This window comes from Molothrus ater, chromosome 19 (genome assembly GCF_012460135.2).
Source record: "Molothrus ater isolate BHLD 08-10-18 breed brown headed cowbird chromosome 19, BPBGC_Mater_1.1, whole genome shotgun sequence".
NCBI lineage: Eukaryota > Metazoa > Chordata > Aves > Passeriformes > Icteridae > Molothrus > Molothrus ater.
The window spans coordinates 4,154,815-4,272,864 of record NC_050496.2 but is presented as its reverse complement, the minus strand read 5'-3'; the positions used below and the strand labels follow the sequence as shown (position 1 = coordinate 4,272,864).

The following is a 118,050-nucleotide window of genomic DNA, read 5'->3' as shown; positions in this document are numbered from 1 at the left end:
CCAGCCCCCAGAGTCAGCTGCAAAGCAGCTCAGAGCCAGGAGAGGTGGAACACGGAGCAGCCTGAGCATGGGCAGGAATGTCAGGCTCAGAAATCTCGGTGGAGATGTCCCTGTTGCTCTGACAGGGGTGCCCCTCACCTGCCAGCTCGGGGTGGGCTCCACAGCTCTGCACACCTGGGGCTCGGTGTCTTGGATGGGACCATCCCCGTGATGTTCCCCAGGGTGTCCTGTGTTGGTGAAGGTGAAACAGGAAAGCCTTACAAATATGATTGTCTGGCAAAAGATTTTGAGAATATAGAAACTAAATAGGCAAGATTGAAAATAGATATATAGAAATCAATAGGCAAGATTGAAATGAAAGCAAGCTTTGAGATCCCTCAGTTACTGAACAACTGGAAAACAATGGTGTGGCCAGCTGAAGGTGATCCCCTTTTGATGGAACAACACCCTCTGCTTGCAGACAGCTCCAAGGGTCAGAGCAGACCCTGCTGGCTTGGCAGAAGGGGTCCAAAGAGGAGTTTTTAGGGTTTAAAATGTAACACAGTATGGTAACGTAATGATTCTTATAGACTGTATGTAAATGCTGTAGGATTTGTATCTTGTACTAGATTGGTTAGTGAGAATTAGAATATTCACCACAGAAGAAGATTTATGGTATTGTAAGGAGAACCTCACTCTCTTACCCTTTTACTCTCTCACCCTCTCATCCTCTCTGCCCCTCTCTCCTCTCAGTCCTGCTCTGAGCTGTGCCTGGCAGCTCCCAGCAGGGCCCTGCACCCAGGCCCTTTGCAATGAACCCCAAATTCCAGTCCTGGCTGCAGAGATCTCTCAGCTCCATCCCGACCGTCCCACCCCCAGTGCTCCTACAGTCCTGGAACAAGGATCCCTTCCCCTGCCCAGGGAGCCTCCAAATCTGCCCTCAGGTGGGGCAAAGGCAGGCAGCCAACCTGATCTCCTCCTTGACACAAATTCCAGCCTCCTTGGAGCAGTGCTGAGCTTCCTCTGTGAGCCCATGCTCACAAACACTTCCTTGGAGGCTGCTGCCTTTTCCAAGCTTTCCTGGCTGGAAAATGCTGCTGTGGGTTTGCTGCTGCCTCCATCCCTCCCTCCCTGCTGGCAGCAGTGCTGAGCAGCCCCTGCAGAACATCCTCCCCGAGGCATCACCTCCTCCACACACCCAGCTGCCCTTTGGCTCGTGGGACCTGCTGGGAGACACAAAGAGGGAAATATTTGCCAGGGAGCCCCGGGCAGCCTTGGGCTTTAAAATGCCATTTTTCCTCATCCCCTGGTATCCCCCTGCTCAGAACAAACCCTTCTGCTGCTGAGCAGCAATCCCACACAAATCCTTGGTCTAAAGCTGCTTCCCAGAGGGGGTTTAACAAACCCTGGTGATGCTGCTCTCACCCCCAGCACATCCCAGCACCAGGAACTCTGTGTTTAACAAACCCTGGTGATGCTGCTCTCACTCCCAGCACATCCCAGCACCAGGAACTCTGTGTTTAACAAACCCTGGTGATGCTGCTCTCACTCCCAGCACATCCCAGCACCAGGAACTCTGTGTTTGCACCTGCCCTGGGGGAGCAGCTCTGGCAGGGGTGAGCAGAGCTCACCACTTCAGCTCAGTGCTCCCTGCCAGGCTGGCAAAGGGGCTCTTGCTCCCAGTTTAACCTCCTCCTCCTTCTTGCAAGGGAGTAAACAGAGAAACTCCTTCCCCTTCACCTCCAGCCCTGCCCCCTGAGCTCTGGCTGCCAGATGGAGCGAGCTGAGGCTTTTCTGCCCCTCTCTGCTGCCAGTGTCACGGCTGTGCTGCTGCCAGGGGAGGGGGAGCCTCTCCCAAGCCTCTCTCCAGTGCTTTGCACCATCTGCACACGAGCCCAGGGGCTGGGCCAGTTGCTCAAGGCTCTGCCTGAATAAGCAGCATCTCTGCTGAGTGTAAAATTGGAAGCAAAGGGGAGCTGGAGCAGAGGCAGAGGGGCTGTGTGAATGTGCTGCCTCCCCTGCACACAGCCAGGGCTCATCTCCAGAGGACTGACTCTCCTCTCCATCTCCTTTGGCTTTTTCCAGTGGCTTTTGATGGGTGTTAAAAGCAGCCTGGCCTCAGAAGATGCTGTACACAGATTTATGGGTGCTGTAAGTTACCTGCTGCAGGAGCCCTAGCAGGGATGTTTGCTGCCTGCAAAAGCTGTTTTGCTCATTTTCTTGGAGGCTGTTGCAGCTTCACAGGGTTTTGATGGACCAGGGAAAGCTCAGCCTGGGCAGGATTGACCAGGGGAAGTTCAGCAGCTGTGAATCCTTGTGGGATGGCTGCTGGTCCCAGCATCACTGAAGGAAGGGACACAGGGGGGTCCTGCCCATCACCTTCCCCTTGGGGCTGAGCCCCTGGCCATGGCCAGCTGTGGGGATGTTCCTGTGTGCTGTCACCCTGAGCCACATGAGGACATCAGAGAGGTCAGGACCACCCAGAGTGCAGCCCCCCTTGGTTTATTTCCAGAAGGAAATAATCCAATTTGCCCCACTTGTTAAGATTTTGTTCACTTTTGAAGAGCTTTGTTCAAACTGGAGGAGGGGGTGCTCAGGAAATGCTCTGTGCAATGTGGTGAGAGCTGAGAGTGCCTTCCCTGGAGCTCAGCTCTGTGAGCAGCAGAGGGACCAGCCCCTGTGCTGCAGAGAGGATGGGGAGCCCTTCCTCCCCTGCTGTTTTCCCAGTTTTAAATGAAAGCTGGGATGCTGCAGGAGACAGTGATGGTGCACATGGCCCTGTGCATAGTTCTGCTTTGGCAGCTCCCACAGGATCCTCAGCTTGAGGGCTGGGACCCATCACAGGAGGAAAAACAAAATCGTGTCTGTGTCAAAAGCAAGAACTGAATCTGCTCTGCTGATTTCCCAGGTGAGGTCTCTGCCAGTGTTTAAAAAGGATAAATGAGACGACCTGGATAATTACAGGGCTGTCAGCTCCACTTCGATTCCGGGCAAACTGATGGAGTGGCTGATGTGGGAATTGATTAATAAAGAATTAAAAGAGAATAACAGCAGTAAATGAAAGGAAAAGGCCTCAGTGTCTATCAACAGGTTGAAGGCAGTGGGATTTGCAGAAGCAGCTTTTTGGGGCAGAGCTGCCTGCTTTGGAGGGAGTGGGTTTGTGTGAGGTGTTTCACTTGGAGCTCAGAGTGGACATCAGAGTGACCAGCCCAGCTGGACACCACCATGGGCTCCCAGCTCCCTGTGCCTGTACCTCCATCCCAGCTCAGCCTGTGTCCCTCGGGACAATCTGAGCTCCTTCCAGCACTGCCACATCCTCCTGGCCAGGTGTGGACATGGCAGAGCTGCTACGAGGTGAGCAGAGCACAGAAAACACCAGGAAAACACCAGGAAAACACAGGAAAACACAGGAAAACACAGGAAAACACAGGAAAACACAGGAAAACACAGGAAAACACCAGGAAAACACAGGAAAACACAGGAAAACACAGGAAAACACAGGAAAACACAGGAAAACACGTTCCTGCCCTGCTGGCTGCAGCACTGTGCATCCCCCCGTGCTGTCCTGGTCTCCTGGCAGGCAGGAAGGGATGGCAGCATCCAGGCAGGATCCATCCCTGTGCTGGCTGCAGTGCTTGCCTCCTTTTCCAGTTGCCATAGGAACAGACGAAGGCCTTTAAAGCATCGCAGTGGGGAGCGTGTCTGGGTCATGCTGTGGAGCAGGCAACCATTTTATAGTGATAATAAATCCAGGGAATTGGGAATTTGGCCGAAGTAGCACGTAAGGAAAGGACTTGAAAAGGCAGAATGGAGATAAATGAATGAAAATCATTTTGTGACGAATGGCCACGCATTGTGCTGGACCTGACTGAAAACCTTCTCTGGAGTTCAGCAGAGAGGAGCTGGGAACACAGATTGTGAGGAATTATTTGTCCCTGAAGCCTGAAGATAGAAAGGCAAAGGCAGCACCTGAAAGTGTTTAGGGACTATTGGATTTCAAACCCTTTGGTTATTGTCAGTCCCTGCTCTGTCTGGCTGTGAGTTACTGCTGGCCAAAGATTTAACATCCCTCCGTTTGCATGACAGCAACCAGAGAGGCTCCAAATCATCAGGGATGAGAGCTGGCCAAGCAGAGACAGCCCTGTGAAGGTCACCAAGAATCTGCTGGAAGGGTCTGCACAGGGGAATGGGGGCCTGGGTGAGCTCTGCAGGTCCCTGAAGGTCTCCCCAAGCACTGCAGGGCTGGGGGGTCTGGGATGTCCTCTGGGGTCCTGGGGAGCTGCTGGGGCAGCTGATGTTGGGAGCAGGTTGGATTCTGGATGTTCTCCTGCACTGTGGCGTGGAGCTGCTCCAGCCTGGGACCCTGTGTGGGTGCTTCCCTCCATCCTGGCAAATTCCCTCCCTTTCATGCCAGATCCATGGGCTGTGCAGCTTCTTCCTGGCTTTGCTTCCCCTGCCTGGTGAGACAGAAGCAAAGACTCTGTTCCAAAATGTTCCTTGCTGACAGAGCCCAACCTGTCTGTGTTATCAGCAGCTTTATCACACCCAGCTCCCACTGCAGAGTGTGGCAGCAGCAGAACAGTGGGCAGTGGGTGAGGGAGGGGGTGGCAGGTCACTGACACATGGCAGCAGTGTCCTCACACGCCCTAAGGAGCTGGGGAGCTGAAAATGGGTGGAATCAGACAAATCAGGCAATCTCTGTGTTCTCCCAGCCCTCGGAGCTGTGGGTAAATGCAGATCCCCTGTTTGCCCCAGCCTGGCACTGCTGGCAGGGCACAGTGAGCTCTGGGAGGCCCATGCAGATGTCCCCCTCCCCAAAACCATCTGCATCCTCCCCCTAATTGAGCTGAGATTTGAAACTCCTTTTATGTCACCGTGTCCTGTTGGCTCAGAGCAGCAGAATTTCTCACTGGTTTAATCACCTTGTTATGTCAAACAAGTTTGGGTTATTTTGGGATGGCTGGAGGGTGCCAATTTGTACCTCCTGGCAGCACAAGGCTCATGCTTTGCCTTAGCACTTGTTCTTGGCAAGACAAAGAAAGCCTTGAGTGCCTCATACAGCAAACAAGGCTCCTGTGGGACCTGGGACAGCTGGTGCTGGTGCTGCTGCCTTCAGCTGAAGCCCAGTTTGGTTTAACAAGGCCATGGGAAGAGCTTGGAAGTGGCTGAGCTGGGCTTGGCCAGAGCCCAAGTCAGGCAGGCACCAGAAGCTGCAGCAGCTCCGTGAGCAGAGACCAGGCTGGGGACCTGCAGAGGGGCCTCTGACCCCTCCCAGACACCAAATCTCTGCTTGGGAGCTCCAGCAGAGGGAATTAGACTCTCCTCACACTTCCATTATCCCATCCACAGCCCTGGCTGGTGAGCACTTTTCCCTGTGCTGGATGGAGGCATCTCCTCACTTTCCTGGGGGCAGGAGGATGATGAGGAGAAGGGATGAAGCTCAGGTCTCCTTTTGGAGCCATGGCAGGGGACAGATGGAGGGGACAGGGCAGGCACAGCTCTGTGTGGTCCCACTGCAGGCACCAGGCTTCAAATGGGGGCTGGAGCCTGGCCCTGCCTGCCCTGGGGGGCCTGGGGGTCAGCACAGAGCTGGGGGCACACGGGCACTGCTGTGGGTGGGGGTGGCCCTGTCCCTGGGCTGGCCCAAAGCAGGGAGGGTCTGGAGCAGCCCTGGGCCAGCCATGGAATCATTAAGGTTGGAAGAGACCTCCAGGCCCTTGTGTTGATGCCTCAGGGTTTAGCTTTTGTATTTTCCAGATTCTATTCTGCTTTAGTGTGTGGGTCTGAGCTTCACATCAGGGGATGCTGAGCTCTGTGCACAGAGCAGGGAGACAAAACAATTCCTGCTCCAGCTGGGCACCAAGGACAAATGATCCAAATCTCAGCCCAGGAGCACAAACAACATGGGCTGGAGAGAGAAAAACAAGGATGGGACTGCAGGGGCTAAAGCTGGATGGGACAATGAACTGCAAGATGCAAATGGAGCAGAACTGATCAAAGTGAGAGACCCCGTGCCCGCTCGTGCATTTTGGGACCATTTTGGTTCATCTTGGGTGCAGCCCTGGCTGGGCTTTTGTGCTGCCCAAGGTGGATCCATGGAGGAGATCCTTTGAATAAATCCCTGCTTTATTCTGTAACTCTGCCAGCCTCTGCTCTAGGCCAGCCTGCACAGGGCATCAGTGTCCCAAAGTTAACCCAGCAGATGCTCAGCTCCTGGAGCCAGCCTGGCTGCTGGAATGTGGGTGTCTCACCCAGAGGAGATGGCTGTGATTTTGTGATTTTAGGATTTCTCTCTCTGGCCTCTCTTGCTCAGAGATTGCCTCTCCCCCACACCCAGCATCTGCCCATGGCCTGTTGGGATGCAGCAATGGATGCCAAGCCAGGAGGCTGTGCCACATGTGGGTGGGTGTGGCACTCATATTTTCTGGAAAAATCCCTTTGCCCAGGATTCTTCTCCTGGGAAGCTGAGGAGCCTCAGAGAAAAAGGAAAACAATATTATCTCATTTGCTTCTCCTGTGTTTTGCTGCTTTGGAATGTGTTTGGAGATTGTTTATCCACAGGTGATTGTTTCATTGGTTTCATGTGAGTTGTTTTGACTCTTTGGCCAATCAGGGCCAAGCTGTGTCAGGACTCTGGAAAGAGTCACAAGTTTTCATTATTGTCTTTTTAGCATTCAGTAAGTATCCTTTCTGTATTCTTTAGTATAGTTTAGTATAGCATTCTTTAATATAATATAGTAACATAAAATAATAAATTAGATTTCTAAGAACATGGAGGCAGATTCATCATTCCTCCCTTCATCTGGGAACCCCACTAATACAACAGTGGGGGAGCTGCAGTGTCCCCCCTTCCCAGCAGCTGTGACCAGGGAGGCCCTGGGCTCTCTGAGCTGCCCCTTGAATCCTCTGTCTCTTCCCAGCAGCTGCTGGGAGCTATTCCCAAACAAACAAAACCAGAGGGCACCTCACAGTGCTCTCACCCGAGCCCTTTCCTTGGAACAGGAATAGGCAAGAGGAATGTTTGCTTTATTTTGGGATTTCTGTGCTTCTCCAACTGCACAGAGTGGCTGCAGCTATTTTGAGGTCCCCTTCCTTCCCTGCCATCCCCAGAGGCTCCTCGCTGAGCAGTGGAATAGAAAACAACACATTACTGCTACATTTTGCTGAGCTTCTCTGTTTCATATGAAAGGAAGATGCTCTGGAAGCCAGTCCAAGCCAGAGATGCCAGGAAGGAATTGGATTTTTTCCTGAGTGTCTTCGCCAGGATGCTGCCACAGCCAGTGGGGAGGTGCCCCACCCTGACCCTGCATGGCCTCTGGGCTGCCTCAGGTCCTGCTAAAATCCAAAATTCTCTCTTCAGAATTCTCTCCATCCACTCCAAAGGGACTCCTCTTCCTCAAGAGCATGGGAGCCTGGCATGGAGGGATGTGAAGCCTCCATTGCTTCATTCTGGGAAACACCCAGGTGGTGGCAAACTGAGGTGCCAGGGGGTCTTGGCATTCTGTGGGACTTTGGGATCCTGCATCCCTGGGCTCCCCACAGGTGGATCCAGCTCCCATCCAGGAGGGATGGATTTCCAGCAGGGACACAACTGCTGCCCCTTCTCACCTCATCCTGCTGGTGGGATGCCTCCATGGGAGGATCCCTATGAACATTTTCCTACAAAACTTGCATATCCTGCCCATGAAAAAACTCAGGAAGGGGTGGATTCAGGGGGCCAGGATCCCATCTCCCCACCCCAGGGCTCTGGGCCACCCATCAGTGCCTGAACTTCAGGGGATGTGCAGCAAAATGGAGCATCAACCATGAGTCTGCTGTGTTTCTGGGCCCCTGGCTCGCCCCAAATCCCACCTTTCTCTCCCTGACCCTGGGATTCAGGAACAGCTGTGGGACAAGTGTCTTCCCAAGCATGTGGTGTTGGATGGAACAGGGACTGGGGAGGATTGAGTGATCTGGGCAGCTTTGGGCTCTTATCATTTGGATTTTTTAATCCATTCTAGGCACTTGTAATTTAGGATTTTTAATCTATGAGAGTTCAGCGCTGTCTTAGGTTGGAAATGCAAGATATGCTGGGTGTGTGTGTTCTGTCCCATCTGTCAGAGCTGGGGCAGTTCTCTGCTGTTCATGGGGCAGTTTTTTCTTTATCTCTCCCACAGCCAACCCTCCCTGCAGGAGATCTCTGCTGTCCATGGCCACTGAGTGTCCCTGCAGGGCTGATCCAATCCAGCATCCCATGGGGAGATGCTGCGCCCAGGGGAGGAGCCAAGCATTCCTACCTGGATCCAATCTGAGGTGCTGGCACAGCACAGCAGCCTTTGCCCAGTGCATTGCCAGAGGAGCAGCTTCTGCTGCCCTGCATGGCCAGAGGGAGCCCAGGCCCATCTCCAGCAGCCCTGGAGCTGCAGAGGAAAACTCCCCCCTTGTGCAGGATCCCTGCTCCAGCAGAGCCACAGCTGGCACTGCAGGAGGGCTGAGCCCCCATGGGATGGGGCTGTGCCACCCCCTGACACACAGGGGGCAGGGACTGCTCTGACTCTGGCAGGGGTTTGGTTTCTTTTCTGTACTATTGCCTTTGTATTTTTAATTTTGCTAGTACAGAACTATTATTCCTATTCCCATATCTTTGCCTGAGAGCCCCTTAATTTCAAAGTTATAATAATTCAGAGGGAGGGGGTTTGCATTTTCCATTTCAGGGGTGGCTCCTGCCTCCTTAGCAGACACCTGGCTGTTCAAACCATGACAAGCCCCACACTGAAGTCCCCCTGCCACTCTCCCACCATTTCCAGCTGCATCCCTCAGCCTGCCAGGGCTGCTTCTCATCCTTCCCAAGCTTTCCCTGGCAGGGAAGGAGTTGAAAGCTGAAAATTCCAGAGATGATTTATTTCAGCCACCTCTTTTAATGATGATTTGAATGAGCAAAGCAGAAAGCTTGGTTTAAATTGCCAGCTTTTAATCTTGTTTCTCATTTGCGTGTTTTATTTATTCCCATAATTTGATTCTTTATTGGTAACCACCAACCTGCAGCTTTGATTCTTCTAAAACTCCTCTGTTTTGCTAAACAGAAGAAAACACTTTGTATGTGGGAGGTTACTTAAGCAATTATGTAGCCTAATGTACATTTACAGCAATTCTTTGTGCTTGGGTTTTATTATGTTATAATATAGGGAATGATGCATTTCTTCTTTATGAGATGATTATTAAGTTTGGACTCACACCGTGTGCCATGGTCTATTTGGATGGAAATTGGTTTTCAATTTAAGATGCCCAAAAACCAGTATCAAAATTGGGTTTTATTCGTTAAATAAAACAATTTAAAATGTGCTAGCCACAGATGAAAAAATTAGCTTATCTGAGCATTCATTTAAAGCTGATTTCCTAAACAAGATAAGCACTATCCATCAGGAGGGAGCTGAGTGCTTTGTTCCCACTTTTCATATTCTTTATGGGTTTAAAATTAATATAATACTTAGGATTTATTCACAGGCAAGAAAAGGCAAAGGAGCTTTGCCACTTTTCCTCATCCCAAATTCCTGGGGCTTGCAATGACTAAATTACTGGGGAAAGTTAATGTAGAAGGAATTTATTTTGCCTGCATTTTGGAGGGTAGAGATGCTGGGAGGTGCTGGATCCACCTCCCCAGCCTCTAAAACTTCCATGGTTTTAGAGCTTCTTTATAGAGCTGACAGCACCCACGTGCTGCCTGATGTTTTTATGCAAGATACTAAAATTACAGGGGGGTACGTCTGAACAACAAACTCAATTTTTAATTAAAAGGAGAAAAAAAAAAAGTATATTTCAGGTAAAGAGAAACCACTCTGAAACTGGAAACGCTCCAAAAATAAAGGTGGAGAGCTGTGGCAGAGCAGGCAGGGAGCACTTTCCAGACAGGGAATTATTATTATTTGCCTTGCCACAGCACAGAGTCCAGTCCATAACTTCTCGTTCTCCTTCCTGGGAAGGGGAATTTTTTCCCATTTGCAGGTCAGAGCCGACAGTAATTGCCCACTACTGCCTGCTCGGGGCTCTCACTGTAGCAATCCCACACAGAATAAATGGCTGTGTGCTATTATCAGCAGTTTTCTGCCCAGCAGATCCGGGGGGTTTTGTTATCTCAAGGAAAAGAATTCCACGGATTGCGCATAAACAGGGACGGGGCCGTCCTAATAAAGATAACGGATTATGTGCATCGTGCCAATAAAAACGCCCCCAGGGTGGGTGAGATCTCCTTTTTGGAGAGGCTGGAGCTGTTTCAGGGCACATCCTGAGGTGGCTGATGCTGGAACGGCCTCTGGGCGAGGGGGAATTATTTGGCATTTCCAGGGATGCAATTGCGGCGAGCTCAGGGATGCCAGAGGAGCAGCCCCGGTCCCCACCGCATCCTGGGGATGTTTTGGGAGCTCCTCTGGGTCTGGCACCATCTGCCTCCATCCCCGGGCATCGCTCCCGCTGCAAAAATTTAATAATGAGAAAAGGCAAAAGAAGGAAAACAGGAAAACAAGGCGCTTCTGTGCTTCCAGCTCTCCAGCGACTGGCAGCAGTTTCATGTGGATCTATCACTAATGCTGCTTCGTGGGCTCCAGTCCTACTGGCATCATTTTTTTAAATAACCCTTTTCCAGAGTAATTGCTGTTTGTTTTGTCATTTCTCAGTGGACAATTACAGTTCAAAAACAAGAGTGCCTTTGAAGATTGCGAGCGGGTGGAGGCTTCATTAACGCACTATTAATGCTCCATCGAAACTCACTTGAACTCCACCTGCCTGGGGCCTGGGACACAAAAATCTGGCTTTGCAAAGCGAGGATTATTTGATCTATTTAAAATACTCACAGTATGGTCTCCTGGATACATTTCAACGTCAGCAGTTTGGGAGGCTGAAATATCTCCTGTAGGTTTGTGCTGTTACTTATCATTCAAAAAAATATTCATTGCAAAGAATAATCCTCTCTTTTATGTTTTTTTTTCCTGAAGAAAGGAAACAGAGAGACAAAGCTGAACCTGGTTTGTCTCAGGAGGGGTTCTTTACCTGGGATTAAAGTATTAAGAAGAACAGAACGATTTTGATTCAAACAAGCAGCTCCCCAGGCTGGGGTCACCCCACCAAGGCTGTCAGAGACTCGATCCTTTTGGGAGTGCATTGGGATAGTTTCCAAGGCCTGATGGTGCAGTGATGTCAGGAGTGAGAAGAGCTGTTAAAAATAAAAAAGAGAGAAAATCAGGAAGTTTCCCGCTTAGCATTTTTATAATTTTTACTGAAAGGGAAGCTCTGGTAAATCAGGGGTTTGTGGCGCTCACCACCCATCCCTCCATTCATCCATCTGAGGTTACTCTGGTGTTTCATTGCTCATTAGGAATGTTTTCCTTAATTAATATTATCCATCATCCATGAATGAGGCTGTTTGCTGGGAGCTGGGCCCTGCTCCTGACTCTGCTCCCAGCAGGGTTTGGGAAGGTTCCACACCCCAGAGCTCTCAGGCTCAATAATCACTTCTATGAAAGATGCTAACGTGGCTCTGGGGTCACGTCCCAGGGCACAGAGATTTTCCTAAAGGGAAGGAAGGGTTTTCTTTCTGCTGGGCTGATGCCTGAGGATTTAGCTTTTATATTTTTCAGATCCTGTACTGCATTAGTGCTTAACTCTAAACTCCTTATGAAACGTTGGTGAACTGTCTTCACATTTTGGTCAGACAAAACAATCCCTCTAGACCTGAGGTCCAAGGCCACCCTACAGCCTCAGGCCCAGAAAAGTATAAACAAAAGTGAATTGGGGAGAAGCAAATGGGGGGAATGTGACTTCATTACCTGAAGCTGTAATTGGAGGATTAACCTCTGGTATGTAAATGGACCAAACTTAAAATTGTTTGAAAAACTCGTGGCCATCGTCCATCTTGGGTGTGGACTCTGGGAGGCTTTTGAGTGCCCAGGGTGTATCTATTTAAGGCCTTTAATAAATACCCATTTTATTCTCTTAATCTTGTCCAGCCTCTGCTCTGGGCAGCCCCTCCAAGGCATGATGCAAACAGGAAGGTGGCCCTGGGCGGGGAGGTGCTTGCCCAAGGCGTTGGACCCAGCGCTGGTGGGAGCAGGGCAGTGAAGGGACACAAACATCCCTGGAGATGCTGGGCTGGGATGTTTGTGTCCCTCCAGGGGAGCTTGGGAACAATGGGCCAGCAGCACCAGGGTTTAATTTGTGTGTAGGCACCAGATTTTGGCCATTTTCCTGTGATTTCCAACCCACTCCTATTAGAAAGTGCAACCATGGAGCCCACTGAGCATTGCTGGGCAGGGGATGGAAAAGGAGAAGGGAAAAGGGAGCTGCTGGGAACAGCTGCCATTAATCCATTTTTTAAACCTGGAGAAGCTTCCTCCAGTCCATCTGAGGAAGATGAGAGACTCTGTGCAGCAGGGAGGAGAGCAGCCCTGGAATTACGCCCTGGAATTACAGCACAGTAATTGCTTGGTACTTACAGTCCAGGTCTAGAAGATCTCCAAGCCATTACTCATTGGAAAGATATTGAGCTCTCATCACAAAGAGGAAATATGGTCTCTAAACAGGCAGCTAATGGTGTGCAATTTATCTGATGGCAAATCACCCACGTTCATTACTCTGCAGGACAGCCAGAAAGAGAAATATAAAATTAGCTGAAGGAAAGAGGGAAGGAGGGAAGGACATATTTGCTTCCAGTGTTCCTTCAAGGTGGCTTTTGGAATCAGGGTGGCAGCTCTTTGTACCCAGCACAACCCAGCCAGGAAAACCCCCTTTATATGCATCTTCCTCCCTGGAGACAACAAAAATGCTTTCTGTTATTATTTTCACACTATTCAGAGTTCTTACTGAGGAAAGCCTTCACATTCATCCAGGAAAACCTTAGACTGGTGGAATTTTTATTGTTCTCGCTCACCTTTGCCAGTGCTGTGGCTCCAGGGGTGAACAAAGGCCTTTGATACTCTTTTATGCCTTTCCAGCTCCTGAGTGTCCCCATGCTGGGGGTGGGAATGCCTTCCAGCTTCCTCTGCTTTTCAGCTTCCTTCCTCTCCACTTCTTTTACCCTCTTCCAGGTATTTCTGGTGGAGGAAATGGTTTGCTGACTGCACCAGGCTTTTCCTGAGGGGTGGGTGATGTTTTCCAAGCTTTGGTGAGGGGACTGCTGTGCAGGAGATGCTGGCTGAGGAACAGCCCAACTGGGCACCCCCAGAAAACAGCCACAGCCTCTCCATCCATCAGCCTTGTTTAGAAACATCAGTCTAACTCACCCCTGTGTGTCTTGGGAGCTGTGGTTTCCCTTTGCAGTCCCGAGTGGAGGTGCCTGAAGCAGATGGGGAGGAGGGGAATGTGCAGGCGTTTTCAAAGCTGTCAGAGGTGCAGGACTGACAGACCATGGACACTTCTCCTTCCTTCTGCCTCGGGGTGGAATCAATTCCTTCTGCCTCTTCTTAGGGTGGAATCACAGAGTTATTAAGGTTGGAGAAGGTCTCTAAACCCATGGAGCCCAGCCTTTAACCCAGCAGTGCCAGCTCTCACTAACCCATGTCCCTCAGCATCACAGCTGCACAATTGTTGAGCTCTCACAGGGATGGTGATTCCACCACAGCCCTGGGCAGCCTGGGATGGTGATTCCACCACAGCCCTGGGCAGCCTGGGATGGTGATTCCACCACAGCCCTGGGCAGCCTGGGATGGTGATTCCACCACAGCCCTGGGCAGCCTGGGATGGTGATTCCACCACAGCCCTGGGCAGCCTGTTCCAATGCCTGACCTTTCCACCAAGAAATTGTCCCTAGTAGTGAAATAAACCTTCCCTGGTGCAACTTGGAGCCTTTTCCTTTGGTCCCCAGTTCCTGCCACATGGGAGAAGAGACTGACCCCACTTGTCCACCAGCTCCTTTCAGGGAGTTGGAGAGCACTTGGGGATGAAATGTAGCAAAACTCACTGGCTGATCCTGAAAAATCCTGCTTTGTTCCACGAGCTGCAGTGGAAAGGCCTGAAGGACTGACCCCTGCCCCACACCTGCCCAGGATCCATCCCCCAGCAGCAGCCCTTGGGATTGCTGAGAATTTGTGGGTTGCACACACTGAAAGGAAAAAAAAAGCTAATTTTAGTTTGCAGAGCAAGTGCCTTCATCAATTAATTATCCTTCATTGTGGAGTTATGGAGGAAGGTTGGGAAAAAAGCTGTAGCACTTCTTAACTCTTAATTTCCCTTCCTTAACTCTAATTTGCCTTTATTAACTCTTAATTTGCCTTTTCTAGATAATCAGAGGGACACGGTGGCTTGGGGGATGTTGGATTGAGGTTGCTGTGGATTTTGCCTCCTGTTTTTTGATGGCCAACAGGAAGTTATAAACCCCTGAAATAACCTTGATTTCTTGGGAGGGGACGCTTTGCCTCAAAGAATTCCTTCCATTTCCTCCCAGGGTGACTATGAGTATGATCTAGAAACAATGTAAAATCTAATTTTCTGTTAGTCATACACAAAGCACATCCAAGTCATCACTTCATGCTTGGAAATTTGTCATTTTAATGTGACTGGAGATCCTGTTGCAGTCCTGAGCTGTCACCTGCTGGTGCCAGGGCCAAATCCTTGCTGGGACTTTTGCTGCAGTGGCTCAGCCTTGAGCCCCTCTGTAACTCTGGAATTCATCTGATCCTGTGCCAGGAAAAGAAACCAACAGCTCAAGGCATGCAAGGGAGGCACCTTTTCCTTCCTTTGCTTGGCCACCATCTGCTCTGCAAGGTGCTCTGCTCCTCTCCAGAGAGGTGGCTGCTGTTTGCTGCTTTGCATCCCCTCTCCTCAGATTCCCAAACAATTCCCACCACCTTCCCCTGGGACAGGTGCATTTCCGATGGACAGATGTCCTTGGAGTCCAGAGATGGGAATTAATTTAAGATATATTTTAGAGATGGACACACTCAGAGTCCAGAGCCGGGATTTAATAAATGAAATTAAATCTGGGGGCAATTCTAACAGAGGTTTTTGGATATTTTCCTGGCAGGGCTGGCTGCTGGCAGGAATCCTGCCTGACTCCACCAGCCAAGCTGCCCCAGAGGCTTCCCCACCCCACAGCAAAGACCTTCAGATTCCATCCCCATCTCAAAAATTCCTGCAGAACCTTTAATCCCCCAGGTCTGGGGTTTAAGAGGCATCAGCCAGGGGTGGGGAGCAGGGGGACAGCCCAGGCCCTGGGCACTGCTGGGGAAGGCACAGGGATGCTGGCACCTCTGGTGGCTGCGTCCCCTCATCCCAGGAGAGCTGCAGTGGATTCACAATGGGAGCAATGATTTGCAGTTCCAAGCCAGGAACATTAAGAATAAATCACTCATAACTGGGAAGATGATAATAACAGAAGCCTCTGGGGAAATCTGTACTGCTGAGCAGCAGCTTTTATTATTTTTTTTCACTTGAAGTCACTTAATGAACCCTCATGTTGAAATCTTCAGAAAGACTCACCTTAGGGGGTATTGGGAAATATTGATAAATAGTGTTTGGCACTCCTGGGGCTCTCAGTGAGTGGCACCAATATCATCACAGCAGATGGACTGAATGCCTCCAGTTTTTGTTTTCCCACCCTCTGTGGCTCTTCCTACCTGCAAGGGGCAGGCAAGGTCCAGCAAGAGGTCAGCAAGCCCCATCCCAGCACTCTCACTGTCTAATTCCCAGGGAAAGGGGCTGTTAGCTCAGCAGGAAGATCCATTTAATCCCAAACTTTGCCAAGAAACAATATATTAGCTGTAAAACAGCTTCCACACTGTATTTGAAGGTAATTTACAGCCCACACTGTGAGACAGAGCAATATTTGCAAGCAATTAAAGAGAGGATGACTCAACAACAGCCACCTCGGGTCAGATTTTCAAGTGTTCATCGTTCATAATTAAGGGATTTGGGAAGCAGAGGCTGTCCCAGGAGCTCCCTGTCCCAGGCCTTGGGGGCTCTGGGCAGATTTGCCACGGGAGGAAAAGGAAAAGATGTCAGGGATGGTCCCAGGGAGCCGTGGGCAGGGATAATCAGCACAAGGGCAAGTTTGGGATGGGGTCTGGGGTGGTGCAAGCCAAGCCTTGCCAGGGCAGAGGGGGGGAGGTGAAGGGGCTGGGCTGGCTCTGGCATGAGCAGGATGAACACAGGGTGTCACAGCACATGTCACAGCTGACATGGCCACGAAGCACAGAGCGTCACCATACAACTTCAGAAGGCTTCAACCCAAACAGAGCAACACCTGACCACATCAGAAGGCTTCAAGCATCTGCCCATGCAGGGTAACATCAGGCCACTTCAGAAGGCTGCAAGCATCTGCCCTTCTTGTTCTTTACCAACCTTTTACACCCCTGATGTTCCTGCACTGCCCCTGTGTGCCCTCTGCTCCCTTGGGTGGCTGCTCAGCACACCTGGGCACTCCATGGCTCATTGCTGTCAGTGCTGCTCACCTGCTGCTCACAGCTGCACCCACTGGGGATGAGGCTGGGCCACAGCACCACTGCCAATGACCCCAAACTGTGCCACACACAGCCCAGTGACCCCAAACTGTGCCACACACAGCCCCAATGACCCCAAACTGTGCCACACACACAGGCAATGACCCCAAACTGTGCCACACACACAGGCAATGACCCCAAACTGTGCCACGCACAGCCCCAATGACCCCAAACTGTGCCACACACACAGGCAATGACCCCAAACTGTGCCACACACAGCCCCAATGACCCCAAACTGTGCCACACACAGCCCCACTGCCAATGACCCCAAACTGTGCCACACACAGCCCCAGTGACCCCAAACTGTGCCACACACAGCCCCATCCCAATGACCCCAAACTGTGTCCCACAGACAGTCCCATCCCAATGACCCCAAAATGTGCACCTACAGCAGGGGGAATTCACATGAAATCCTCGGGGCAGCTGCCCTCTCTCCTCCAGCAGCCTGGCTCCTTTGACCACCCCTGTGGGCAGGGATGCCAGGGGGGATTGCTGGGGGTGGCAGAGCAGTGAGCACAGCCCCGGGGCTGTCCCTGTCCCAGCCTGGCCTGGGGACACTGCGAGTCTCTGCCTGGAGCTGCTCTGCCCTGCCCCAGCTGGGCCTCTGCTGCCCAGATCATCACTGTCTGCTCTCCCCTGGAGACACAGACAGAAAGCGTTTGACTCAGATTTACATCCCTGAGCAGAGATTCTCGCTGTACTTTGGACGTGTGGATTTGGATTTTAGATGTGTGAGAAGTCACCACTGAGGCTGTGACAGTGCAGAGCAGCCATGGGGGCCGAGCTGGGAAACTGAGGCACGACTCTGAAGTGGCACCTTGGCATGACCCAGCAAAGCCAGTGGTGTGCCAGCAGCACCCCTGGGTGTCACCAGGGCCAGTCCAAGCTTTGGACACAGGGCAGTTTGGCTGCTGGGTGGCATCCTGCTCCTCTTGCACCCAAGGGACGTTGTTCCTTCCCTCCCTGCCCCTCTGCTTAGGCTGGGGGTGTGTGTTCTGTCCCCATCTGTCAGAGCTGGGGCAGTTCTCTGCTGTCCATGGGGCAGTTCCCTTTATCTCTCCCCCAGCCAACCCTCCCTGCAGGAGATCTCTGCTGTCCATGGCCACTGAGTGTCCCTGCAGGGCTGATCCAATTCCATCATCCCATGGGGAGATGCTGCGCCCAGGGGAGGAGCCAAGCATTCCTACCTGGATCCAATCTGAGGTGCTGGGACAGCACAGCAGCCTTTGCCCAGTGCATTGCCAGAGGAGCAGCTTCTGCTGCCCTGCATGGCCAGAGGGAGCCCAGGCCCATCTCCAGCAGCCCTGGAGCTGCAGAGGAAAACTCCCCCCTTGTGCAGGATCCCCGCTCCAGCAGAGCCACAGCTGGCACTGCAGGAGGGCTGAGCCCCCATGGGATGGGGCTGTGCCACCCCCTGACACACAGGGGGCAGGGCCTGCTCTGACTCTGGCAGGGGTTTGGTTTCTTTTCTGTACTATTGCATTTGTATTTTTAATTTTCCTAGTACAGAACTGTTATTCCCATTCCCATATCTTTGCCTGAGAGCCCCTTAATTTCGAAATTATAATAATTCAGAGGGAGGGGGTTTGCATTTTCCATTTGAAGGGAGGCTCCTGCTTTCCTTAGCAGACACCTGGCTGTTCAAACCAAGACAAGCCCCACACTGAAGTCCCCCTGCCTCTGTCCCAGCACTTCCAGCTGCATCCCTCAGCTGCTCCTCACCTGAGCCACCATGGAATGGGGCTGTGCCACCACCCTGACCCACAGGGGATCAGGGTCAGACTCTGTCCATGGTTTGGGTTTTTTTGGTTGTACTATTACATTTGTATTTGTAATTTTCCTGTAGGAGTTATTCCTACTTCCATATCTTTGCCTGAGAGCCCCTTAATTTCAAAATTACAATAATTTGGAGGGAGGGAGTTTAAATTTTCCATTTCAGGGATGGCTCCTGCCTCCCTTAGAAGACATCTGTCTGCTCAAACCAAGACACCACCACATCTCCCACAGCTTCTCAGTCCTTTAAGCAGCTCTGTTTGCTCCTCTGATGCTCACTGCTAACCTTGCTCCAGAAAATTGCTCTATTTACCACCAGCTGTTCCTCAGCACTGCCTGCAGCAGCCAAACAACACCCTGGGAAGTGATGGGGGGGCTGGAAAGGGAAGAAGTGGGGTGGGACCCACATGGAAACACCAGCGGGGGAGGCAACTGCACACCAAGGGGAGGGTGTCTGGGTGGGGAAGGGGTAATGGCCCCTCCCTGTCTCGGAGAGCTGTAAAAGGGAGGGAAATGGGGTTTGTAGCTCCTTTCTGTTCTGGGGGAGAGAGCAGTGCAGGGTTAGGGTTCTGCCATGGTTTTCTCCCCCCTGCCCAGGGCTTTCCCAGCCCCACGTTCCTGAGGAGTTTTGGTGCTGCTGGGGGCATCCTGGTGCCTTCAGCTGGAGCCACTGGCACACATCTGCCCTGGCAATGTGGAAACCTGTCTCTGGAAAGATGGAGACAGCCCAGGGTCACTCTGATGGCTCAGGCACAGGGAGAAAGCAAGCACACACACAGGGAACCTGCCTTGCTCTGCCTGGCAGCCCCTTCTGTAAACAAGCAGCTTTTCACAGCCAGGGATAAATGCTGGCTTCAATCACAGCAGCCAGCAGAGCAGGCACAGCTCCCTGGCCACTGCAGGTGGCAGGGACATCATCCCTGTCAGGGCTCAGCCCAGTTGTCCCCCCTTGAGGGGGCTTTGTGCCATTCTCCTGGGACCCCCTGCTTCCCAGCCAGCTGGTCCATGGCACCTTGCCTGGCAACTTCCAGAGATTACAGGAAATCCCAGAGCTGGTCCAAACAAGAGCTGCTGATTTAACAGTTTTGCCATAAACCATTCTTCATTATCTGGGCTTTCACCACATGACCCTGGCCCTGTTGAGGAAGTGCTCTTTCTTCTGCAGTCAGCTCTATTTTAATAACTTCTATTGTGGGTAAAACACCCCCAGAGAAAATCCATGCATTGTTCCATTCATCAGCCACAGCAAGTTCAGGATAAAAATATTCTAGGGTGAGGTAATGTACTGTGACACTGTGTGAGTTAATTTATAAGATAATTAACTGTGTTTAGAGAGAGAGGATGAAACTTTCTCCAGTCAGCCAGGGTTGGGAAACGTACTGATAGAAAAAAACAGTTCTTCCTTAAAAGATGGGCTGGTTTGAGCATGTTTTTTGTTTTTTTTTTTTATAAAATTCAGATGCTAAAAGTGGAAGTGGAGTGGAAGTGCAGCTCCCTGAGCTGATCCAGCCAGGGAACTTCTGCTGCTTTGCTGATTCCCATCAGCTGGGAAATGGGGGAAATGGCCCTGGGCAGGTTTTGCCTTTGGTCTCAGCACCAGCAGTGATGGGGGATTATCACCATCATATTTTCTGAAAAATCCCTTTGCCCAGGATTTTCTCCTGGAAAGCTGAGGAGCCTCAGAGAAAAACGAAAACAATATTATCTCATTTTCTTCTCCTGTGTTTTGCTGCTTTGAAATGTGTTTAGACATTGTTTACCAACAGGTGAATTGTTTCATTGGTTTCAGGTGAGTTTTTTTGACTTCATGACCAATCAGGGCCAAGCTGTGTTGGGCTCTGGAGAGAGTCACAAGTTTTCATTATTATCTTTGTAGCCTTCTGTCTGTATCTTTTCTGTCTTCCTTAGTATAGTATTCTTTTATATAATATAGTAGAATAAAATAATGAATTAGCCTTCCAGGAACATAAAGTGAGATTCATCATTCCTCCCTGCCATGGGGCACCTCAAAAATTCAACAGGGCATGAGGGGAGCTGGGGACACTGCTGCCCTGCCTGGTCCCCTCCTGGCTGTCCATTAAGTGATGCTGAGGAGAGCTCTGGGATGGGTGAAGCTGCCAAAGCCTTTCCTGGGCTGTGCCATCCCCTGGAGCTGCCCTGGGATGCTCAGGAGCAGCCCCAGGGGCAGGAGGGCTCAAATGCACCAGGAGCTCTTGGGCTTCGGGCTTCTCCCAGCCAAAGTTCACAGGAATTTGGCCACCAGGAGCATCCCACTGGCTTTGGGGTCCCCAGGCAAGGAGGGGACACGAGCACTGCTGTGTGTCCTGTGTGGGCAAGGGAGCTGCAGGCTGTAAGAGGCCTGGCATGCCATTATCCCAGGAGATTCCCATGCTGCTTTTTGCAGCTGCACCTCCCTGGGTGCCTTTGGGACATGGGATCTCTGCTGTGAAAGTCCTGGCACCTCCTTGGGCTCCTGTCCCCTCCCCATGTGTCACTATAGGACACGAAACAACACGACACACACACATTGCTGTTCTCAAGGGAAAGGGAAGTTTATTTTCTGACTCCAACATTTATAGATTTCCAAAAGTGACAGTGGATTGGAGGGTGAAAGTGCCACCTCTCCAATGACACTGGACAAACCAACACTCCATCAAATTTCTCCTCCTCCATAAAAGAATGCAAAACAATAAGTTATTTACAGAAAGTGTGCGAGAAAGTTGGTTACAAGAATGTCAACATCAGAAGGCTTAGAAAAGTCTGTCTTGGTCTGGAAAGACAGGAGTCTGCTAAGGAAGGCAGGAGCCTCCCCTGAAATGGAGAATGTAAACCCTCCCCACCCCTCCCAATTGCTATAAATTTTAAATTAAGGGGCTCTCTGGAAAAGAATATGGGAGCAGGAAATAACAGTTCTTTAATAGGGAAGAAAAAATAGAAAGATAAAATAATCAATGCAGTGAACCAAAACAACAGTGCCAGAGTCAGAACCCAGCCTGACACCCTGTGGGTCAGGGTGCTGGCAGCAGAACCATTGGAATTGTGGCTCAGCCCTCCTGCAGTGCCAGGGGTGGCTCTGCTGGAGCAGGGATCCTGGAGAAAGGTGCAGTCTCTTCCTCTGCAGATCCAGGGGAAGGAGAGGCAGCTGCTGCTCCTCTGGGGAATCCAGTGCAGAAGCTGTGCTGGTGTTCCAGAATCTCAGATTATATCCAGGTAGGAATGCTTGGCTCCTCCCTCTGGGCTCACATCTCCCAATGGGATGCTGTAGTTCTTATCAGCCATGCAGGGACATTCCATAGCTGTTATCAGCAGGTGTCCCCTCCTGAGGGAGGAGTGGGTGTGGTCACTCAGAGAGAGAGATAAGGCAAACTGCCCACCTGACAAAAGATAATCTGCCCTGCAGATGGTAATGGAATACATCTTGCATTGCCATCTGGAACAAAATCTTTAAAAATCAGGGTGACACCCATCAGATCCTGCAGGCAGACATAGGGACACATCCCAAGGTGACACCTGGCTGGGGACACACATCACACCTTGCTGGGGATGATCCCCACGGCCTTTGTGTCTGGCTGCAGGGATTCCCTGGTCCTGCACACCTGATCTCCCACCAAGGATGAAGCCAGGAGGACCCTCCAGGCCTTTTATTCCAATGACTGTTTGCAAATTCTTCCCCCTTATCTGGCAGTTTTCACCTCAGCTTTGCAGAAGCAGCAAGGAGTCTCCATTCTGTAGCTATTTTTTCACCATAATGATTTATAATAGATGACAAAAATGAAAGTGCTGGAGGACGAGAGGCCCAGCCTGGGCACTCGGATGGCCCTAATGAAGTCCCATCCAAGTTCCCATTTGTTGTCAGCTATTAATTCTCTCCCCAATTCAGCCCCCAAATTACTTTCCTGAGAACTGAGTCTAAATATGAAAATCAATTAAGAAGGGAACGAGTAGCTACATCTGGGAGAGGAGGCAAATATAATGACAAATCACCTGGTTCCTTTCGAGCATGCAAATTAACATTTAGAGTGTATTTTGAGGAAGGGGAGCTTGGAAATGCTGCTTCACAGAAACTGCTAGATCAATTTTCCAAGCCTGAGTGCTGGAGATTCTTCAAAGTTACTGAGGGCTCTGTCTTGGGATAAAAATATAAAAAAGGCAAGAAATCAATGCTGATAATTAATTTAGCAGAATCTATTCGTTCTTTCTCCTTCCAGTCAATGCAAAGAAAAAAATCATGCAGGAGCTGAATTTTACATTTCCACAGAGATTGTGCTGGGACAAAATGAATAAACGCTCATAAATTTGTTCAAAAGCTCTGCTATGTTGCTGAAGTGGGGCTTTTAATTAACTGGAGGAATTTGTCATCACTTTCCCCCCTGCCCTTGTGAGTGCCATCCAAAGTGCCTGGGCAGCCCAGCCCTCTGGAGATCCAGCAGCTCCACACCTGAATGTGGAAGAGTTTTAAGCAGTTTTTTTGTTTTAGGTCTGGTTTCTTCTGGTGCTCAGTTTGATGTGCACAGAAAAGCCCAGAATCCAAATCTCAGCCAGGATCCTGCTTGTGTCCTGCAAACAGGAGCTGGCTGGGAGTTTGTGGGATTCAGACTTTTTAGTAGAGCTTGTGATGGGACAGGAAAGATGTTTTTAAACTAAAACAGGGTTGATTCAGACTAGGTATAAGAAAGAAACTAATTTATGGTGAGGGTGGTGAAACACTGGCACATTTTGTGTTTCTGTAATTAGTTTGGGGTTTTGTAGGGTTCCTAAATAGTTTAGAGGAGCCTCAGTAAATATTTAAGGAGGTTGTAGCGTTGGTAAATAGTTTAGAAGGGTTGCAGGGTTCCCTGAGGGGCTGGGATCCTGGAGCAGGGGCAGAGCAGCAGCACATCCTGTGCTCTGTCCAGCAGCAGGCAGAGAGGAGCCACCTTTTAATTATTCAAAACTCATCTTCCCTCCCATTAGCAACAAATGGGAAGTGGATGGATTTGGGTAATGAATCCCCAGGAGGGTACTTGAGTTTAAAGCACAACCTGTCCACTTAAATCCATCCTGTGGAAATTGATTTAAATGCTCTGATCCTCCAAATTTTGGTTCTGTGGAAGCACCTTGCCAGGGGAGAGGGCTGGGCAAAAAAATGAAATTGGAAAATAAGAGGGGGAAACGGTCCTGGGCAGGTTTTACCTTTGGTGTCAGTGATGGGGGATGAGGAGAGCTGGGGACAGGGGGCTGCAGCATCTGCATGGATTCACCTGTGCCCTGGGAAAGGGCAAGGTCTGGTTTGGTGTCTCAGACCTGCCCAGTGACCCCTGTGCTGGGGCTGGAGGAGGGATGGGACCCTGCAGAGCCAGCCCAGGGTGCTGTGGAACAGGGGATGTGTGAAAATCCAGGGCTGGTGAGAGGAGTTTGCTGTGGCTGTTGTGGGTGTTTGGCCCTTGCTCCATCTGCAAATGGTTGATGAGCTGATTCATTCCCATGGAAATATCCTGTTTATCTTGATTAATGCATGGCAGACTCAGGGGTTTGCTGTCTGGGGGGTTTGTGGCCCATCCCAGGAGCCCCAAGCGTGACATTCCTGGGGTGCTGGCCCACACCTCCAGCAAATCCAGGTTTTGCCCAATGCTCAGGGACTGAAAAATCAGATTCTGGCCATATACACAAACAAAACTTGTGGTTTTCACTTGGCTTGTGTAAGAACACAGGGATTTCCCCCCTGCAGCCCAGGGGTGTGGGATGTGCTCCTGGATCCCAGCTCACTGTTATCACTTTGATAACATCCAGGAAGAATTAATACACAATATCAAAACCTAAATCCCTCAAAACAGTTTATTTTCAGCCTGGATATCCCAGTGAGGAGTGACAGCTGCTCACAGATTTCCACCCTTTATGAGGATCTGGTCCCTGAGATCAGATTCAGATGCTTTTCTCCAAGCTGGGAAAAAATCCTGCTGTGCCAGGCAGATGCTGGAAAGAGAAAAAATTCAGTGGTGCTTTAGAGCAAGAGATGGTTTCTGGAACAGGAAGGACAGCTGAGGAAAGGTTCATTTATTATCCTTGTCATGGATTTTATTAGCAAAGCTCTATTGTAGGCATTTTTCTCTTTCTGCTTGCTCTTTGTTTTTCCTTAGCAGTGGCTGAGCTGCTCCCCCCTGATCAGGTAATGAGGTGCAGGGAGCAAACCCCATTAATCAGAGAATGGGAACAGGGACATTGCCCATTCATTCAGCCTCTTTTAAACCCTCAGATGGTTTGTTTGCTAGAACAAACCACCACCCCCAGTCTAGCAGGAGCCTCCCAGGACAGTCCCAGTGCCCTCAGGTCCCAGTTCACTCTCACAAACCCCCACGAGCTCCAGGCCATGCCTGGCAGCAGAACTGAGCTGGTATTTTCCCTCCCTCAGTAACAAATAAATCTCTTGGTGGATGATGTTTCTGTGATGGGTGTTGGCCATGATCCCAGTAGGGCAGGCAATCATGGGCAATTATTTAATTAGCAGGATGAGGCTCACCCTGGTGACTCCATGCACCAGCTCCAGGCTGGGGCAGCATCCTGGTGCTCCAGAGGGGTTGGATGCTGTTTGCTGCAGGTTTTCCAGCCCTGCCCACCCTCCCCAGGGCTTCTGAGCTGCCTCTGCCTCACCACTGGCCTGGACCACACAGCAGCTGCTTGAAATGAAGGAATTTCTGTTTCTGTTGGGAAGGATGAAAGTTTGACAAGAAAGTCTCACAGATATGGATGCTGAGCAGAAAGATTTTTAAATGTAGAATCTGAAGAAGGAATAGAGATGGAAACAAGTTTTGATATAGAAGAAAAGAATTGCTGAGCCAGTCTGACTGGATAACCAAGGAGGCAAAGGTTGATTGGAAGGGGTTTTTATGGCTTAGAGCAAAGGATAAACCCACCCCAAACAAGAAGATGTTTTTACCAAGCAGAAAGAGAGCACAGGCAAACAAGGCAGTAAATGTTGCAAATAGAAAAAAGGTCTCAGAATTTTCCACTGCAAGAAAACTGAAAAACAACTTCTAGCTTCAATTGTAATGTACAAACTTTTAGTGATTGGAGAATAGTAACATGAATATGGTAATTATAGCAGTTATGATGGGCTATAGATAATAGTTAAGGTATAGATTGGTTCTACTGTATTGAAATGGTCAGCAAAGAAAAGTCTATAATGCACTGTAACCAAACCCAAAGGGTGTCCAGGCCTGCCTGCAGCTGGAGCTGACAGCTGTGGGCACAGCTCTGTCACCCACCACCCTGGACTGCTGTGACACCTTGGATATAATCAACTGCATTTTGGAGAGCAGCCTGGAGCCCCACATCTCTCATTCAGGCTCTTACATGTCTTGGAAAAACATAAATGTTCTCTCTGAAGAGAGGATGATCAAGGGTTAAGTTTTATTGGAAAGCTCAGTTGCTGTGTCTGTGTTTGGAGCTTCCCTGAGTTCTGCCCCCAGTTTGATTATCATCAAACCCCAGCACATTTGTCATGGGGAAGGAGAATATCAAGTGACATTTTTAGGCCAGGGCCAAATTCATCACCTGCCAGGCAGCTCTGCAGCAGTGCCTGTGCATCTGGGGACATGGAGGGGATGCTCCCAGCCCAGGCAGGCTCCTGTGGGGAACAAGCTGATCCCACACTGCCTGATGTGTTCCCTGTCCCTTTGTCCAGTTTGTGTCCCAGCACATCTTGTCCAGAGCCAGAGCCTGTGGGAGCTGTCTCAGAAGTTCCTGACCTGGGTTTCTCCAGCCTGGGAGGGATCCTGTCCATGCTCTGGGCTCTGCAGGGACAAGGCTCATTCCCAGAGAGCTCTGCATGCTCTCCATGGCCCAGTAGCAATGGAAATGTGTGTCTGAAGGTGGGGCCAGCTGTGCTTTGCTGTCCCTGCACACACAGCCAAGGCAAAGACAGAACCCACGCAGGGGGTGTCACCAGGGCTGGTGAACCCACAGGGGCAGGACCACCCCCAGATGTGTTTTATTCTTTTTTTTCCCCTGCACCACCCATCCCAGAGGGCTCAAACAAAGCAGATTTGGTCTCTTGGCACCCTCAAAGAAACCCAGTGAGCCCCCATGAGGGCCCTGCTGCTCCCACCCTGACACTGACTGGCTGGAGTGCCACTTTCACATTTTCTGAAAAATCTCTTTGCCCAGGATTTCTCTCCTGGGAAGCTGAGAAGCCTGAGAGAAAAAGGAAAACAATATTATCTCATTTGCTTCTCCTGTGTTTTGCTGCTTTGGAATGTGGTTGGAGGTTGTTTATCCAACAGGTGAATTGTTTTTAATTAATGACCAATCACAGTCAGGCTGTGTCAGGACTCTGGAAGGAGTCATAAGTTTTCATTAGTATCCTTTAGCCTTCTGTCTGTATCCTTGCTCTATTCTTTAGTATAATGTTCCAGATTGCAAGATGTATTCTGTAATCTGCATGGCAGATCACCTTTGTCAGGTGGGCAGTTTGCCTTATCTCTCTCTCTGAGTGACCACACCCACTCCTCCCTCAGGAGGGGACACCTGCTGATAACAGCTATGGAATGTCCCTGCATGGCTGATAAGAACTACAGCATCCCATTGGGAGATGTGAGCCCAGAGGGAGGAGCCAAGCATTCCTACCTGGATATAATCTGGAGATTCTGGAACACCAGCACAGCTTCTGCACTGGATTCCCCAGAGGAACAGCAGCTGCCTCTTGCCCTGGATCTTCAGAGGCAGAGACTGCACCTTTCTCCAGGATCCCTGCTCCAGCAGAGCCACCCCTGACACTGCAGGAGGGCTGAGCCACAATTCCAATGGTTCTGCTGCCAGCACCCTGACCCACAGGGTGTCAGGCTGGGTTCTGACTCTGGCACTGTTGGTTTGGTTCACTGCATTGATTATTTTATCTTTTTATTTTTTCTTCCCTATTAAAGAACTGTTATTTCCTGCTCCCATATTTTTTTCTAGAGAGCCCCTTAATTTAAAGTTTATAGCAATTGGGAGGGGTGGGGAGGGTTTACATTCTCCATTTCAGAGGAGGCTCCTGCCTTCCTTAGCAGACTCCTGTCTTTCCACCCAAGACATAGAGTTTAGTATAGTCTTCTTTAATTCAATATAGATCATAAAATAATAAATTAGCCTTCTGAGAACATGGAGTCAGTTTCATTCATTCCTCCCTTCCATGGGGGTCTCAGAAAATACCACACCGGAGCATCTACATGGGGAAGGAACTCACCTCAACTCTGCCCTGAGGTGAGCAGCAGGAGAGGAAAACAGGGATGAGCATCCTCTTAACAGCCTAAGTTTCACATGCCAGACAGCACAGGGCTGGGAAGGCAGAGGATTTATTGGAAGAGACATTGTCAAGCTGAATAGCATCAGAGGGGGAGGCACTGGGGTTTGGCATCTTGGCAGAACAGCAGCAATGTCTGGCTTTGAAGGAGCTGCTGCTCCCACACTCACATATTAGCAGGGTAGCCCCACTGATTTTGGGGGGGGTTGGATGGGTGTTTTATGCTGGATCAGCTCCTTCTTGGGCTGCAGAGAGTGGCAGCCCTGGGATTTGTCCCCAGGTGTGTGACACCTCCTCCCTCTGGGGTAGCCATGGAGGGGGTGGGTGTTGTTTACACCCAAGAAAGCAGAAGTTTGGGAAATAAGAGATGTGTGAAGACTTGGTAAGAGATCAGCACTGGGTGAATGCTCTTCTCCCTGGAGGGAATCCTGCTGTCAAAGCCCTGGGGTGATGCTCCTGCAGCAGCCGGTCAGTCCCTGCCCTGATCTAGGCTGATGCCAGCCCCAGGCTGCCAGTGGGGAAATTTGTAACCCCATTTTAACACTTTCCTGAGTGTTATTCACTGCAAGCACAGCACTTTTTGGTGCAGCAGAGATGTTCCAAGTGGAATCTGTCTGTCCCCTTTGCTCTGACACCCTCACCCCTCCCAGCCTCCTCCCTGGGCACACTGGGGCTGAAATTCCTGATCCCCCTCCTCATCTCCAGCTCTGCAAGAGGAAAATGGTTTGATAGCTCAGCCCTCAGCTCAAGCAGCTCAGTGCTAACTGCAAATAGTTTTGGGACAGTGGTTAAGGTTGATCAGGAGGAGTTCTTTCATGGAAAAGGTGCCCAAGCCTTGGAATGGGCTGCCCAGGGAGGTGATGGATTCACCACCCCTGGAGGAGTTTAAAAACCAGCTGGGCATGGCCCGTGGTGCTCTGGTCTGGTCAGCAGCCTGCAGATCAGGCAAAGCTTGACCTCAGTGATCCTGGAGGGCTCTTGAAGCCCAAACAATTCTGTTAAATGATTCCAGGGCCCAGGAACAGGGCTGGGAGTGCTGACCCGAACCCATCCTTATCTGTGCCTCACTGTGCCAAGTGTGGGACCTTTCTGGAGAGAAAATCTCAGCATCTTCCTCCTATCCTGCTCCATCTGAGCACTGCCCTTGACTCTCCCACTGCACAGTGTCCCCTCACAGGCAGGAAAACCTTCCCCTGCCAGCTCTGAGGTGCTGTGGGGCAGCCAGGCAGTGCCAGAGTCCAGGCCAGGCTGTGCCTCGGGGTTTTACCTGTCACATGAACCTTTTCTAGCATTTTCTCTCTGGTCCATCCAGCTCTCAGCCCATTGTCCATCTCTTTGAGGCACAAGGGCTCTCAGGAGGGAGAGGGAGTGGGGTCATAGAGAAGGGCAGAGAGAAGAGCAGTTTTACCTGCCATATGAACCTCTTCTAGAATTTTCTCTCTGGTCCATCCAGCTCTCAGCCCACTGTCTGTCATGGTGTTCACAGGGGTCCCAGGACCAGGGAAGAGATGAGAATGTTGACTCCATGTTTCAGAAGGCTGATTAATTATTTTATGATATATATTATATTAAAAGTAAATTATATATTAAAACTATACTAAAAGAATAGAAAAAAGGATTTCATCAGAAGGAGGAAAGGAAAGGAGAAAGGGAAGATAAGGAAAAAGGGAAGGAAAGGAAATCTTGTGACTGACCAGAGAGTCTGAGCCAGCTGACTGTGATTGGCCATTAATTAGAAACACCCACATGAGACCAATCCCAGATGCACCTGTTGCATTCCACAGCAGCAGATAACCATTGGTTACATTTTGTTCCTGAGGCCTCTCAGCTTCTCAGGAGAAAAAATCCTAAGGCAAGGATTTTTCAGAAAATGTGTCTGTGACACACTGTCCGTCTCTTTGGGGCACAAAGGGCTCTCAGGAGGGAGAGGGGGCAGAGAGAAGAGCAGGAGGGTGCCTGAGAGCACAGGCAGAGCCTGCACTGGGTGATGCACCCAGAGAAAATGCTCAGGGCTGGAAATGTTTCCCTGAGCCTTTGAAATGTGTTTGCTCCAGCTGCCTTTGGACCTCTCCTTTGGGCTGGTGCTTGGGCAAACAGGGACATCAGCAGGGAGCAGGAATGGAAGAGGAAGAAGCTGGAATTCTTTGGGAAGGGCTTGGAGGATTTGGGATGCTGGGGGCAGCAGGGTGCAGCCTGTCAGGGCCATGGGAATCCTTCACTCCTTGGGCTCCTGCTGCAGCAAGGTCCCCACCGGCCTGGCAGCACCCAGAGCAGCTGGGTGAGGAGGAGAAACCTCCCAGCTGCTGAGCCTGCCCTGAAAGAGCTCTGCAAACAGCAGAAGAGGAGGTTTACCCAATTAATAGCTGCTGTGGGGATGGCGTTTGCTCAGCTGTGCCCCTGCTTCTGGCTGCCTCAGAGGCAGGGAGAGTGTCTTGGTTTGGAGAGACAGGAGTCTGCTAAGGAAGGCAGGAGCCTCCCCTGAAATGGAAAATGTAAACCCTCCCCACCCCTCCCAATTGCTATAAATTTTAAATTAAGGGGCTCTCTGGAAAAGAATATGGGAGCAGGAATAACAGTTCTTTAATAGGGAAGAAAAATAAAAGGATAAAATAATCAATGCAGTGAACCAAACCAACAGTGCCAGAGTCAGAACCCAGCCTGACACCCTGTGGGTCAGGGTGCTGGCAGCAGAACCATTGGAATTGTGGCTCAGCCCTCCTGCAGTGTCAGGGGTGGCTCTGCTGGAGCAGGGATCCTGGAGAAAGGTGCAGTCTCTGCCTCTGAAGATCCAGGGCAAGGAGAGGCAGCTGCTGTTCCTCTGGGAAATGCAGTGGAGAAGCTGTGCTGGTGTTCCAGAATCTCCAGATTATATCCAGGTAGGAATGCTTGGCTCCTCCCTCTGGGCTCACATCTCCCAATGGGATGCTGTAGTTCTTATCAGCCATGCAGTGACATTCCATAGCTGTTATCAGCAGGTGTCCCCTTCCCAAGGGAGGAGTGATTGTGATCACCCAGAGAGAGATAAGGCAAACTGCCCACTTGACAAAGATAATCTGCCTTGCAGATGGTAACAGAAAACATCTTGCCTTGCAATTTGGAGCATCGGGTCTGAGCTGTGTGGGCTCCTCGTGTGTCACACCAGGGGTGGAACCCTACAAACCCCATTTTAACCCTATTTTGGGGGCTGGCACTCTCTGGTGAGCTCCCTCTGCTCTGGAATAGCAGCCAGGGCTGTCCCTGAGACCACCAAGAGCCCAGCCTGGCCCCCATGCCTGATAAAAGGGATAAAAGCCCACCCTCGTATGGGTACTGGGAGCTCCCTGAGCTCTCTGTCCACCCTGGGGAAGGAAGATCTGTCCTGCAGGGGATGAGGTTCCAGGGCATTGCTCAGCCAGGATCTCAGGCATGCTGACATTTCCCTGTCCCAAGAACCCTCTTCTTCACCCCAATGTCATGGTTTAGGGTAATTTTGGGAGAAAAACATCTAAAGGGGTTTCCTCCAGAAAAGCAAATTCCAGTGGATCCTCCCCCAGCTGGTTTGGGAAAATGATTTCCTTGGAGAAAAGTGGAAAAACCTGTTCATTTAATAGGTAAACATTTATTAGCAGAAATAAATTAATGATATTAAACAATAAAACCTCTTGTTGATTCAAAAGAGATGATGAACTCAGAATAGTCCCCTTTGTTTGCTGTAGCTTGGTTTATTCAGTCTCTTTTCAGTCTCTGTTGGTGGAAACGCCATGGCCCAGGCCAGGCCTGGTGGGATCTAGGTCTGAGTTATTGGTGTTCTTCTGGGGGTCTTCTGGACCCTTAGTCAGGCCCCAGACTCCCCCCCTCTTGGGTTTTCTGTGCTTGAAATGGCTCCCAAGGTGTTAAAAAGTCCCATTTTTTCAGCCCCATGACCAAAGAAGAAGTTGAGATTTGTCAGTTCTGCTTTTCAAGGTTGTTTGTTTTCTCTTATCTGTTCCATTCTTTCTCTGACCTGCTGAGGTCTGTCCAGCAGCTCAGGTTGTGGCACAGTCCCTGCCCTTGGGGTGGTGTTGGCTTTTTATACCACGAACTACCTGTACTTCATTTACAATAATTTTCCAATACCTATCACCCATGTTAGACAGTCTGTCTCTACTCTAAGCCAATCCAGAAGTGTCACCATCACAGCAGAAGATGGAGGAGAAGAAGAAGGAGAAGAAGGACAGGACACGCCCAGATTCCTCCATCTTGCCTCTTGAACCCCCATTCTAAATCCCCAAAATTCTACATTTTCACCCTGTGATAAATTCACTGTCATTCTACTCAAACCCTTGTGGCTTGTAACTCTTCACACAAAGTTGGGAATTGTTTCCATGGGTTACAATCAAAGGCACAGGTGGTTTTGACCCCGTGCCAAGGTCTCTGAGCCCCCTGTCAGGGTCTGGAGCCCACCAGGGCAGCCAGAGCAATGTCCTGGGTTCTGACATCCCCAGCAGCAGGGAGGGTCAGCAGGGCTGTTCTGGGGGTGGGTTTGGCTCCCTGGTGAGGCTGGCAGGGGATGGGAGGAGGATAAACCTGATCAGCACCACGGGCTTTACCTGTGCTGCTGGGCTTCGAAGCTCTGCTCAAAACCCTCTCAGGGAAACTGTGGCATTCACATTCTCTGGAAAAATCCCTTCTCCCAGGATTCTTCTCCTGGGAAGCTGAGAAGCCTCAGAGAAAAATGAGAACAATTCTTATCTCATTTGCTTCTCCTGTGTTGTGCTCATGTGTGGAATGTGTTTGGAGATTGTTTACCCACAGGTGATTGTTCCATTGGATTCTGCTGGGAGTTGTTTTCACTCTTTGGCCAATCAGGGCCAAGCTGTGTCAGGGCTCTGGAGAGAGTCACGAGTTTTCATTATTATCTTTTTAGCCTTCTGTCTGTATCCTTTCTGTATTCTTTAGTATAGTTTAGTATAGTATTCTTTAATATAATATAGTATCATAAAATAATGAATTAGCCTTCTGAGAACATGGAGTCAGATTCATCATTCCTCCCTGCCACAGGGGTCCCTGCAAATACAATAGGAAACCACAAAAACCCAGCTTAAGTGGGCCCAGCTGGTGCCCTGCATGTGGAGAGAGCCCAAATGAAGCAGCCAGTCCAGGTGGAATGATGGAAAACCCTGGGGCTCACAGGATCCCACTGGATCCAGCACCCATTGCAGCCTCAATCCACTCTCCTGGCTGTTTGTCCTGCCTCCTGCTTGGCTCAACTCAGCAAATGCAGCTCCAGGCTGCAATGCTGTGACCCCTTCTGAGTGTGTCTGTCCTCCATCATAGCCAGAAATTCACATTTTCCCCACTATAAATAGCATTAATGTGTGTGTGTGTGTGTGCATTTTTAGATACACAGACAGCTTTGCAAGCTGATACCAATCCTGCAGTGCTGGGTTAGCAGTTGGACTCCATGATCTTTAAGGTCCTTCCCTACCATAACTTTTCTGTTCTTCCATAATTATATACATTTCTATATAAATCAAATACATTTGCAAGCTGATATCCAATCCTGCAGTGCTGGGTTAACAGTTGCACTCAATGATCTTAAAGGTCCTTCCCAACCTAAATGATTCTCTGCTTCCATGATTAAATCTATATCTATATCTATATCTATCTATATCTATATGTCTATATATATCTATCTATATCTAATCTATTTATAGCTATATATCTATCTATCTATCTATATCTCTCTAAATATCTGTATTTATATAAATAAGCAGAGTTTCAAGTTTATATCCAGTCATGCAGTGCTGGGTTAATGGTTATACTTGATTTTAAAGGTTACACTTGATTTTAAAGGTTACACTTGATTTTAAAGGTCTTTCCCAACCTAAATGATTCTCTGCTTCCATGATTAAATCTATATCTTTATATCTATCTATATCTAGATCATCTATATCTATACCTGTATCTCTATCTCTCTCTCTCTCTCTCTCTCTCTCTCTATGTATCTGTATTTATATAAATAAACATAGTTACACGTTGATGTCCAGTCATGCAGTGCTGGATTAAGGGTTACACTTGATTTTAAAGGTTACACTTGATTTTAAAGGTCTTTCCCAATCTAAATGATTCTCTGCTTCCATGATTAAATCTATATCTTTATATCTATATCATCTCTATCTATATCATCTATCTATATCTCTCTATATATCTGTATTTATATAAATTAGCACAGTTGCAAGCTGATATCCAGTTATGCAGTGCTGGGTTAATGGTTGCACCTGATTTTAAAGGTTACACTTGATTTTAAAGGTCTTTTCCAACCTCTGCTTCCATGATTAAATCTATATCTATATATCTATATCTTATCTATATCTCTATATGTTTATATCTATTTATATAAATGAGCAGAGTTACAAGTTGATATCCAGTTATGCAGTATTGGGTTAATGGTTACACTTGATTTTAAAGATTACACTTGATTTTAAAGTTCTTTTCCAGCCTAAATGATTCTGTGCATCCATGATTATATCTATATATCTATATCCCTCTATATATATCTGTATTTATATAAATAAGTACAGTTACAAGTTGATATCCAGTCCTGCAGTGCTGGGTTAAAGGTTACACTTGATTTTAAAGGTTACACTTGATTTTAAAGGTCTTTTCCAGCCTGAATGATTCTGTGCATCCATGATTATGTCTATATATCTATATCTATATATCTATATACCTATATCTATATCTCTCTAAATATCTGTATTTATATAAATAAGCACAGTTACAAGTTGATATCCAGTCCTGCAGTGCTGGATTAATGGTTACACTTGATTTTAAAGGTTACACTTGATTTTAAAGGTCTTTTCCAGCCTAAATGATTCTGTGCACCCATGCACTGGAGGAATCAGCAGTGGGATTTTGCAGCAGGGGAAACTGAGGCCCAAGCTGGCTGTCATGTACCTGAAGAAATGAATGTTCCTCACATTAATTCAGTATTTCAGGGAAGGGATGGATCACCCTGACTGCCTTTGTGCCAGCCCTGCTCTGGATTTCAGAGCAAACTGCTCATTTATTTCCCAAGTATTCTCCAACACATGAAAAATGAGATTGGCATTGGGCTCTTGTGGGGGTGAAAGGCATCAGTGTGAATTGGGATTAAGGTTTTGGGGTGGTTGGTTTTGCTTCTTCCTTTATTTCCATGAGGGATGACAGCAGCAGCACCGTGGCTGCAAAGGCTGAGCTTGCTTGGAGAAAATCCAGCCTGCTTTGACACTCTGTTGCCCTGAATGACAAGAATGAAATTAAAAAGAGAGGAGAAAAAAAAAAATAAAAAGGAGGGAAAAAATGGAAAGAAAAAAATTCCAGCAGCCACTGCTCCTGCTCTGGCATTGCTAATCCAACAGCTGAAGGTTTATTTGTACTGACTAAGCTGAAGCAAGCCACTTAATTCCATTTTAATTCCCTTCGGAAGGCTTCAAAAAGCCTAATAGCTGTTTTCCTGCTTGCTGGGAGCTCTGAGGCAGCCCCCAGCCTGCCCAGGCTCTGTGGATCCTGGGATGGAGGCTGGATTTGGATCAGCCCTTCCCAGGAAAGGCTGGGATTGGAGCCTGGAGCTGCTGGGATGGAGCTCTCACTCCTGGGGTTTATGAATTATTCAGGCAGCCTGGGCAGGGCTGCTCTGTGGCTCTGCCAGGGGGCTCAGGGGTGGCCTCGCTCTGTCCCCCTCCCACCCTGGAATGTGGCAGCCAAAATGCCTCTTAAAGCCTCCCCCAGCTCCTGTGGCTCCAAAAGCATCTTTGGGGTGGTTTAATAAAGTGCAAATCCAAATCAGGGTTTGCAGCATCCCTGGGAGCACCTCCAGGCCTGGGTGTGGATGGGGCAGAGCTGCTCAGGGCTGGTTTTGCCCTGGCAGAGCTGCTCAGGGCTGGTTTTGCCCTGGAAAAGATTCTCAGAGCTGGTTTTACCATGGCAGAGCTGCTCAGGGCTGGTTTTACCCTTAAAGAGCTGCTCAGGGCTGGTTTTACCCTGCAGAGCTCTCAGGGCTGGTTTTACCCCGGAAAAGATTCTCAGGGCTGATTTTACCCTGGCAGAGCTGCTCAGGGCTGGTTTTGCCCTGAAAAATCTGCTCAGGGCTGGTTTTACTCTTGAAGAGCTGCTCAAGGCTGGTTTCATCCTTGAAGAGCTGCTCAGGGCTGGTTTTTTCCTAAAGAGCTGCTCCAGGATGGTCTTTCCCTGGCAGCCCAGAGCTCAGAGTCACCAAAACCCCCATCCATGCACATCCTGCCTAAAATCCCAGGAAATTCAGCAGAACACCCCCCTGACTCTGCCCTCAGTTGGGAACAGGTGATTCCAGCCCAGCAAACCTCTCTCCATCCATCCACCATGGGTGCAAGGCAAACTTTATCTGTAAGAACCTCTTCAGCCAATAAACCATGAAAAAAATGGTTTATTTATTAAAAAAAAAATCAAACTGAACCAAAATTTTAAAAATGAGCTCAAAGAAAGTGAAATGTTTTCATCAGTGTGGGCTTTCAGGAGGATTTTGGGGTGTGGGCCCTGCTGCTCTTTTGTAGCCCTCTGAGTCTTGGAACATATTTGGAAGGAGAGAAATGGAATTGGAAATGGAATTTTTTGTATTTGAGGGATGGATGCCAGGTCTGGAAACAGGGAAGACAAAGGGAGCTCCAGACTGGCAAGATAATGGGAGTTTTACCCTCCTGTGCCATTTAATATCTGTGAACCTTCAGCTACAACAGGAAATAGTTGAGAATTTGATGCAAAGCACTTATTTTTTTTACTAGAAAAGGAAATTGCAGGGTATATTTGCTGGGAAAAAGGCGATCTTGAAGTGTTTTGCTGGGGAATTACTTCAAACTCTGTCTAAATAGTCATCCAGTGGTGATGTGAAACTGCATCTCATTGGGAGGTTGCCACTGATGTGTCATAATTCAGTGAGCACAAAATCAAATCTCTCTGCTTGGTAACATCCCCACACCTCATTTTCCACAAAAACAAGGCATTTGGTATTTATTTGTTATGTGTCAATGCTGGGAGCGAGCCCAGCCTGCTGGAGGGGGTCCCAGGTGGACGTGGCAGTGAGGGGCAGCAGAAATGCTCCTGGTGCAGACCTGGGGAGAGGGAGGAGGAAGAGGAGGGTTGGGATGGGGCTGCCCTCTGCCCTGGAGCAGCCCAGCCTGGCTGGTGCTGTGATGTGCTTCATCCTGTGGGAAAAACCAAAATAATCCCTCACCTGTGGGGCAAAGCCTGTTGGAAAGGGAAGCAAAGGATCTGCAGGCTCAGAGGATTTTAGGGTCTTAAACAGGGGTGGGTGATTTTAGGGGATGTTATTACACAGTCGGTGTGGGAAGGGTTGGTGTGGGAAGGGGTGGCTTGTGGGTGATTTTAGGGGATGTTACACAGGTGGTGTGGGAAGGGCTGGGTGATTTTAGGGGATGTTAAATGGCCAGTGCATTCCTGCAGCTGACAGGATTTTGGGGACAGTGCAGAGCTCGGGCTGGAGGCAGAGCTGACCCCACAGCTCACTCCATAGCTCACTCCATGCCACAGGGTGCTCCCCTTGCACACCAACGAGGAAAGTGTAGCACACCCTTCAAAGAAAGGCCCTGATTTCTTTCCCCTGCTGTTTCCACACCCCATTTATTGCCTCACCAGGAGCAGCTGGCTGCTCAGAGGAGGGAAGCTCCCTGCTCAGTGCCAGGGATGCGGAGTTGGAACTTCTGAACCTTCTCTGGACATGTGGGGGAGAGCTCCAAACCAATGCCTGGGGGTAGCAGGTGACACAAGGTGTCCCCAGGCACTGCAGGAAGGGACACAGAGGGATGTCCATGTGCAAGGATCCTTCCTTCCTTCCTTCCTTCCTTCCTTCCTTCCTTCCTTCCTTCCTTCCTTCCTTCCTTCCTTCCTTCCTTCCTTCCTTCCTTCCTTCCTTCCTTCCTTCCTTCCTTCCTTCCTTCCTTCCTTCCTTCCTTCCTTCCTTCCTTCCTTCCTTCCTTCCTTCCTTCCTTCCTTCCGACACTTCCTTCCTTCCGACACTTCCTTCCTTCCGACACTTCCTTCCTTCCTTCCGACACTTCCTTCCTTCCTTCCGACACTTCCTTCCGACACTTCCTTCCGACACTTCCTTCCTTCCTTCCTTCCTTCCTTCCTTCCTTCCTTCCTTCCTTCCTTCCTTCCTTCCTTCCGACACTTCCTTTCCTTTCCTTTCCTTTCCTTTCCTTTCCTTTCCTTTCCTTTCCTTTCCTTTCCTTTCCTTTCCTTTCCTTTCCTTTCCTTTCCTTTCCTTTCCTTTCCTTTCCTTTCCTTTCCTTTCCTTTCCTTTCCTTTCCTTTCCTTTTCCTTTTCCTTTCCTTTTCCTTTTTTCCTTTTCCTTTTTTCCTTCCCCATCCCCAGTCTCCACTGACACCTAGTGGCCCTGGGGTTGCTCAGAGCTGAAGCTGCCAGGAGGGCTCAGCCTTTCTCGGCTCTGGAGATGGGGACATGGAACAGGGAGGGGTGCATGGCTTTGAGCCCTGTACCTGCCTGATTCTGTCCCCTTCTCATAAGATTTGGGGGAAATGATGGCAGGAGAAGCCTCAAAATGATGGGAGGAAAATCCTCAAACTCCCTCTGTTTGCTAATCTGAGGCACTCAGCAGGAGGCTTAAATATTCCAGGGTGAAAAGGCTTTTCAAATTTGTGGTTCAGGATGAAAATGCTTGGTCCAGAGCTTTTTAAATACCACAGCAAGCCCTTGCTGGCTGCAGTTCTCCTGTGATGGATGAGTAATGGGATGGTTGACTCTCACAATTAAAAGGCAAATATCATGTGTTAGGAGAAGTTTTATAGATTTATAGTTGTGTTTTACCCCCCCCTTGTGTTGTTATCATGGGGTGGCCTGGGTTTGGGACATTTGGGAGGGTCAGCTTGTCACTATGGCAGCACCTGACCTCCAAAAAAGATTTAAGGAAGTAAAACTCCACCACTGGACAGTGAAGAAGGAGTTGATGGACAGAACTTTGGGAGGGGCAAAAAGGTTAAAAGGCAAAACCTCCATTGTGTGGATGAGCACATGATGGGGAAAATCATCTGCTCCCGTAATATTTTCTCTATTCAGTCTTCTGTTGTATTTTTGATAAGGTTTTAATAAACCATTTACATTTTTGGAAGTGAGCAGCATCTCTCCCATGCCCTTTCCCAGCTTCTCAGCAGTGTGAGCACTGAGGCAGGGACTGAAATGTGCTGCTGGAGGCACCACTCATGAGGGTGTCTCACATCCTTCCCATCTAAAGGAAAGAAAGTTTTGGCAGGATTGGTCAGCTGTGATCAGCTGGAATCGAGATAAAAGCTGTAAAATGGGAGGGGGGGTAAAAAAAAAGTAAAGAAGAGGTAGCAGGAGAGGGACCTGTGAGGAGTTGGGGATGTTGAGGGCAGAGGGGCTCCACAGAGGTGGTTTCTCTCCATGGAGGTGGGTGACACATCCCCTGGTCTTGTCACCCCCCCAAGGACAGACATCCTGTTTTCAGTCCCTGCAAACCCGGTTTGTCAAACCTGAGCTGGTGCAGCCCCCAGTGCCACCCACCCTCAGCACCCACACGGGTGGAGGGGCTGGAGCTGGCCCTTGCTGCCTCATTTTACCACCTCCTCCTCCAAAACAAAAATATACAGCTCGATTAACTCTGTTGCAACAGTGCGAACAGAATTTTATGCTTTGTGCAATCTCCACCGTCCTGAATTTCCCTCCCAGAGTGCCGGGGAGCCCAGCCCAGCCTCCCCACTGTGAGAATCACACAGGAGCACATTATTTGATAGAGATCTCCCTGTTTTTTTTCTTCTCACCGAGCATCCTTATCTCTGCCCCGGTGTTGTGAAGCGTTTCCTTCCCATTCATCTGCTGGAGGCTGGGTGATTCGCTGCCCTTGGACCATCAGAGCACAATGGGCCAGCCATCCCTTTTCTGCAGAGCCAGGAGAGGAATTTGCAGCTCAAGAGTTCCATTCCCAGCTCCACAGCTGTAGGACAATACCCTTTTCCTGACCCAGAGATGGGGTAACTGAGAGGTGTTTTAAAAACTTTTATTCCATTTTCAGTCTCGTTTGAAGGGTGAGACAATAAAAATGTTATCATTCACACCATCACAATCAGAAGCAAACTATTTCCTAATTACACTTCACTCTAAGTGTTTCTTAGCCACACCATGCTGGTTTTGCCACATCATGCTTCAAAAACATTCAGGTTTTGCCACACCATGCTGTAAATGCCTTAAAGTAAATAATCTAAAATTATTCTTTGTGGGCCCTACTACAGTGCACCTTTCATAGCTCTAATTTCTCCAAAATATCTAGTGTTTTTTGGCAAGGCCATCCTTTGAAACTTGTTTCTAGCTCCATTTCTCTCCCAGCAATGTCTGTCCTATTCCATGGCATTTCTAAGTCAGCATTTCTTATCTCCAAGTTTGCATACAGATGAATACTATGTGGGCCTTCTGTCAGGCCCTGAGAACTCTCTACAAATCCATTTCCAGCCATGCAGAACCAGCAGAGGAATTTGCAGCTCAAGAGCTCCAGGCAGGATGGGCAGAGCAAGGGGAGCCCGACAGGATTATTAATAAAGGAAAGGTGGAACTCTTGGAGAGCTGGATCCCATCCCTGCTCAGGACTCCTGATCTACAGAAGTACCTAACCGAATTTATTGGTTTTCCAAGTAAATTAACTCCTGGGCAGGTCTGTAGTCGAGTGGCTCTGTTAAATAATTCCTGCCCCAGGAGGAAATGGTTTGCCAAGAGGCAGGAGCAGCTGGCAGGCACCAATCCCCCTCCTCTCCACAGCCAGAGCTCCTGGTGTGCAAAGCTCAAAGCTAAATGCTTTTTTAATGGGATAACATAGCTGTGGTATTTATTTGAGGATCATGCTTTGCATGCAGGATGGGCTTTTTTCCTGTTTACTGCTTTTTTTTTTTTTTCTCTTGCCACTGGAAAGAAGGAAATAAAAGCCGGTAATCTCCAGCCAGCAGACACCAAGCAGATAAACTTCAGGTGCCTCCCAAGGCTCCTGGAGGAGTTTTGTGCTCCCTCCTTATCTGCAGCTCCAAGTGGCATCATCCCAGGGATTAGCACAGTTCCTGGGGGAGCAGAGAGGCTGCTGTCCCATCCCTGCTCTGGGCAGGGCTCCCAGAGTGGGCTTGTGAGGAATGGTGGATTTGTCTTTACAAACCAGCTGTGGGTCTGCTGGTAGATAAAACCAACACTGAGAGGTAAAAGAGACAATGGGAAGGATTCCACTGATTGATGAATGGAAAAAGACATTTGCTTTTACAAATAAACTTTAGGTTTGCTGATAAATGAAATTAAACATTGAAAAATGAAAGAAACAATGGGGAAGAAAACCCCTAAATTCTGTAATAATTAAAAATTAAAAGGGACGGTTATACATTAGAGGGGTATCTCTGGTATCAGGTGTTTTGGGAAGTCTGAACCTCTCAAGTACCTCAGCCAAGGGGGAAAGAGAGAAGGGAAATGTGGCCGGAAAATTGGGATAAAAAGGAGGCTGCGTCCTCCAAAAATTCAAGAGATCCCAGGGGAATGCCCCATGGCCTCTCCCTTTATTCAAATAAAGCCAAAAAGGACTCCTCTGTCTCTTTTTTGGACATAAAGCTCAGGTGTTTCTGGGTTAACTTTCCTGGCAGCTGCAATCCCAAACCAGGAGGCAGCAGTGTTTCTCCTGATGAGAACCCTTGTCCCAGCCCAGCCACCATGTGCAGACACTGCCAGGGACAACACAGAGCCTGGCCCTAAACCCATCCTGGCAGGAGCATCCCTGGAAGGGCTTGATGAGCATGAAGAAACCAATTTTCCCCATCTCCTCAGGTATTGTAGCTTTCAGTGCTAATTACTGTCTGGTTTAATTCATCCATAACTGTTGTGGTCTTCAAAGCTTAAATGTCTTGCTCTAATGTTTCCAGTTTTTTATTCCTTTTTTTCCCTTGGAACTCCTGCAAGGGAGCCTCTGGGACTCCACAGCTCTTGCTTTTTGTTTGCTTTTAATCAACTTGCTTTTCTTCCCAAAAACAAAGACAAATAACTCTGCCATGGTTTCTCCTTGGAAATTTCTCTACATTGAGGAGAAGAGAGAGGAAAAGTGTGACTTGTTACAGGCTGAGTTTCCTGATGTCTTTCCATGTTCTTATCTGGTTGGCTGCAAGAAAAACAACTCTCTTAATTTAGCTGAGAAATTGAAGGGCACATGTATAATTTGGGAGCAATCCAGCCTGTGAGACCGTGGTGAGCAAGTGTGCTTGTTTTGGTTTGAACAGCCAGGTGTCTGCTAGGGAAGGCAGGAGCCTCCTTTAAAATGGAAAATGCAAACCCCCTCCCTCTGAATTATTATAATTTTGAAATTAAGGGGCTCTCAGGCAAAGATATGGGAATAGGAATAACAGCTCTGTACTAGGAAAATTTAAAAATACAAATGCAATAGTACAGAAAAGAAACCAAACCCCTGCCAGAGTGAGAGCAGGCCCTGCCCCCTGTGTGTCAGGGGGTGGCACAGCCCCATCCCATGGGGGCTCAGCCCTCCTGCAGTGCCAGCTGTGGCTCTGCTGGAGCAGGGATCCTGCACAAGGGGGGAGTTTTCCTCTGCAGCTCCAGGGCTGCTGGAGATGGGCCTGGGCTCCCTCTGGCCATGCAGGGCAGCAGAAGCTGCTCCTCTGGCAATGCACTGGGCAAAGGCTGCTGTGCTGTGCCAGCACCTCAGATTGGATCCAGGTAGGAATGCTTGGCTTCTCCCCTGGGCGCAGCATCTCCCCATGGGATGATGGAATTGGATCAGCCCTGCAGGGACACTCAGTGGCCATGGACAGCAGAGATCTCCTGGAGGGAGGGTTGGCTGGGGGAGAGATAAAGAAAAAACTGCCCCATGGACAGCAGAGAACTGCCCCAGCTCTGACAGATGGGAACAGAACACACACACCCAGCTCCAGCTTTCAGCCTGAGACAGGGTGGGAAGAGGGATCAGCAGGCCAGGGAGCCTGGTCCTTGTGGCAAGAGTGGCACTGTCCTGGTGTGAGGAACTCTGGTCCCTGGTGCAGGGAAACCCCTCTGGAGGTGCTGGGAGGTTGGGTTGTGCTGCTCTGTTGGGCTGAGGTGGTGCTTGGAGAAAGCACCCATGGGTGCTGCTCCTCCTGGCAGCATCTCAGGTAGAGCTGAGTGTCCTGGGATTATTCCAGAGGATGGATTTGTTGGCCAACAGCACAAACCCTGTGCCAGGCCTGAGGCAGTGTTGTGGCCATGCCTCCTCTCCAGGGAGGAATAAGGAATAAGGAATAATGAATAGGGAATAAGGAATAAGGAATAAGGAATAAAGAATAAGGAATAAGGAATAAGGAATAAGGAATAAAGAATAAGGAATAAGGAATAAAGAATAATGAATAAGGAATAAAGAATAAGGAATAAGGAGTGGCTGCTGAGTGCACCTCTGACACCCCCTGATGGCTCCTGGGGTGCAGCCCCTGGCCCCTCCACTGCTCTGGGGGACAAAACCTCCTCATCCTGCAGCCCAGGTGGGCTCCAAGAGGACAAGGTCCTCATGTGGGCATGGACAAAAGGTGATGGAAGGAGATGCTGGAGGTCCAGGCAGGTTTAGAAACCACGGCACAGCCCACACACCCCACACCAGGGGGGCATTTGCAGGGCCCCTTCTCTCTCCTCCTTCCAAACTGTCCAAGTAGAACATTTTGGGTCTTTTATTCTGCTTTTCTCATCTTCGCTCCCTGCTGGAGCTGATTTATCCCTCAGGCTTGCAGAGCTCCATCCAAGAGGGACATGTTTTGCCTTTGTAGTACATGAGATTGCTATAAATTATTGGCTGCTTTGTGTCAGCCAGAGCCCAACACAGCCCATAAAACTTTCTGGCCATGATATTGCTCTTGAACCTGGCACCAGGCTGCTGATGGTGAGCTGGCACAGACCCAAAGGAAGGGGTTGGAGCTCCAGGCATGTGTTCTTTTTCCTAAAGTCACATTCTGGGGACATTCCAAACCCACCTGGGGGTGTTTCCATGTCCCCTGCTCCAGGTGACCCTGCCCTGGCAGCAGGGTTGATCTCCAGAGGGCCCTTCCAGCCCTGACTATTCTGGAATTCTGATTCTGTACCACCCCTGGCCACCCCTTCTCTGTGGACAAGTGGGCAAAGAATTCAACAGCGTGTGTTTCCAAGGCTTGCAGGTGTAGTAGTAGTAGTAGTAGTAGTAATAATAATAATAATAATAATTATTATTATTATTATTATTATTATTATTATTATTATTATTATTATTATTATTATTATTATTATTCACCAAGCATAGAACCAGTGAGGTTACAACTCAGCTGTCTCAAGGCCAGATTGCTGCCTGTTCACTTTATTAGCCATAAGTGATGTGTGCAGGAGGGCAGTGGGAAGCAAAGGGGGCCTCTTGAGAATCACAAAACCTGGACTTTTAATTTAAAATTACCCTTTCCTGTTGGAGTGTCTCTCCTGCCAGTCCATTTTTTATTCCTGCTATGCAGCAGTGATCAGCAGGTAACAAGGGAGAAAGGAAACTGATGGTCTTGCAGCTCTGTCTGGCCTGTTCCAGTGCTGTAAATTATAGATATATATGGTACAAAGGAGTGCTGGGATATTAATTTCTGTTGTTGAAAATCACAGACCCTCTACTTTAATTTACTGCTAAATAATAAATGACTTTGCGAGATACTCGGCAAAGATAAAGACACCTCGGTAAATCAAACAGCTCATAAGCACTTCGGGCTCAGTCTGTCTTGCATGTGTACTTAAGTGGTTTATATTGTTCTCAGAAAGCAGAAATAAGCAGGCGTTTAACTGATGCTATCTGCCAAAATAAAGGATGAACCCGTGAATCAAATGGCTTCCTACAAATCCTCATTTGCATTTGAAGAGCGGAATGAGGAGCGGTGCTGTAGGGATCTGGAAATGTTTAGGGACAAGGCTCAAACGAGCCAAGGGATGCTGGCCCACAGTGGGGCCCTCAGGGAGAGCAGCAGGTGGGTTTATGTTTGGGATTTGTGTGGGGTTTGTCCTCAGCTCAGCAGGAGAGGAGTGCGCGGATAAGTCTGGAAGGTGCCAGGGTTTGAAGCCGTCTCTCCTCACCCTGCACCTGCAAAAACACAATTTTGGAAAATCCACATGTTCCCATTCTTGTGGCACTGGACATGGTGCAGAGCAAGGTGAGACAATGGTGGCACTGGGGATCCTGATCTGCAGCGTGGATCTGCCATGGAGAGCCAGATCCCTGCCTGGTTCTGCCTCAGTTTCCCTCTTGGCGTTGAGAGGAATAGCAGATTTGTCTTTACAAACAACCTGTGGGTCTGCTGGTACATAAAACCAGCACTGGGAGATAAAAAAAAAAAAAAACAATGGGAAGGATTCCATTGATGGATGAATGGAAAAAGATATTTGCCATTACAATTAAACTTTGCGTTTGCTGATAAATGAAATTAGGCATTGAAAGATGAAAGAATGGGGAAGAAAACCCCCTAAATTCCATAAGAATTAAAAATGAAAAGGGAGGGTTATACATTAGAGGGGAATCTTAAGTATCAGGTGTTTCAGGTAGTCTGTACCTCTCAAGTACCTCAGCCAATGGAGAAGAGAGAAGGGGAATGCAGCCAGGAAATTGGGATAAAAAGGAGATTGTGTCCTCCAAAAATGTGAGAGACCCCAGGGGAATGCCCCATGGCCTCTCCCTTTATTCAGATAAAGCCAAAAATGACTCCTCTGTCTCCTTTTTGGACATAAAGCTCTGGTGTTTGTGGATTAATTTTCCTAACAGCATGCAGAGGAGCCCCTCCACCTCCCCAGGCTTCTATCCAGCTCTGCCTCCTGGCCCAACACTTTCCTCTCCTCCCTGGGCCCACTCTTGCCAGGCAGCAGGGACAGAGCCATCAAATTGCATCTGCAGGGAAGGCAGGAGCTCTGGGGTGGCCCTGAGGACGTTGGATGTGGGGCTCTGCAGCCCAGCCCCACGGATCCAGGAAAGCAGCAGCCACAGAGTGCCAGGCTCCAGCTATTTGCAAAGGCAAGTTAGAGTCAAAAAGATGCAATCAGAGTCTGAACTGAAAATAAGACATGGATGTGGCCGATTTTGACATTTATAGCTCGTGTTTATTATGCAAATTGGCCACACTCTGTAGGAATGCAGCAGAAGGAGATTGCAAAGGGCACCAACTCATCCTTGACGTCTGTGTTGGAAGCGTCTCCTGCGCATCCGTGGCCCCGTTGAGCAGATTTTTGGGGTGCTGGGGAGGCAGCTGGGGGTGTGGGGGCTCTGTGAGTGGTACCAATGCCTGGCTGGGGCTTTGGGACCTTTAGGGATGTGGGTTTGGTGGAACAAGAGGGTGTCAGAGCAGAGCTGAATCCCCAGGATACAACACAGAGGCATTTCCTTAGATAATTTCAGCAGATTATTTCAGCCAGAGCTCTGGCTGTGCTGCTGATAAAAACGAGAGCAGGCTCCCTGTCCTAAAGTGATTTCAGCATTTATTATAATAAAAAGAAAGGCCCAAAGCAAGGGGTACTAAAGTGATTTCAGCATTTATTATAATAAAAAGAAAGGCCCAAAGCAAGGGGGCCCGGGCCGGGCAGGAGCGTTCCCTCAAGGATGGAGCAGCGCGGGCGCTGGGGCTGCTCAGCAGCGATGGCCCCGATGCTCCAGGGGAAGGGCACAGCTTCCCTGGGTCAGATCCCCCTTTTTATCCTGTTCTTTGTCCCTCTGGATTGGTTTCTGTTTGGATCCTTCCTTTGCATGAAGGTTTAAGGCCTTGATTGGCCATTCCAGTTCTGTCCAGGCTGGCTCATTTTGCTTGGGGGTGCTGCACTTGACTGAGGTGTAATTTCTTATAACTGCCCTTTTAACCCCTTTTACAATATAACAACCAAACTAACAGTACATGCTTAACAATTATGAACCATTTTACAACAGTTTCTAACCTATTTTTAACACCTTGGCCTCCCTCTGAAGGCTACAGGATGCTCCCAAGTGCTTTGGAGTGTTTTAGAGTGTGGCTGCCTGAGCACAGACTAAAAGAGATTGTGTTCTTGAGTCACCTCTGCAGTGCCCAGCCTTCTCCCTGTGGCTGCAATTGGATATTTACCCAAAATGCAGGGACACTGAACCCCTCACTGCCAGCCCAGAGCTGTCCCCATCCCACAGGTTGTCAGAATTCCTCTGACTGCCCTAGAAGACTTGAGAGCCTGACAAGGAGCTCAGAGACCTTGGCACAGAGCCCAAGACCCCTGTGCCTTTGGTTTTGACCCATAGAAAAAATTACCAAGCTTATACAAAGATCTGCAAGCCACGAAAGTTTAAGTAGAATGATAGTGAATTTATCACAAAGTGAAAATGTAGAATTTTGAAGTTTTTAGAATAGAGGTTCAAGAAGCAAGATAGAAGAATCTCAGCATGTCTTTCTCCTTCTTCTTCTTCTTCTTAGCCTCCATCTTCTGCTGTAATGACACTTTTAGATTGGTTAAAAGTATAAACTCACTGTCTAACATAAGTGATAAGTATTAAGAAGTTATTGTAAATAATGTACACGTAGTTTTTAGTATAAAAGACAACACTGCCTCCAAGGGTGGTCAGTGTGCCTCTGTCTGTCCTGCTGAACAGACCTCAGCAAGCCAAAGAAAGAATGTTATAGGTAAGAAATAATAAACAACCTTGAAAATGAAAACAAAAGAGTCCTGGCTCCTTCTTCAGCTGCCAAGCTAAGAAAAAAGACTTGTACATATCTCAAAATCACTCTAACCAGCAGAAATCCCAAGAACAGGTGACATGGGAGGAGCAGCTGGTGCTGAGTGCCATCCTGCAGGCAGGGACAGAGCCAGGAAATGTCATCTAGAGAGCCCAGCACCCTGTGGCATGGACAGTGCCACCCTTGCAGGTGTGCTGGTTTGGGGGGACCCTCCTGCCCACTCTGGGGGGGTTCCAGCTCCCTGGAGAGGCCTGAGGATGCTGTGCAGGTGTTAATTCATGTGCCTGACAGCAGAGAGCAGCTCAGGGTGGGCACATTGTTCTGTCCCTGAGGATTTTGTCCAGCTCCATGACACAGTGCCTGCTGCTGGCGGTGGAGAGGATGAATCACACCTGGTACAGCTGGTGTGAGGAGAGCCACAGTTGCAGTAAAGGGGGAAAACTGCAGTAAAGTGGGAAAATTGTAAGAAAAAGGCCTCATAAAATCAGGCCTGCTCTGTTATATCCATGGCTGGCCTTGTCAAGCTAGCACTTTGCAAGTGCCCATGTGAAAGCAATCCTGGTGTGAACAGTTTGTTAACATAACAATCTATTTCTGGGAGAAAAACAACTAGCACATGCATAAACATTAAATCTATCCCATGAGAAGCAGGGAAGAAAATATGTAAAAAATTTAAAAATACAGAGACTTGACAGACATGTAAAATACCTTTTAGTCACCAATAAAGTAATTGGCAAGAAAGCTCCTGACCAGCTGGAGTCCCGCACAAGGTCTGTAAAACTGTATAAAAAGGAGTTATGTGAATAAAAAATGGGCTTTTCCACCATGAAGAAAATGGAGTCTCATGTGAAGTATTCTGACAGAGCACTGTGGCATTCACATTCTCTGGAAAAATCCTTTCACCCAGGATTTTTCTCCTGGGAAGCTGAGAAGCCTCAGAGAAAAAGGAAAACAATAATTATCTGATTTGCTTTTCCTGTGTTTTGCTCCTTTGGAATGTGTTTGGAGATTGTTTACCCACAGGTGATTGTTTCATTGGTTTCATGTGAGTTGTTTTGACTTACTGGCCAAGCTGTGTCAGGACTCTGGAGAGGGTCACAAGTTTTCATTATTATCTTTTTAGCATTCTGTAAGTATCCTTTCTGTATTGGAGCCTAAAACCAGCACTTAAAGAGAGATAAAAGAAACAATGGGAAGGATTTAACTGATTGATGAATGAAAAAAGATATTGGCCTTTACAAACAAAGGTTTACTGAGAAATGAAATTGGATATTGAAAGATGAAAGAAACAATGGGGAAAACCCATAAATTCCATAAGAATTAAAAATTAAAAGAGAGGGTTATACATTAGAGGGGAATCTCTGGTATCAGGCATTCCAGGAAGTCTGAATTTGTACCTCAGCCAGTGGGGAAAGAGAGAAGGGAAATGTGGGAAATTGGGATATCAAGGGAGGCTGCATCCTCCAAAAATGTGAGAGACCCCAGGGGAATGCCCCATGGCCTCTCCCTTTATTCAAATAAAGTAAAAGGACTCCTCTGTCTCCTTTTTGGACATAAACCTCTGGTGTTTGTGGATTAATTTTCCTGACACCCCCCTCAGGCACCAGGTGCTGCTCACCCTGAAACCTGTGTCCCCTCATCCCATAGAATATTCCACATGGGGGCAATGGATCCCCCACATGGAAGCCAGTGACCCCTGTAGGCACATTTCTCTTCACAGAGAAAAGCAAGACACAATTCTTCCCAAAAATATTTCTAAATTTCACATTCTCTGAACCTCAGAGAAAGAAAAAACAATTCTTATCTTAGTTGCTGTACCTGTGTTATGCCAAAGTAGAATACAATATAGAAACTGTTTACCCAAAATAACAGTGTTTTGTTTCCTTGGCCTATCAGGGCCAAGCATGTGTGTATATCAAAACTGTCAACTCACAGTCAAAAAATTCTATACAGTTATATGCAAAATTAAATACTTAACAAATTCAATTTAAATGCAACATAATATAATATAGTATAAAATAATATAGTATAATAAAATAATTAATTACCCTTCTAATATCAATGAAATCCTCCTCATCATTCTCTCCCCTCACTGGGCTGCCTGCAGATACTATAGACAGGAATATCTGTTTTCTGACACATCCTACACCACAGCAGCGACTCCAAAGGCAGCAGGATCCAACCCCAGCAGGTCCAGGCTCCCAGACCCATGTGCTGTTCAGTTTTCCTGAAAGCAGGAAAGGGCAGCTCCAATGTGCCCAGAGCTGCTCGGGTGTGATGTGGCACAAACCCCACGTCTGACAGTGAAAGCATTCTGCTGGAGCACAGCATGAGGAAAGCAAATTACTGTGGAGTAAACCAGAAAATCCATCATGGGTGGGAAGAGGAGGAGGGAACTGGTTGAAGGATCCACGTACAGGACTGTGACAGCAATCAAACAACAGCCCTTTAAATGTCAAGGGGTGTGAGTGTGGTTTAATAGCAACCAAAATGCTGCCAAGCTGGGTGATGAGGAACAAAGCAGAGGGATGGAGACATCCCCCCATTATCTGCTCCCTGGAGAAAGAGAGGGAGATAATTCAGGTTTATGCTTGATCTGCTGTGTAAATCTCGGAGAGGTAATGTTTTCTTTTATCAGAAGGGAAAGAAAGAATGTTTGTTTTCAGCAGTGTCCCTGCCATCAGCCAGGCAGCCCGAGCTGGGCTGCACAAATGAGATTCACAGAGTTTGCAGCCAGCCAGAGCTGGGCAGGATTGCACCCAGGAGGGATGGAACCCTGCAGGGTGTGAGCTGGCCAGCCCCTGGCTCCCCTGGAGGCAAAGGACTGAGTGTGAGGGGGGCACAGGGGGATCAGCAGTGTGAAAAATGTGTATTTTGTGATTGGCTTTTCACAAATATTAAAATGAATATTATATGTATTATGTTAGAAAGTTATGCTGTATTAATTTTCTTAAATAGTGTGTTAAATGTAGTTTTAGGTTATAACATAATGATAAAATAGAAACTATGCTATGTAGGATACTTTTTTTAAAAAGAGGACTCACACTGAGATAGCAGCCAAAGGACACCTAAATCTTTCAGAGAAAGAGAATTTATTGCTCTATTATCAGAAGAAATTAACTTCTTCTTGCCTCACTCAGCCCTGAAGAGCTGTCAGGATTCAGAGGAAGAAGCTGACACAGCCCAGACACAATCCTGTGTTTGAATGGAATTTATGCATCATGTATGAGATGTATGAATATGCAACAGGTTATTGCTTTTAAGGGTTAATCCTCTGTTAACTGTCCTTTTTCGGGTTTATTTTGCCTGGAAAGAGGGAGCTGGACTGTCTGTAACTCTTTGTTTTTATTGTCTTGTGTTGTCCTAATCCAAATTGTCCAAATTATTATTACTCTAATTGTATTACTATTTTTATAACCATTTTATTACAATTAAACATTTAAAATATTAAAAACAAGTGACTGGCATTTTTCACAAGCAGGATGCAGGGTTTGCAGCAACTGGTGTGAAATGCTTTTACCTTCACAAATAGAACTCGTGGAAGGGTGTGAAAGGTTTTTATTCTGCACACACCTGCCCTGGGCCAGGGAGGGAATGCGTGGCTGTCCGTGCCCACAGTGGGGTGCTGGGATTGTCCCTGCACCTCCCTGCCAGGCTGGTGGCAAACAAGGCTGGGAGGGCTCAGAGTGTGCCTGGGGAGCCAGCACAGCCTGGCTGGGCCATCAACCACTGCACGTTTGGCTCCAGTGATGCCTCAAGGCTGGCCTAGAACAGAGGCTGGGCAGAGTTAAAGAATAAAGCAGGGGTTTAGGAAAAGGCCTCAATGGATCCACCTTGGGCAGCACAAGAGCCCAGCCAGGGCTGCACCCAAGATGAACCAAAATGGTCCCAAAATGCACGGCCGGGCACGGGGTCTCTCACTGGGATCAGTTCTGCTCCATTTGCACCTTGCAGTTCATTGTCCAATTCCAGCTTTAGCCCATGCAATCCCACCCTGCTTGTTTTTCTCTCTCCAGCCCACGGTGTTTGTACTCTTGGGCTGAGATTTGGATCATTTGTCCTTGGTCCCCAGCTGGAGCAGGAATTGTTTTGTCTCCCTGTTCTGTGCACAGAGCTCAGCATCCCCTGATGTGAAGCCCAGACCCACACACTAAAGCAGCACAGAATCTGAAAAATAGAAAAGCCAAAACCTGAGGCATCACCAGGGCTCTCCCACTGTGCTCTGGGTACCTGGCACCCCTAAAGGATTTCACTGCAGTCACAGTTGGATTTGATGATCTTGGAGGTCTTTTCCAACCTCAAAGATTCTACAAATCTGTAAGGAAAAAAGGAACACTGAGCATTGTGAGTTCAGCATTAAACCAGCAATGAATGAAAAGCAGGGCTGTGTTGGGAGAGGGGAGATCCCTGGGCTGGTCAAGGGGCAGCAGGGAAGGGCTTTGTACTCTGAGAAGCACAAAAGCAGCTTTTGCAGAGTCAGCTCCTCAGATCTGTGGGTATTTGTGTTTTCATTCATCCCCCTGCATCACAATTCTTTGTGCAAAGCAGGGATCGTGCCCTCTGCTTTCACAGGGACTGGGAAGATGTTCCTGTGTATTTGTAGAACACTCCTGCTGTGTATTTACAAGGGCAGAAGGAGAATCACGAGGAAATGAAGAGTTCAGTATTCAGAGCAAGCTCTGAGCAGTGCAGGCACCCACTCCAGGGGAATCTGAGTGTGGGATTACCTGCTCAGCACGGGGCTGGGCTGGTGGCACAAACCTGTCCCTGTGTCACTCAGTCCCTGTGGGGATGTGCCAGCACCCAGAGGCCACACTAACCTTTAATGGGAAAAAAAAAAAAACAAAGAGTTTTTGTTTGCTGGTGGTGTCATGCTTGGTTTTCCCAGCTGCTCCTCCCATCCAGGTTTTGCACAGCTTGGACCTGTATGTATATTTTATAAGAGGTCTGCTAAAATGTGTTACTGCAGAAATAAAACTAAACACTGCTTCATTTTTAATGAGCCATCAGGGAGCACGTTATTGCTTGTGTGTTGGAGTGGTTTTCTGCTCCCAGGCCGTTTATACCAAACTGTCTTGGAGGGAAAATTGTGATTAAATTTCTTGAGAGATACCTGTATTAGTGCTGAAAGCCTCTCTCAGCCAGGAGTGGGGCTGTCAGAGTCACTGAAAGTGAAGCACAATTCAACATAAACAGGCAGCCTTGAGAACCATCAGCAGAATATTAAATCAAAATAGTGATTTACTGTGTATTAACTGCCCTGTGGTTTCAGCTCCAGCCAAGAACAGGCTCTGAACTCTCTGTGCAGAGATTTTGCCTTGGTGGGGGGGAGATAATAAAAGTGGAATCATGGAATGATTTGGGTTGAAAAGGATCTAAAAGCTCATCTCATTCCATCCTGCCATGGGCAGGGACACCCTTCACTGTCCCAGGTGGGACAACCTGGCCCTGGGCACTTCCAGGGATGGGGCAGCCACAGCTTCTCTGGGCACCCTGCGCCAGCACTCTCCCAGGGAGGAACTTCTTCCTCAGTCTTTTAGTGTAAAACTATTCTGTCCTGTCCTATCACTATCTGCCTGTATAAAAAGTCACTCTCCATCTTTTCATAAGCCACCTTCAGGCCCTGGAAGGGGCTCTGAGCTTTCCTGGAGCCTTCTCTTCTTCAGGTGAGCACCCCCAGCTCTGCCAGCCCGGCTCCAGAGCAGAGGGGCTCCAGCCCTTGGAGCATCTCCTTGACTCCAGCCCTTGGAGCATCTCCGTGTCTCCAGCCCCTGGAGCATCTCCGTGTCTCCAGCCCTTGGAGCATCTCCTTGACTCCAGCCCCTGGAGCATCTCCGTGTCTCCAGCCCCTGGAGCATCTCCGTGTCTGCAGCCCTTGGAGCATCTCTGTAACTCCAGCCCTTGGAGCATCTCCTTGACTCCAGCCCCTGGAGCATCTCCGTGTCTCCAGCCCTTGGAGCATCTCTGTAACTCCAGCCCTTGGAGCATCTCCGTGTCTCCAGCCCCTGGAGCATCTCCGTGTCTCCAGCCCCTGGAGCATCTCTGTGTCTTCAGCCCCTGGAGCATCTCTGTAACTCCAGCCCTTGGAGCATCTCCGTGTCTCCAGCCCCTGGAGCATCTCTGTAACTCCAGCCCTTGGAGCACCTCTGTGGCTCCAGCCCCTGGAGCATCTCTGTAATTCCAGCCCTTGGAGCACCTCTGTGGCTCCAGCCCCTGGAGCATCTCTGTAACTCCAGCCCTTGGAGCATCTCCGTGTCTCCAGCCCCTGGAGCATCTCTGTGTCTCCAGCCCTTGGAGCATCTCTGTGTCTCCAGCCCTTGGAGCATCTCCTTGACTCCAGCCCCTGGAGCATCTCCGTGTCTCCAGCCCTTGGAGCATCTCTGTAACTCCAGCCCCTGGAGCATCTCCGTGTCTCCAGCCCCTGGAGCATCTCTGTGTCTCCAGCCCTTGGAGCATCTCTGTAACTCCAGCCCTTGGAGCATCTCTGTGTCTCCAGCCCTTGGAGCATCTCTGTAACTCCAGCCCTTGGAGCATCTCTGTAACTCCAGCCCTTGGAGCATCTCCTTGACTCCAGCCCCTGGAGCATCTCTGTGTCTCCAGCCCCTGGAGCATCTCTGTAACTCCAGCCCTTGGAGCATCTCTGTGGCTCCAGCCCCTGGAGCATCTCCATGTCTCCAGCCCTTGGAGCATCTCTGTGGCTCCAGGCCCTGGAGCATCTCTGTAACTCCAGCCCCTGGAGCATCTCCATGTCTCCAGCCCCTGGAGCATCTCCATGTCTCCAGCCCCTGGAGCATCTCCATGTCTCCAGCCCCTGGAGCATCTCTGTAACTCCAGCCCTTGGAGCATCTCTGTGGCTCCAGCCCCTGGAGCATCTCCATGTCTCCAGCCCCTGGAGCATCTCCGTGTCTCCAGCCCCTGGAGCATCTCTGTGTCTCCAGCCCCTGGAGCATCTCCGTGACTCCAGCCCCTGGAGTATCTCTGTGGCTCCAGGCCCTGGAGCATCTCTGTGACTCCAGGCCCTGGAACATCTCCGTGACTCCCTTCTCACCAGCAGCTCCAAAGCCAAACCCTGCCCGGTCTGGCCGTTCCGAGCTGCGCAGGGTCCCGTTCTCTGCCGGCCCCGAGGCCACAGAGCTGGGTTCCGTTCCCATCCCATTCCCAGGCTCCGTTCCCCTCCCGTTCCCGGCTCCGTTCCCCTCCCGTTCCCGGGCTCCGCTCCCGGCCCTTCCCCTCTCGCTCCCCTCCCGTTCCCGGCTCCGCTCCGGGCGGGTCCCGGCCGCCGCTGCAGTCCCAGCTCGTGCCGCACGAGGGCGCTGTCCCTGGCGGGCCGTGCCCCACGCGGCGCTCTGGCCCGCGGCTGCTCTCGGTGCCCTTCCGGCCGCGCTTCCGGCCGCGTGGGGCTGAGGGAAGGCCGGGGGCTATGGCGGGCACGGGGGCCCTGAGGGAGAGTCGGGATCATGGCGGGCACGGGGTGTTGTAGGAGGGAGAGTCGGGACCATGGCGGGCACGGGGTGTTGTAGGAGGGAGAGTCGGGACCATGGCGGGCACGGGGGGTTGTAGGAGGGAGAGTCGGGATCATGGCGGGCACGGGGGGTTGTAGGAGGGAGAGTCGGGATCATGGCGGGCACGGGGGGGTTATAGGAGGGAGAGTCGGGACCATGGCGGGCACGGGGGGTTGTAGGAGGGAGAGTCGGGACCATGGCGGTCACGGGGGGTTGTAGGAGGGAGAGTCGGGACCATGGCGGGCACGGGGTGCTGAGGGAAGGCCGGGGGCCATGGCGGGCACGGGGGCGCTGAGGGAAGGCCGGAGGCCATGGCGGGCACGGGAGGTGCAGGAGGGAGAGTCGGGATCATGGCGAGCAGAGGGACGCTGAGGGAAGGCCGGAGGCCATGGCGGGCACGGGGTGCTGAGGGAAGGCCGGGGGCCATGGCGGGCACGGGGGCGCTGAGGGAAGGCCGGAGCCATGGCCGGCACGGGAGGTGCAGGAGGGAGAGTCGGGATCATGGCGAGCACGGGGTGCTGAGGGAGGGTCTGAGGCCATGGCGGGCACGGGGTGCTGAGGGAAGGCCGGGGGCCATGGCGGGCACGGGGTGTGCAGGAGGGAGGGTCGGGGACATGGGGGGCTGGATGGGAGCTGAGAGCGGGGTGTGGGGTGCGGGGAGCGGGCTGGGGGAGATGAAGTAGGAGGGTCTGGAGCACTGGGGGTAATGAGGGTCGGGGGCACAGTGTGGGGTGCAGGAGGGGCGGTAATGGTGGCTGCGGGTAAACAGGGGCTGGGGGCGGTGTGGGAAGTGGGGGACATTGGGGGACTCGGGGTTTGGGGTGCTGAAGGAGTGCAGAGTGGGTGGGAAACGAGGTACTGGAGTGCAGGGAATGGAGGTCGGGGTGCAGCTGGATTTGGGGGTGCAGAGGGGGTTTGGGATCAGAATGGCGGGTATTGAGGTACGGGGGGAGGGGCGTAGGGTTGCAGGGGGTGCTGCATGGGGCTGGAGGACGGTGTGGGAGGCAGGGGTGAACGTGAGGAGGCCGGGGCAAACGGTTTGGGGGGCTTGGGATGCAGCGAAGGGGGGTAGTGAGGGCCTGGGGGACAGGCTGTGGGGTTCTGTGGTGGGCTGGGGGAGGCAGCTGTGGGGAGTTTTGGGGGTGAAGGGGGGATATTGGGTAGTGAGGGCCTGGGGTTCATGTGGGGGGCTACAGTGAGGGCTGGGGGAACAGGGTTTGGGGGGCTGGAGCATTGGGGGCTGCAGGATTTGGGGTCTCTGGGGGCTTTGGGACAGTGTAGGGTGTCTGTAGGAGGGATGGAGTGCTGTTCAGGGACAGCTCCGGGGTGTGGCTGCTCCCCAGGGAGATGTTGGGCCCACAGCAGGGTGGGAGAGCAGAGTGGGGCCCGTGGGGTGTAAGGGCTGAGCTGTGTGGTGGGGAGGGTTCCCCAGGGCCAACAGCCAGAGCAGGGTTTGTTTTTGCTGTGAGTGTCCCAGAACTTTGTGTGTCACAGGGTGTCCTGGCAGGGCTCAGCCCCGCATGGTGACACGGGTGGCACTGGGTGCTGCCCTTGCTGAGGTGAGGGAGCAGCAGGTGAGTCGTGGGAGCCCCGTGTGGCCGCCCTGGCAGGGGTACAGGGTCTGTGGGCTGGGGAAGGGCTGCTGGGTGGTGCCAGCCAGCCTCACCCGTGCCCGAGAGCAGCTCCCAGGTGGGCTCCGTGCTGGGCCTCACCTGTGCAGTAACAGGTGTGAACATTCATGAAGCATTTTGATGGTCATGTATGATACTGCATACAACAGCTGCACCCCTAATCCAAGGGAAAACGGGTTAGATTGGGGGTTTTTAAGGTGTACTGAGTCTTCTTTTGAAAATGTTTTGCAAAATCAACTGGTGCTCTGTCAAGTATGGAAATGAGAACTTGGGTACTTGATTTATCACTAGATGCTGTTTGAGTTGCAACTTTGTTCCCCAGGTAGCAGGGAACAGTGATAAGTTGGTTTCTGCACTTGAGCAAATGTAAGGCTTTGTTGGAAGTTGTGTACTTTGCTCTCTTGTTTACTTGTCTGGTTTGTCTCCTGCAGGGGGGTTCACCTGAGGACACCTCAGGGCTGTGTGCCCTGGCAGGTGTGGGAAGGGAGAGGGGAGGGCCTGTGCTGGGAACCTGGCAGCACAGTGATCCTGGCTCCTGGCAAACATTCCCTGCCAAAATAACAAGTGCTTTTCCAGTTCCTTGTTGCTGTGGGATGGGTGATGTGGCTCTGGAAGTGCTAGAGATGCTTTTGGGAAGGATTTTAGGGAGAGCTGGGGTGGATGATGCTTCAGTTAACACTGATCCAGGGAGGTAGGTGTGTGTAGGATGGGGGCTCTGGCTTTAGCATTCCTGGCTGGACATCTTGGTTTTTTATTTTCAGGTGGCTGGACCAAGAGGTGATTCTGCAGGATGGTGAGAGCTGCTCTTGCAGTTTGGTAATTCCTGTGTGGTCTTTTTGGGGTATCACAGAATCATAGAAGGGTTTGGGAGTATAGAGACCATCTCCTTCCACCCCCAGCCATGGGCAGGGACACCTTCCACTATCCCAGGTTGCCCCAAGCCCAGTCCAACCTGGCTTTGAATATGTCCACAGTTTATCTGGGTGCCCTGTGCCAGGGCCTCCCCACCCTCCCTAATTCCTTAATACCCCATCTAACATTTCCCTGTTGAATGCCTGTTGAAGCCATTCCCCCTTATCCTGGCACTCCATGCTCTTGTAAAAAGTCCCCCTCCAGCTTTCCTGTGGGTTATAGAAAGCAGTTGTGCCTATTTGGATAGTGAATGTGAATAAAATTTATTTTTCAAAGCTGATTTTCTTTCTTCTTGTTTAATCCTTTTGTGCCTGAACACTGTGGGCAGGTGTTTACCTGCTGCGGGTGGCTGTGCAGAAGTGACACCTGCACTGTCCCCGGGGCTGTCACACCCTGCAGATGTGCCCCAGCCCTGCCTGGGGAGCTGTCAGGCAATGGGATCCTGAATTGAGCTGTGGGATTTGGGATTATCTCGGTGTGCCGAGCTCCCACCTCCACTAGAGGGTGTGGAGCTCCGCAGAATCCTTTGTTTTCACGGAAACGGGAGAACCGGGAGCCTTTCTGTTATCGGATGTGCAGACAGCAAGGCCGTGGCAGGATTACCTCCCTCGGGAGATCCTGCTCCGTGCCCTGGCAGCAGCCCAGGCTGCATTACACAACTGCCAGCCAGCTCGGGGCATGCCATGGGATGTCCCTGGCCAGCCTGCAGCCAGCAGGAGCAGCTGGAGTGTGCAGGGGAGGCAGCTCTGCTGTAGGTTGGATCAGGTCGTGCCCAGCTCCTGGATGAGGTTTCCTGGAGGGATAACTTGCACGTTCCAAGTTCCCTCTCCTTTTTCTTGGGGAGAAAAATGTATCTAAACAGCAGGGACCAATGTTTCACTTGCACAAGAGCCTGGCTCCTAGATTTCCCTTCCTGGAGGGAATTTCCACTTGCTCTGCAACCTTCCCAAGCCAAGCCCAACACCAGTGTGCTGTGAAATTCCATAAGGCTGTGCTGCTTGCTGGGCTGTGTGTGCTCCCTGTGCTTGTAGGATGTGCTGCTCAACTCGAGGCTGGCTCCTTGGCCAGGTGTAGGATTTCTTCCTTGCTAAATTCTGCCTCCAAGTGTCTCACTAAGAACAAAATCCTGAGCAGAACTGGACCCAGCATTGCCCTACTGCAGCACTGAGTGCCTGAGGGAGCACCCAGAGGGGAGCTGGGTGTCTGGGTGAGCAGCTGATGCTGGGGCTGTGGAGGGACACAGGCGATGTCAGAATTCAGGACATCCCTCTGGCTGTCCTGAAGTGCCAGGACCCTTGCCAGGGGGCTCAGAGACCCTGGCACAGAGCCCAGGATTCCTGTGGTTTGGATTATGACCCATGGAGCAAGTTAGCAGCCTTAGATGAAGATCTGCAAGCCATGAACACATAAGTAGAATAATAATCAGTTTGTCATGGGATGAGAAATAGATTTTTGGTGTTTCTAAAATGGGGGTTCAGGGGGCAAGATAGAGGAATCTGGGTGTGTCCAACCTTTCTCCTTCTTCTGGGCCTCCATCTTCTGCTGTGATGTTGGCACTTTTAGATGGGTTTAGAGTAGAAGCTCACTGTCTAACATAGGTGATGGGTATTGGGAAGTAATTGTAAACATTGCACACGTAGTTTTTAGTATAAAAAGATAACACCACCCTGAGGGCAGGCACAGTGCCTCTGACTGTCTTGCTGAGCGGACCTCACAGACCAGGAGAAAGAATTTTACAGATAAGAAACAATAAACAACCTTGAGACCGAGAACTGAAGAGTTCTGACTCCTTCTTCGAGCGCTGGGCTGGAAAAAGAGACTTTCTAACACATCTTGGGGTCACTGTGAGCAGCCAAAGTCCTGAGAAGGCTCCTCTGCAGCTGCTGGTACCGTGTGGGTCTGTGACATTTTGGAGCTGGATCCATGTGGGAGGGGAGCAGCTCCACAGGCAGGTGGGATGTGCAGCTCTGTGGTGTCCGGAGGCCCGAGGCCTCCATGTGCTGCCAGGGATGTCCAGTCAGAGCCTGGGCATGGGAAGAGCCAAGTGGCCTCTCCAGGGACCTTCTTGGAGCAATCCTATGGGTAAATGCCCTAGAGGGAGGAGGGGTCCCAGAGAGCTGGGTAATATCCAAGGATCACTTCCAGACTCAATAACATCCCTATGGACAAGGAATGGAGCAAAAGGGGCAGGAGAGCTGCAGGGATGGGCATGGAACTCTGTCAGGAGAGACAATGAGGTGGAAGAAGGGGCAGGATGAGCACAGGGATGGTGTCTGAGTGTGCTCTGGTGTGCTCATCCATGGCCAGGAGCACTGATGGGAGGGAGGTCAGAGACTGTGTCCCCCCAGTGCCAGATCCTGGTGCAGAGCCAGCTGTGGAGCAGCAGCCAGGATCATAACCCAGCCAACCAAATCCTCCATCAGCTGTGCATGACATGGATATTTATGGGAGTAAGGAGGAAGGAGGCAGAGGTGTTTGCACAGGCACCTGTGTTAAACCTCAACTGCAGCCAGGCCAAATCCCAAGCACTGGGGCTGTGCTGGGGTCTGGTCAGACCCTGTGGAAGGGGAGCATCCCTCCCTGTGGGCAGGGGAGATGCCCAGGCTGGGGGGAACAAGCTGAGGGCAGCTGCCAAGGTGGGGCAGGTTGGTGAGCTATGAGGAAACCTCTTTATCCTCCAGAGCACAGCCCAGAAAGGGCCTGGCTGTGCCTGGGGTCTCTCCCCTTGCACTGAGCCCAGCCCCACTCCAGGGCTGCCTCCTGCTCTCCCTGCTCTGCTCCTGGTTTGTGCTGAGGCTGGAAGAACTTTGAGCTCTGTGCCTGGCTGGACCTGAAGCTGGGGCAGCAATCAGTTCCCACTGTCTGTGTGAGGTAAGGGTTTGAACCTTGCCCTGTTGGAAGTGGACTGCTCTGATCTCTGCAGGAATTGTGAGTGTGGAGATTGAAGGCTGTGGCCACTTCTGCTGGGTAAACAGCCAGAGAACTGCCTGTTTGCCACCTTTCCTCTCCCTCCACCCCCCACTGAAGATGCTCTGGCAGCTCTCTTGGAGTGTGACATCTGGGAATAGCACTGGCAACCACAGTGCAGCCCAGCCCACTTGGTGAAGGCTCACCTCTGCTAAGAGGCTGCTTTTAGCTGCTCCCTCAAGAGCTCTTTTTAGGTCTGGCTGTAGCACTGCTCTTCCCTCAGCAGCAGCTGAAGTCCTTTGGACACGAGCTGCAGGAAGGACACGTCTGGTGTCTCACTGCCCTGACCCTGGGGAAGGATGAGGCTGGGCTGGGCACAGCCTGAGAATCCTCAGAACTCCCAGCTCCTACCAGAGCCAGGACTGCATGGCTGGAGTTGATGCCAATCACTGTGCTGTGGTAATAAAGTGAGGGGGCAAGCAAAGAAAGCTTAAAAAAAATTTTTTTTAAGCCATAGCTAAGAAATCTGCCATGGCTCCAAGTTGGACCTTGCAGTCAGAGGTGAGCAGGCTTAATTTGACAGCTATTTCTTAAATATTTTAAAAGCTGCCTGGAATAAACTGAATGCTTCCGAGTAGTGACCTAAATTCCAGTTGCTGTAAATTTCATTAGAAAGTGGATTTGTGTGCCTGCCAGGCTGCTTTGCAGCTTCATTGATCTGCCCAAACCATGTGCTGTGCAAGTGCCTTCCTCAGCAGATTTTTAAAGAGCTCACTGCTGCCTGCTGCCAGCCCAGAATGTGACTTGTTTTCTTTCTTTTCTCTCCTCTTCCTCTCTTTTTTTTTTTTTGGGTTTTTTTTGTTGTTGTTGTTTTTGTGTTTGTTTTTGGGTTTTTTTGGTTTTTTTTTTTTGGGGGGGTTGTTTGTTTTGTGGGGTTTTTTTGTTGTTGTTTTTTTGGGGGTTTTTTGGGGTTTTTTTGTTTTGTTTTTTTTTTGTTTGTTTGTTTGTTTCCTGGTGCAAATGCATGATTTGTTTACTAATCACATTGCATCATTAGTTGCACAGAGTCATCCCACTGGCTGCGTGGGCACGGATGGAGCAGCTGGGAAGGAAAATGTCACTGTCTTCAGCTCACTTGATGTGCTTTGCTCCCAAATCCCCATCCCACGCCACGAGGGCCAAAGACTTTCACAACCCTGGCAGTTGCCAGCAGCTCTCTGCTCTCCAGCACTGTCACCTGTGGTTGTGACACTGCCTGGAAAAAGCCTCCTCTCCTCCTGCTGTCCCCAAGTGCTGTCTGTCCCTGTGCAACCACGGCTTTGGATCTGTGGAGAGGTGTGATGGTAGCACAGATGGCACAGACTGAGCCTCACCAGGAAAAATAGCCTGGGGAGAGCTGGGACTGCCACACCTGTGGATGCAGGAGCAACATGCACTGCCCCAGGCCTGACAGGGTCACACAGGTGATGCTGAGCTCCCTTGCTGTGCTTGCAGCCCACCTGCAGGGGTTAAAGGGGGTGGAGAGGGGCTCTGTGCAGCACCACAGGGACACAGGGCAGAACCACAGCTCTCTGTGACATGTTTGGTTTCTCTCCTGCAGAGAAACTGTTTCTTTCCTCTAGAGAAACTCCTGGAGAGAAACTGTTCAGCTCCTGTGTTGTCAGACACAGAGCAATTGCCTGGTTGGGCTGAAGCACTGGGTGAGGGGAAGGTCCCTGTGGCCTTCATGTTGGGTATCCAGCCCTGCCTGCCCTGTGGGAACCCTGTCCTGGGGCTGTCCCCCTGTCCCTGGCACTTCTGCTCCTGGGGAACCCCCAGCCTGGGGAAGGGCTCCATCACAATATGAAACCCAAGTTTTGGAAGCCCCATGGCCTTGCTGTGTTTTGGGGGGTTGGGCAGGCAGACTGTGCTGCAAATAAAGGCCTAACCCCAACCCCATCCTACAGGAATGAAGTGCTGGCCCCTGGCAGGAGCTCTGACAGCTCTTCCCAGTTCATAGCATGAGGCAGAGCTGGCTTTTGAAGAGGAGCCTTCCTGCCCAAGGACAGTCCCAGCACTGCCAGGCTGGAGTGGCAAACAGCCCTGGCAGCAAGCCCAGGGGTGGGTTTGGGCCAGGAGGGCACGCTCGTGTTGAAGGGATGTCTAAGGGGATTGGTTATCACAGAAATGGTCTCCAGAGGGTGAGGTTACAAAACATGGGTTTCCCTCAGCTGTCTCCTGTGCAGCTGGGAATATGGGAGGGACTGGAAATACCCCAAACCCACCCAGAGGGGTGTCTAGTGTCAAGGATGGAGGTTAGAGAGAAATATCCCCCTCTTCTAACCACTGCCTATGACTGAACATTGTGAAGACACGTCTGGAGGGGGATTTGGTGCTTCTCTTGCTGTGTGGGTGATGGAAGTGGGAAGAAATCCCTGTCTTGGAGCTGTGGAACATGGGACTGTCCTGCCTCCTGATGAGGAAGGGGCTTTCTTGGGCTGAGTTTTGGCCCAGAAGCAGCAGCAGCCTTTCCACTGCCTTCCCTTCCCCTTTGGCTGCCAGCACAGGGGATGCTGAGTGCCAGGATCCTGGCACTCTGCTCTGGGAGAGGTGCTGCTTCACCTCTGCTGTACAGCAGTGATTTATTTTCAGAAGTTACACCTGAGGTGTGACAAAGACCCCACAGCTTGGGCCAGCAATATGGGCTGTCCTGGGGAGAGGGCCTTGCTGGCTGTCAGCATCCAGACTAGGGCTAAATTAATTTCCTGTAAATCTGAAAAGCTCTGCCAGTTTCCCAGCTTCTCAACACCTCTGCTGGAGCTGCCTGTTATTTATTTCCCTGGGGTCTTAGATGTACAACAGGTTTTGCAGAGGTGATGACCCAATCCCATCCCCTCGTGCTGTCAGCACCCAGAGCCTCTCCTTGTTGCAGCTCTTGATGAGGGGTTTCTCTTGTGGCCCCAGGTGGCTTCAGCTGTCCCCAGCTACAGGAAAGGCAGGGAGGAAGGAGACTTGGAGGCAAGAACTCTCCTGGCTCTGTCCTGCTTTGGTTTGGGGCAGGGTGGGTGGTTCAGCCCCTTGGAGGGGGGGCTCTGCAGGCTCACCCCATGCCTGGCAGAGAGGCACCAGGACTGTGCCAGCCTGGCCATGACTGGGTGCTGGGATGGCAGCAGGAGCTTCCCTGTGTCATTCCCCTGCTCCGCACAGCGAGGTTGGAGCAAGGGCAGTCTCAGAGCCTCTGTGGTCGAGATGACCCCGAGGTGTTGAAAAGTCTCTTTTTCCCAGCCCTGCAATCAAAGAAGGAGTCAGGATTCCTCAACTGTGGTTTTCAAGGTTGTTTATTTTCTGTTGTCTATGACATTCTTTTTCTGACCTGCTGAGATCTGTCCAGCAGGTCGGTCTGTGGCACACTGACTGCCCTCAGGGTGGTGTTATCTTTTTATACTAAAAACTATGTGTACATTATTTACAATAATTTTCCAATACCTATCACCTATGCTAAACAGTTGGTTTCTACTCTAAACCAATCCAAAAGTGCCACCATCACACAGAAGATGGAGGCTAAGAAGAAGAAAGAAGAAGGACAAAGCAGACTGAAATCCCTCCATCTTGCCTCTTGAACCCCCATTCTAAAAGCCCCAAAATTCTACTTTTCTACCTTGTGACAAACTAAGTATCATTCTACTTAAACTCTCGTGGCCTGTAAATCTTCACATAAAGTTGGTAATTTTCTCCATGGGTTAAAATCAAAAGCACAGGTGTCTTTGGCTTTGTGCCGAGGTCTCTGAGCCCCCAGCCAGGGGCTCGAGCCATCCAGGGCAGCCAGAGCAATGTCCTGGGTTCCAACAGGGCAGCTGCACTTGTGAGTGCTGAGCAAAGGGCTGCTCAGGGGGCAGCTGCCAGGGACAGATGGGTTTAAGAGTTGGGAGTGTCACCAAAGCAGCAGTTTCTCTCTGCAACCTGTGAGGGTTCATGTAAAAAATGTAAAAAATGAAATTTCTGTCTATCTCCTTCCTTGTGCTTTCTCATCTCCGCCAACGGAGCTGAAGATGGGAGAGGATTTTTTCCCTATATTTAGCTTTGGAGAAATTGCTATAACTAATCGGCTTTAGGATTCTGTGTTCCCTCTTTTATTTTATCTTTTCCTGTCACTAAGACTTTGTCATGTGGCTGTGGACTGCAGCTCCCTGGCTCTCTGTTTGCTGGGCTTTCATGGAGTCAATTAATAACCCATAAAAATAACACCTCCAGCTGTTCCACTTGCAGCTGCCAGGCTGGAGTCCAATTATGGGGCCTTGGATCCCAAATCCTGCTTTGCATGTAAAAGTGCCAGGGAATAGGAAGAGGCAGAGGAGATGGCAATGCAAAAAAGGAATGTGGTTTGGGGTCTATTTTTAGCCTTTTCAAGCCAAATGTAAAAAGACCCTCAGGCTGCTTGTGTCCTGCTGAATGTGATCACATGCACAATATTGTTCCCATGGCAAAGCGCAGCAGCCAGGGTGGGTTGGGGGTTATTTTTGGTAATTAACTTGCCTACATTGCAAACATCCTTCTGGGTTAGTTTGCACAGTGCTGTGTTGTGGCTCACATCCATGTGCTAATGGGTTTATTGCAATCAGCTCCAGCTCTCTCTGTGTTCCTGAAAGTGCCAGGGCAGTGGTGGGGAGGGGAAGCACACAGCTGCTCACCCAGGGCATCTCACTGAGAGGTTGCTGGTAAAAGGGTGTTCAGCCTCCCTCAGAAAGTCCTTTCTGGCTGACTGTGACACAAAATTAATTTAGCTGGGGCTCTGGTGGATAGGTGGTGGTCCCCCTTTCACATCATCCTGTCCATTGTGCATCCTCATCTTCTTTCCAAGCTGGATGTCGTCTCCAGGTGAACTGCTGGGCAGATTTGTCCTCTGCTTCTCTGGAGCCTCTGCTGGACTGGTTCTGCCTCATCTCCCACCACTGCCATATTCACCTGCCTCTTGCCTCCTCCTGGCTGCTTCATAACACTCTCTTTTCTTGCTCCCCACAGAAGTGGTGCAGCAAAGGCCCACAAGGGCCCGGGTGCATGGGGGGGCTGTTGGGGATGGGGCACAAGGAAAGCACTGGGCTCGTTTCCAGTCTCTGTCTGGGGAGTTGTCTGGGAGCATTTCAGTCCTTTCCATCACTAGGCTCTTGTTTAATTCAGATTCAGCCTGATAGGGACCAGAAGCAAATCAAACAGCTGTTCATTAGACAACTTAAATACTTAGTGGTCACACATTAGTCTGTAGCCACCAGCTTGTAACCATGACTGCAAATAGGCATCCTGTGCTGGAGACCATCCCCTTTGTCAAAACAAGTTATTTGGAGACTGATACTGAAACCTGCCCTCAGAAAAAACTCTGACACCTCCCACTTGCACCGGGTTGCAGGGCCACAGCTGTGACAATGCCATCTCTTCCCTGTCTCCTCAGGCTCCCTCTGACAATCACCAGAGGCAGGAGGTGTTAAACACCTTCTCTCGGGGGATGGAGCCACACTCTCAGAGGGTGTCCCTTCAGTGGAGCTCTGCTGTGAGTTCTCTAAACCAGGGACAGAGGATGCTATCAATCCTTCCAGCCTTGCCTGGCAAAGAGATTGCAAACGTGGCTTTCATCCGCGCTACATCAGCCAAATTGATTCCAGGACAGGCAGCCAGCGGTGCTCGAGGCCGAGACTGATGAATGCTGCAGAATGTCAGAATGAGCAGAGCTGCTGCCTGCTCTGTGCCAGCTCCTCAGCTGCAGCCAGCCCTCTGCTCAGCCGTGCCCTCTGCCTCACACCCCTCCAGAGTGCTGAGCTCTCAGTCACTGACACAGACAATTCAATTGCAAGGAACATCTGCCTCGGAATTGTGCTCCCATTCAGGCTGCTGCCGCCGCCATGGGGTGACATTCTTCATGTGTCTTGCCTGCTTTCTTTAATCTCCTAAACACAGGCAGGCCTGTGGAGCACAGAAAGGTTCCTCCCCCGTGAGAAGGAGAAAGAAATTAGCCAGCAGATCGAGCGTGTACAGCAAATAATGAGATTGCCTTGGATACAGGACCGGAATTCATGCAAAGCGTGATGCTGATCAGAGACGATAAGCAGCGTTTCTGGGGTCTGCAAACAGCGTCACAAAACTTGTGTTTCTCAAGTTCTGAGACTCACATGGACGAAGGCAGCCAGCACAGGCCTGATCCACAGACTGCAAGTTAAAAAATAAACCCTAAAATAGCAATACTGGTAGTTATTTTGGTGTGCAAGTGCCTCATAATGCCTCGTTTTCCTCCAGGCACAGGAATAAGCTGTACAGACACAGGCACTGTGGTGCTGGAGGAGCAGCACTCACAAAGGCAACTTGTCCTGACAGAGCTCCACTGAAAGGTGCTGTGTTTGCCCACAGGGAGCAGACCCAGCTCTAGTGGAGTCAGTGTGTCCTTTAAAAGAAGATGGATTTGTGCAATACTTTTAATAGTAAGTGTTTCTTATTACTTGCATTAAAAAAAAAATTATCAACATGTTAGAGGCAAATAGGGACAAAGTCTCTACCTGGTGAGTGACCCAGCAGCTTGATTCAGTGCCTGTTGAAGCAGCTGAGAGTATTTGTACTGTCAGATTCATTAGAAGGAAGAATGGTAAACAGCCTTTGTTTTTATTTTTATAGGAAATTTACTCATCGTTTCTGTGAGCCTTTGGCTGAGACTCCTATTTTTCTAAGAAATGAGTGATCAGATCCTGGCAGTGCCTTAAGTCATTTAAAGAGACAACTGGAAACAGGCTGTTCCCTGGAAGGCAGGTACCAGGCAGCTCCCAGGCACACGGACACAAGGGCTGTTTGCAAAGGCAAGTAGAAAAGTTGGGCATTCTCAACAGCCCAGTGAACCCTTCCTCACTCACAACTCCAGCTCCCTGTATTATGAGCTTGACATCTTCAGCATCAATAAAATACCTCAGCAAATTTGTTATTATCCAAGTGTTTTTCCCTGTATTCCCTATACCTTTATTTTCTTTACTAGAAAAAAGGTCATGGGGGTGAGTTCTCTTTAACCTGTTCACTTTAACCTGATGTCTAAGGGATAAAATAACCCAGTGGAGCCCCAGGGAGTGTCCCCTGCTCCTCACAATCCCCCAAGAAAACAGTGCTATTAGGCTTTTAGATATTACAAACATCCAACACAGGCATTGCAATAAATGTTGGATCTGATTCTTCACCCAGAATATCCACTGCACAGCTCCTCACATTTCATTATCTCTGTACGAGCAGCCCCCCCTGCAGCACCACCTGCTCACTTTTGTTTTGGCATCTCACGGCTCCTGAGCAGCACCACGGATTGGAGGCAGGGCGCCTTGGATGGGTCCAGGCTTTGCAGGGAAAGCTTGGGAATAAGGGCTGGGACATGTGCCATGCTCATCCCAGCTCATCTATTTTATGAATCAGGACTTGGCCCTATTTGCTAACGTTTGTCTGCGTAACCTTTGCTGTCAATGGGGCCGGGGCTTTGATGTCAGCTGCTGGACTCCGAGCACTGGCAGCTGGTGTCCCTGGCCAGCTCCCAGGCTACAATTCAATTTTCCTACCAGTCACTTGAGAAGACAGGAAAAAACATGTTTCTGCCTGTTTGTGGCATCAAGTCCAGTCTACAAGGTCATTTAAGGCTTTTCTATGGGAAAGCTCAGATAAATCAAATAGTGGTATGAAGTTAATACACCTTCACTTATGGTGCAATAAACTACAGTAAACTAAGGTTGCTTTAATCCTGAATAAAAATCTCATCATGGAATGTAAAACCCTCTAGGTATTATACAATAACATTCCCTCTCTGAACACAGGCCAGTCTGGAGATATTTTACCCTCATCTCAATCTGGTGAATAGTGGAAAACTACTGCAGAGCTAAAAGGCAGGAATACCTGGAAATAAGGGAACCACCCAGGAAGTGAGGAGCTCTGCTCTCCTTTCTCATACTGACTTACTGTGTGACTTATCCTGTGGCATTTTGTGAGCCTCAGTATTCATACTGCATATTGGGATTATTAGTGTCTTCCCTGCCATTATGAAGGGCTTTAGGATCTCCAGAGATAAGTGGAGAAATTTTTCCTGCTGTTCACTGTTTCCCCAGCACAGGCTGTCCAGGGAGCTTACAAAAATACGTACAACTGTAATGGATGGGCACATCCAGGTCTGTGTCTGGAGGGCTGAACTTGGGGATCACAGTTATTTTTAAGAGAAGAGGGGTGAAGGAGTTCACACATCCTCACACCCAGCTTTACCAGTTTGCCTCTCCCTAGACTGACAAGGGAAAGCAAAAATGGTGACACCTAGTGAAATACCCGTGATGCATTAAATAAAAACTCTACAAACCAGAATGAATGTCCCCAGGGCACAACTCTGTTCCATTAACTGTTTGTCACTCATCATGCTTATTATTATTTCCATCATGCTGGCAGTGTTATCGTTTGGGACCATTTCCATGGCTTTGAAGGTTCAGGAAGCAGGTTATTTATTTCAATGCAGCCAGTACTACATAAAAAATTCCACTGACTCAGACAGGACTGATTTGTGAGGGAATGGCTCTTGAAGCACTTCAGTGTGCTTGAACCCAAACTCACATCCCTTTTCCACTTATTTTAATAAATGTACAGCTTAGCAGCAAGACCTTGAGTGAACATATTCTCTCTTGTCATGAACTGCTGACAATCTCCTCTCTTTAGTACAACAGCTCTGAAGATAAGACTTGATGGACAGCAAGAAATCAGGATGGCTTCACTTTTCTTCACTGCCTGGGATGCAAACAAAAGAAACCAGAGCAAGTTCCTGCCTGCTGAAATTCCAGGAGCTTGAGCTGCATTCCAGCACGGCTGAGAGGCATTTTGAATCTTTTCTCATATGCATCAGCCCTGCACTGCTCCCAAGCAACTGCACTTTCAGTTAGTTATTATTAATAGTAAAGGATGGACTACCAATAGTTCTCATTAATTTCCATGGCAATATTGCCTGAATCAAGATAACAGTTGCTTTGAGTTGTGTAACTAAAGTTCATAACGTGAAGGAATGCAGTCCAGGGAAAGTGCTCAGATGGAGGGAAGTGACCGCCCTTGCATAACCTCCCTAAGGCCAAACTTCCCTTCATATCTAGCAGCCTGTGTTCCTAATTTTCTGAAAATATGGAATAGTTCACACTTTCAGCCTGTGTCCTCTGGGCTTCAGTCTCCAGCATGCCTCACAGCTTTCCTGAAACATTTCACCCACACATTTATTCATTATATTCCTCCTAACGATGCGTGGCTGGAGCTTCCATAAGAGAAGATGCAACAGGAAAATAAACAACAGTAGAAAAATGTAAACTTATATTTCTTTCCTCTGCTTTGTCTATTTTGCTAAGATTGTCGTTTCTGCAGAAAACAGCTGAGACTAAGATTGATTTAGACATTAAATTGTGGATTTTCAGTCTATCAATAGATTCCAAATACCTTTAAAAGTTCAAATAAAGCTTTTCTGGTTACCAGGCCATTTGGTGAAGTAGAATAGAGGCAGTCAGTAAGAATTAAAATATTGCCCAGAATCTAAAGAGGGAAATGTTATGAACAAAAAGGAATCTGAGTGGGCGTAAATTCCTCACCCTGCTATGCCAGTAGGATTATATCTCAGGCTTTCAGAGCAGAAAAAGGATGTTGCAGGCATAATGGCATGGAATATCAATCAGATAACTAAATCTAATTACAGTTAACTAGTTAATTCCAGCTACATGAAGGCAGCTGGCCAAGTGCCACAACAGAAATGAGATTCAGAGGAACAATTTCTCAACATGAAACAACTTCTTGTAAGGACTAGTTCAGATCAGACAAGGGGCTATGCTTGACTAACTTTAAAAGACACAAGGTCTGTATAAGAAAGAATGGCAGCTTAATCCCTCATTTGTGGTAACCACAAATTCAGCTTTCCTAGGGAAAGAATTGCATCAAAATGTCAGGATATGACTCTGAATTCTAGTAGATTTATATTCTAAGGGAGTGAGCCATTAATAAAAGATGTTGTGGCAAACAACATGTCTCAGTAGTGCTGCTGAAGGGAGCAGAGACACGAGTTCCTAACTTTCAAGTCCTTATTTTAACACTGTTGATACTCTGGTACTGTAAAAAACACAATTGTACTTCTTGCTTTTAGTACATCACAGCTAAACCACTCATGGTGTGAGACTGAGCTCTTTGAGGTGTCCCAGACTGCAAATACCCTGAGCTGGGTGAATGCTGGCTGATTAAGAAGAGGTGGTAAGATGCTCCAGCAGTGACTGAGGTGGGTCCCTCCCTCCCAGTACCCCATGGCCCTGGAGCACCGTGCTGTGCCATCGCCCTAAGCTGACCTTGCCCCTGATGGTGCCTGAAATGCAAACCCCAATGTTTCTTAACATAATGTGCTCTCCTTTTCTGCCAGAAGCCCCCAGAGCCCTGCCCCAAGGGAGCCATGAGGGGTGTGGGACCACAGGATGCTCAGGGGGCTGAGGGCATGTCCCACTGTCCATGCCCTCCTGCACCCATGGTGTGTGTCTGTGACTCTGTGTGTTTGGGTGTGGGAACCCAGAACATCCCCCTGGCTGTCCAGGATGGCCAGGACCCCTGCCAGGGGGCTCAGAAGCCCTGGCACGGAGCCCAAAACCCCTCTGGGTTTGATTATGCCCTGTGGAGCAAATTACCAACCTTATATGAAGATCAGCAAGCCACAGCAGTTTAAGTAGAATAATAGTGAAGTTATCACGAGGTGAAAAAGTAGATTTTGGGGTTTCTGGAATGGGGGTTCAGGAGGCAAGATGGAGAGAACTGGGTGTGTCCAGCCTTTCTCCTTCTTCTTCTTGGCCTCCATCTTCTGCTGTGATGGTGGCACTTTTAGACTGGTTTAGAGTAGAAGCTCACTGTCTAACATAGGTGATAGGTACTGGAAAGTAATTGTAAACATTGCACATGTAGTTTTTAGTATAAAGACATAACACCACCCTGGGGACAGGCAGTGTGCCTGGAACTGTCCTGCTGGATGGACTTCAGCAGGGCAGGAGAAATTTTTTTATAGATAAGATACAATAAACAACCTTGAGACCAAAAACTTAAGAGCTCCGACTCATTCTTCAAGCACTCGGGCTGGGAAAAGAGACATTTAACATTTCTCAGGGTCATGGCGACCAGCAAAAGATCCTGAGATTTGGGGGGCACTCTGCCCCTCTGCTGCACTCAGGTGAGACCCCAGCTGGAATACTCTGGAACTCCTGCACAGGACATGGACGTGGGATGATTGGAGGGTTGGCGCAGTTTTGATCTGAGGAAAGGCTGGGAGAATTAGGATTGTACAGCCTGGAGAAGACTTCAGGATGAGCTAACTGCAGCCTTCCAGTACAGAATCACAGAATTTGCTGAGTTGGAAGGGACCCACCAGAATTATTGAGTCCAACTCCTGGCCCTGCACAGGACACCCCAAGAATCCCACCATGTGAGAGCATTGTCCAAATGCTCCTTGAGCTCAGACAGGCTCGGTGCTGTGACCACCTCCCTGAGGAGCCTGTTCAGTGCTCAGCCACCCTTTTGGTGAAAAGCTGTTCCTCATATCCAACCTAAACCTGCCCTGACTCAGTTTCCTGCTGCTTGTGAGGGGAGCCTGCAAGAAAGATGGGGGCAGAGTATTTACCAGGACAGGACAAGGGGGAATGGCCTCACACTGACAGAGAGGAGGTTTAGATTTGTTTAGTCATCATTGCTGGAGGTGTTTAGAAGACTGGAAGTGGCCCTCAGTGCCATGGTACAATTGGCAAGGTGGTGTTAGGTCAAAGGTTGGACTCAGGTGATCTCAAGGGTCTTTTCCATCCTAACTGATGCAGTGATGAGAGATTTGAAGAAATTGTTCTTTGTCCGGGCAGTAACGTAGTGGAACAGAGCAGCTGTGCCTCTGGGAGTGCTCAAGGCCAAGCCGGACAGCGCTCGAACCACCCTGCTTTAGTGCAAGCTGTCCCTTATACCCACAGCAGGGCTGAACCTCGATGATTTCTACGGATCCCCCCCCCACCCGCACCATCGCTCCCTCACGCCCAGCGGCCGCCCCGCGCCGCCCACCGCGCATGCGCCCCGCCCGTCCCCGCCCCCGGCAGCGCGCAGGCGCCGGGCCCGCCCCCGCCCGGCACCGCGAACGACAGGCGGCGGCGCGCGCGCCCCTCCCGCGCAGGACGGCGCTGCCCCGGCGGCATGAGGGGAGAGTGCGGCCGGCTCCGAGCGGTAAGCACGGCGCCCAGCCTCCCGGGCCCTCGGCCACGACCCGCGTCCCCCAGCCCCAACCCGCGTCCCCCAGCCTCGCCGCCCTGCCCCACGGCAACTTTCCCATTGTCCGCCCGCTCCCCGCCGGCTCCTCTCAGCGCTGGCTGCGGGGAGCACCGAGGAGCGGTCGGCGCTGCCCGCGGAGGACGGGGGGTGGTGATGGTGGTGGTGGTGGTGGTGGTGGTGGGGCAGGGGTCGTGGTCGTGGTCGTGGTCGTCGGGCGGGTCACGGCGGCCCCGCGGCTGCTGCGCTCCGGCCGCCCCGGGCAGGCGGCTCTGGCCGGGTTCCTCCGGGGCAGCGCGGGGCTGTCACAGGTGTCCTGGAACCCTCCCGGAGTGTCCCGGAGTCCTGCGGGCCAATGCGGGGCTGTCACAGGTGTCCCGTCCCCTCCCGGAGTGTCCCGGGGCAATGCGGGGCTGTCACAGGTGTCCCGTCCCCTCCCGAAATGTCCCGGAACCCTCTGGGGCAATGCGGGGCTGTCACAGGTGTCCCGTCCCCTCCCGGAGTGTCCCGAGGCTGTCACCGCTGTCTCTCCATCCCGTCTCCTCCCGGGGTGTCCCGGATCCCTCCGGGGCACCGCGAGGCTGTCACCGGTGTCCCGGTCGCTGCGGGGCTGTCCCAGGTGTCCCGGATCCCTCCGGGAGAGCTCAGGGCTGTCACCGGTGTCCCCCCATCCCGTCCCCTCCCGGGGTATCCCGGTTCCTTGGAGTTTCTTTGTTGTGTAACTCTTTTTGTCCGGGGATTAGAGAGGGTTTGCGGCTGTTTGTGCTGATTCAGGTGGTTTTGTTTTTAAAAAAAAAAAAAACCAAAAATTGCGGGGTGGTCATGGGTAAATTCTTCTCGGGGCTGGGATGCCGGAGAACTTTCCTGTGGCTCGGGGGGTTGTTCTTGGCTCCGGCCGCGGCCGGGGAGCAGCCGAGCCGCGCTGCCCCAGCTCCGGGGCCAGGAGCGCTCCCGCAGCGCCTTCCGGACAGAAAAGCGAAGCGAACTTGCTGTAAACCCATAGCAAACCCATTTCTTGCTGTAGCAAACCCATTTCTTGCTGTAGCAAACTCATTTCTCGCTAAAATGAGGCTGGCTCGCAGCCCGCGATTCATATGCGAGTGCTTCTGCCAGGATTTTTCAATAAACGTAATTGCAGTCGAGAGAGTTCGGGTCAAGCACTTTGCTGGGTAGAGCAGGCACGAAGCCTTTGGAGTAATTCCTCTCCGTGTTGCCAGTGAATCTTTTCTGGCTGCATAGTGGAGTTTTTCTCGAAGTTTTTTCCCCCAGCTATCTCATAAGTTTTCCTCAAAAGTTTCAATTTTTTCTTGAGATGATCAAGGAGTGCTTTTGATCCATCAGTGGGCTTTTGTAATCTATTTTCTTTCCTTCTTTCTGCAAACAAGCACTTTTAACACTCATTTTTTAAATTTCTTTTTGTGCTTTCTGTATTTCTTTATTGTTTTTTTTTCCCCCCTAGTCCCTGCTCTGAACAGGGCAACCCACATACAGTGCTGGGGGACTGGGAAATGCTTCTCTGCCTGTCGCTGGATGTGTCAGTGTTTGGTTCTCAGCAGCAGCAGCACAGGAAATGTCACCATCCTGACAAAGAGTCATAAAATATGTTGAAGATTTGTCACTAAAAGTGGACTAAAAATGTGCTAATTTTATCTTGTCTTTGGAAGAAGTGATAAGTCATTTCTGACAGAAATATATATATATACATAGAGCTTTTCAGGGCCCCTGTTGGGTCTTAAAAGAGGTTGTCAGGGAATTGTGAAGGATTTCCTGTGGAATTGCTAGCGTGGTACCACGCACAGACTAATTGTAAGAGAAAATTGAAAATGGCTTCCTACGTCTGACAGATGGTTTTAAAAATTTCTTTTTCAGGTTTGAGTTGATCTCACTAAACTGCAGCCATGGTGCAGAAGTACCAGTCCCCCGTACGGGTGTATAAACACCCTTTTGAGTTAATTATGGCTGTAAGTATTAATTTTTGCTGCAATTTCCTTCTTGACTGTTCCTTGTATTGCTGAGTGATTGCTGGGCTTTGTTTGATAGGTATTGTAGAATATACAAAGCTGCAAACAAAATGCAAAATATGAGAGCTGTGTGTTTCAGTGATTTCTTCTCTGCCTAGAGTATTTTGTTAACATAATGTGCTCTCCTTTTCTGCCAAAGTTTAGACAGTGTTTGCAGATGTATTTGAAAGTTAGTGCAAAAGTAGGATCCAGGTGTGGTGGGAGTTGATTACTGGGGGCAGACTCTTCTAGAACAGGAGGAAATGTCATGTACACTGATTAAAACATTGTTATGTTGTGTCTTCATCAGTGTAGAGTTTATAGGATTAGAGAGCACAGAGAAAGCCATGAAAGCAAGGATATGCCTGAATGAAAAGGGAGAAAGGACACTGGAAACATTTTGAGGGAAGGGAAGAAAAAACTTTGCAGGGAGGCCAGAGAGATGAACAAAAAGCCTTTTGGGTGCGTGTTGCTAATTGGTGTGATAGTGGTACAAATAGTAATGGACAGAAAGAAATTTAATTAGGTTCTCTTTTTTCTCTTTTTTTTTTCTCTCTCTCTCCCTTTTCTTTCCTTTTAGAAAACAGAGCAGAAGTAGGTATTTGACATTTTAAAGTATATTCAGTTGAAACCACAGCTGTGGGGCTCTTATGAGTTACAGAGAGCAATTAAGGAGCTTTTCCGTGATAAAAACAGTTAAAAGTGAACCGTAATCTAAATAATAATTGTTTGATTTCACTTGCTGAAAATACTATGTTTAATGGCTTCAGAGAGAGTTTTAATAGTGCTCATAGTGTAAATATTTAGATGGATCACGTGGGTTGGAGTGCAGAGTTCCTTACAGAAGTGATCCTTTGCAGTCACAGGGCAAAAAAGGATTAGATCACTCTACAGGGAATACTTGCATTTCTTTTTATCTTACTCCTAAGGCTGCCTGCAGTGTTACACATGTAGGTCTTGCTCTTGCAGACACTTGAAGGCAGAGCTGTTATTTTGCTGAGCAGTGAAGAAGCCAACTGTGATATTTGTAAGGTCTTTTATGACTTCAGTAGCTCTGACAGCTGGGCTTCAGGTGGTCTCTCAGTGAAATTTGATGGTGTCTGTAATTTTAGCCTTCAGTGAAGTTATATTGGCTCTTAGATCAATCAGCCAAAATTAGTTTCTTAAATGAAATTCCCTGGCTGTTTGCTAAACTGATAAATCTTTATCTTGCTGCTGAATTGAAGGCAAAAATTCTTCCTGAGTTACTTCTTCAAGGATATTTTGAGTCAAAATCCTGATATCAGAAATGTCCACAAGGCTTTGCTGGGTGTAATTAGAAACACTTCTGACTATTAATATTAACTGAGAGTTTTCAAACTCTTCTGTGTCTTGGGGATAATATCTGAAGAATAATATTTAACAAATATAAAGTCTTCCCTTACATTAAAGCTTTTCTTTAGAAAGCAAGAGGCTATAGTAGGTATGTGACTAGGCTAAAATAATAGTTAAAAATTAAAAGTGAACTAAGAGGAGAAGAATGCTTATAAAAAGGAACAGCCAGACAGGATCCTTTCAGAGACTGGAAGTTTAGCTGAGCAATAATACATCTGATTTAATTAGTCTGTGTCAGAACAGTGGGTTATCACTTGTACTTGCTCAGAATGTGAGCACTGGATGAACATCCTCCCCCTGCCATGTTGCTGCTGTTACTGATTTTTAAAACTTGTAAAATTCCTGCTGGTGATCCATCAAAACTGTCCATGCATTTTCTGAAGTGTGTGGAGGAGTCCATGAGCCAAATTCTGTGAGGATTATAAACAGTATATGCAAGCTTGATGCTTTTTGTTACTGTTTCCTCTTGGTTGAACAGTGATTGCATAAGTTGATGAAGTGTTTCTGGGAGGAATACTTGTGTCAAATTCTGTGCTCGCTAAAGTGGAAGCACTACATTGCATATTCTCAACAAAAAAAGTGCTATAATGTTATTTTAACAGTGCCAGCAGCTCTTCTGAAACGAGGCACAGCCTGGCATATACCAGGCTTGAATTTAAGGCACCCAAGAAATGACTTAACATTATGTGTTGTGTTTGATTTTCCTTTGACCCTCTCTTTTATTTGCACCCAGCCCTTGAGAGAATGTGAGATTTAAACCCACACCCAGAGATACTCATCTGTCAGTAAAAAATCCCTGGAGTAAACTTTGGTCAGTGCAGCAGCAGTGTTCTGTGTGCTGAATTGTTTTAACAAAAATCACTGTTTCAAGCCTGGCTCTTGTGTGTGATCTCCTCTTTGTGTTCAGGGCCTGAGTACCTCTAAAAGTTTTCTTTGGCCAGTTGTTCTCCCTTCCCTGGGTGTTCTGTGGAACTCCAGGGTAATTCTTTCTCTGGAGAATAACCAAGTTCACCAGTGTCAGTGAATCCCCTGTGCACTGGGAAGATTCCCTGGATGATACATGTTGCAATTGCAAATCGGAACTCATTAAGTCAAACTAATATTTAGCCTTCAGATCGAGAAATCAGCATTAATTCTTCTGTTCTGGAAGGCACTGAGAGAATGCCACTTGCAGAGTGGGTCATTTATAGTGCAAATTTCCGTTTTTCCCACTTCCCCCTTCCTGGGTTTCCAAGAGGTACTTGAGGGAGAATGGAGCACAATCAGCATTCCATTCATGCAGCTCTAGTGTGCTCCCAGGGAACTTTGTTCTCTGCTTAGGGTGACTGCAGCTCTGTATTAAGACAAAAAACTGGATTTAATTCCACTTTGATCAAAGCCACAATTGTCAAAACAAAAGCGTTTTGCAGGCAATTATGATATAAAGACTTCTAAAATAGACAACAGTCAAAATTCTTCTCCTGAGTTAAAATTGGTGTTGAAAATAAGTTTCTCTGTTATGTTTCCTCCACTGAAATCTAAAACTCATGTGCTGAACCCTAATATATCTCTATAACAATATCCTTAAGGCATGACCCCTGATCTCCCAGCTGGGGATTGGTGAGGAGCTCAGAGAGTTGGGCCATCCATTGCTTCAAAGCTTCCTGCCCTCCCTCAGCATTAAAGTCCAGCTGTGTAAAATCTAATAGAAGCTACTTCCCTTGGAAATTTCCTTTTACTGGCGAGTTGTGTGGTTCCAGATAATGCTTAAGATGCAAATCTTTTAATAGAACCATTTCCTAAACTTGAAAAGATTCTAGAATCATGGGCTAGAAATTACCACACTTCAGTCTGACACACCTAACCCAGGCCAGATGATTTTACCAAATACTTTCCAAAGCTGACATGATGATTTTTGGCTGCTCTGTGGAATATCTGTCACAATTAACTGATTGGAATCTCTGTGTGTTAGTGGATATGTATTTTAAAAAGCACCCAGAGCAGCAGCTTGCACAGCTGTTCAGGAGACTGAATAGAATTTTGCTTCTCCTCCTGTTCAGAGTTTACGTAATGCTGGAAGCAGCTGAAATGTGGAAAAATGACTGTTTACTTAGACTCACTTGTCAAGTTACCAAGGTTAAATATACTGGAGAAAAACTGAGAAGCTGCTTTTATAAAACTTCCAAAGATTACAGATTTCAATTTTTTTTATATTAGCTTAAAGAGGTTTACATTTAAAGTAATACAGGGACTTTGCTGAATAAGTAGTTCTTAATATTAAAAGGCAGTTAAGAACTTGAATCTTCCTTAACACACGAGGCTAAAATTAACTTTGGAGATTCACAGCTCATTTTCAGTCTGACATACTTTAGATAATTCCCCTTGAGTTTAATTTCCAAAGTAAATTTAAATAATGAATAATCACTTGCAATGGCATTTCAAGGGTGGAATTTATGCAAATGGAAAATAAATAAGATATTTGAAAAAGCACAGATTGGATTGAACCATTGACCAGCAGGATTTTTCTTTTTAAGTTTCTGAAAGCTCTGTGAAAAATGTATTGCTCTTCAGCCCATTTAGAAAATGTCCTATTTACAGTCAAAATCACTTAGCTTCAGAAATAATGTGAATTTTAAAAAATTGATCTTGCATTTTGCCACTGTTCTGATGGAATATCTGAACTATCTCAAGCATGACTCTTTCCTAGTAAGTATAATGTGTAGTGCCTTTGATTATATTATCATTTTAATGGTTCAAATTTGCTGCTTCTGGACATCAGGCTGACTCTCTTTGGCTTTATAGATCTAAAAAATAGTTCTTAAGGTGTATCTCATGAATTAAAGTATCCCTAAATTACAGGTAAGTAATAAGATGGTAAATGGGATAAATGCACTTCAGTGATAAGAGTAGATTAGAAAAAAAATGATCTGTTTTTCCAGATTGACAAATCAAAGTATAATCCCTTGATCTAGGTTGTAATGAGCTTCCTGATCAGCAGTACATTATTATTTCACTATAAAAGTTATTACTTTGAAAAGTCATTTAAAAAAATTCAGACTCTATCAAGCTAAGTGCCACACCTGCTCATAAACACTCACCATTTTTATTCCTTCCAGTCTCATTTTGTTTTCCTGGAAAAAATACATTTCACACATCACGTGGAGAGGGGTTGAGAGGCTGGTGAGGAAAAAGGAAGCTCTTCTGCAAGTGCTTTTGAAAGCACAAAGTAGGCTTTAAATATATAGAGAAGTATTTTACTCCCTGAAGAAGAGTACTGTGCTGAGAATTTGTCCTGGATACTTAAATCCTGGGGAAGGGAATAAACTTGAGTGTTTGCTCCCAAAACCTCTGAGCTGTTTTCCCTTCTGCTGTAGAACTCCCTGAGTCTCATCTGCTTTGCTTCCTGCCTTTGAAAAAGCTGAGTTGAAAATTCAGCCTTATTTGCTGTTGGAAATGTGTTGGTAAAGCTGTGGTGGAGCAGAGGCTTATGTGGAATTTCTGAATTTATATTAAATACCTGCAGGTTCTCTGCTGGTTGATGATGGTGGTGTTAGACACAATGTAAGAAGAAATGATTATTTGGCCACTTGTTTGGAATGAGCTGTGGGTAACAAATAGGAGAGTTCACTTAAGTACTGTGGAAAAATATTGACTTAGCAGCCAGCTAACAGTGCAATTCATGTGTTATTTTGTGTTATTTCTGACCTGTTTAGCTATTTCCATGCTTGGTTTCCTGGTTGTTTATTTTTTTTGGGGGAGTGCAAACACATGACCTGACTGTAGCTGACAGCTGCAGTTCTCTTGTTCACCAAAAGCTTTGAGTCAGTTTTTAACAAGTCCTTTACACTTTAAAGGCTAAGCCACCACTGCTGTCACACTCTGAAAGGTGTCAGAGAAAGGAAAATAAGTATCAAAACAGCTTTTGTGTTTTGTTCTGAAAGCACTCCAAGCTTTTCACCCCTGCAGGTAGATGTTTCAGCTCTGCTGTGATGAAGTGCTGCTCCAGGATCTGTTGATCCATCCAAGTGATGCTGCCTTTGAGTTAAAACTCCTAAATTTGTGGGAATCTGGCAGAAAAGAAGTGGTTACACATCCTGCAGAGTCCTGGACACTCAGGGTTCTACAGTTACAGACTGGAGAAGGTATAATAACTTCATGCTCATGGTCTAAAGTGTGGTTAGACAGTAAAAGCATGTGTAAAAGCCTTCAAAACCTTGTGGGAAAGAGATAGGGTGATTTTTTTTGGGATTGGTTAAAAAAACATATCCAAGGAGAAGCCAGAGGTTGCTTAGAGATCAGAATGAGGTGTTTCCACATTGTTGGGCAGTCTGTGCTGCCCAAGGACTTCACCTTCAGTCAGAGTCCAGAATCTGGAACCCAGAATTGAGGGGTATTTGTTGTAACCAAGACTGCTTTTGCTTTGAACTTGGTTTGGAGTCAGTATGTTCCTGGAGGGAGGCCAGGGATGGAATCTTTAAGCTCCTGCATTCTGAATGTAAAATGAATCTTCTGAGAATATGCAAGGAAAGCTGTTAATTAGCTCAAGTTGAAATTAATTACAGGTTGGTCTTAAATGGTCTATTTCCTTTTCTCCCAAGTGAATTTGTCTTGCAATTTTTTCATGTAGTTTAAAAATACTGTGCATGTATTCTAAATTAAGAACTAGGATGTTGAGCTGAATTATTTAACACTTTATTTCGTTTTTGTGATAGAGTTAAGACAGGTCAGGTTAGCAGCTCATGTAAAATATTAAGTAAGGCCTTTTACAGGTAGTTTGATAATTTGACTTTCTCCCAGTCAAACTGCAGCTGGTTCAGCCATCAGCAGTCAGTCAGTGTGTGAGATCAGAGTCCTGCCAAGGGCCCACACTGGTGGCAGCATGGCTGGGAGGACAGCCTGGCATCCTCTGGGCTCCACTGCCAAAAGAGCACAAGCCAGCAGTGAGCCATCACAATTTGAGATCAGCTCTCAAGGTCTTGGCTTTTCTCTGCACAGCTTTTGCTCAAGTCATGCTGATTTCAGCCCAGTTCACAAAGTTTTTCAGCTTGTGGCCTTTTTCTTCGAAGGGTCAGAGAAATATCACCAAAATGTGCTTTCCCATTGTAGCTGAGCTGATGCACCAAGCCAGCCTAGGGACACAGGGTGGGCCAGAGCTGTCCTGGAAAAAAGGAAGATAAATTCTTTGTCAACCCCATTTTTCACAGCTGAGAGCAGCCCTGTGGGATCAGGTGCTCATCCCTCTGTGCTGTGGGTGAGCTGCTGGCAGCAGGAAACAGGAGTCAGAAGGGCATCTGGCACTGGGGCTGCACTGGGAGCCCTCAATTCCGTTGGGAAATAATTAGGGATCTGCAGTTTGAAAAATGCAGAAGCTGCTTGTTGTAACACTAAATGAAGGGGCCATTAGAAACCTGATTCAGCAGTCTTCAGGTATTATTTAGCAGTGCAAAGTACTTGCAAATTGCACTTAATGGTTTGGAGTTGTGGATTCTGTGAGTTGCTTTGGCATAAAGGGGGCTCTGTTCTTGCTTTAGAAAAATGAAAATTAAAAATTTCTATGTTGTGTGCTGGAACAATCACGTGTGGATGGACTGGCTGCCTGTCTTGCTTTGTATTCATGTATAAAACTTCATGTTTGAGCATTTTCTATCTTGGATTTCTCTTGGGTTTTACTTTATTGTAATTAGTTTTAGGGTTCTATATATATGCAAATTTGAAAATAAAAATATCACCCGGCTACCAGCTTTAACTCTGGCAACAGCAGAGGGATTGTGGGAGGGAGCAAAGAGAAGCTACTCTTTTGCATTAAAAATGAATTTTTATTTAAACTGTTTTAATTCTCAATTATAAATGTTTGGGCTGTCTTAAATTACTGTTTCAAGGTTTTGTCATGGTCAGATTGATGAAGTTAAATATCTAAATCTGTGGGGTTATGGATTACTGGATAATTACAGCTGTTTTCATTTTGTTGGTATTTATGCTCTCATAACTTGAGTACAGATGCTTTTTGGAACACATGCAGATCAATTTGTGCAGGAGTTGAAAGCTGCCCTGCAAACCTCACCATCTCAGCCTGTCTGATAACTTTCTGCCATGCCTAGTGCTGCTGTAGTATTAGATCATATCTCTGTGACAAGAATAGATCTCATTTTGTGAAAATGAGTATTTCCCTGGTGATGGTCGGGGTGGCAACGTGCCATTTAGAGTTGTTTATCCCACAGCAGAAGGGAGCAGCTTCCTGATGAGAGCACTTCCTTTCTTGTGTGCATTGTGTCCCTTCATTTAGTGTAAAATTCAAATGCCAAAGACATTTGGTCCGGGTCAGGCATACCAGAGAGCAGGAGCCTTTCCAGAGGATGTTTTCTTCAGGTTATTTCATTCAATGTGTGAATTATACTGTAGAATTTGCAAAACTGTCTTTGCTGTGCAATTCATTGGCTTGTAGATAAGTTCTTCATTACTGAATTCAAGGCACTATGAAATTACTTCTTTCTATTGAAGTGTTTCATGGTGTGTGTGGTGCAGCCATGGAAGTTGTAATGAACAGGATTTAAGGCAATTTCACTTGAACTTGTTTGTTCTGTGTTGACTAAACCAATTCATGCTTTTGTTTGCCTTTCAAAGGAGGGTGAAGAACAAAGAACTGATTGTCTATAATCTCTGACATTTAATTTCTTTTTAGAAAAGAATCAAATGACTCTTGACTTTTTTTTTATTATAATTATTATTGGTTTATCTTTTGAAGCTAGGTGGTGTTTTCTGTCTGTTTTTTTGGGGTGCAGAAGCTGTACCATGCCAGTGATGGATCTTGCACTGGTATCACCTGGTTATTGAGATATCTGGATGATGAATTTGGATTTTTATTCTGTCTCTTAATGAGAAGCACAGAACTGGATTGCACCATGAGGCCTCTCTAGCTAGTGCTGCCTTTCAGGCAGTGGCCAAGGGCAGTGTCTGCCTCCAGGGGAGAAGATAGGAATGAGATAAACATATGGTAACACTCTCTTAGGACACTCTCTCATCCTCCAGCAATGTGTCTTGACAGCCCTTCTGGTCCAGAATGTGCCATTGTCAGGAATAACATCTCATGTGCTTGATTTCTTGTGCTCCCAATCCCTTCTGGAGCCCAGTGAACTCTGTGCTGATGACACTCAGCCAAGAGATGGATCCTCTCCCTGGAGCCTGGCAGAGCTTGCTCAGCCTCACACCTCCTGCTCCTGTGTCAGCAGAGGCAGCCCAGCCTGGCTCAGGCTCTCCCAGGTCTGCCAGGTACCTCCCTCAGGTCTTCAGGTACTCATTTTCATGGTGCTGCTCTTAGTCAGTTCAGTAGTTTAAGATTTCACATGAGGAATTGCTGCTCTGTACTCTTGGTTTTCCATCATCAGGTTTTTTTTACCTTTTTGAGGGTCTCCCGATACAGCAGACATGGATGGAAATAATTTTTTTGTTACACTTCCTAGCTTGAGATAAATGGTGTGCAGGCTCCAGACCCTGTCATGCTGCATTTTGCTGGCATTCCATTGACTTTAGTGAATAGTCAAAACTTAAAACTTATTAATTTGTTTGCTTAACATAATATGGCTGCTCTCTGCCTGGCAGTTGATGTTTTGCTGGTCCAAAAGCCAAACCAAGGTGTTGCTATTTATCTATTTATTCAATTTTGTGTTCTTCTGCTGAAGCTCACTGTACTGACAGTCTTGGAAGAGGGAAATCACTGGTGCAGTGCTTAGAGGCCAATTGCCTCTGGGCCAAATGAGAACCTGGTGGGTGAAGTCTGAGGCAATGAAGTCAAACCTGTTCCACTGAACCTTCATGGAGGGGGGGGGGGAAAGTCTGGAGAGTTTTTTCCTTGTGCTGGTACAAGTCTTTAACCTCTCAGGCAATGGTTTAATGAGGAATTCTGCACCCACACTGTAGCAGTGCTGTAGTCATCCTGTCCTCCTCCACTCATAAATTAGATTTTGTCTGCACAGTAATAATTTTATTTAAAATAGCCTAACATATTCCAGATGTTAAACACGTTGTAACAGACCTTCTTATTGAAAGTGTCTGTGATTCTAAGACCAAACAAGAGATGAATACTAATTATAGGACTCCTAAAAGTGAGGCTTAAACGTGGTACAATAGAGCAGCAAGGAATATTTGACTGTTCTAAAAATAGATCCTCAGTGGACACAGTGAGATTGCAGCTGAATTGTAAAAAACTGACTGCAGAGGCACCAAACTTGCAATTTTGTTAACTGGAAAAGGAAAGGGGAAGCCAAGCACCAAATTCTGCTTTCAGTGTGACAATACCCCGTGCCTGTGAAATGCCTGTTGGCAACACAGAGCGTGCTTGTGAGTGTTCAGCTGCTGTAGGACAAGGAATGGTAATTAAAGAAACGGTAGGACAAGGTTAATGATTTACAGTTGTTTTTATGTGTGTCTCTTAAAAAACTCACAGGGAGATACGTTCCTGTGTTATGTAAAGGGCTGTGCATTGCCAGCGTTGCAGAGAATTAGGAAGTGCTTGGGAATAGCTGCCATTCCTCAGTAATCACATGTCGGTCTCCAGGCACTGAAGCTCTCCTGGCCTGTCGCCAGCCTTTGCTGTGATGCTCTTTTGGAGGTCAGCCTCTTCTCCAGAGTGCTTTAACCTTGAGCCAAAACAGTCGTGTCCTGTGCAATTGGGGTCAGAAGCCAAGTTTCCTCTCGGAGGAAGGAACTACTGAAGTTGACTTTAATTGCAGGGCACATTCTGTCAGACAAAGTGTTGTGCCCCGAGCTACGTGGCTTCTGGGCCAGACTGATTTCCATCTGTCTTGCTGGGAACACGGGCAGGGCAGGCATTTTTCTCCGAATATACAACAGCGTTGCAAATGTGTTTAATACAAACAAGGTACAGTGACATTGCAAGTCCATGTGGGATTGCTGTGGCCCCCACGAGGCCAGGTAAGATCTGTGTGGGGTGAAGAGCAGCTTGGAGCAGCCCAGCTGTGCAGTCTGTCCTCGGTGTTCCACCTTCAGTCTAGACCAGAACAATGCCAGTTGTTTTCCAACCAGCAATTTGATCTTGGTCTCTCAGTCATAAGCCAGCCTAACCTGAATGGTCAGGCTTTCCCAGCTTACTCCAAAGGAAAGGAAGATTAAAATGATTTTATTTGCATTCAATGTGGTTGTTGGGTTTTCTGTCCTTAACCTTTTGTTTTTCTTGAGGAAGGAGTGGTACTTGCCCAACTTCTCTATTCCAGGTTCTCATTTTAGAGGTTTGTGTTTCAGGATTGTACAGAGGCTGCAGTTGAAGTTTGTCTTGCTCACTCTTCAGTGGAGAGGCACTTGGGCACTTTGGGCTCTCTGGACTTCCCAAAGGGAGGAGGAGAATTAATTATTCTCTTGTGTGTGCCTGGAAGGCAAAGCAGGTATAACTCTGATTCCTACATAGGCTGTCCACTTTCTCCTCTGTCCTACCCTCACATTAAGGTGTCTTCTGAAGATGGACATTTAGGTTCCCATACAAGAATCAATTATTACACAATTCCACCTGTGCAAATTTATTTAAGCAAACCACAGATGACTCATATCTGTTTTAAAGTAACCACTCTTCAAACTAAAGTCATGTTGAGGCATGTCTGTGGTTACTGAAGATCATCTTTTACAGATAGAAGATGGAATGGTAACCCTTTTCTTCAGCTTGCATCCTTTATCCCCAGTTTGTTCTACCTGCTGAATTGGTGTACCTTTTGCCATCAAAACTTCGAATAAAATTGCATTAAATCATCAAAAGTTTAATTTTTGTCTGGAAGAAGATGGAATCTGTGTGTAGCAGAGTGGTTTTCAAGTAGTCATGGGCCAGTTCCCTTCCAATGTCATTCCATGCAATATGAGGCCCCTGTAATTTTGCTGGTAAAACTTCTCTGAGCACTTTTCTGAAATGAAAATGCCCAGATGTTGAATGGAAGGAGCACTGAGGGGGGATAGAGTGGAAAGAGCCTGCATGGGTGGCTTGACTGGGCCCAGCCCTGATGAGAATTGAGGTTTCTGTGTCTGCCTGTTTCCTTCTGGTGCAGCAAGAGGCTCTTTGCTTGCTCTGCTAAGTTGGTGACCACAGCTGAATAACTCAGCAGTGAACTACCAGTAAAATTCCACTTACCTAGAACAGAACCTTTTCTGAATCACCTGTTTTATTTATAAGGCCTAAATTATTTTAATGAAATATTAAAGTATTAAAATAACTTTAGGCATGCTTGAAAACCCTGAACACTGAGGCTGAGATTCTTTAGCTCTGTAGCCAACACATTTAAGCTGCCATACAGAGGAAATTTGCTGCAGACCTGCCTGTCCCCCAGAAACTCCTTTTTTTGCTCCTGTTTTTTGCCAGTGCTTCTATTCCCTTCCTTGCTTTTGGTTTTGGGCAGTCTTAAGTGAATCTGTGCTATTTTTAGTATAACTCAGATTTGTCAAGAATGCTTAATGAACATATGTTGTCAAGTATTTCCTTGGACAGGCTGAGAGTGTCACTGATATTTAGTTGCAGGTGCTGTCTAAATGGAGCATTTTTTTAATAAGCTGCCTCTGAAATCCTTTTGATTTCTGGTTTGTGTGCTGATAGAAAAACAAGCACTCCTTTGCTTCGCATTTACTTTGCAGAGAATGTAATCTGAAATTCTGAAATGTGTGTAAACTTTTTTAATCACTACAAGGAAATGTGCTTTTTCCCCCCTAAAACTGTTACTATCTTTTTGATAGTAGGCAGGGTTTGATGTCTGCTGTAAACTTAACAGCAGTAGAAAATCAGTTCTAAATCCTGTTTCTGAAAGTGATACTAATATGCATAATCCCATCTAGTTGATTCTTAGGCTGAATTTCTCCAAATCATTCTTTGCAACACCTACCAGAGGTGAATTTGTTGCTGTGTCCTGTGATTGACAACTGAGATAATGTCCCAAAGTCCTCATGGTTTGGGGTCATGTTTTGTGCAGTAAGAATGTTTTGGTTTCAGTAGGACTCCTGCTGCTTTCTCTGTGTGATGACCTCCAAGGAGAGAAGTTTAAACACAAGCAAGACAAACTAAAATGGGTACCAAATTTTGGGAAGATGGTGTGGATGCTGTGCTGAGTTTCCTTGGAGATCTGTCCAGTTTCAGTGACATTTAGCAATGACCTGGAGGATGTCATGAGCAGTGTGGTGTTTTCAGGGCAGTGCTGGGTTAATGGTTGGACTCAATGGTCCTAAAGTCTTTTCCAGCCAGAATGAGTTTATGATTCCATGTGCATTCCACCTCAAAGCCAGGTTACAAGAGCTGGCCTCCAGGGTTGCCTTTAGAGCTGTTTAAAATGCCAAGCTATGCATTTGGTGTGGATTTGGAATGTAATTAAAGCCAATAAGTGATCAACAGTGTAACCATGGAAATGCTGCCTGAACCACAGAGAGGAACAGAAATGCCAGTAATTGTGTGTTGGTGCAGTTGCTTTCACTTGGAAGTGCTTGGTAGCAGTTTAACACATGAAAAGTCCTGCTATCAGAAATCCAGGGTGATGGGTAAGCAGCACTCTGTGAGCTGCAGTTTCCTTTATAACACAATTTCAGTGATATTTCATTATTTTTGTGATTGGCTGTGTGTATCAGCTATGCTTTTGCCTGAAATTTAAGATGAAGCTGTTCCTTTTACACTGCAGAAGACTTGGAAGAGATTAAATAGGTGTGAAGTAGCCTGGGTTGTCCCTGCAGAGCTGTGTGGAGATAAAGCTCTGTTCTGAAAGGTTGTTTGGCTTCCCCATGCACATCCCTGGTGTTCTGGATGAGTGGTGGTAAGTGCTGTTTGAAGCCAGGAACCGAGAAGAAATTGTCTCTACATTTTTATGGCCTCAGAGTAACTTAGTGGAGCCAAGCACAAGGAGAACTTCTGTGCTGTTTCCTGTCTCCATAGAGATTTTTAATTTACTGAATCAAAGCCCTTCGTACAAGATCACAAAGCAGTTATTGAATTTGAGTTTAGTCTGTATACTGGGTGATTTTGTAGTGGTTATGGGCAATGTCCTCATTGTTTTCAGGAATTTGCAGAATGGATGTGAAGCTGGAAGTTTCTTGCTGTGTTTTTCTAGGATTTGAGCAGCAAATTGCCTGCCCTGCACGTGGGTAGGGCTGTTAACCTATTTGATAGAACAAATAGATATTGTTTGTTCAGTGGTGACATCCACTGAAGACACGATCGCTTTAACAGGTAGAATCTATTTGAAATGTGCAAGAAACTTAACTGGGTATTTACTTTATTGAAAGTACTGTGGGCTTCTAGTACAGCTTCTAATATGTAAAAATGGACAGAGCAGACTTGCCCTCTTCTTTTAATAGGAAGTAATAAAATCTGAGGCTTTATATAGTTAAGCTGGGGGTGAATTTAAATGTATTGGAATAAATCTGCTCATCCTTTCTTCCTCTTTCTTTATGGACATTCACAAGGCACAAGTGGGTTGTTCATAGCAGTGTAGAGCCTGAAATCCTTTCCAGTGAAACGTGACTAAATCAAGAGAACCCCTTAAACAAGTATAGGCACCAAGAGAAGATGAGGACAAGTAGAGATTATGCTTTTCTGTACACTTAATAAAACCTTTTCTTCCATGCAAGACTCTTGAGTGCCAGAGGAGCTGTTGAGGGCAAGAATTAATGGCTTTGGTAAATGCCAGGAAAAGAAATGTTTTCTTATTCACCTCATTTTCCTCAACTCCTGCTTCCATGGAGAGTTTCTCAGGAATTTCATTTGGATTCCACAGAAGGAGAGGTGAGCTGAGGAAGCTCAATTTGCTGGCTGCTAAGCCAGTTATTCTTTCAGATGCTTTCTTGAGACAAGGATTCTGGAAAGAACAAGTCCTTGTAGCACTTCATGATTGAACAAAACCCAAGGAAGCCCTGGTGGTGTTAATGAAAAGGTTTTGCAATGCCCTTCAGTGTTTGTTGGGTGTAAGAGCAGCTTAGAGCACAGGTTATTTAACATCTGTGGGTGTTGGAGGCCCAGGGAGTTCCTGGACACTGTGCAGGGTTCTGTACTGCCTGGGAGCTCAGGGCTCATTCAGTGTGGGAAGTCTCCCTGGATCTTCTGAGAAGAAGAGATGCAAACCTGGGCTGTACATTTGAGCACCACTTCAGTGCAGTGTCAGAAATACAGCGTTTGAAGAATCTGAATATCATGCTGCAGTAAGTTTTTGAACCACTGACAATTTCTCTTCCCAGATACTCAACCTGAAAGCTCTGATCTCTGCCTTGGAGAGCATCCAAGGTTGTTTTCAAAGATTGCTTCTCTTGCTGTTTGAGAAATAATTAACCTTCAATTACAACTCATGAACAACATCTGTGCAAAGGAGGTTCTTGTTAGTACTTGTCTGATTTGTATAATAATGTGTTTGTGTGGTGTATTAAAAAAAAAAAAAGACAAACCCCAGAACTTCAAAAACAAAAAAGCCATTGTAATTGTAGTCCAAGGATTTGATGCATCATTATATAAAACTTTTACAGCCTCCTTTATGAAAATTTTAGACTAACTCCATTGTTTATGAACTTTAAGGTAGGAATGTACTTCTGCAAAGCAGAAGGAGCTGGGCCATTTTGCCAATTACTTGGGAATGCTTTGCTTTGGAAGACTGGATATGAACAGTGCTGTAAACTTACACACTTAATGCAGTAAAGTTCATTTAATTAGAAAGTTCCAGGTCACTTCTTACACTCATGTAGTAAACAGGAACTCTTTAGCCTCTAAAATGGAGCAGAATGTTTATCTTACTGATATTGACTTGTCCTATTGATTTTTCGGTGTAACTTGCAGAAGGGTTATTTATTTTATCTTGGGTACACTTAATAAGCATCATTAATACTGAGATGGCCAAATTTCTTTGTACCAGGGAACAGAACAGAGGGTGAAGACAGTCTATTGTGGTTCTTGAATGACTTGTGCCATTCCAGGGTAAAATGGACTTTTTTGGACTGTAATGGAGGGAGGATACAAGAGGTGCAAAGTAAAATCAGCTCAGGATGCAGTTGTAGGAAAGTGTGATGGGGAGAAAGGAGAATTGTGCAAATTTTGTTTTCCTGAAGCTTGGAGTAAGGGTCCACTCTCATTTGCCAAGAGAATGCCAGCTCATTTTGGGAATCCTTTGGAATGCATCCCAGCACACGGAGCAGCCGTGCCCTCAGATCTGCCTGCAGAGCCAGCTCTCTGCTCCTCACACCCTGCCCAAGGACAGCTCTGCTTGCAAAGGCAGGATTTTCCTCTCTTCTGTGCAATTCTGCTCTGCATGGAGTGGAAGAGCTTTTTCCTGTTGTAAAATGAATGTATTTAAACAAAGGTATATTTGAATGTGGGGCATTGGGATTTAGTTTCTCTTTCAACAAACCAAGATGAAACAGAGCCTTCCTTTTTAATGAATGCTTGCTGCATGCTTCATCTGTCTTAATCCTTAAAATCTCTGCAGTAGCTCTCCTTCAGGTGAAGAGTTATAATTTTTAATTCAAATTGCTTCCACACAAGGTATTTCCTGATGTACTTTCTAATTACTTACTCCAGTTCAGTGATAAATTGTTAAGCAAACATTTTGTTTGTTGATCTTGCTCTGATAGCCAGCAGGTTCCCCATTGGTGAATCTTACTGGAAAAGCTATAGTTTATTAGTTCTAGTTCTTTTTGAACATTTTTAAAGTAGAAATTGCAATGGAAGGCTTAAATTCTTTTCTTTTTTTCCTTTTAAAGTAAGTCATAGTGTTCTTTACACTCTGGTCATATCTTGATGGCATAGACTGTGCTAAGATTTACAGAGAAGTCAAATGACTGTTAAACAACCTCCTATTTGCTGAGGACCAGAAATGGTATATAAAGGAAATTTTTGTTTAGATGATACCCAACCATTCGTGGACAGGTTGTCTGTAGTCCCCACAAGCCTCAGCTGTGATCTGTGTAACTAAAACCTTCTCCATCTTTTCCACAGACAGTTCTAGAACTGAGTGCTTGCCAAGCAGCCTTTGTTTCCCAGCAATAAGAGAATAACTCTTCTCTTTGTAAATGAGAACATTTAATGAGGTGAAAACACAACAGAGAGAAAAACCACTAAAGCTCCTGAGCAAGGGCTGCTGTGGAGAGCTGCTCTGAGGGGAAGGTCCCTGCACCAAGCCAAGGGGAGCAGGGCCTGCCTGGGACCCTGAACGTGCCCTTGAAGTGTGGAGGTGTTTGAGGGTCCCCAGGATGAGGGAAGAGATGAGAATCTTGACTCCATGTTTCAGAAGGCTGATTTATTATTTTATGATATAATATTAAATGAAAATGATATACTAAAACTATACTAAAGGAAGAGAAAGGAGACATCAGAAGGCTAGAAAAGAATGAATAATAAAATCTTGTGACTGACCAGAGAGTGACACAGCTGGACCATGATCGGAATTCACATGGAACCAATCCAAGATGCACCTGTTGGTAACCACCTCCAGACCACATTCCACAGCCATCAGACACTTATTGTTTACATTGCTTTTCTGAGGCTTCTCAGGAGAAAAACCCGAGTGAAAGGATTTTCATAAAATATGCCAGTGCCACTTGGAGGACTTGTCCTGCAGAGGTGGCTTTACAGGGGAGTCTCTGCCCAGAGAGCTGCCTGCCTGTGTGTTAAAGATGTTTGTGCTTCCCCAACGTGCAGTTTGCTTCACGTTCCCTCTCCCCAGTGCCTGGGAGTGTTACCTTACCAAACCCCCTATTTCTGGAGCTCTTTGAGGTGTATCCACTGTAACCATCTGCTCTCTTGCCTGCCCACCCCCGAGCTGCTCACTCCCATGTGAGCTAACATCCCTCAGAGCCACTGAGATCAACTGCTTTGTTCAAGTCTCACGATTTTTATGCTGCTTTGAACAAGTGTCATGATTTTTATACATATGTATGGATTGTGAAAGGAGTGATGGAGAGCTCTGAACAGCAGAATACAGGGCATGAAAAGTTATTTGCTGATCTGTGTGAGTTCAGCCAGAATTGTTTCAAGCTCAGCTGCCAAGAATTTGAAAGCTCTTGGTTGCCCTGCCGTGGGGTCACTGCTTTTCCTATTGATCTGCAGTGCTCTAATGCAAGGGGAGGAGAGGATACAGTGATACAGAGATACCATCTCTATATGCAGCATCCCAAAAAACTCACTTCCTTTTCAAGCCAGGACATGCAGGAATCCTCAGGCTCCTGGAATGCAGCCTGTGGAGCCAGGGCAGCATCCTGAGTGACCCTTCTTTTTTCTTGTGTTGGTGAATAATTCAGAAACCCCACGCACTGGAAGTGGATGGGGAGCACAGTGAACTTTGCTATGCACTTGCATGTTGGTGCCCACACATGGTCAGGCTCTGCAGGCAGAAATTAAAATTAGCACTGAGATTGGACTGCCAGGATGAATCTGTTCATGGGTTTTCTTGAGGTGCCCTTGGAGAATGTGGTGCTGCTCTTGGAATATTGCTTGGCCAGTAATTTTGGACAGAAAGCATCAAAAAGAAATAAAACATCTTAACAGCTTGATTCATGCCATTAAGCTGCTAAAGCACTCAATATGCTTAATTTCCTAAATGGTAATTGAAATTCCTCTGTATTTCACCAGGTTAGAATTTCTGTTTGGAGGATTCACCTACTACAGCAGAAGATTACTTGGAATATTTTTTTCCTCTTTAAAGTGTACAAGTTACTTTTGAGTCATTTAATGGAAATACTAAATAATCCCTGTCCTGGTAGGCTTGAGACTGGGAATATATTAATCTGGCCAGAGAAGCTGAGTAATTTATTTGCATGAATGACTGACTCTCCCTACTGAGGACTGAGCACATGCTTATTATCAAGGTATTTTGTTAGTCCTAGGCATGGTTTGAGAAGCAAAAAAGACAGAAATCTTTCAAAACTTGGTTGAGGGGGTCATACCTAATGCTGTTTTAAAGGTATTTTGAAAGGAACTTGTTATTCCTGATACTAGAATTCCAAAATCCAAGGGCTGTGGCAGCAAGTACAATTCCCTTGGCTATGAACAACGACTGCAATGGGTTTTAAATAGTCTGACTTCTGAATTGCTTTCATGTCTTCACACTCAGCTGAAATACTAGCAAGGATAAAAGTGGAATAAATCCTGTTATTTTGACTCTACTCTGAGCATGAGTTGCTAAGGGAAGCAGTTGGAAAAGCAGCTTTATTCCAGTGCTATTTTGGTTGAAATTACGCTTGTCAGTGCTCTTGCTGTTAACATGCATTAAGAAAGTTAAATTTGTGGTTCAAGCTGCTTCACCAGACTGTGTTTTTCTTGATGCACAATGCAGCTTCTAATGGATCGGAGTACACAAATGTTCCAGAGGCTGGTGGGAAATGTAAAAGTACATTATTGAGGAATTGCAGAATTGCAGGCTCAAAATCACTTTTTGTAAGATCTGTACACAGGTGTCTCAGCCACAGAGGTGTTGTGACTTCATGTCAAGCCCAGCAGCAGCTGCAGAATTTTGGGGATGAGCACATCTGTGCTTTTGACTTGTGCTCTGTGTCAGTCTCCACACAGCCTGTGTGTTAAATGGGACAGTGACAGTGTCATGTCCTTGAAATGCCATTCCTGGGTGCATTTAGTGCTACAGCAGCAGCACTTCACTCCTGCATGGAGCCCTTCAGGGTTTTCTGCAGCTGCTCCTCTTTTGAGGAACTAATTGTCTTTGATTGTATCTGTACAGTGAAATTGGAACACTGAGACAAAGGTGTGGAATATCTGATTTTATTTGTGAAGAGAGACCTATCTGTCCTGGTTTCACCGCAATGCTGTCATACAAGGAAGGAGCAATATTTTATAATAAACTCTGCTTTATCAGCCTGCTGGAGGAACACTGCATAATGCAGTTATTTCCTGTCTGCAAAGCTGGATTTGAGACAAAGTTTCTGGTTCAAAACACTTCGGTAATGCAGCAAAATCCCCTCAGTTCTCTTGGAAAATAAAAGCAGTGTTTGATCTTTCTTTAATTTTCTCGTGCTCTTTGAATAGCTCCAGTCTTGGCCATGCATGTGCTGCTCTGACTCACGTGGCTCTTGCTGTGTTGTACCACAAATTACAGGTTTTCTTCCTGTGCTGTGTAGGTTTGTGGTGAAAGATCTGTCAGTGTCCTGTAGCCTTTAGCAGCTTTTTCCTGCCCACTCTGCACTCTGAAAGTGCAGTTTGTCCCTTGTGGAAGGCACAGCTGTGCTTAAATCAGATTGAATCTTTTGTTGTGGCCATGGTTTGCTCTGATCACCTTTTATTCAAACTGGGCTGTGCTGAGAAATGGTGCATTACAAGGATGAGTTGGCAGTGGGACATTAAGAAATAAAATCTGATTTAAGAGCCCAGTAAATTTGACTGTGAACAATTTTCTGTGTGTATGTTCTTTAGGGAGAAAGAATCCTGAGTTGCTGTTAATCTCTTGGAAACCTTCAAGTTTTTTTTTTTTGCTTTTCTGTGAACATTCAGCTTGCCAGCTTTTGGCAGACAATTATTTCATTCTCTTCTGAATTGAGCACATTCAATTCAGTCTTGCCATTTAAAACAACATATTCTTCTTGGGCATTTTTTTTGTTCCCAGTTCAGGAGCAGGTAATGCTCTGAATTGCAAACATTCACAGGGCAAACATGAAGTGTTTGGAGGACTGAGATGAGAAAAGTGTCAATATGTGCAAAGAAGGAGACTTGCAAAGGCTTTGGCCTAAAGGGGGCTGTTTGGATGGGGGAAACTCATCATCCAACGGTAAAAAAGACTGAAAAAAGTGAGAAAAATAGATACCTACCTATTAGGTAGCTAGTGCCCTTGCTCTCCTGTCTATAAAATAATTGTAACATAAGGTCCTCAAAAGTATTAAATGAAGCAATCCAAAAATGAGATATGCTTCTAAATTCTGCTTCTTCTAGAAATGTTTTCTTTTTCTGACTTCAACTACAGTCATTGCAGTTAAAATAGGGATTAATTTATGAAGAATACTGAGATTTTTTCAGGGAGAGGGCTGAGATACTAATGAGCAACTGAAATGTCCAGCCTTCTGTCCAGAACAAGAGCCTTGTAAAAGAAATACAGCTTCTTTGCCATACCAACAGTGCTGACTATTGTGTTGCAGCACCAATGCTCTGTCCCTGCTGTTTGCACCCCCATCTCTGAGGCCAGGAATGATTGCTGTCCTTCAGTCAGAGCCAGGCAGCTGTGCACAGATGGGCTCTGGAGCAGGGACTGTGTGTGACCCCTTCCCTGGCTGCATTTCTTCTGCCTTACACAGCAGCTTGATGAACTTGGGACAGTCATGCTGCAAAAACTGTTTAAAAATATGCACAAAGGGGAAAAAAGCTGACGCTGTTTTAGTGCCTTACACCACTGTCACCATAGAAACACTGCTTTCAAACTAGGTTTGAGCACTGGTAATAAACTGAAGTATTTTAATTGTTCTAAAGGGAGAATTAAGAGACCTTTTCTGTTCCAGCCTCACCATTGCATACTTTGTGCAGCTGCTGCTTGTTTTGTTCCCCACCCTCTCCCTCTTGGTGCTGCAGCCCAGCTGTTGTCAGAGTAGTTGAAATCATCTAAAAGGACAGAGTGAATATTTTACCTCTTTTAAGGATTTGTTTCATGATTCTCTCTCAGATTTACTTTATCTAAGCTTTCTTCTTCTGCATTGGGACATCGTGCAAAATCCTACCTCTTCATCAAAGCCAGTGAGGTTCTGATAGTAGCAAAAATGAAGGGAAAGCAGGCTAAAGAGTTAGTTGCTTCACTGCTACCCCATGAGGAAAAAAACAGCCAAAGAGAAGCAGAGATACATCAGAGACTGTGAAAGAAAAAGAAAAAAATAAGAGCTCTCTTGTATTCTCCAGCCACAGTGGTTTTAAAATCAAAATTCAACAAGTTTGCTAGGGGGCAAAACACCCATTTTCTTCTTATTTGTTTTACTGATCCCACATCCTTAACTCTCCTGTCTGTCTGATTTAATACCATCTTTTCTGTGTGTCAAGTATTTAAGGGAGGAAGATATTTACATGACTGTGTTTTTTAACCAAAATCAAAGCTGTTGCTAGCTCTGCATTATTACAAGAAGTTTTACATTTTCACAAGTGTGAAATGAGCTCATTGTATTAGACTGGCTGTTGTTGGACAAAACTGGGAACTGATAAACTGCAGTGAAATCATTAGGAACACTCTGTGCCCAGGGAGCTTGAGAGCTCTATTAGCTTAAGAAATAGCTTTTGAAATGTTTTTATTAGAGCTTGGGGAGCTGTATGAAATCCCTCTAGACAGCTTGGTGAAACACCGGTAATTAGTAAGTGGGTTTTTTTAATCCAAGACATAATTGTTTTGTCTTGTGGTATTTTAAGACTGGAGGGTCTGATTTTCCTGTTATCAAGGGGGTTGTCATGGTACAGAATGAATAACTTCCTTTCCAGAGGGAGGGGAGGAATGGGTTATTTTGTGTGGTTTAAAAACTGCCTTACTGGCAAGGAACATATTAATAAATGGATTGTTTGGAATGCACTGTGACTCTTTCAGCTGTCATTGGGTTCAGGAAGGCTCGGCCCCTTCCACGGAAGCTCTGAAGGGCACTGAGCCTCTAAATGCTGGAGGAGCTCTGCACACCCTCAGGAATTAATGGTGATGATTGTTTGTTCTCTTTCCATCGTGACAGGCATATGAAAGGAGGTTTCCTACGTGCCCTCTGATCCCCATGTTTGTAGCCAGTGACACTGTAAACGAGTACAAGAGTGAGGATGAGGCCATCCACGTGATCGAGCGGCGCTGCAAGCTGGACATCGATGCACCACGGCTGCTGAAAAAGGTGGTGAGCTCTGAAGTGCCTGCTTTGGGCTTCTGGATATCCCTTCACCTGAATACTCTACTGTCTTGGTTTGAACAGACAGGTGTCTGCTAAGGAAGGCAGGAGCCTCCCCTGAAATGGAAAATATAAACCCCCCCTCCCTCTGAATTATTATAATTTTGAAATTAAGGGGCTCTCAGACAAAGATATGGGAATAGGAATAACAGTTCTTTACTAGAAAAACTAAAAATACAAATGTAACAGTACAAACAAAAAAACTACTGATGGAGTGAGAGCAGGAGCTGAACAGGACCCACCCTGTGTGCCACCCCCATCCCATGGGGGCTCAGCCCTCCTGCAGTGCCAGCTGTGGCTCTGCTGCAGCAGGGATCCTGCACAAGGGGGGAGTTTTCCTCTGCAGCTCCAGGGCTGCTGGAGATGGGCCTGGGCTCCCTCTGGCAATGCAGGGCAGCAGAAGCTGCTCCTCTGGCAATGCACTGGGCAAAGGCTGCTGTGCTGTGCCAGGCTCAGATTGGATCCAGGTAGGAATGCTTGGCTCCTGCCCTGGGCGCAGCATCTCCCCATGGGATGATGGAATTGGATCAGCCCTGCAGGGACACTCAGTGGCCATGGACAGCAGAGATCTCCTGCAGGGAGGATTGGCTATGGGAGAGATAAAGAAAACTCCCAATGAACAGCAGAGAACTGCCCCAGCTCTGACAGATAGGAGAAGAACACCCCAATCCCCAATTTCCAACCTAAGACATGCACCTTAACAGAATCTGTGCCTCTTCCCCAGATTGCAGGAGTGGACTATGTCTACTTTGTCCAGAAGAACTCTCTGAACAGGCGAGAAAGGACTCTGCACATAGAAGCCTACAATGAAACCTTCTCCAACAGAGTCATCATCAATGAGCACTGCTCCTACACAGTGAGTAACCACAGACCCTTGCTGGGGCTGCAGATGAGCCAAGGCACTGTTCAGATCTCAGGACTCAGACAGAGCTTGGGTTGTTCCTGGCTTTTACCTTGCAAGAAAAAATAACCAACATGTGGGGAATGAATTTGTAGAGAATTTGTAGAGAATGTATGCTTCTGTGTGCAAACCTTGAGATAAGAAATGCTTACTCAAAATGCCATGGAATAAGACAGACATTGTTGAGAGAGAAATGGAACTAGAAACAAGTTTCAAAGGATGGCCTTGCAAATAAGACTGGATACTTTGGAGAAATAGAACTATGAAAGGTGCATTGTAGTAGGACCCACAAAGGGTAATTTTAGATTGGCTTTAAAGCCTTTACAGCATGGTGTGGCAAAAGCTGATAGGCAAAGAAATGCTTATAATGTATTGTAATTAGAAAAGAGTTGGCTTCTGATTGTGATGGTGTGAATTACAACATTTGTATTGTCTCACCCTTCACATGAGACTCAGAATAAAAGTTTTTAAAACACCTCTCAGTTACCTCATCTCTGGGTCAGAAAAGAGCTTAATCCAGCACCAACACACTGCCCTGAGTGGTAATTGTTAGTGTTAAATGTAATACACTTGCCTCCAAAACTGAGACATCTTTGGCACCCTCTTGCATGAGCATCTTCTCAGAGAGCAGAACACAACATAATTTGCTGTGTTTGACAGCTCTGTTTAGACAAATCTGTGCTTTGTAGCAGCAGTGTGGGACTTGGTGAGGCTGTTGACACCCTGGCAGAACTGCCAGAGGAAAGTTCAGCTGATTTGCCTTCTGCTCAGCTCAGACAGGAGTTCACTGAGTCAGCTATGTGTTTTAACCTACCTTTTTTCATTGTTCTTGGTCTTCAGTGCAAATGTTGATGCAGAGGAGTCTGGTGGCAGACCTGCTGCTCTGCTCATGGTTTATTTCTGAATGGCTCAGCCCACCCTCATGGGCTCTTCCAGCATGTACTGTAGCAGTAGAATTTCAAATTGATGTTAAAGGTCAGATCAGAGCTAACAAATGTGACTGATTTATCTATATTGTAGCACTCTTTCTTGGTCATAACATTTTCTGTTGTGTTTAACCTGTGGTTAAAATATCACTGGGTGCTAAACCCACTTGACACTATTATCTATAATTTTTATAATTATTTCTGCTGTAACTTCCAGAGTAAATGTAAAAATACTCTCCCACTTACCTGGAGTTTTTTATGTGAAAGCTCTGTTTAAACAGGGGAAATGCTGTACAGAAAAGTGCATGAGGTAAATATGTACAAAAACACAGCACTTCTCTATGCCCATTTGCTCTACTCAATTGAGAAATTAGGTTAATTAAAAACCCAGATTTTTAATGGAAGAATAAATTGTTTCTTAAAGTTCATTTTTATTAAAGGTAACTTATAATTGAATTTCTGAAAATACAGGAAAATTCTTAAATGATGTTATGAGTTGTCCTTACTGAGGTTGTACAAGTCTTCTACCTCCCATTCCCTAATGCAGAAACAGAAAATGAAGGTAAAAGGGGTTTTTTTTCTGCAGTTGTCTCTTCATAAAGTGTTGATTCTGTTCTTAGCCAAATTTAGCATGTTTTGAGGGGGAGGGGAACCCTAAGGCATCAGGCCAGTTACATGCTCAGAAATCCAGCCTTTTGTGATGTTTTTACAATGACAAATTCAGAGCCTGGCCTAGAAATTGCTTGAACAAATATATTTCAGCTGAAGAGAGTTTAAAGAACAGCTTTTTTGTAACAGTATCAGTCATCAAATTGTTTAGGTTGGAAAAGCCCTTTAAAATTGAGTCCAACTAAAAGTCTGTTTCAGGATCGTGTCAGTAAAGCAAGAGATAAGCTAAGAGGGAAGGTGTCAGCTGAGTGAGGAGTGTGCACTTCTGTCTGTGGTATTATCATGGGAGAGCAAACTAAAACAGTTTTCATTCTACAGAATGCTGAAATACCTCCTGGCTCAGTGTGAGAACAGTGTTTTGGCTGTCTTGAAATGTTGGGAGTGCTGCCCCTGCCCTTTCTGCAGGGCTCAGCCTGGCTGAGCTGGCCCTGGCTATCAGCCACAGCAGAGCTCCCTGTGGAGGCTTTTACCCTGTTCCACACACACCCTGCAGTCCCAGCCCTTATCTGGACTGAGGGACTGTAGAAATGTGCCTTCCTCTGGCTCTTGGCTGGTGCACTTGTGTTTCTCCACCCTCCCCTTTCTTGTTAAGACCAAAAAAAATGGCTGTGGGACCAAAAGCTTCTCAGCTTTTTTGTCTTTTGGTGTTCCCTCTTCCCAATTGTGAAGCAAGTGAAGCAAATTCCACTTGAATGTTTTTGACTGTGTGAACCTGTAAAACAAGAACATTTCAAATATTGTGAGGGAGAAAAAAAACCCTAAATGGATAACTGAGCTGTATGATCTTCTGACTTGCAGGTTCATCCTGACAATGAAGATTGGACCTGTTTTGAACAATCAGCAAGTCTGGATATCAAATCTTTTTTTGGTTTTGAAAGCACAGTGGAAAAGATTGCCATGAAGCAATACACCAGCAATATTAAAAAGGTGAGCCTGCAGTTGGGAAGGATGTGCCTGGCTCCAAGTTACCAAAAGACAATGAGACTGCTGCTAAGTAACAGGCTGCTCTGCTCAGAAACCTGGGCTGCTTTGCTAAGGGCCTGGGGCACTGTGTCTGTGTAGGGCTGTTTCAAGTGAAATCTTTAGAGGTCTGATCACTTAATTTTCAGCCCAATCCTTTCTGTGTCTAAATATGTGGGTTTTTCAGCAGCTGAAGTAAATTTTCTTTTTTGAAGGGAAAAGAAATAATAGAGTACTACCTGAAGCAGTTGGAGGAAGAAGGAATAACCTTTGTCCCTCGCTGGACTCCTCCTGTTGCATGTAAATCAGAGAGCAGCACATGCCACCCAAGGAGACCAGTGTCACCTGCCATTAATATCCCAGAGTCTGCCACAAAGGAGGGCTTGAGCAGCAAGGAGATCCTCAACACCTCCAGCAGCCCCTCGGAGCCCACGGCAGGAACACCTGATGGTATGGGGGTCTGATGTGTTTTACTGGGAAGCTTTGAACTGGAGAGGCCCTCAGCACTGGGCACTTCTGGGCTGCTGGGGAGCTCCACATTGCTCCTGAGTTGGGGACATGCAGTGTTCAAGGGTGGGCTCACCAAGCAGTGACACGTGGCAGGGCTCAGGCAGCTGTTACAGGCTGAGCTTGTGAGTAGAGATCAGGTATGAGCAGAAAAACTCTTTGCTGTTCATTGGGTTGCAAGTGAGCAGTCTGCTCTTATCCTGAAATTCAGGGATGGGTGTAACTACAGGAATGATGGGGAGGAAACAGCTGAAACTTCCCTAGATAGTCTTCTGGGAATTTGGGAAAATTCTTGCACTGGGAGATCAAAACTTCTCTAAGTATTTCTAGAAGCAGCAATCCCAGTGGTGCTGTGGATTGATGAATCTGAGTAGACTGGCAAAATACTTTTAACAAATGTCTGCTTTTGCTCCTTCCTTAGCTGCAGAAGGAGAGTTTTATCTTCTTCTTGAAGATGACTGTGTTTGTTGCCTTACTCATCTTTTCATTGATTCAAAGGAACCTTATTCAGTTCTGACTGTGCTGAACACAGCAGCCACTTTGAGATAGCAGCAAATCAGATCACGTGGTGCTTGGTCAGGTCAGGATCTCTCTGATCACCTGTAATCTCTTTTTAGATAAGCTGGATGCAGACTACATCAAGAGGTACCTGGGGGACCTGACCCCGATGCAGGAGAGCTGCCTCATCCGCCTGCGGCAGTGGCTCCAGGAGACACACAAAGGCAAGGTGAGCTCCGGGGGTGTCCCCTGGCTTGGAGAGAGTGACACACAAGGTGGGCCTGAGGAAATGCCCTGCCACACCCCCTGGGGCTGACTCTTTCTGCTAAGTGGCTCTCCATGATCAGAACCTACATTTAAGCAGTGGCAATAGGAGGAGTTCATTGTGACTGTCCAGCTGACTTTGCAGCTGCGGTGCTTCAATAATTAGCTTGAAAACCTCTCAGACTGTCAGTTAAACTGCCCCAGGGGAATGGCATCAGTTTTATAAGTCTTCCTGGTTTCTACAATGACCTTATTTTTATATTTGTTTGTTTTGGCCAAACATCATAGTCTTAAGTACTGATTGGGAGGAGTAGAGCACTGATAGCAAGGCTGGGGTTTTTCCAGTGCCTTGTGATTTGCATGTGTGTCTCAGCTTCCTCTAACTTAACAATAAACACAATCTGTGTTCTGTCCTGATTTATTTAAATTGGACTGGCTTGGTATGGTCATGCAGGTGGAAATGATTACATTAGAGTTCATGAAATTTTTATATCCCTTATGAAGGTAGCTGCAGTGCCGACAGGGCTCATGATTTTGTTTCAAACAAAGGCTGATTTTCTTGAGTAACTCCCAGTGTTACACATCATCCTCATGCATTGGTGCAGGGCTGCACATTTTTCAGCTTCTATTGTTTGGCTTTCTGTTCTTGTTTCAAACCTTGAATACAAAATTTGGTTTGGTTTTGTTAATAGATCCCAAAGGATGAGCACATTTTAAGATTCCTGCGTGCCAGGGACTTCAACATCGACAAAGCAAGAGAGATCCTTTGCCAGTCACTGACGTGGCGTAAGCAGCACCAGGTGGATTTTATTCTGGACACCTGGAATCCTCCCCAAGTGCTTCAAGATTACTATGCAGGAGGCTGGCATCATCATGACAAAGGTATGGTTTCAGTACAAAATATGTATTGAACAGCCTTTTTACCTTTTGAATCAAAGGTGATAGTTGTCCCTCTCTTAACTAGAGGTGGCTGGTTGGAACTTCTAGAGACACTTAAATTGATAGAATGTTTTGAGTTGAAAGGGAATTTAAAATAATCTTGTTCCATCTCCCTCCATGGACAGGGACACCTTCCACTTGACCAGGTTGCTCAGAGCCCTGTCCAACCTGGCCTTGAACATTTCAGGGGCATCCACAGCTTCTTTGGGCAGCCTGTTCCAGTGCCTTGCCAGCCCTTAGGGGCTAGAGGCAGAGTCCTGGATCAGAGTCTTTCTGGCTAATACTGAAATACTTAAATCTGCTTTGCCAGGAACTTAAAAAAAGTGATTAATTGCACTTCTCTAGTGCTCTGAGATACTTAGAAGGGTGTTAGGCAAATGCTGAGTGTGCTCTTTCAGTGATTAAAAGGTGTTTGTAAATAAGTATATCTTCGTAATCAATTTATTTCTGATGTTGAATAAGTCTGCTGATGGCATAAATGAATATTTATTTGGTATTACAATCAGCTTAATGATGAGAAGTGGAATGTTGCAAAAACATCAAATAGAGCAGGTTTATTTAAGAAGAGAAGCAGCTTTGGCTGAATTCCCTTTGTGCTGTGAGCCTGCCACACTCCCCTGTCCCTCTGCTTTATCGTGCACTGATCTCGTTGCTAATACATACATAGAAATGAAACACGTTGGAATTTGTGCCTTGAGGCAAGCTGGGCTCTTCAGATAAGGAAATGATCTCTTACTGTGAGCAATCTGGGCTCTGATTGAGTCTTTTCCCACCAGGCACCATTGTTTCTGCTCAGCTCTTCCTTTTCCAAGCAGCATATGAAACAGGGCAGGATGCTGTAGTGGCCAGGAGACAGGGAGGACACAGAAGAAGTTTAATCACAGAGCTTGAATGGCTCTTCCCTGCTGCTCTGGGTTTGACAGACCTCAAACTGAGAAAATAGAAAATGAGAATGTGCTTGTAAAGATTGTAGGGAAAAAGACCTGTTAATAAGTTCTCCTTTTCAGCCCATTCCTTGTCTGTCCTTTGCAAAGACTTCCTCTGTCAATTGCACACAACTGGGTCCTGCCAGTGAGCAGAAAGGTGCAGAATGCATCAAAGTCTTGTTTAATGTTCTTCTGAGAAGTTCTGCAGTCTTGTGGTGAACTTCATGCCCCCTCCCTTCCCCTGCAGTTCCTTTGATCTCTCTTGCAGCATGCCCACAAGTAAAGCATGGCTTTGTCAATAATGGAAACACCATTTCAGAACTGAGCAGTTCTCTATAATTTAAAACTTTACAGTGGTAGGTTCTTTTTTTAAACCCTCTTTTCTAGTATTGCTCCTTTCCTCCTACATATGTTAAATGTGCCAAACTCAAGCTGGCTGAATGCTGTGTGACTTCTAGTGCTTCAGCAAGGGCAGCAGTGATAATGAAGCATGTTGTCTAGAATGAGCTATCAGTGCTGAAGAAAAGAAGTTATTATTTTGGCTTGCAATTAGCACAGATTTCTATACATCTGAATGGCTCTTATTTTGACAGGGATGCTTCAATCGAATGTCTTTTTAAAACCACAAAGCTCTAATGGAATATAAATTGTACAGTGAAAACAGAGCACTGTCAGCTGAGAGTCTCCTTCATGTGTCATTTGGGTGGACCAGGGTTACTGAGCTGTTGGTTTGGGTTTGGAGAAATCTGTGTCAGGGAGGGAGGGAGGGAGGGAGGGAGGGAGACCTGCTATGAAGCTTAATAGCAGTTTTTGTTTAGTGTTTCAAAGCTAAGCAGTACATTCCAAGATAAGTGTGTGCCCATGTTAAAATAACATTTTCTTTTAGTCCACCTGATAAAACATAAAACACTGTGAACTTCCATGGGGGCAGTGTCTTTGTCAAATAAACAACTGGCCTTGACTCTGAAGTTTTGGTTGTTTGTTGGTTTTCTTAATAGTGTGTTTTTTGCAGTTTCTCTCCTTGTGTCCCAAAGGACTTAATGATAATTTGATAACCTCTCTTGCAGCTGTTGGAGGGAAGTGAAGCTGCACAGACAACAAGACTTGAGGGAGATTTTTATGTAGAAAGCTTCCTCTTTTTCTTCTTTTTATATTGTATGCTAGCATATTCCCTTTTATAAGCAGGTGATTGTTTAGCCTGTGTATTAGAATAGATGAAGCAAAGCCTAACAAGTGCATCACAACTTTAGAGGGAGGCTGGGAGCTATTTTGTACAACTAAGAGCCAAAAAGGCAAACTTTGATTATCAATTTCAGCCAACACAGTAATTCACCTTAATGCCTGAGTATCCTGCCAGTGTCAGGCTGACTGTGGATGGGCAGGGCTCTAATGCAGAAGGTCCAGCAGAAGCTGATCTCTGGAGCAGAGTCTGTTCTCACCAGGCTAACCTGCATTAGCAGGGCTGTGTGCCAGTTCTGCACAGTGTGCAGTGGCAGAGCTGAGTGTGGCTCCATCCAGCAGGCTCTGCAGAGGGCAGGCTCTGGGTTAACCCTTGGGTTCATTAATTCCCAGATGTCAGGATGGCTATTTTTTAACTCTCCAGAGCACTACTGCATCACATGTGATAAAAGCCTTGGAGCCTTCCTTGCAGCTCTGCAGCTACAGGAAAGCTTCAGTGGGTTGGTGTACCTGAGCTGTCCTGGAAGCTAAGAATAGTCTGTGTCATTAATTGTGTATACCAAGGTCTGGAGTGAACTGATGCACTCAAAGTCCTTTGAACTTTCCCTGAAGGTCAGGGAGCTATTTCTGAATCAGGATATGATCATTTTGTAGCTCATTTACAGATAATCTGTTGGTGTGGCTGCACTGGGTGATGTTTATGTTGCCGTCTGCTCTTGATTCTTCCTCATACAGGGAGGTTTAACTGTTATGGTTTGTTTCCGTCTGAATTTTTTAGAAGAGCTCTCTCAAATGTCTCCTGCTGTGTTTTTTGTGTCTCTTGTGCAGATGGGCGCCCTCTGTACGTGCTGAGGCTGGGCCAGATGGACACCAAGGGCCTGGTGCGAGCGCTGGGGGAGGAGGCCCTGCTGCGCTACGTGAGTGTTCCCAAAACAACACAGGATTGCAGGCAGAAACCCCCATGTGAACAATGCCAACCACTTGGTTTTGAAATTTTAAAAGTTTAATAGTAATAAAATAGTTATAGTCCAAATTATTACTACTCTAATTGTATTACTATTTTTATTTGGATTTGGACAATATGAGACAATAGAAACAAAGAGTTACGGATGTCCGGGTACCTTTTAATGGGCAGCATAAGCCCGGAAAAGGACACAGTTAACAGAGGATTAACCCTTAAAAACAATAACCAGTTGCATATTCATATATCTCATACATGATGCATAAATTCCATTCAAATACAGGATTCTGTCTGGTCAGTGTCAACTTCTCTTAATCCTAATGGTGTTGTCCTGCCCAAGCAAGGCAGGAAGAAGTTCAGAAGTTTGTTTCTCCTGATAATGGAGCAATAAATTCTCTTTCACTGAAAGATTCAGGTGTCCTGTGGCTGCTATCTCAGTGTGAGTCCTTTCTTTAGAAAAAAAAGTATCCTACATAGCATAGTTTCTATTTTAACATTATGTTATAACCTAAAACTATATTAACACACTACTTAAGAGAATTAATACAGCATTACTTTCTAAACCAACACATATAATATTCATTTTAATATCTGCAAAAAGCCAATCATGAAATAGGCATTTTTCACACCCCAGGTGTTCTCATAATGCTTCTCTTGGGGCTGTTTCTCTTCTGCTCCCTTCTACTGCAGAGCAGTGCAGCCCAACTCCCAAATCTGTTTGGGGGGAAGGTTTTACAGGCACTGGGCATTGGTGCAGGCTGCCAAAAAATCAGGCCATGATAGTGTCATGGGCAACTTTTCCATCAGTTTTTGGTTGGAATACCTCTGAAAGCCCCTGGCAGCTGTTCCTGGTGTGTTCTGCAGGCTGATGGAAAGGTGGAATTCCTGCCAGCTCCTGTGGTTATTGATGGGCATTTGCACAGATTCTTCTGCACTTGTGCAGGGTTTCAGACTGCAGTCTCTGCTCTTGTACAGAAGGGAAAATGCCACACTCAGCATTTTGTCAAGCCTGTACACCCCAGGGATAAGAATCATGTATTTTTAAAGAGAAAGTGCTTGCCTGTACTTCTGCCTTCTTCTCTAAAGCCATCACTCAGACTGTTACTGTAGATCTGCTCAGCTTCCAAGCAGAAAGCTGGCAGAATTCCAGGTTTGCAATAACTTCTTTTGACTCCTAGTAATGACAGGAGTAGCCATAGTGACTATTAAAAACAGGGAGTGGGTTTTATTTTTCTCTCCTAGTAGCGTTTCCAAGCCGACACTAACTTTTGTTTGCTTGCCCCAGTTCTGTTTCAAGGTTACTTTCTGTGATTTCAAAAGGGGCTTTAATTTCTGAGTAATTAAGGATATTTGTAGTCATTTCTAAAGAATTCTTTGGTGGGGGGAAAAGTTTATGCTGGTTTGATCTTGTAGTTTCAATTAATCTTTGGATATAAACATATTTTCTTTATCCTATCTACTGAGTTTGAGACTAACTTTTCTAAACCCCACTCTTTTTTGTGCAGGTTCTTTCAATAAATGAGAAGGGCTGAGGAGATGTGAGGAGAATACAAAAGTATTTGGCAGGCCAATAAGGTAAAGTCTGCTCTGTGGGAATGAGCTGCTTTCATGGGGTGTGGGGGGGAATGTCAGGCAGTGGAACAAGCACAGGATAGGCTGTGTCTCACATGCAGGTACAATCACACAGTTAATTAAGAGCCTCCCCAATCAGTGGGCCTGGAGGGAAAGTGCCTGGGGAAGCCTGAGGGACACACATCACCTGCCCCAACAGCCTTGGCCTTGTGCTTGTAATGGCTCTGTTGGGGCTGTTTCTCTTCTGCTCCTTTCTATTGCAGACCAGTGCAGCCTAACTCCCAAACCTGTCTGTGGGGGAGGCTTTACAGGCACTGGGCATTGGTGCAGGCTGCCAAAAAATCAGGCCATGATAGTGTCATGAGTAACAGTTCCAGTAGTTTAAGGTGTGGCTTCCATGTCACTTGTTCATCCATGACTCCAAGGCTCAGTACACAGTTCTGGTTTGCATTCTCCATTTATTATGTGTGGCTACTCAGCTGTTGATCCAAGGTGAGGTCATGAGGCTCCTGTAAAACCTGGGATCTGGTTTTCCATGTTCTGGCATGACTTCATGTGAAGTTCAGTCAAAAGTGGTTTTCTAGCCCATCTTGAAGTCATTGTAGGGGTCACTTGGGAAAGTGGTAAAATGGATTTAAGGGCATGGAATGAAGGCAGGACCAGCCCTGAAAAGATGCCATGTTTCTTGAACTCTCTCCAGTTTCCTTCTCCTAATCTGTAAGGTCCAGGGTGTGGGGTGTGCCTGCTTATCATTTCCTTGTGACAGACCTTGCTGCCCCAGCTCCCCAAGGGAGGTCAGATCCAAGGGAGAGGTCTCATGTGTTTAACAGTTGAATGGTGCTGCCTACTGCATCTTCATTTGTAGCCATAATCCTAAAGGGCTGTGTATTAAACATTTAAAGTGAAACAAAGAAGGGTTTGGTGTTTCATAGGAGCCTTATGCATAATGTAATGGCTGCTGGCTGGTGCAGCACAGCTGTAAATCTTGAATTCCTGCCCAGGGCAAGACCTGAACTTGGAAAGAAACTGAAACACATGCTACAGCTCAGTGGTTAGTATTAAGAACATATCTCTTCCTACAGAAAAAGCTTCCTTCCCTGAGATCTGACAACAGAATTAGCTTTGACATGTATTGGCACTGTTGTGCAGTAGAAAATCTGCTCTGAGAATGTTAAATTGCTTCAGAACAGCATTGTGGCCACTTAAATGATCTCCCAGTAAAAGCAATGGTTTAATCTTTGGGCTGACTGTTGACAGGATCTTTTTTTGGCTTCATAGGAACTGAACTTTTATCTGGAATCTAAAATGTCTGTAGGGGAGTGTGCAGAGTGTTCATTGCACACCCCTTAAACTCCAGGGTCTACAGGCAGCACAAAGCAAGGAGGTAAAACAGAAGAAACCAAAACATGCAGAGGGTCCCCACATTTTAGTGTGTTGGGCACTTGCATAAGCAAGGAAAATTTTGATGTTATTGAGATTTTTCTTTTTATCTCTCTCAAATTCAGCTCTTGGACCTGTCTAGTAGATCTGGAAGGCTTGAACATGAGGCATTTATGGAGGCCTGGTGTCAAGGCCTTGCTGAGAATCATCGAGGTGGTTGAAGCCAATTACCCTGAGACCTTGGGTCGTCTGCTTATCCTCAGAGCACCTCGAGTATTCCCAGTTCTCTGGACACTGGTATGTGTGTAATCCAAGGTGTTCCTCAGCTCTCTCAGTTTGTAAAAGCACTTCAGAGATCAGGCTGCAGCAAATATTCCCATTTGGAAGCATGTCCTTTATATAGGATTCCTGGAGTGGATTAAAAACCACCACCTAAGAACCTGATTACACAGCTGGTTAATTTGGCTTCTTTGTGGTGTGGACTTTGCATAACCAGGATGGTAATGCTCAGTGTGATCAAAACCGATTCCTTCAAAATTGACTTGAAAACAATGTAAATTGACTTGAGGAAAATGTGAGAGCCTGATCTGATCTGTTTTTCTTTCTTTGTAGGTTAGTCCATTCATTGATGACAACACCAGAAAGAAATTCCTTATTTATGCTGGAAATGACTACCAGGGTCCTGGGGGACTGCTGGATTACATAGATAAAGAAATTATCCCTGATTTCCTCGGTGGAGAGTGCATGGTATGAATATAAACTATTGCATATAGCAACTTACTTATTTTTTTTAATTATTATTTTTCCTCTCCTCTAAGCAAAGAAGTCTGTAAGCACAGAGTGATTGCTGGTGTAGTTTGGAGGTGTGGGCTATGGTGTAGGATTCCAGGCTCAGTGCTGTTTTCTGGATCCACTTTAAAAAGAACAGTACAGTGCCTTTCTTGGATGAGTATCTTGATCAAATACCTTATCAAAACAGCCAAGCACAGCTAAAAGCCAGTTTGTTCCCTGGAAAGTTCAGGCAAACATGGTGGCAGAGCTCAGAGCAAGAGCTGTCACTACCAGCTGATCCAGAGAGTCTGTGTCACCTAAAAATCTGATCCCATAAGGAGCCCAAGGAACATGAGGCACATCTGCTAAGAGGGCTCAGCAAACAGCCCAGTCTCCCCACACAGAGTGTGCAGTTACCCCTAACAAACCAGAAAAGTGGTTTCACTGCAGGATACTGTAATTTCTCAGTCCACTGTCACATGCCTGTGACAATGCAGCTGTTTCCTGCCTGGGCCTTGGGTGTCAGTTGTGCCTGGCATTTCACATCTCACTGATAATGTAAGGTTTGTTTCACATGTAATGCTTTTGACAACACAGGCTGGGTGTGTTCTCAGCCCCTGTACACTCTCTAGATTAATTTCTGTACCATTCTTGAAAATTCAGCTGTGTCAGTTCCAATAGAGTCTCAAATGATAATGAAGTACAGTTAGATGTGTTGGAGTTAGAGCATATGTTTATCTCCAGTGGGCTGGTTTTTGTTGCAGCAGTAGCTTTCAGTGTTATCTAATTTGGAGCTTAAAGCTGGCAAAATCCACTGTTTATGTAAGCAAAAGTGAATGTTACCAGAAAGCAAATTGCTACAATACTTCCTGCTAGTACAGGCAGTCTCTCTCTTCTTCTTTACTTCTGAGTATTTGAACAAAAATGACTTCTCTGACATCTTTTCAATTCTCTGTTGTAATTCAGTTACCAAACATTTCTACTTCCCCAGGCACTTCTGTGGAACCTCCTGTCAACTTCATTGCTACAGGCTTCTTAAAACAGAAATTTGCTTAGGGAAGTTGTGTAATCACTTCCAGTTCTGAGCTGTCAGACAGCTGTAACTTCAAAACTGTTAATTTTCCTGGCTGCAGTATATTTTTACCTGCTTGGAAACTTTTTGTTTCTGCCCACTATCCATCCTTAAATTTAGCTGCCACTGTTCTTTCAGGTCACTGTAGCTCTGCTTTTCAGACTTAGTCACTGTTGCCACTTCCCTCAGGATTCTGAAGTGCCTCCCATCTTTCTTCAGTGTTAGGTGGTGTAAATGATAATTACAGCCTTTGCACAGTCCCTTCCTGGGGTGCTGGCTGTTGTGAATGTACAAGATCTGTTCCCCTGGTGTGCAGTTCTGCAAACACCTCACCCAGATAATTTGAAAAAGAATTACATATGTATCATGTACAAACTATAAAATTACTTTCAGACTGTTCCCTTCTCGAGTATTGCTGAATGTTTGTTTCTGAAGCTGGAAGGCAGAGAACAGAATGGGATGGTCACAGGAGATAATTTTTAATGGTTTGTGTTTTAGTGTGAAGTCCCAGAGGGTGGGCTGGTTCCCAAGTCCCTCTACCGGACAGCAGAAGAGCTGGAAAATGAAGACATCAAGCTTTGGACTGAAACAATCTACCAGTCTGCAAGTGTCTTCAAAGGAGCTCCACATGAGGTACAGCTCCAGCTGCCCTTTGCTTTCATTTTCATCTCAGCCCTCTGCTCTGAGCTCAGTCTCTTGGCCTGGGAATGTTTTATTGCTTCTTTATTTAGCTCCTGTGCTTCCACCTTCTGGAGCTTGTGCATGGTGATGCTTTAATAGCTGAAGTTTGGGATTGTTCCTCCTGTTATTATGTTGCCATTTAGAGAATATCACTGGTTTTCATTCTATTCAAAGCCATATTCTTCTAAGGAAAGCAACCAAAATTCTCAGAAGCTTCTTGAAAACTTCTGAAAGTCACAAGAATAGGCACCCCCATCAGGGGGGAATTTCTATCTGCAATGCCTTTTTAAGAGTAGAAACTAAGCCCAGCAACAAAAAAGTTCTGTTCTTTGTCTTTATTTCTGTAGGAGTTTGTTTTTAGTGAGCAAATTGCTCTTGTCTAATGTGTTTTTCCTGCCTCAGGTTCTCATCCAGATCGTGGACGCCTCGTCGGTGATCACGTGGGATTTTGATGTGTGCAAGGGCGACATTGTTTTTAACATCTTCCATTCCAAAAGAGCCCCACAGCCTCCCAAAAAGGACTCTCTGGGAGCTCACAGCATTACATCTCCTGGTGGGAACAACGTCCAGTTGATAGACAAAGTCTGGCAGCTGGGGCGTGACTACAGCATGGTGGAGTCTCCCCTGATCTGCAAAGAAGGGGAGAGTGTGCAGGTGAGGCAGGCAGAGCCCTGTGGGGGCAGATGGAGCCCAAACTGCCTGTTCTTACTCACAGCACTGATGACTGAGTGCTGGTGACTCAGGGCTGGCCTTGCTTTTGGCCAGCATTTAGCTGCTGTTCCAGGCTCGGGTGCTGCAGGGGGCAGGGATGGGATTTATGTGGGATCTGCTGGGAGGGGAAGTTGCATCAGGTCTGCTAGGGACTGAGATGGATCAGCAAGGAACATGGGGAGGAACACCTAAAATGCACTTCCAGAAAGGAACAAAACATGCTTTGGGCTGTGATTCTGACAGTTATTTACTGAAGCAAATACTCTGTGTTTGAGGAATATCACAGTGCCTGTCCTCAGTAATAAGAGAAGGCTGGAAATCAAGGCTGAGCTTCTGTGTGTTTGCCCTCCTGATGGCCAGAGCTCCTGAAGGATTTTTTATGCCATATGCAACCTGTCCTTTAATTCCAGGTTTGATATAACATGCAGCATGTTTATAGTCACACACTACCACTGCTGTTCCTGTTGATTTGAAATGAGTCAAACAGCCTCTGAAAAAGCAGCTCCTTAAGTCACCAAGATGGAAATGTTAAACTGGAAATATGGGCAGTGACCTCTTAAACTGTGAGGCAGAAGCCTTGACTGCTCTTTTCACAGTCTCAAAGGACAGCTGTGAATGAAAATAAATTGAAAAATGGATATTGTTTTAAAGCAGAACTTGTTCTTTCAGAATATTAAATCCTAACTCCTTGGCACTGTCAAACTGCTGGTGTTCCATCCCAGATTTGATAAGGATGTTGTGTGGGGGGAGTCTCCCAGCACTGCCATTTGGCTGAGGAGCTGAAATATTAGCATTGGGCAAAAATTCCGGGCATGGAGGCACTTTTTCTAGGCTTAGAAAAGTAAAGTCAAGCCTACAAATCTCTTGTTAACTGAGTTAATTTTTGATTTTTGTTGTGTCTCCTTGCAGGGCTCCCATGTGACCAGGTGGCCTGGCTTCTACATTTTACAGTGGAAATTCCACAGCATGCCTGCCTGTGCTACAACCAACCTGCCTCGTGTGGATGATGTGCTGGCATCTCTCCAGGTGTCCTCTCACAAATGTAAAGTCATGTACTATACAGAAGTGATAGGATCTGAAGATTTCAGGTATGTCTGGCCAAGGGCAGCCAATGTCAAAGCTTCACTTAAATACAATTAAATTATTAGGGCCTTAAAAAGTTGCACTGAGGGCAACTAATTTATAAAAGGGGTTAATTACTTGTCTGGTGGTAATGTCACTGGTCATTTGAGAGCTTGTTGGGCTTGGCAGATTGTCCTGTAGGCGGAAGTGCAATCCAAATTCCAGTTGTTGAATTTCATTTTCTGCCAGTGGATAGACTTGACTGAAATGAAATCTGTCTCTTTGAACAGCATCTGGTTTTTGAAAGGAGTGCAGTGTCCTCATTGCTTTATGTGGTGAGGCAGAAAAGCTTTTGAGTATCTGCACCAAAGCTGTTACTTTCTTTTTATTCAGTGTGCAAACAAATACAGTACAGATACAAAGCAGAAATCAAAATCTTTGTGAGTTCTGAAGCTTAAAACTGCTTTCTTCTTTTTTTTTTTTCCTCTGCAGGGGATCTATGACCAGCCTTGAATCAAGCCACAGTGGATTCTCCCAGCTCAGTGCTGCCACCACCTCCTCTAGCCAGTCCCATTCCAGCTCCATGATTTCCAGGTAGTGCCACAACAGCTGAAAAGCAAATGGATGTGATGGCTGGACCCTCGCCCGTGGCAGCTGACTGCAATACAGCATATTCAACTGGCAATTGTGCAAAAAAAACCCCACCCCAAAAAGCCTTTTCTAGATAGTAAAGTAGCTGTTTGAATTTTACACTTAGTGGTTTTGATCTTTGTTAGATCCAACAGCTTGTCTCTTAACTTTAACCCTTTTTCCTAAATCAGCCATAAATATTTTTGCAAGTGTGCTTGCACAAATCCTAACTCTGAACACAAGGGCTCTTACTGAAAAGGAAAAACAACCAGTGCATCAGTTAAGAATGATTTCTTTTTTTAACTGTGTAGATGTTAAAAAGTGAAAAAGAAAAACCCTACCAAAAATGCTCCGTAGTGCATTAGAGATCAACTGCAAGTCTCCTGTCAGGACATTTCTTTCCTTCCTGAGAAATCCCCTGTGATATTCCAGTGCTGCAAACTGTTCTCCTCTTGCCACTAATGATGTTCAAGACAAAGAACAGCAGTTGCTGGATACTTGACTTTGTGAGTCCATTTTTTTCAAAGCATGCCCACAGAGCTGTGGCCAGGCTGTAACACTGAATATATCTTTTGTATGAGCACATTTCTGGGGAATTTGAGCTCTGGGTCTTGCTGGGTTAAAGCAATTTCTTCTTTCCTTGGATTTGTGCATGGAGCAGTGTGGAGAGAGAAGTGGAGAGCAGGCTCTCCCTCACTGTGTCACTCTGGGCTCATCCAGAGCTGCTCTGAGCTTCTGTTCCCAGCTCTGTGCTGGAGCTTCACTCTGCTTCCTTAGTGCATTCCAAGCAAATGGATTTTATTGAGATTCTCTTCTTGTCAGGAACTTATGCAGAGCTTCAGCTTGCTGCTCAAAGCAGTCTGAAGAGGTGTGGCTTCCATCCTTCCCGAGCAGTTCTCCCTCCCTGGGGCCTCCTGTCCTTCCCTGTGCCTGGCAGAAATAGAGCACCTCAGTTCTGGTCAGCCTTGCTGTGAGCAGGGAGCACAGGGATCTCCCCTCTGAGTGATACAGCAGAAGATATTTAAGGACTTTCTCCACCGTTTTCACAACTGCCACTGCTAGAGGTGATCTGCCATTTGAGATTCTGTCCCTGTTGGTCAGGGATTTGGGGTTCTGCCATCTGGGATTCTGTCCCTGTTCCAGGCCCAAGCTGGACCCTTGCTGAACTCTGTTCAGGTGTTCTTCCTTCTCCAGCCCTCTCTCTATGCACAGCAAAAGGCCCCAAAGACTGAACTGTCAGACACAGACCACACCTGGCAGTGGAGCAGAGAAGATTTTGGTCTCAAATGCAGCAGGATTTGCACAATTAAAGCCTTCTTGGTCTTTCCTTACCCTTGCTAGAGCTAAAATGTCCATGCAGGCACAAGGAGCTTCTGTGCTGGCTGCAGTCCCTGCTGGGAAGTGGGAGAGGGTCTGGCTTGGGTAAGTGGTGGAGGAGCTTCAGGAGGTGTTGCACTTGGAAAGTAGAACTCACTCGAGATTCTGGATCCCCTGCCTGAGGAATGCTGGTTCTGAACTCAGTGTGAAGCTTTTTTCTGCCTGCAGAGCTCTGGAGAGGCAGGTGACAGACCCCTGACAGCAGCTCTGCTGCAGCCCCGTTCTGGCTGTGGCACGTGCCAGAGCTGACAGAAATTTTAGTAACAGAGGTGCTCAGAGACCAACCTCCTTAAACTGAAGCAAGTGGATCTGTTCTGGAGCTATTTTAGGACTCAGAAGCTGAAGGTGGAGGTCAGGCTGTTACTGCTTTGGTGTCACACAGCTCCCACCACTGTCTGCACAGCAGCCTGCACAGGCTGTGGCTCCAGGGCTGCTCCCAGCAGCTCTGCCTGAATTCCTGAGCCCAGGAGTCAGGCTTGCCAGCACAGGGAGAGCAGCTGAAGCACAGTGAGGTTCACCTGCTGACACTCATGACACTCACTCTTCCATTCACCAGGCTGTAAGGGCTGAAGATGGTCCCTTTCTCTCTCTCTCTCTCTCTCAGATGGCGATTTTGCTGACAACTCTAAAGAATCTGCTCCATTCAACACTCCACATCTTGTCCAGGTGTCTGCCTATGTAGACCTTTTTGAGTTGCAGTCTCTTTTCAAGTCTGAAGATCTATATTTTTGTTTTACACTTGAGCTGGCTCAAAAGTGGCACTTTGGGTTTTTCCTGCTTTTGATCTTAACACATCATTTAGAGCTCAAAGCACATTACAGCACAAACAACCAGGGAGATAAAATTCCACAAAAACAATAGTTAATCTTCCTGTAAGCAAAGTGCTGTGGCAATATGACTTGATCACTGCAGTCTAACTAAATTTCCCATACCCTGGTCTTTCTTTGTGTGATACTGCTCTTCCTTCTCTCAGCCAGTGACTCTTCTGTTGGCACCTTTCCTGTTATCAGTGTCCTTCACTTCCCTGTCCCTCCTCATGAACTGCATATCAAATTCTGTAAATGTTTTGTATACATAATACCTCATTCTTGGTAATAAAATACAGATAGTCTTTAAAAGATTTTTTTATTGTTATCAATAAATGTTAACTGTTTGGAAAAAAAAAGGGGGGAAATGTCTTTCTTTCATTCATCTGCTGCAAAGCTGCTGGGTTATTTTATGTGCTGGATTCAGGTCTGCCAGTGCTGGGTGAGGGAGGGGCTCCTTGGCTGCCCCCACCACTGCCACCTCAGGCAGGAGGCCCAGACAGTCACACTCAGGAAATGATGGTTTTTAATTAGTAGAAGTAGAATAAGCTTCAGCTATTTTAGAAACAGAAGCCAATAAATGTCAAACTGGGTTTTCTAATTCCTGGAGCTGGAGCAGAGGCTACAGCATGTTAATGGTTGTTCTTTCAAATTTGATCCAAGCTGTGAAGTTTCTCTACATGAGAATCTTTGACCATGGACATGGAGGTCTGTCAGCAGGACCAGATGGCTGCCTGACCTACTAAAGGCTTTAGCATGTGGTCAATATTTCTGTGCCAGCAATGGTAATGGACCTGCTCTCAGCTGCTCAGGGGCTTGCCGAGTGCAGCAGCCCTTGAGAAGGTGTTGTGCGAGGAGGTGGCTTTGCTGGTCGGCTGGAGATGAGGGGGGGCTGCCTTTGTGGCCAGTGCCCCTCTCTGAAATGGCAACTGAATAAAGCTGAGCCTCAGCCCCGGCTTGACCTGGGCAGGTGTGAATGGTGCAGGCCAGGGCTGCATCAAACAGCTCCTCTGGGAGAGGTGTCAGTCTGAAGTGTGTGGTTCGGGATTTGATTTCATTTCATTTCATTTCATTTTATTTTTTAATTTTTATTTTATTTATTTTTATTTTATTTATTTATTCATTTTATTATGGGCTTTTATGAGACAAAGCAAAACTGAAAGAAATTTCACCTCTTTTTTTTTTTCCCCCACCAGCGTCCCTTGCTCCCCACCAAGCTGAGGGCTCCGTGTTATTCAGGTGGCTCCATTTGAAGCCTTGGTTTGCCATGGAGCTGTAAATTCCCAGGGAAGGATCCTGAGTTGCCGTTCCCAGTGTCCCTGTAGGAGTGTGCCTCTTGTTGACAAAGTGACAAAACTATCTTTTGTCCTCTTAAAAGCAAAGACGTCTAGAAGCTTCTCTCCTCGATTAAGTGAAAAGACACCTCCTAAGACTAAGGAGACTTCACCTCAAACTTAAGGATAGCTAACTGGACAGAAGCCAAAAAGTCCCGCCCAAGCAATTAACTAGAAAAAGGAGTGAACAAAGAAACTAAGGCTGTTGGGAGGTGTTTGACGAGGAGCAAGAACAGTCTGGCACCTAACTCACTTTTTGTATTAGTTATTTTGCCTTTTATTGCACCCTTTTGTTTCCAACACCGCAACAGAAGCCATCCTGCTGATTGTTGTGGCTCCAAGGGTAGCTGAGATATCCTGGGTGTGTTTTAGGCCTCCTGGAGCTCATTTAGACCCAGCTCGAGGAAGTTACTGGAACATGTCCCCAGTGTGTCCCGCTGGAGCAGGAGCTGATCCCGGCCAAACAGCAGCGCCCGGGCCCTGCAGGAGTCCCCAGGGCTGGCTGCTCTCTGTGAAAAATGCCAATCACTTGTTTTTGAAAGTGTAATAGTAATAAAATGGTTATAAAAATAGTAATACAATTAGAATAATAATAATTTGGACAATTTGGATTAGGACAATATGAGGCAATAGAAACAAAGAGTTACAGACAGTCCAGCTCCCTCTTTCTGGGCAAAATAAGCCCCAAAAAGGACCCACGTTAACAGAGGATTAACCCTTCAAAACAATAACCAGTTGCATATTCATACATCTCATACATGATGCATAAATTCCATTCAAACACAGGATTCTGTCTGGGCTGTGTCAGCTTCTTCCTCTGCATCCTGACAGCTCTTCAGGGCTGAGCGAGGCAGGAAGAAGTTCAGAAGTTCATTTCTTCTGATAAGGGAGCAATAAATTATTTTTCTCTGAAAGATTCAGGTGTCCTGTGGCTGCTATCTCGCTGCAAGTCCTTTCTTTAAAAAAGTATCTTACATAGCATAGTTTCTATTTTAACATTATGTTATCACCCAAAACTATATTAACACACTACTTAAGAAAATTAATACAGCATAACTTTCTAACATAATACATATAATATTAATTTCAATATTTGTGAAAAGCCAATCAGAAAATACACATTTTTCACAGGGGGAAGGAGCGAGCCCAGCACAGCATCCCAGAAGCTGCTTCCCAGGGTGGGGCTGCTTCGTGCTGCAGGGAGAGACAAAGCCTTCCAAAGGTGGAAGTGTTAGGTATTGGCTGGCTTTCCCAAGTCATCAGCAGCCAGCTCTATTATTCAGGCTCTAAAAGAAAAATTTGCCTTCTCCTGGGTTTTCTTGGAAGGGCAGGAAGGCACTTAGGTT

The 118,050-nt window shown here is 47.1% G+C and overlaps 1 protein-coding gene, 1 long non-coding RNA gene and 1 other non-coding gene across 3 annotated transcripts; all 3 read left to right on the top strand.

The window, feature by feature from the left end:
- The first annotated feature begins 55,937 nt into the window (after positions 1–55,937).
- On the top strand, positions 55,938–57,496 carry LOC118693754 (uncharacterized). The gene is made up of 2 exons (XR_004981308.2): positions 55,938–56,247; positions 57,066–57,496. It is a non-coding gene; the product is annotated as an uncharacterized LOC118693754 (long non-coding RNA).
- LOC118693990 (small Cajal body-specific RNA 16) lies at positions 56,297–56,452 on the top strand. The gene has a single exon (XR_004981359.1). It is a non-coding gene; the product is annotated as a small Cajal body-specific RNA 16 (non-coding RNA).
- Positions 57,497–74,273: 16,777 nt separating the features above from the next.
- On the top strand, positions 74,274–115,684 carry SEC14L1 (SEC14 like lipid binding 1). Its single transcript, XM_036394550.1, is given in 15 exon segments — positions 74,274–74,345; positions 96,375–96,524; positions 97,303–97,434; positions 99,873–100,001; positions 100,250–100,484; positions 101,159–101,268; positions 101,996–102,185; positions 105,176–105,268; positions 106,814–106,883; positions 108,386–108,557; positions 108,873–109,007; positions 110,602–110,736; positions 111,187–111,438; positions 112,405–112,583; positions 113,050–115,684. Coding segments are annotated over 15 exon segments (2,151 nt in total). The 5' UTR covers positions 74,274–74,282; the 3' UTR covers positions 113,156–115,684.
- Positions 115,685–118,050: the final 2,366 nt, after the last annotated feature.